The sequence below is a fragment of the Pogoniulus pusillus genome, chromosome 38 (genome assembly GCF_015220805.1).
Source record: "Pogoniulus pusillus isolate bPogPus1 chromosome 38, bPogPus1.pri, whole genome shotgun sequence".
Classification (NCBI taxonomy): Eukaryota; Metazoa; Chordata; class Aves; order Piciformes; family Lybiidae; genus Pogoniulus; species Pogoniulus pusillus.
The window spans coordinates 5,374,333-5,510,664 of record NC_087301.1 but is presented as its reverse complement, the minus strand read 5'-3'; the positions used below and the strand labels follow the sequence as shown (position 1 = coordinate 5,510,664).

The following is a 136,332-nucleotide window of genomic DNA, read 5'->3' as shown; positions in this document are numbered from 1 at the left end:
CCTAGAAGCCTACTCTACAAGAGTCACCTTAACACATAGTCCCCAAGCACCACATCCAAACCACTCTTAAACACATCCAGGGTGGGTGATTCTACCACCTCCCTGGGCAGCTCATTCCAGTGCCTGGCTGCTTTCACAGAGTCAAGCCCCAGGCTTGGTAGAGTCAGGGAATGGTTGGACTGGAGGACCTCAAAAGTCCCTTCCAAGCCAAGCAATCCTACAGCTCTGTGATGCTGTGGTTGTGAGCCATCAGCTCTGCAGCATCCAGAGCTCATCTGGCTGCTTTGGTGCAGACTTCACTGTCATGATAGATGTGAGCAAACTCAGCCTTTTGGTGTCTCTGAGGTGCCATCAGTGGCTGCCACTCTGTGCCATTTAGAGCATTCTTTGCCCTGCTGACAGGAGCTGGTTGGCACTGCTAAGACAATCAGAGAATCAAGCAGGTTGGAAGAGAGCTCCAAGCTCAGCCAGCCCAACCTAGCACCCAGCCCTGCCCAACCAACCAGACCATGGCACTAAGTGCCCCAGCCAGGCTTGGCTTCAACACCTCCAGCCACAGCCACTCCACCACCTCCCTGGGCAGCCCATTCCAATGCCAATCACTCTCTCTGACAACAACTTCCTCCTAACAGTCAGCCTGAACCTGCCCTGGCACAGCTTGAGGCTGTGTCCCCTCATTCTATTGCTTGGATGATCTTGGAGGTCTCTTCCAAGCAGGTTGATTCTGTGATTCTAAAAGAGAGAGATTTAAAGTGGGCAGAAGAAATGTTTGACACTGAAGGTGATGAGACATTGGCCCAGGTTCTGCAGAGGGCTGGGAGCTGCCTCATCCTTGGACCCCTTTCCAGAGAGGCTGTCTGGGACTCTGAGCAATCTGCTCTAGCTGGAGCTGTCCCTGCTGAGTGGCACAGATGACCTTAAAAGCTCCCTCCCAGTCCCAACCAGTCTCTGATCCTGTGACCCTAGCTGGATTCTCACATCATGGAGCAGTAAAGCTTTGACACTCAGGGCACAGGCAGCCTGCAAGCAGCTTCTCCTGCCCACTCTGTCCCTATGGGAGAAGGGAGAGGACAGCAGCACAGAACCAAGTGCCAGTGCCTGGGAGCTGCTATTTGCCCCTTCTGCCCTCCTTCCCATGCCACCTTTTGGCAGGCAGCAGGCTCCCTGCAGCAGACAAGTGCCCAATCTGTGAACCAACAGACATCAATATTGGTGTTCTGTGCCTGAGCAGCAGAGCCACTCTCTGGGGTGCTGCCAGCACTTCACATACTCCTTTTATTTATAGCTCCTGGACCAATTTCTCTTCCCAAAGCTGCCACTGCATGATGTCTGCCATCCCATGTTCTGTCTCAACCATGCTCTCCTTTGCAACAAGCCCCAGTAACAGCCTTGTGCTGTTTTCTTTGCCATCCCTTTTTTCTCACCACAGCTTGAGGGCATCTCTGGTGTTCCTAGCCTGGAGGATTCACTCTCTTGACAAGTCCTGAGGAGGATTCCCTCTCCTGTATTGAGGAGGGCAGATTGAAACTGGAGATGAGGAAGGAATTCTTGAGAGGGTGGGTGAGGAGACACTGGCACAGGTTGCCCAGGGAGGTTGTGGAGCACAGAGAGGGAGGGTGAGGAGACACTGGCACAGGTTGGCCAGGGAGGTTGTGGAGCACAGAGAGGGAGGGTGAGGAGACACTGGCACAGGTTGGCCAGGGAGGTTGTGGAGCAGAGAGAGGGAGGGTGAGGAGACACTGGCACAGGTTGCCCAGGCAGGTTGTGGAGCACAGAGAGGGAGGGTGAGGAGACACTGGCACAGGTTGGCCAGGGAGGTTGTGGAGCACAGAGAGGGAGGGTGAGGAGACACTGGCACAGGTTTGCCCAGGCAGGTTGTGGAGCACAGAGAGGGAGGGTGAGGAGACACTGGCACAGGTTGCCCAGGGAGGTTGTGGAGCACAGAGAGGGAGGGTGAGGAGACACTGGCACAGGTTGCCCAGGGAGATTGTGAATCACAGAAGCACAGAATGGGATCAAAGATCCCATTCTGTGCTTCTGTGCTCCACAACCTCCCTGGAGGTGCTCAAGGCCAGGCTGGATGAGCCCTTTGAGCAACCTGCTCCAGTGGGAGGTGTCCCTGCCCATGGCAAGAGGTTGGAGCTGAATGAGCTTGAAGATCCCTTCCAACCCATGCTATGATTCCACATCTCTCTTACCTGCACCTCCCTCCAGTTCCTCTCTCAAATGGTTCAAGTGCTTGACATAATTAGCCCTTAATTGTCAGCAGCTGTAGCCATTATCAGTTCTAATTCCTAATTAATTGTTACAATTAATGCTGCCTTGCCTACCCTGCCTTAAGAATTGTTTGTTGGAGAGGGAAATGCTACATGTTAATTAACTGGCTCCCAAATTTCAGCATTTAATTAAAGATTGCTGCTCCTCCTGTAAGCAACTAATGAGCCAGAGGTCAATTAAATGCCTTAACCTGCATATTATTCTTGTTGCCACGACCAGGCAGAGACCTTTGTTCTATTAAAAGGAGATTTGAAGTTATTTCTCATCCTCAACATGATCATAGAATGGGTTGGAAGAGACCTTAGAATTCATCCAGTTCCATGGGCAGGGACATCTCTCAACTAGCCCAGGTTGCTCAAAGCCTCATTCAGCCTGGCCTTGAACACCTCCAGGCAGGAGGCATCCACAAGCTCCCTGGGTGACCTTTTCAGACTCTCACCACTCTCACATTGAAGAATTTCTTCTTCCTCAGCTCCAGCCTCACCCTGCCTCAGCTTCAAACCAATTCCCTCTTGTCCTGTCTCTGGGCAGCCTCATGAGAAGTTCCTCTGCAGCCTTCCCAGAGGATCCCTTCAGGCACTGGCAGGCAGCTCTGAGGTCCCCCTGGATCCTTCTCTTCTGCAGGCTGCATGCCCCCAGCTCCCTCAGCCTGTCCTCACAGCAGAGCTTGCTCCAACCCTTGGATCATCCCTGTGGCCTCCTCTGGACTCCCCCCAGCATGCTCCATGTGAGCATTTGCCCTGGCAGCTGTCTGCAACTACCTGAGGGGTGGTTGTGGCCAGGAGGAGGTTGCTCTCTTCTCTCAGGTGGCCAGCACCAGAACAAGAGGACACAGCCTCAGGCTGTGCCAGGGGAGATTTAGGCTGGAGGTGAGGAGAAAGTTCTTCCCTGAGAGAGTCATTGGACACTGGAATGGGCTGCCCGGGGAGGTGGTGGAGTCGCCGTCCCTGGAGCTGTTCAAGGCAGGACTGGACGTGGCACTTGGTGCCATGGTCTGGCCTTGAGCTCTGTGCTAAAGGGTTGGACTTGATGGTCTGTGAGGTCTCTTCCAACCCTGATGATACTGTGACACTGTAACCCCTCCCTCATCTCCCAGCTCATTAGTACTCAGCAGACCCTTTGCTGCTGCAGCCTGGCAAAACTCAGTCACCAGCTGGGTCTGGGGGATCTTAGCCCACCTTAAGAACTCACTTTTCTGAGCTTGGTTTCAAGTGCAGGACTAACTCAGCAACTGTGCCTGGCAGAACCTCAGGGTACCACCAAGACTGAACCCTCAAGGGGGTCCTTTTCCTCGGGCACCACAGCAGCTCTCCCCACTAGTGCCAGAGCAAACCCTGCTTTGGAAGGCTGCAGCCTCCACCTTGCACACAGACAAGTGTCTGACTGCTCCTGTGCTCAGACATGTCCCTCCTGCAGCCAGCTGCCCCCTGGCTCTCAGGCACCTCCTGGCTCTCAGGCACCCCCTGGCTCTCCCCACTTGTGCCAGGGCAAACCCTGCTTTGGGAGGCTGCATCCTCCACCTTGCACACAGACAAGTGTCTGACTGCTCCTGTGCTCAGACATGTCCCTCCTGCAGCCAGCTGCCCCCTGGCTCTCAGGCACCACAGCAGCTCTCCCCACTTGTGCCAGGGCAAACCCTGCTTTGGAAGGCTGCAGCCTCCACCTTGCACACAGACAAGTGTCTGACTGCTCTTGTGCTCAGACATGTCCCTCCTGCAGCCAGCTGCCCCCTGGTTCTCAGGCACCTCCTGGCTCTCAGGCACCACAGCAGCTCTCCCCACTTGTGCCAGAGCAAACCCTGCTTTGGAAGGCTGCATCCTCCACCTTGCACACAGGCAAGTGTCTGACTGCTCCTGTGCTCAGACATGTCCCTCCTGCAGCCAGCTGCCCCCTGGCTCTCAGGCTGAGGTGATTTCATCTCTCTCCAAGCCTGTCCCTCCACCAAGGCAGCTCTTTTTTGAGCAGAGGGCTTCATTTCCCATCCAGGAAGACATCGGTGATGAATATTAATTGCTTTAACATCTTGTTGTGATAAGGCCAAGCACATTTCCGTGCTTGGGCTCGTTGCTAGGGAACTGGGAATGGCAAGTCATGGATTTCATTTGCTTCAGGGCCCACTTGGGCTGCACAACAGCTTTAAGCCACGGAGTAGGATTCGCCTGTTAATTATTTAGAGCCTAATAAAAGAAAGGGGGGGGGGGGGGGGGGGGGAGGAGGAAAACATTCAGTGAGGTTTTTGTCTCTCCTCCCAATTTGGCTTTTCAGACTACATAAGGTCATTAATCCCCAGGGCCAGGCAGCTCTTTGGTCACACAGGAGCAGGGCAAGAACCTCCCTCCCTGCTTGCTTAACGTAGCTGCACCGCACCTGGCACAGCACCCCAGCAAACGACTGCATCTCAGTTTAACTGTCTGGAAACTGTCAGCATCATATTCTCTCGTTTCACTCCTAGTTTTAGATGTAAACAAGCTGGCAAGTGAAGCTTGTCCTGTTGCCTCCACCTGCAAGCAGCACCGCTGGCAGAGCTGCTTCCCCGCGCAAGGACCGCGCCTGCTGCCGCCTCCCGCCGCTGGCTTTGTGGCACGGCCACAGGAGAGTAGGATCAGTAAGGATGGGAAAGCTCTCCAAGATCCAACCAGCAAGCCAGCACCACCATGGCCACCAAACCATGTCCCCAGGTGCCATGGGCAAAGGTTCCAAGAACACTTCCAGGGATGGGGACTCCGTCAGCTCTCTGGGCAGCCTGTGCCAATCGCTGACCGCTCTTGCAGCAGAGGAAAAACGTCCTCATCTTTGACCTAACCCTTCCCTGGCACAACTTGAGTCTATTTCCTCCCATTCTACCACCTGCTACTTGACCAGCCCCCACTCCAACGTCACAGGTAGCTGCAGATGTCAGAGGGCAGCAGAGCTCAGTTTGAAGGCATCCTGCTGGCTCCGTGTTCACTGCTTTCCCTCTGCTGCTGCAAAGGGCATTTGGGCTGCCCCAGCCCCACAGGTAACAGCTCACTGGATGCTGCCTCAACAGCTGCACCTGGTCAGGCACAGCTCCCACGGATCCCACACACAGCCAGCACCACAAATAACAGCAACCATCAGCCAGGCAGCTGCCTGCTGCCAGCAGAAGACTCACCAACCCCAGCTGTAATTCCAGCTTTTATTCTGAAGCACAGGCCAGATCTCATTCCCAAAGAGATGCATCAGGCCATGAACCATGGGAGCCTTGCCTGAGCCAAGTGCAGCCATACTTGACTTGGAGGAGCACAGAGGAGCACATCCAGCCTGGAGCAAACCCAGCCTGGAGCACCAACAGCCTATCTGTGGGGACATTCGTTTTCCTGACTTCTAAACTCATGACTGCAATCCACCTGCTCACTGCCAGAGCACAAGGATCCTGCAACAGCAGCAACCAGTGGGTGCTGGGAGAGAGGAGCTGCAGAGGAGGCAGCAGTGCCCAGGTGGGCAGCAGAGCCAATGGCATCCTGGGCTGGCTCAGGAGCAGTGTGGGCAGCAGGACAAGGGAGGTTCTTCTGCCCCTGTGCTCAGCACTGCTCAGGCCACCCCTGGAGTGCTGTGTCCAGCTGTGGGCTCCTCCATTGCAGAGAGATGTTGAGGTGCTGGAAGGTGTTTGGAGAAGGGCAGCAAGGCTGGGGAGGGGCCTGGAGCACAGCCCTGGGAGGAGAGGCTGAGGGAGCTGGGGGGGTGCAGCCTGCAGCAGAGGAGGCTCAGGGCAGAGCTCATTGCTGCCTGCAGCTGCCTGCAGGGAGGCTGTAGCCAGGTGGGGTTGGGTTCTGCTGCCAGGCACACAGGGACAGAAGAAGGGGACACAGCCTCAAGCTGTGCCAGGGCAGGTTGAGGCTGGATGTTAGGAGGAAGTTGCTGGCAGAGAGAGTGATTGGCATTGGAATGGGCTGCCCAGGGAGGTGGTGGAGTGGCTGTGGCTGGAGACCTCCTGGCATGGGGACTCCACCACCTCCCTGGGCAGTCCATCCCAGTGCCTAATCACCTTTCCCTGAGGAAGTGCTTCCAAATATCCAACCTAACCCTGCCCTGGTGCAGCTTCAGGCCATGCCCTCTTGTCCTGTCACTGACTGCCTGGGAGCAGAGCCTGACCCTTATCTGACTACAGCTTCCCTTTAAGTAGCTATAGAGAGCAATAACATTCCCTCTAAGTCTCCCCTTCTCCAGGCTGAGCATCCTGAGCTCTCTCAGCCTCTCCTCATCAGACTTTCCCTCCAGTCCCCTCCCCAGCCTCACCACCACCTCCTCAAGCATCCCGCTCCAGCTTGAGAGCCCTTTCACAGCCTCTAGTAGCACACACAGCATGGCAGAGCTTGGAGGTGACCTCTGCAGATCACCCAACCCCCTTGCCAGAGCAGGATCACCTAGGGCAGGTCGCACAGGATGGTATCCAGGTGGGTTTTGAACGACTCCAGAGCTGGATCCTCCACCGCGGCTCTGGCAGCCTGCTCCAGTGCTCCATCACCCTCAAAGCAAAGTTCCACCCCCAGACCCTAAGCCTACATCTCCCACAGCTTACAGTCAGAGTATTTGCACTCCCCTGGCGCTGTTATTACACAGGTCTCGATGTGAAGCCCTGGAAATAGCTCCCATTGTCAGTCCGAGCCATAAAAGCGATGCCAGGCTCAGTGCTTTGTTAACCACCACGCAGCTAGCCCAGCCTGCTGCTTTACTCACTGCCAGGGAGCAAACCTTTCATTGTCCTCTTTAAATGTCACTTAAAGAGCTGTAGAAGCAGGCTGGAAACACAATTAGGGAGGCACTGAAAGCGAAACGATGCAGGCATTTGCATCCAGCTCTTCGCCTGGAGCACAGACTGCTGTGCACACAAGGCAAGGGTTCAGGGGCTGACCGAAACGACAGAGCTGCCTGGGCTCCTGCTTTGGGGCTAACTGCTTCCCACGGGCAGGAATTGCAGGTTGTGATGGGTTCTCTCAGAGGGGTGCCTGGGTGGCACCAAAGCAGCCTGCAGGACAACAAGCAGGGCTGGAGCAAGGTTCTGGCTTCTTTTTCCCTTCCACTGGAAAATGTCTGTGCTCTCTGTGAGGGTTTTTCCTTTGGTTTAAAGCATCCAGGTTCAGCTTTCCAGCTAAGAACTGTGTGCCTGGGATAGAGGAAGAGGGGAGAATCATAGAATCAACCAGGTTGGAAGAGACCTCCAAGATCATCCAGTCCAACCTAGCACCCAGCCCTAGCCAGTCAACCAGACCATGGCACTGAGTGCCTCATCCAGTCTTTTCTTGAAGACCCCCAGGGACGGTGCCTCCACCACCTCCCTGGGCAGCCCATTCCAATGCCAATCACTCTCTCTGTGAAGAACTTCTTCCCAATATCCAGCCTATACCTACCCTGGCACAACTTAGGCATCATCAGCACCTAACCCTAGGCTCTGCCCTGCTGAGCACTGCCCAGGCAGCCAACGCCTTGGAGAGCTCAGCTTTGCCTCTGATCACATCAGGTTCTGCCAGGGGCAAAAGGATTTCTCTCTAGTGGCATCAAAGCAATGTATGGAAGGCAGCAAGCAGACAAGGAGCAGCCAGGGGAGGTTTGCTCTTGCTGGTTCCACAGGATGGGTTTAGCTTTGCTCTCAGGTTGCCTTTCTCTGCAAGGACAATGTCCTCCATAGGACCCAGGAGACCTTCCCCCATCCATAGGACCTAGGAGAAGCATCCCCCTCCCCTCCATAGGGCCCAGGAGAAGCATCCCCCTCCCCTCCATAGGGCCCAGGACACACACGCACCCCCCCCTCCATAAGGTCCAGGAGATAGACACACACCCCCCATGCAGAGGGTCCAGGAGAAGCATCCCTCTTCCATAGGGTCCAGGAGAGCCCCTCCCTCCTCCATAGGGTCCAGGTAAACCTCCCTCTCCTCCACAGGGTCCAGAAGAGACACATACACCCCTGCATATGGCTCAGGAGAGGCCCCCTCCTCCATAGGGTCCAGGAAAAGCCCCCCTCCTCCATAGGGTCCTGGAGAGACACACACACACCCTCCATAAGGTCCAGGAGAAGCCCCATCCCTGCAGCCAGCCCAGCTCTGTCCCTCTGCAGTCTGCTCCACCTGGAGCTGCCCCTGTTGAGGTTGGACAAGATGCCCTTGGAGAGTCCCTGATGCAATCTGTGACTCTGTGCTTCTAACTCAGGGGAAACCTTTTCCTTACACTGTCTGAAGACCTAAATTCTCAGCACAGCCTAAGAGCAGAGGCAGGGCCCAGTTCCTGACCACCACAGCAGCACCTGCTGGGTGAGCATCTCTGCTCCCTTGACCACTCACAAAACTGAGCATCAGCCAAGCTCTGTTGTCTTGTCCTGCTCCTCCACTTTCAGTCAATGCTCCCCCAGCCACAGGAAATTTCCCCACCACAACAATATTTTTGCAGCAGAAACAGCACTGCAATAGAATTGCTGTGATTAAAGCTGTTATTGCCCCCCAATCACTGCCCTGATAAAGCTGTGCTCATTACACAAGCAGTAAACTCAGCCTGGGGAGAACTTAGCAGAAGGAGCCAAGGCTAAATCTGCCTTGTGGGGGATGGAATTCCAGAGTCTTTCTCCCCCACTTTGTTCTCTACCTTTCTGTTAACGAGCAGGAAGCAACCACTGCTGCTTCTTGTCACCTCTGAGCTGCTATCAAAGCCTTGCAGAGCTTCATCAAGCTGTGCAGTCGAGTGGGGAAGGATCTAAACTGGACCACATCAACATACCAACAGGCCAATGGAGCTCTGCAGAAAGGGTCTCAGGCTAAGGAGAACACAGAATGGGGGTCAGCATCTCACAGATGGGCAGAGTCCAATGGGATGGATTCAATAGCTCCAAGTGCAGGGTGCTGCACTTTGGCCACAGCAACCCCATGCAGAGATACAGGCTGGGGTCAGAGTGGCTGAGAGCAGCCAGACAGAGAGGGATCTGGGGGTGCTGATTGATACCTGCCTGAACATGAGCCAGCAGTGTGCCCAGGTGGCCAAGAGAGCCAGTGGCATCCTGGCCTGCATCAGCAATGGTGTGGCCAGCAGGAGCAGGGAGGTCATTCTGCCCCTGGACTCTGCACTGGTTAGACCACACCTTGAGTGCTGTGTTCAGTTCTGGGCCCCCCAGTTTAGGAGGGACATTGAGATGCTTGAGCGTGTCCAGAGAAGGGCGACGAGGCTGGGGAGAGGCCTTGAGCACAGCCCTACGAGGAGAGGCTGAGGGAGCTGGGATTGGTTAGCCTGGAGAAGAGGAGGCTCAGGGCAGACCTTATTGCTGTCTACAACTACCTGAGGGGAGGTTGTGGCCAGGAGGAGGTTGCTCTCTTCTCTCAGGTGGCCAGCACCAGAACAAGAGGACACAGCCTCAGGCTGTGCCAGGGGAGATTTAGGCTGGAGGTGAGGAGAAAGTTCTTCACTGAGAGAGTCATTGGACACTGGAATGGGCTGCCCGGGGAGGTGGTGGAGTCGCCGTCCCTGGAGCTGTTCAAGGCAGGACTGGACGTGGCACTTGGTGCCATGGTCTGGCCTTGAGCTCTGTGCTAAAGGGTTGGACTTGATGATCTGTGAGGTCTCCCAACCTTGGTGATACTGTGACACTGTGATACCTCCTTCCTGCCTTATAGAATCATAGAATCAACCAGGTTGGAAGAGACCTCCAGAATCATCCAGTCCAACCTAGCACCCAGCCCTAACCAATCAACCAGACCATGGCACTAAGTGCCTCAGCCAGGCTTTGCTTGAAGACCCCCAGGGACGGTGCCTCCACCACCTCCCTGGGCAGCCCATTCCAATGCCAATCACTCTCTCTGTGAAGAACTTCTTCCTAACATCCAGCCTAGACCTACCCTGGCACAACTTGAGACTGTGTCCCCTTGTTCTATTGCTGGTTGCCTGGGAGAAGGTGATACTTTTGTGCTGGGCAGCTGAAGGCATTTTTTGAGGTGTCAGAACTTTGTTAGACCTTTCATGGGTTTTCTTTCCCATCCAAGTATTTGGGTGCTTTTTAAACACCCACATCAGCAGCCCTCAGGGAGTACAGCAAGGATTGGATGTCAGCAAGGCAGATTCCAAGGGATGCAACAGAGAGAAGCTGAGCCACAGGCATCAGTGGGCCAGGTGCACCTCCTCTCTCAACACCTGCCTCCTCCAGCTCCCATGCACAGCCCAGGAGAGCAGCACAGATAAAAGACTCGAGTTTTACAAGCAGGGGGAAAGTATTTTACTGGCACAGACTCTTTTTTTTTTACTAACCTGACATAAAAGCTATCAAACTGTGTAAATAAACCTGGGGAATGATCTCCTCTCTCAGCCAGAGCTCTCACTGGGCCCCAAATGGATCCATTTTAACTGGGTTATAAATTTCTGATAAAGGAGATTTGGGCTCTGAATAGTGCATTTAATGATGCTTCCACTGCAGTGCTCCTCTGCAGAGCAAGGCCAGGCTCTCAGTTGGACTCTGGCCTGGCTAACACTGTGTTAACCACCTTGCACCTTCACTGTGGATCTGGATGAGGGCATGGAGTCAGTCATCAGCAAGCTTGCAGATGACACTAAGCTGGGGGCAGATGTGGCTGGGTTGGAGGGCAGAAGGGCTCTGCAGCAGGACCTTGACCACCTGCACAGATGGGCAGAGTCCAATGGGATGGGGTTCAATAGCTCCAAGTGCAGGGTGCTGCACTTTGGCCACAACAACCCCATGCAGAGATACAGGCTGGGGTCAGAGTGGCTGAGAGCAGCCAGACAGAGAGGGATCTGGGGGTGCTGATTGATACCTGCCTGAACATGAGCCAGCAGTGTGCCCAGGTGGCCAAGAGAGCCAGTGGCATCCTGGCCTGCATCAGGAATGGTGTGGCCAGCAGGAGCAGGGAGGTCATTCTGCCCCTGTACTCTGCACTGGTTAGACCTCACCTTGAGTGCTGTGTTCAGTTCTGGGCCCCCCAGTTTAGGAGGGACATTGAGATGCTTGAGTGTGTCCAGAGAAGGGCAACGAGGCTGGGGAGAGGCCTTGAGCACAGCCCTACGAGGAGAGGCTGAGGGAGCTGGGATTGGTTAGCCTGGAGAAGAGGAGGCTCAGGGCAGACCTCATTGCTGTCTGCAACTACCTGAGGGGTGGTTGTGGCCAGGAGGAGGTTGCTCTCTTCTCTCAGGTGGCCAGCACCAGAACAAGAGGACACAGCCTCAGGCTGCACCAGGGGAGATTTAGGCTGGAGGTGAGGAGAAAGTTCTTCACTGAGAGAGTCATTGGACACTGGAATGGGCTGCCCGGGGAGGTGGTGGAGTCGCCGTCCCTGGAGCTGTTCAAGGCAGGATTGGACGTGGCACTTGGTGCCATGGTCTGGCCTTGAGCTCTGTGCTAAAGGGTTGGACTTGATGAGCTGTGAGGTCTCTTCCAACCTTGGTGATACTGTGATACTGTGTGTCTCTCTGCATGGCAGCAAGCTGCATGTGTCTCTCTGCATGGGCAGCCTCAGCACGCTGCTGGAGCTGCTCAGGGCTCACTCACTCCTACAATGCTGGCACAAACCCTTTGCATTATCTGTTCCTTGCCTTGCCCCCACGCTGGGTCTGCCTTGCTGATTTGAGCTGTGAAGTGCTTGTGGCCCAAAATAACCCAAACTCACCCTGGCAAACTGCACAGGGAGCTGAAAGGCTGCTGCAATGTGCAGCTCCCCAGGGAGCAGAGCAGGCACAGCTCTGCAGCCTCTGCTCCTTGCACCACAGCAGCATCCAGGCTGCCCCTGCCTTGAGACCTTAGGAGACAGAATGCAACACACCAAGGCATGGGCTGATGCTCTGCTGGGCAGAGGTTGAATTCCCACTTGGCCCTTTCCACTTCATTTAAATGCAAATTCAGGAATGGAACATCCTGAGAGGGAGTGGAGATGGAGAAGCAGACAGAGAAATAGTCCTCGAGGGAGTCTGTGCCTAGCAAATGAGGGCACAAGAGAGGCCACGAGCACAGGGGGGGGACTTTGGGAAGGAGGCAGCCAGGTAAGCCTTCAAAGCAAGAGCAAGGGAGGTTCTCCTCCCCCTCTACTCTGCCCTGCTGAGACCTCATCTTGAACACTGTGTTCAGTTTTGGGCTTCCCAGTTGAAGAAGGACAGGGATCTGCTAGAGAGGTCCAGCGGAGGGCTGTGAGGATGATGAGGGGACTGGAGGGCATGGCTGATGAGGAGAGGCTGAAGGACTTGGGGCTGCTTAGACTGGAGAAGAGAAGACTGAGAGGGGATTGAATCAATGTTTATAACTCTCTGAGGGCTGGGGAGGACAGGCTCTGCTCACTGCTCCCTGGGATAGGACAAGCAGCAATGGATGGAAGCTGCAGCACAGCAGGTTCCAGCTCAGCACAAGGGGGAACTGCTTGCCTGCAAGGGTCCCAGAGCCCTGGCACAGGCTGCCCAGAGAGGTTGTGGAGTGTCCTTGTGTGGAGCCTTTCCAGGCTTGTCTGGATGTGTTCCTGTGTGATCTGTGTTAGATAGGATTGTCTTGCTCCAGCAGGGGGGTTGGACTGGATCTCTTTGGGTCCCTTCCAACTTCTAGCATCCTATGATCCTATGCAAGAGAGGCATCAGTGAGGAGCTCACCCTAAGCTAGGCTACTTTTCCTTTATGCCAAAGTCTTACTAAATGCTATAGAGAAACCAAAACCAGAACATGGTCAGAGGCAAAACCAGCTCCAGGTAGAGCTACAGCTAACTACATTTCAATATCTCACACCCACATTTCAATATCTGAAGGGGCCCTGCAGGAAGGCTGAGGAGGGATCTTTAAGAGCAGCTTGGAGTGATAGGATGAAAGGCAACGGTTTGGAACTGGAGCAGAGGAGCTTTGGGTTGGCCAGCAGGAGGAAGCTGTGCACAGTGAGGGTGGGGAGACACTGGCACAGGCTGCCCAGGGATGAAGTCCCTGGAGACATCCAAGCTCAGCCTTGCTGTGTGCCTGTACAGCCTGCTCCAGCTGGAGGGGTCCCTGCTGCCTGCAGGGGGATCTTGGAGGGTCCCTTCCAACCCAGTGCTAGCTGTGAACACACAAGGAACTAACTCTTGCCTGAATTCCCAGCTGAGCTAACAGGAAGGTGGTGTGAGGGGGAGATGTACATGGGAGCAAGCAGCCCCTGGGCCTGACCTGGCACTGGGAGAAAGGGAAATTCATCTAACACTGATGAAGTGTTGTCAGTTCAGGATGGCTTGGGCAGCTCCCAAAGCTTCCCAGCTTTTGCTTGACAGCATTCCCCTGGCTGAAGCAACACAACACTTCTGCTGCTCATCATCTTTCAGCTCAGCAGTGCAGGCAGAGCCCACAGGCTTGTGAGGAACCCAAGGAGAAAGCTCCTACAGCATTTCCTGCTGCACACAGCCTCAGTGCAGGAGAAATGTTCCTGGCCAAGTGATTTAGGCTGGACCTAAAGATAACAAGAGGGAAAAATCCAAGAGAGGAGCAGTGCTAGATAGGGCTGAGGCTTCAAAGTGCCTGCAGCAGTGAAAAACAGGAGGTAATCTCCAAGCAGAGCCAAAGCAGCAGGTTCAGCTATAAAAAGATTGAGGAGGGGGGTGGTTAAAGAAGACTGAATTTCCCTGTTTATTATTTTTAGGTAGCACTGTGGGTGGATGCAAGCATTAGCAGGGCTGCCAAGTGACAGTCCCTACAATTAATGAAGAGGTAGCATTGGAAAGCTTTGACAGATGCCAGGAGAAGCCACATTTCCCAGGGAGTAATTCCTCCTGGTGTGAGCTTCAGTGAGAGTGAATGGATGTTACTCATTTGAAACTCTGATGGCCTCCTTCCCTCAACACCTTTGAAGGCAGAAATGCTGCCTGCAGCTGTTCCAGCACCTGACGACCCCTCCCCAGCTAGGAGGAGGCACAGAGAAAAGAAGAGACCCGTGGGGTTGGAGTGAAAATTAATTAACAAGCCAGCAATGCCTCTTGCTGCTGAGCAATTGTGCATCAGCTCAGGCTGGCCACAGCCAAGGCTGCCAAGCTCAGACCTGAGCAGCCCTTGCACGCCTCTGTTGAGCTGTGCAGCAGCAGAGGCTGCCTGCCTCCATGGGGCCAATTAATTCTCCAGCTCTCTGCCTGCTGTCTGCAGCACTCTCAGCTTCTCTTTCACCAAAAGGTGCTCAGCCTTCCAAACAAATCAAGTGGAAGAGACCTGGGAGCACTCAGCCTTTGGAAAAGGATCTTCAAATGCTTTAACAGCTCTTTGCTCAGGGACTGTAGCTAAGAACCTCTGTGCACTGAGAGAGGGGAGACACTGGCACAGGCTGCCAGTGTGGATCATGGAATCAAGGTTGGAAGAGAGCTCCAAGCTCAGCCAGCCCAACCTAGCACCCAGCCCTGCCCAACCAACCAGACCATGGCACTAAGTGCCCCAGCCAGGCTTGGCTGCAACACCTCCAGCCACAGCCACTCCACCACCTCCCTGGGCAGCCCATTCCAATGCCAATCACTCTCTCTGACAACAACTTCCTAACAACATCCAGCCTCAACCTCCCCTGGCACAGCTTGAGGCTATGTCCCCTTCTTCTGTCCCTGGCTGCCTGGCAGCAGAGCCCAATCCCACCTGGCTACAACCTCCCTTCAGGGAGCTGCAGGCAGCAATGAGCTCTGCCCTGAGCCTCCTCTTCTGCAGGCTGCACCCCCCCAGCTCCCTCAGCCAGGATGCTCCCTCCCTGGAGGTATTCAAGGCCAGGTCGGATGAAGCCCTGAGCAACCTGAGCTAGTGGGAGGTGTCCCTAGCCACGGCAGGGGGGTTGAATACAGATGAGCTTTAAAGGTAGGTCCCTTCCAACCTAAACCATTCTGCGATGCTATGAATAAACCTCCCCCCTTGGTCTCCCCAGCCACCCAAAAAAAACCACCAAACCATCCCTGCCCTGGCTGGGAAAGCAAAATCAGAAGAGTTTTTCATCAGACAGAGTTTGCTTGAAACCAAACAGGGTTGGGGTTTTTTTTTCCCCTCTTGCAGCTAGAAATTAATGTTTTGGAACACAATATTATCTGATTGATTTTAAATGGATGTTTCCCTACTCCTTTGTAGCACAGTGAATGGTGCTAAGAAAGCCAAGAGGAAACGATACCAACCCAGGGCTGCCTTTTGCTTTGGAAGTGCCTTGAAATATTTCCCCTCCCACAGCCAGTGCTGAATTGTGAGGAGCAAAATGACAGACAGAGGAGGAGCAGATGAGGCTCTATTTATGCAGGCAAATGGAAATGTGTGAGCAGCTCTTTTGAGGGGGAAATGCAGTTTGACAGGTATCTAATTTCCTTCTGGGGAGAAAAAGGACTTTGTCAAGGGCTTGCTTGCATTCTGGAGCTGATGGCAGGGTTGGGGTTTTCTCCCTCCCTCCCTCCCTCCCCCAGCCTTATAGTTTGCCATCTTTCTCTTCGAGTCAAACAAAAAAGCCACCACCAAAACAAACCCAACCAGACGACAACAAAACCAACCCCAAACAACTTAAAAAGCCACATCTGCCAAGCGTCACAAAAGCAGCTTAATTTGTTGTCATCACAACTGCACTTAAAGCAAATCAGATACCTGAGAGCTATTTATCCCCCCCCCACCAGCAGCCAGGAGCTGTGAGCAAGCAGCTCCTGCTCCAAACGTCCCTGTGCCAGCCAAGCCAGGGCTGAGGGCACTTTGCCTAGGGAGGGATTGAGGGCAGGCAGCAGCTCCAGCAGGTGAGGGTGGGGTGGCTGCTGCCTGAGGATGCTGTTGCTTAGCAACCTCTGCACCTGTGGTTCGTTTCATTAGGATGTTTCTGAGCTGTCCATGAGGCTGAGCCTGGGAAGGGCTTCTGCCAGCTGTGGTCTTGCTCAAGCATCACTCCTGTCTACAGTTACCTGAAGAGAGGCTGTAGCCAGGTGGGGTTGGGCTCTGCTGCCAGGCAACCAAAAACAGAGCAAGGGGACACAGCCTCAAGCTGTGCCAGGGCAGGTTCAGGCTGGATATTATGAGGAAGTTGTTGTCAGAGAGAGTGATTGGCATTGGAATGGGCTGCCCAGGGAGGTGGTGGAGTGGCTGTGGCTGGAGGTGTTGCAGCCAAGCCTGGCTGGGGCACTTAGTGCCATGGTGTGGTTGGTTGGGCAGGGCTGGGTGCTAGGTTGGGCTGGCTGAGCTTGGAGCTCTCTGCCAACCTGCCTGATTCTGTGATTCCAGCCTGGCTGATTCTATATTTCTAACCCCATCAGCTTCAAGCTCCCCAGTAAGAGGTGAAGCAGCACAGGGACTGCACTGCCTCTGGGCAGATGCAAGCGACCTGCTGCCAGGCAGCAGCCCAGGCTGTTGCTCACTGCCTGCTGGTCAGCTCCCACGCCTGGGAAATGGCCTCAGGCTTTTCCATTTCCCTGGAGAGCAATTGATGCTCTCAGCCTCAGAGCTAACTTCCCAGAGCGACTTAAACCAAAGCAAAACAAAGTCCATGAGGTCCTGCAAAGGCAGGCAGCACCTCTGGCCAGTTCAGTTGCCTCTGCTGGGCACTTCTCTCCTTGAACAGGTTTTGGGATCCCTTTAGAGGCTATGGCTGGAGATTGCCAGCCTGATTTCAGCCTGCTATCATCTGCACTGCTCCCAGGAACATGCTCACTTCACCCCCACCCCCCAGCCAGCCCCCTGGCCAGGCAGTCAGCCACTTCTCCTGGGGAAGGACCCAGATTACTCTTCCCTTCTGGCTTTAATGCTTAATCCCAAACATTTATCATAGTCTACTCCAAGCCTCCTACTCCTGTGCATGTTCATCCTCCCTGAAAGCTGCTTTTTCCTCTTAAAAATCTCTTTAATTATCTCTCCTGCAGCAGCAGCAGCTCCAGCTGGCACCTTCTGCTACGTTGTGCTGTGGATTGTGTGTTCCTCCCAGTGAAGGCATCAGACCTCTGGAGCCAGAGCTCTCCCCTTGCTGGTGCAGTGAGGAAGGATAATTATGACATCCTCTGAAAGACAACCTGCCTGGAGCTGGCTTCTGGCAGTACCACATTGCAAAGAGGTGCAAAGAGATTCCTCCATTCCAAGCATGGAAGGGGGCTACTTCTTGAAGAGCTGACTTAGCAACCCCAGCCAAGTGTGCAGGCTGGAGACCTGCTGGGGCAGTCACCCACAGCTTTGTGCTGGGCCAGGAAGATCTCATTCTGGCCTCATTCCCATCTCTGCTTTTCCACTGTTTTCCTTGGAGCCCTTTTGGCAGGACAAGTGATGAGATGATGCTAGGAGGAAGACTCTGGGGTACTTGGGACTATTTGAATTGCCTCTGCCCTGCAGGAACAGCTACAGCCCAGGCAAGGATCTGCTTCCCTTTCCTGACCAGGAACAGCAACACTGCTTTTGCTTACAGGACAACACAGCTCCATGCAGCTACTGCCTGGTTGGGTTCCCAGCTGCTTTCATAGAATCAGCCAGGCTGGAAGAGAGCTCCAAGCTCAGCCAGCCCAATCCAGCACCCAGCCCTGCCCAACCAACCAACCACACCATGGCACTAAGTGCCCCAGCCAGCCTTGGCTGCAACACCTCCAGCCACAGCCACTCCACCACCTCCCTGGGCAGCCCATTCCAATGCCAATCACTCTCTCTGACAGCAACTTCCTAACAACAGCCAGCCTAGACCTGCCCTGGCACAGCTTGAGGCTGTGTCCCCTTCTTCTGTCCCTGGCTGCCTGGCAGCAGAGCCCAACCCCACCTGGCTACAGCCTCCCTGCAGGCAGCTGCAGGCAGCAATGAGCTCTGCCCTGAGCCTCCTCTGCTGCAGGCTGCACACCCCCAGCTCCCTCAGCCTCTCCTCACAGGGCTGTGCTCCAGGCCCCTCCCCAGCCTTGCTGCCCTTCTCCAAACACCTTCCAGCACCTCAACATCTCTCTTGGTTTGAGGGGCCCAGAACAGGACATTGGTGTTCTATCCAAGAGCCCTTTAATGCAAAGGCCTCCAGCCTGAAAAGCAGTCAAACCTCAGCCCTTTTGTCAAGTGATGGCTGCAGAAAACCACCAGACCTAAGAACAGGAGCTGCAGGAGTGAACCCACAGGATCCTGGATCAGCCTTGCACTGCTGAGTCCCATCTTTGGCTTAGCATGGAGAAGCACCCAACAATTCTGTGGCATCCCCCCAGCATTTCTCTTGCATTCTCTCCCCAGCCCCTACCAGAAGAAGAGGTCTGCACCAAGTGCTTCTCTGGAAGTTGCTATGGTTACAGCAGGATGTTGTTGCATAGCAACAAGCTAAGCTGAACATCACCAAGGCATTTTACCTTCCTAAACTCCCTTCCCTTGTGTATTCACCCAAATGAGTTAGATTTATCTCCAGTCCCAGCATAAACACACAGCAGGGAACATCTACCTATTGATTTTGTCATGCCTATGAGCAGTGTGACAGAATGAGCTACGTGCTCCAGAGCCCAGCAGCAGCACTGCCTGGTGCCTCTGCCTAAGCAGAGGGCGAGTGGGAGAAGCTGGCACAGCCTCAGGGGGGTTTCATGGGGATGACCACACTGCTGTAAAGGCAGGTTGGAGACCCTGCTTGAAGGGCAGGCTGCAACAGAGCCAGGTGCCGACTGAAGAACCACATTTACATCTGAAAGCAACTTACTTAGGAGTCAGTTCTTGCTGCACTCCCTGCAGGGCTCAGGAGCTCGCCCAGCATCTGCAGCCTGCTGCCTCCAGAGACCATGGAGGGGCAGAGCCAGGGAGACAGTGCTGGGTAGCTTTTGATGCTGAGGTTACCAACTCCTCTAGAGCACTTCCCTTCAAACCATGTAAAGTTCTCCTTAATGCCTTCCAGGCTGCAGAGCTTTGAGCACTTCCACTGCTGGCAAAGGAAACCTCCACTCTGCCCGAGGAGGCAGCTGGCAACAGTGACTGACACCCAGGAGCACAGTGAGGATCTCACTGTGCCAGGGGCCAAGTTTGTGCCTCTGCCCACGCTTCTGCTTGCTCTGACAGCCACACAAGTTCCAGCCCTCCCACACCTCTGCACCACACAATCACAGAGCTGTTTGGGCTGGAAAAGCTCTCCAAGACCATCCAGGCCAACCACAGCATCACAGCATCACCAAGGTTGGAAGAGACCTCACAGATCATCAAGTCCAACCCTTTACCACAGAGCTCAAGGCCAGACCATGGCACCAAGTGCCACATCCAACCCCACCACGACAGCCAAGTGCCACAGCCACAGGTTTCTCGAGCACCTTTGCAGGGATGGGGACTCCACCACCTCCCTGGGCAGCCTGTGCCAGTCCCTGACCACTCTTGCAGCAAAGAGCTTACAGCCACAGCTCACAACTGCCATAACCAATTTGGAGGCTCGCTGCAGAGGCACAGCCCAGCTCAGTCACTTGTGATCTTAGTCTAGAGGCCACCGTGGGAGGGATTTGTGTCCACTTCTGCTGTTGTTATCCCAGGGGCTGTCTAACCTGATCTCACTCAAGAACCATGGCCAGCCTAGCATTTAGAGAGATTACTTCCCTGCCCATCCAAGGGCTCACCTCTGTTGCCCTCCAGCCTTCCACCCTGAGCCAGCGTCATGCTCCAGTTTCCCTGCACTCTTTGTTTGCTGCATTGACTCCTTCCATCTGCCTTCTGCTCTCTGAATTAACACACAAAGAAGAGGAGAGGAAGGCTTTCTTCTGAAAGCCTGAGAGGGACAGCCAGCTGCTCTGCCTCACATGCTCTTGGCACGATGGGGCCACTTCAGGGCTGAAGTTCTGGGCCCTTGTTCTTGATACAGTTTGTGTCCAGATGGGTACCACAGCCTGGAAAGGAGGCACATGGCTGCTACTGCTGCTGCTGCACACATCTGTGCAGGCACACTGCCTGTGAAGGGCTGCCAGCACAAATCTCCTGACCTTACAAGGTCAGCAGTAGTCAGAATGAGGGAGGGGGGAAATCAGCAATAAAATCTCCCTCAGAGTCATTCCAGAAGGAAAAGTCTCCTCGTGGGTCTGCCTTCAGCTGCACAGCAAACAGAGTTTTCTTTCTTATCAAACCCACAACTCAAGCAGAAAACATCCTGGGGAGAAGGCACTAAAGGAACTTGCAAATATTTTGATAGCATCAGGTTGGGAGGAACCTTCAAAGTCAGCTTGTCCATCCCCCCCTGCACTCAACAGGGACAGCTCCAGCTGGAGCAGGCTGCACAGGGACACAGCAAGGCTGAGCTTGGCTGGCTGCAGGGATGGGGCCTCAAGCACAGCCCTGGGCAGCCTGTGCCAGTGTCTCAGCACCATCCCTGGGCACAGCTTCCTCCTGATGTCCAACCTAACTCTGCCCTGCTCCAGCTCCAAACCATTGCCTCTCATCCTGACACTCCAAGCCCTTCTGCACAGTCCCTCCCCAGCCTGCCTGTAGGTCCCTTTCAGGTATTGCAATGCAGCTCCAAGGCCTCCCTGAAGCCTTCTCTTCCCCAGGCTGAACAGCCCCAACTCTTTCAGCCTGACTTCATGCTCTGCTCCTGCCTGCCACTTGTCTCACAGCTCAGAACCTCTGTTCAGAGATGCTGTGCAACAACACAGCCACACAACAACCCCCACGGAACAGCTGAGCAGGATAAGGGCATCCTCAGTGACCCCCACGAGCAGCAGCAGAAGCTGTGGCTGCCAGCATGTGTATTTCACCAGCATTCCTGCAAGGAGAGACAGGCAGCTGGGAAAACCCAGCCTGATTGCCTTTGACAAGCCCAAGGGGATCCTCAGCAGCACATCCTGCTGCCCAGGCAGTGGGCACAGAAGCTGCCATGGCAGCTGTGCTGTCAGTGCAGCAAGCATGGCTGTGCTGGACCCAGCACACAGCTGTGCTGCTGGGGGTGCTTTAAATATGTGTTCCTTCTGCTTGCCTTTGTTGGGTGACAGCTCCTGACAGGTCTGCTTTCTGTTGCACTGACCTAGCAGCCAGGGATGGGATCACATCTTGCTGGCAGTTGGCTGGAGGAGCAGCTTAATGAGCAGTTAGCAGGCTTTGACTCGAGTAGGTGGTGAGGCAGTGCCAGTCCCCTGCTGCTTTAGTGCAGTGTCACTGGCACATCTGAGTGCTCTCCACGAAGCATCTCAGGGGGTCTAATAACAGAGGACTGCAGCAGTGACAGCCAGATCTGCACACTGCACTTCCCAAGCCTGCAGCTTCTCCACCATCAAAGGCTTGGAGATAATTTTGGCACCATCTGGGAGCTGTTGTACCAGAGGCAGTCCTGATCTTGGCTTTCACAACTAAGGCCAAATGCCTGCAGGAGTCCAATGGCTGCTTTGTGGCCCTGATGGTTGGCACAGGATCAGGCTCTTTGCCATGAGATGGGCAGGAAAAGCAGGCTGTGCCCTCCTGTGCCCTCACATCCTGCTTGCCTTGAGCTGTCACTGCTCAAGCTGGACTAGGACACCAGGAAATCTCATTACAGCAGTTAAGAAGCTGTGACCACTGAGCCTAGGAGGGAGTGTGCTTCCAATTACTGGGGCTGAGAATCCCCCAGGAGCCTCTGGTTTGGCATTGCAAACCTGCTGGAGCAAAGACTGGGCTGTGTGAGCCTCCAGCTGCCCCAGCCCAAACCCACAGCTCATTCCAGGAGCTGGCCACACAGTACCCCAGGTGCAGTTAAGAGGCAGCAGGAGATGAAGGTCTCCAGAAGGGAACTGTTCTTACACCAAGCCAGGATGCAGCCTCCTTACAAACCACCACCAAAATTTCTCACCCTGACCCATTTCTGCCAGCAGTAGAGGAGGGCAGAAAGCTTGGTGGGGAACTGGGATGTGCTCCTTGATAGAACAGGCTTGTCTGAGTCACCTCCTGATGAAGGGACCAGCCTAAAACAGAAAACCAGGGACCAGCTTAAACCAGAAAAAACAAGGCTCAGCTGTGTCTGTGCCTCCTCTCCTGGCAGGTGCTAGCTGAGTTTGAAAGATGCTTCTCATTTCTGAGCAGTGAAAGGACATCACAACCAATAGAGGAGGCTGAGAAGGGACCTTATTGCCCTCTACCTAAAAGGAGGTTGTAGTGAGGCTGGAAATGATCTCTTTTCCTGAGTTACTAATGATAGGACAAGAGGAAATGGCCTCAAGTTGCACCAGGGGAGGTTTAGGTTGGATGTTGGAAGGAAGTTCTTTCCTGAGCAGGTGGTCAGGCACTGGAAGAGGCTGCCCAGGGAGGTGCTGCAGAGTCCTGCATCTGGGGAGGAATAATAAACTCCACCAGCACAGGCTGGGAGGTGATCTGCTGGAGAGCAGCCCTGTGGAGAGGGACCTGAGGGTCCTGGTGGCTAACAAGTTCCCCAAGGCACAGCAATGTGCCCTTGTGGCCAAGGCCAATGGGATCCTGGGGTGTATTAGGCAGAGCAAGGGAGGTTCTCCTCCCCCTCTACTCTGCCCTGGTCAGACCTCATCTTGAGTCCTGCCTTCAGTTTTGGGCTCCCCAGTTGAAGAGGGACAGAGATCTGCTGGAGAGAGTCCAGCAGAGGAGCACAAGGATGATGAGGGGACTGAAGGGCATGGCTGATGGGGAGAGGCTGAGGGACCTGGGGCTGCTTAGGCTGGAGAAGACTGAGAGAGGATTTGCTCAATGTTTGTAAGTATCTGAAGGCTGCCAGGAGGGGGGGACAGGCTCTGCTCACTGCTCCCTGGGATAGGACAAGCAGCAATGGATGGAAGCTGCAGCACAGGAGGTTCCAGCTCAACACAAGGGGGAACTTCTTGACTGGAAAGATCCCAGAGCCCTGGCACAGGCTGCCCTGAGAGGTTGTGGAGTCTCCTTCTGTGGAGCCTTTCCAGGCCTGCCTGGATGTGTTCCTGTGTGATCTGTGTTAGATAGGATTGTCCTGCTCTGACAGAGGAGTTGGACTGGATGATCTCTTTGGGTCCCTTCCAACCCCTAATATCCTCTGATCCTGTGATGGAGTCACCATCCCTGGAGGTGTTTAAAATGAAAGTGGATGTGGTGCTTGAGGCTATGGTCTGGTGATGAAGGATGCTGGCATGAAGGCTGGACTGGATGATCCTGGTGGTCCTTTCCAACCACAGCAATTCAACCTTGTGCTGAGGGAGTTGGGTTAGTCAAGGACTTGTCAGTGTGAGACTAACAATTGGACTCGAGGAGCTTGAAGGTCTTTTCCAATCTAAGAGAGTCTGTGAGGATGGAAGGGAAGCAGCTGAGCCTTCAGTGAGCAGCAATCTGGCTTGGGGGCTCCTGAACCAGCAGCCAAGGCTTAGCAGTGACAACAAATCTGCCATGCTCAAAACAACAAGGACAAAAGCACTTTGAGCTGGCTCTGCCCCTGGCAGGTGAGTCTTTGCCATCCTAAATCCCCTTTGCCATCCTAAATCCCCTTCCTAGCAAGCCAATTCACTTGCTTCTGGCAGAGATCTGTGCAAGGCTCACCCAAAGCACCAACCTCCATGGCACCTTCCACTGCTGGCCAGGTAGAGCCACCTCAAACTTCAAGCAGCTGAGACAAGAGTGGTTGCCTTGCTTTTTCTTTTCCTCCTCTCTGACAGATCATTTCCCATATTGAAGATAAAAAAACAACCCCAACTACCAAACCACCACACACAAAACTTAAGCCCAAAATCCAGTCAGAGAAATTGCTGCAATCCAACAAACAGGTGGCAAGGAGGCAGCTTGCTTTGAAACATTTATTTGCAGCTAAGTAAATCTCCCAGGGATTAAGGCTGCTCTTGCCAAGATCAGAAGTTTAGCTGTCATTTTCCAACCTCACAGGGAGCAAAGCTGCACTAAACCCAAGCTGCAGCTACTGTTTAGTGCTTCCAAGGGGCTTCCCATCCCCACCTGAAATCACAGCCTGCAGGAACCAGCAGCACTTCTCTGCCTCTCTCACAGTGACACAGCTGTTTGAGCAATGCACAGAGCTCTGTGCTGGTAGAGAGCCCCCTTGGACGTGCTTGGATTCAGTGGGCTACAGCAAAGCTCCAGCCATGCAGAGCCACTTGAGCAAGGCAAACACCTCCATGCAAGGCAAACACCTCCATGCAAGGCAAACACCTCCATGCAAGGCAAACACCCCCATGCAAGGCAAACACCCCCATGCAAGGCAAACACCCCCATGCAAGGCAAACACCCCCATGCAAGGCAAACCCCTCCATGCAAGGCAAACCCCTCCATGCAAGGCAAACACCCCCATGCAAGGCAAACACCCCCATGCAAGGCAAACACCCCCATGCAAGGCAAACACCCCCATGCAAGGCAGCTCTGGCAGGCTGAGTGAGCAGAGAAGGGCAAGCAAACAACAAAAGAGCAAAACCCAAAGGTGTCTGTTCTCTGAGGGCTGTGCTGAAACTCCAGCCTGAGCTGCTCAGCACAGTGGTGCCTTAAGGGGTAGTCAGAGGGAGTGGGCAGAGAGCAGGACTGCCTCAGATGCTTACAGCAGGGAACTGCATCTCTAGCTTGAGGGGTGAGATGCTGCCAGCAGCAGTGAGCACTCCCTGGGGAAGTGGTGGGAAGGAGTTTCAGTTTGGGAGCTGGTGCAAGTGGCAGCAAAAGAGGTTCTGCCTCAACACAAGGGGCAACTTCTTGGCTGGAAGGGTCCCAGAGCCCTGGCACAGGCTGCCCAGAGAGGTTGTGGAGTCTCCTTCTCTAGAGCCTTTCCAGGCCTGTCTGGATGTGTTCCTCTGTGATCTGTGTTAGTATTGTCCTGCCCTAGCAGAGGGGTTGGACTGGATGATCTCCTTGGGTCCCTTCCAAGCCCTGACATCCTATGGCACCTTCCTGAGAAGGAGCTGAAGAAGGGAGAGGGAAGAGAAAGCAAGAACCATCCCTAGCTGCTCACATCCCCCCCAGTGACAAGCATTTTCTCACCTTCCCTCGACAAGATTCATGGTGAACTTTTGACACCAGGTCTGCCAGACACAGCTCCCTCCCCTCCCTGCTCCAAACTCCACAGGGTGGTGTTGACATTTCAAAGGAGAAGGTGAGGAGAGAGGCTCCTGGGAAGAAGATCCCTTGCTGGGGCAGCACAGCTCTCTGATAAGCAACCTGTGTGCTTGGCTGCTGAGCTCCAGCAGGGCCTGGCTGAGGACAAGCAAACAAGGCAACCCAGTTGCTGAGCATGTTAGATGTGCTTTGTCTTCCTGAGCCCAGGTTTCACAACTGATGTGGGAGATGATGCATCACCCTCAGAGCCGAGGGAGATTTGTGAGCCTGCAGGAGCCCACACTGAAAGCAGAGCTCCAGGGCCAGTGACTGCAGGTCCCCTTTGCAGTAATGAATTGCTTGTTACAGAACACATCATAAAGCAGCTGCCTCATCACTCACTGCACCACAGACTACAGCACTCTGGCAGGCTCCAAAGGAAACCAAAGCAATCATTCCTGGAAGACAGAACCAAATTCTGAGCAGAAAGAGATAGCAGAGGCTCAACAGGAGAGGTTTTGCTCCACACCTTAACAGAAAGCAATTGGCAGGTTCCACTGCCTCAGGTACTGGGCTGGAAACACTTCAGACAAAGGGTTGGCTAAGGTGGAGCTCAGAGAGCCACCCCCAGGGCTCAGGAAGAGAAGACAGAGGTGTTTGTCTTCAGCAGGGTTTGCTCTTCTGGGCTTGTTCACATCATCACTCAGAGCTCCTGCTGGGATATAAGGAGGGACTGATGCAGGTAGAAAGTGACAACACAGCATCAGGGGCTGGAAGGGACCTCCAAAGCTCATCTGATCTAAGCCCCCTGCCACAGCAGGATCTCCTAGGCCAGAGCACACAGGAACACATCAGCCAGGTTTGAATATCTGCACAGAGGGAGACTCCACAACCCCCCTGGGCAGCCTGTGCCAGGCTCTGGCACCCTCACAGGGAAAAAATTCCTCCTTGGGTTCACACAGGAACTTCCTCTGCCTCAGCTCCCACCACTGCCCCTTGCCCTGGCACTGGCATCCCCCAGCAGAGCCTGGCTCCAGCCTCCTGCCACTCACCTGCACAGCTTTAGAGCCACTACTGAGCTCACCTCTCAGCCTCCTCTCCTCCCAGCAGCACAGCCCCAGCTCCCTCAGGCTCTGCTCCTAACAGAGCTCTTCCATTCCCTTCAGCATCTCTGTGGCTCTGTGCTGGACTCTCTGCAGCAGTTCTGTGTCCCTCTTGAACTGGGGGGGCCAGAACTGGCCACAGTACTGCAGATGTGGCCTCAGCAGGGCAGAGCAGAGGGGCAGGAGAACCTCTCTTGACCTGCTAACCTCAGCCCTTCTGATGCACCCCAGAATGGCATTGCCCCTCCTGGCCCCCAGAGCACATTGCTGGCTCATGCTCACCCTCCCATCCACCAGCACCCCCAAATCTCCAATGTAGCCCTTCTGGCCACAGGAGCTGGGAGCCATATTGTGAGGTAAAGTGATGTAGAAGTGCTGGTTGGGAAGCCACAAGCTCCAGCACCTCAGTAACAGCCACAGCTGCACACAGATCCCGCTCCCAACTACCTGGCATCACTCTGGGATGGTGCAGTGCCACTGTCAGCCATGTGGGTGACTTCAGTGAGCCAGGCTTTTAAGTGCTGTAGTAAGGGCTTAGGTCTTTCAGATGACCTTCATTGACACCCAGTTGGCTCCAGTGCCCATTCAGATGGTCCTCATTCCCCCTTACAGCAGCTCAGCAAGGCAGAAAGAAGCTGCTTTGGGCCAGCTTAGCTTTTGCTGCCTGAGCACTGATTTTCTATACCTCTGTTCCCCTTCACACCTATTTCTGGAGGCCCTGCTAGGCAGCCAGGCCACAGGGATCCAGGATGCAGCTGCCACAGAAGGGGCATGGCCCTGCTGCACACAGTGCAGGAGGGGAGCAAGCAAGCCTGGGACTGCTGTGCAAGCCCCAAGGATCCATTTTGTTCTATGCCAAGTGGGGAGCCCTGAGGGCTTTGATCAGAAACAGCACTGAGGTGACATTTATGCTTCACATGCTTGTTATTTACACAGAGATATCACTCAAGCCAACTCTCTCATGCTCTTGATTCAAATGCTTTCCTACTCCTCACACCCCAGGGGAGCTGGGCTTTGCCCTGGTTTAGCTCAGTTTGGTCCTGGCTTACACTGCCAGCCTCACATTCCCAAGCCCAACAAGCACCCACATTAAACAGGCAGAAGAGCAAGAGACAGAAAGAGCTCATTCCAGAATCACCAAAACCTCAACTGGTGACTGCAGCAGCCCAGAGCAGCTCAGCACCCAAGGAGCTGTGGGCACAGCATCCTGTGGTGCTGTCTCCCCATGTAGTTATTCCTTCCACTGCAGCACTGCAGAGCTGCTCTCCTTCCTCTGCTCCAGCAGTCTGCTTTCACTTTGCTTTCCTTTGCTTCAGTCAGAAGCAAGATACCAGCCTGGGTCCACCAACTCAGGCCAGCAGTGTGAGCAGCAGGTCCAGGGAAGTGATTCTCCCTCCCTGCTCTGCTGAGACCCCACCTGGAGCACTGCATCCAGTACTGGAGCCCCTGAGACAAGAGGGCTGTGGAGATGCTGGAGAGTGTCCAGAGCAGGGCCAGGAGGATGCTCAGAGGCTGCAGCAGCTCTGCTGTGAGCACAGCCTGAAAGAGTTGGGGCTGTGCAGGCTGGAGCAGAGGAGGCTCCCAGGTGACCTTCTTGTGGCCTGCCAGGAGCTGAAGGGGGCTGCAAAAAATGTGTGGAGGGACTTTTGAGGGTGTGAGGGAGTGTCAGGAGTGGGGGGAATGGAGCAAAGGTGGAGGTGGGGAGAGTGAGGCTGGAGGTGAGGAGGAAGTTGTTGAGCAGGAGAGTGGTGAGAGGCTGGAATGGGTTGCCCAGGGAGGGGGTTGAGGCCCCATGGCTGGAGGTGTTTGAGGCCAGGCTGGCTGAGGCTGTGTGCAGCCTGCTCTAGGGTAGGGTGTCCCTGGGCATGGCAGGGGGCTTGGAACTGGCTGCTCCTTGTGCTCCCTCCCAACCCTGCCTGATTCTGTGATGCTAACCCTTAATCTATTTCACACATCTCTGTGGCATCTACAGCAGCTGCTCAGCTGCAAGTGTCAACCTGGGTTATTTTTAGTTGTAGGATAGTGAAAGGAAGCTCAAAGGAAGCAACTGTCTTCATTACAGCCTCAAGAGGCACCCCCAGACATTAGCCACTGTCTACCTCAATTCTTTTATTAACCTAAGTGTTGCATCCAGAGCAAGGAATATGTATACAGACACTCTTAGGCTCCACACTACCCTCAGCTTACTAAGATCCATTTAATTACCTCCATTAAGAAGCAATAAGGCTCTTAAGAGTAACAATTTCCTTCTCAGGCTCCCAGACAGAAAACACAGCCTCTTAACTGGTAGAACTGAGAGGGGGGTAAAAAGAAGCTGGGTTTGATTTTTAGAGGCTGTGAATCAGAGAGGAAATTGCCAGCTCCTTTAATGACTGGGCTATTTTTACTGCTCATCCTGCTGCACTCCGGTTTCACGGCCCTGGATGCTCACAACAAAGTCACAGAACTCAACTTACAATCAGGCAAATTGCAACGGAGGATGAGCCACATCCTCAGAGCATCGGCGTTAAGGACAGGAGCTCCTCTCAGCTGCTAACAGAGAGGGGCGGAGGTGGAAGCTGCAGGACTGAGGGTGAAGGCTCACAGGTCAGGTGTGGCATCGGATTCTCTCCAGGAGGATTTAAAGGGCAGGTAGCTCTGAAAGCCCTGAGAGATGTGCCTCGAAAAGCAAGACAAAAGCAGCTCTCCAGGGCCACCAGCAAGTGCTTTGCCTTTCTGAGGTGTACACATTTTGGAGGCTTCTAATTAGAATCATAGAATCAAGGAGGTTGGAAGAGAGCTCCAAGCTCAGGCAGCCCAACCTAGCACCCAGCCCTGCCCAACCAACCAGACCATGGCACTAAGTGCCCCAGCCAGGCTTGGCTGCAACACCTCCAGCCACAGCCACTCCACCACCTCCCTGGGCAGCCCATTCCAATGCCAATCACTCTCTCTGACAACAACTTCCTAACAACATCCAGCCTAGACCTGCCCTGGCACAGCTTCAGGCTGTGTCCCCTTCTCCCCTTGCTGGCTGCCTGGCAGCAGAGCCCAACCCCACCTGGCTACAGCCTCCCTGCAGGCAGCTGCAGGCAGCAATGAGCTCTGCCCTGAGCCTCCTCTGCTGCAGGCTGCACCCCCCCAGCTCCCTCAGCCTCTCCTCACAGGGCTGTGCTCCAGGCCCCTCCCCAGCCTTGCTGCCCTTCTCTCAACACCTTCCAGCACCTCAACATCTTTCTTCTGTGGTTTTGTTTCTGTTAGCCCACCCCTTAGCCACAATTAAATGCTGACAAACTTTACTCACCACTTTGATGTCCTGACTGGTGACTGAAACCTTGCAGACAGCATCAAACCATCCCCTCACCACCCATGTCTGGGGTGATCTGACCAACTTCCCTCAGCAGAGCCAAAGCAGTGGCTTCCTCCCTAGCAATAAATGCAGCTCCTGATCACTTCCAGGTGAGGCAAGGGTTGGGCTTGATGAGGATAAATGAATTCAGCTGTTTGGAGGTCAGCCTGAGACACTAATTTAAAAGGAAAGGGGGGGGGATAAAAGAGAGAGAAAGAGAGGGGGGGGGGAAAGAAAGCAAAGCAAACCCTTCCCATGCTTGTTTCACAAGCAAGAATCAAAGGCAGGTTTGGGTATTTCAGACACCATGCTAAGGGAGCTCTCAGGAGGCCAAGCTGCTTTGCAATGCAGATGTACTGGTGAGAGCTTAGCAGGCTGCTGAGCTGAAGAAAGGCACATCCAATGCTGGGAGCAGATGACTTTCCAAAGATGACTTTCCTCCAGCTGCTGAGATGTGCTTTTACTCCTTAGAGTCTAACTCAGATCTCATTATCATTGCAGAATATCCTATTCCACCACCCCCACTCCCCCTTTTTGCTTCCACTGGCTCCTTCTGCAAGCCCCTTCTCTTCCAGAGGGCTTGACTGGAAGCTCAGTGCCTTTGCTGCTTCTCTGCTACACGTTGCAACCAGTGCCATGTGAAAATGTGTGTGTGCATGCTGCTCACTGGAGAAATTTCAGTTCAGCTCAGAGAGTCCATCAAAAGGTGCTGAAGCAATTGCTCCTTGATTTCTTACCCTCTGTTTTCATTTAGTTTCCCCAACCACAGCAGCATTGAATATCAGAGCTGCTGGCCCATGAAGAAATGCCAAATAGTAAGGAAGGGAAGCAGAATAAGATTCCCCCAGCTGCTGGGCTGAGGAAACCACGCTGTGGGAGGGGGGTGAGGGACAGTGGCAGGATGGATATGGTCTAATCTTTAATATCACATCCTCACCTCTTCCCAGTCTGCTGTTGAGGTGCTGGAAGGTGTTGAGAGAAGGGCAGCAAGGCTGGGGAGGGGCCTGGAGCACAGCCCTGTGAGGAGAGGCTGAGGGAGCTGGGGGGGTGCAGCCTGCAGCAGAGGAGGCTCAGGGCAGAGCTCATTGCTGTCTGCAGCTCCCTGAAGGGAGGCTGTAGCCAGGTGGGGTTGGGCTCTGCTGCCAGGCAGCTAGGGACAGAAGAAGGGGACACAGCCTCAAGCTGTGCCAGGGCAGGTTCAGGCTGGATGTTGTTAGGAAGTTGTTGCCAGAGAGAGTGATTGGCATTGGAATGGGCTGCCCAGGGAGGTGGTGGAGTGGCTGTGGCTGGAGGTGTTGCAGCCAAGCCTGGCTGGGGCACTTAGTGCCATGGTCTGGTTGGTTGGGCAGGGCTGGGTGCTAGGTTGGGCTGCCTGAGCTTGGAGCTCTCTTCCAACCTGCCTGGTTCTATGATCCTACGATTCAAAACACTCCTGCACTTGGCCACAGCTGCTGTTCATGCAGGACCCCCAGCAGACTCAGCCAGCTGAAGGTGTTGAGCAACCTGGGCTAGTGGGAGGTGTCCCTGCCCACGGCAGGGGGTTGGAACTAGACGAGCTTTAAGATGCCTTCCAACCCCAACCGTTCTGTGACTCTATGAGCCTATAAACTCTTTCCCTTTAAGGCTCCTGCCCAAAGCATGCTGGAAAAAGAGCCCCTAGCAGCATTTCTTCCTTCATATTAATGTTTCAAAGCCAACTGACTTCGAACCTCTGCAGCAAGGCTGTGAATTATGCATGGCAGAGAAGCTTTGCAGCCCTGCTCTGAGCAGAAGGAGTTGGGGGGGGGGGGGGGGGGGGGATGGCTTTGGTACTGCTGTTCTCAGCAGGCACAGAATCACAGGATGCCAGGTTGGGAGGGAATCCCAAGGAGCATCTGCTCCCACCTCTCTAGCTGGCAGTAGAGTTGAAATGAGCTGCCCCAGCTTCGAGTCTTCGAAGTCTCCAGTGCAGGGAAATCCACTGCTGCCCTTGGGACAGGAGTCCAGGGTCTAAATCCTGCCTGCAGGGCAGGCTCAGAAGCAGACGTGGAGAGAGTCCAGCAGAAGGCTGTGAGGATGATGAGGGGACTGGAGCACTGCCTGGTGAGGAGAGGCTGAAGGGCCTGGGGCTGCTTAGTCTGGAGGAGAGAAGACTGAGAGGGGATTTAATCAATGCTTATCAATATCTGAGGGCTGCCAGGAGGGGGGGACAGGCTCTGCTCACTGCTCCCTGGGATAGGACAAGCAGCAATGGATGGAAGCTGCAGCACAGGAGGTTCCAGCTCAGCACAAGGGGGAACTGCTTGGCTGGAAGGGTCCCAGAGCCCTGGCACAGGCTGCCCAGAGAGGTTGTGGAGTGTCCTTCTGTGGAGCCTTTCCAGGCCTGTCTGGATGTGTTCTGTGTGCCCTGAGCTGGATTGTGTGGTCCTGCTCTGGCAGGGGCTGGGCTGGATGATCTCCTTGGGTCCCTTCCAGTGCCTAACATGCTGTGATCCAGTGTGATCCTGTTGATCCTGTGATCCCATGCATCCCTCAGAGACTCCTCTTTCCAGTCTCCCTCTCGAAACCAGGGACCCACTCCCACCCAGTGCTCAGGAGCAGCAGGGAGCTCTTGGATCCGGGCTGGCACCTCAGGGGGTGCAGATTCACAGATGCGCTGCCCGGAAAACCTCTCCCCAACTCCTCAGCTCCACCTCCCCGCAGGCAGGGCGGAGGACGGAAGGCAGAAGCAGGGCTGCGGGCGCAGGGTGCGCAGCTCCGCAAGTGCGGCCGCGCTGCTCGGTCACCGATTGCCCCCTGCTGGCACCCGGCGGAGCGCAGCCACCGCTCTGCCAGCGCTCTGCCACCACTCTGTCAGTGCTCTGCCAGTACTCTGCCACCGCTCTGCCAGCGCTCTGCCACTGTTCTACAGCTGCTCTGTCTGTGCTTTGCCACCACTCTGCCAGTGCTCTTCCACCGCTCTGCCACCACTCTGCCAGTGCTCTGCCACCGCTCTGCCAGTGCTCTGCCACCGCTCTGCCACCACTCTGCCAGTGCTCTGCCAGTGCTCTGCCAGTGCTCTGCCACCGCTCTGCCACCACTCTGCCAATGCTCTGCCACCACTCTGCCACCGCTCTGCCAGTGCTCTGCCACCGCTCTGCCACCGCTCTGCCAGTGCTCTGCCACTGCTCTGCCAATGCTCTGCCACCACTCTGCCACCGCTCTGCCACCGCTCTGCCACCACTCTGCCAATGCTCTGCCACCACTCTGCCACCGCTCTGCCAGTGCTCTGCGACCGCTCTGCCACCGCTCTGCCAGTGCTCTGCCAGTGCTCTGCCACTGCTCTGCCAATGCTCTGCCAATGCTCTGCCACCGCTCTGCCAGTGCTCTGCCACTGCTCTGCCAATGCTCTGCCACCGCTCTGCCACCGCTCTGCCACCGCTCTGCCAGTGCTCTGCCACTGCTCTGCCAATGCTCTGCCACCGCTCTGCCAATGCTCTGCCACCGCTCTGCCAATGCTCTGCCAGTGCTCTGCCACCGCTCTGCCAGTGCTCTGCCAGTGCTTCGCCACAGCTCTGCCACCACTCTGCCAGTGCTCTGCCAGTGCTCTGCCACCACTCTGCCACCACTCTGCCAGTGCTTCACTACAGCTCTGCCAGTGCTCTGCCAGCGCTCTGCCACCGCTCTGTCAGTGCTCTGCCATCGCTCTGCCACTGCTCTGCCTCCCCTCTGCCACCGATCTTCCATCACATTCTATGCTTCTGTGATCCACAACCTCCCTGGGCAACCCGTTCCTGGAGCTGCTCCCAGCTGACATCATACCACCAAGACACCTTCATCCCCTGCTGCTTCGAGCCTCTCTGGACTCCTCCCTGTGCAAATCATCACCCAAGAGGGCGAGAAACTGGTCCAGAGCTGCCAGTGAACCACCAAGCCTAAAGTACCACTGCCTGTGCCCTGCTCACTCTGGTGAGCAAGTTGCCATGGTGATCCTTGGCGATGCAGTAGCGACACAGAGGGGCAGTGGAAATGACTGTAATTAATTTAAGGCATTAAGAACAATTAGCATTTATTAAGCAGAGTTTATTGAAAGCAGCACAAAGCAAACAAATCAGATTCTTTTAACCCAGAAAGTAATGAAATTGTTCTTTCTAATGTAGATGGAAGGGGGAGGTGAGGGTGGGGGTCCATAGGAAGGATAAACTCTATTACCAGCCAGGTACAGATAGCAAATCTCATTCCTCAGCATAAACATCTCTCAGCTGCTCATCCAAAATGAAAACTAGGGCCTGGTAATCCACTTCATCCAGAACAAGCATTCCTGGAGATTAAGAGGTTGAGAGGAGTAAGTTAGTTGTAGATAAAAGGCCACAAGCAAAGATCATCCTGGTCAGGATTGATAAAGCCTTGCCCAAGAGCTCTAAATCCATCTGTCAATCTAACAGTCATGAGGAGCTGTTAAAGGCAGTGGTCTAGAGGTGCCCTCCACTGCAGAAGCCCTTAAGGCACTAACAGCAGCACTACAAACACTCCTCCTGCATTCAGCTCTCAATAGTCACTCCTGCTGCTGCCTGGAAAAGGAGGTGAGCCCCAGGAAGGCAATTCCAAGTGTTGCCCATCCATACCCTGCCTTTGTGCTGGCTTTCACAGGCTCACAGGATGGCAGGGGTTGGAAGGGACCCAAGGAGATCATCCAGTCCAACCCCCTGCCAGAGCAGGACCACACAATCCAGCTCAGGGCACACAGAACACATCCAGACAGGCCTGCAAAGGCTCCACACAAGGAGACTCCACAACCTCTCTGGGCAGCCTCTGCCAGGGCTCTGGGACCCTCACAGGCAAGAAGTTCTCTCTTGTGCTGAGCTGGAACCTCCTGTGCTGCAGCTTCCACCCATTGCTGCTTGTCCTATCCCAGGGAGCAGTGAGCAGAGCCTGTCCCCCCCTGCTGACCCCCAGCCCTCAGATATTGATAAACATTGATTAAATCCCCTCTCAGTCTTCTCTTCTCCAGCCTAAGCAGCCCCAGGTCCCTCAGCCTCTCCTCACCAGGCAGTGCTCCAGTCCCCTCAGCATCCTCACAGCCCTCCCTCAGACCCTCTCCAGCAGTTCCTGTCCCTCTTCAACTGGGGGGCCCAAACCTGAAGGCAGTATTCAAGATGAGGTCTGACCAGGGCAGAGTAGAAGGGAAGAAGAACCTCCCTTGATCTGCTGGACACACTCTGCTTAATGCCCCCCAGGATCCCATTGGCCTCTTGGCCCCCAGGCCACATTGCTGCCCATGGATGTGATCTTTGATCCCATTCTGTGCTTCTGTGCTCCACAATCTCCCTGGAGGTGTTCAAGGCCAGGCTGGATGAGGCCCTGAGCAACTTGGAATAGTGAGAGGTGTCCCTGCCCATGGCAGGGGGTGGGCACTGGATGATCTTCAAGTTCCCTTCCATTCCAAGTCATCCTGTGAATCTGGGATCACGAGATGGTGCAAACTGGGATTTAATTAGGTCACTCCCTGGATGCACTGAGCCCAGCTCTACAGATTAAGGAGATTGCAGACTTATTTGGCATTGATTAAACAGAAAAAAACCCAAATATGAGCTACAGGAGCCATGGATGAGTGCTGCAGCCATTTGCCAGCTCTCCCTGAGGGCATCTGAAGCAGGCTGTGATTAATATTACACAGGTCTGACAGGCAAGAGAAAAGTTCTGGCTGGCCAAGATGTAATTTAGCATCTATTTATCCTCCAGCACCATTGATTAACTTGAACCAACACAGTGCAGCAGATTTGCAGCTAATATGTTATGATTGCTCTCTAAAGGGTGTCAGCAGCAGGCTGGGCACAGAGCTCTCCCCAGACCTCCAGGGAGGCTGTGGATGCCCCATCCCTAGAGGGCACTTTACCCCATCAGCTGCTTCTCCCAAGGGCTCCCTCCTCTTCAGATCCCTGTCCCAAGGGCTAACCTGCCCTTCCCTGCAGCCACAGATTGCATCAGGCTAGCAAGGACCTTCAAAGGTCAGCTTGTCCAGCTGCCCCCCCCCCTGCAGTCAGCAGGGACACCTCCAACTAGAGCAGGCTGCACATCAAGTCACCATCATCAGTCCACCCCAGTGAAGGAGGCTCTGACAGCTCAGACAGAAGCCACCTCCCCTGCCAACAACACCCTCTGCATGGCCTTGAGAAGGCTTCTGTCCAAACATAGCTCCTTGCAAAGCAAACAGAACCCTGAGCCAGGCTGCCAGCTGAGCACCTGGCAGGCTCTGTTTGGATGTGCAGGACTCTGGTCCCACCTAAGCAAACTCTGCTCCCCAAGAAGGTGCCACAAGCACTTACACCCCAGTACTGCTGCTTGTCCTCACACCAGACAGCAGCAAAACCCCTGCAGTGCTCTGGCCAAGCTGCTTGCCATGGGCAGAAGGGAGTGCAGTGGAGATCACAGGCAACCATCCAAGCACTGGCACAGGAAGGAGAGGCACTGGAGGCATAAAAAGAGGGCAAGGGACTGAGTATGGTCTTGGGTGGGGTTGTAGGTAACAGCAGAGACCTCACCTCTGTTTTGAGGAGAGGGGAGATAAAGGAAGGAACTAAATCCACTCATTGTGCCTTAGACCTCTGAGTGTCTCTGCCTCTTGAAGGTCTCTCCCAGAGAAAGCCAACTCCTGGCTGCTGTTTCTACATCTTGGGTTCAAGCATTGGAGAACCAAACTCCTTGGGCTGTCCACAGTGCCAAACAAGAGACCTGCAGTGACCTCTGCAGAGCTGGCAGGAGAGCTCCTGCCCCTGAGCTGTCTCCCCTTCCTGCCCAGGCAGCTTTGCATGAGCAAACAGTGCCCTTTTGCATAGGGCTGCAGAGTGCCCAGGCTCCATCACCCAACAGCCTGCCAGCACGGCACAGCATGCACCCTCTGTCCCCTGAGCCAAGCCCTCCTAAGGGCTTTCTCCCTGCCTCCCCAGGCAACCCCAGCCTGCATCACCTCCCAGAGCAAGCAGCCTGAGGGCTGAGGGCAGGAGGAGCTGGCAAGGCTGGTAGGAGGTCAGCAGGATGGGAAGCTGCCCCTGCAGAATCCACTGTGAGAGTCGACAGAGCCAGAAGTGCAGGTGAGAAAGCAGCAGAGGAGGCTGAGCAGGGAAGCACCCTCGTTAAAGTGCTGGCTTTAGGGAAGTGTCCTTCTGCAGCATGTTTGTCCTTCAAACCAGATTCCTGCCTTGTAAACTGCAGAGCAAACCTGCCCCTGCCCTCCCTCTCCCTGCAGCTCACAAGGAGGCTTTCAGAGCAGACTCCAACCCACCTGTTCTGCAAGCCTCAGGGCTGACCAGGACAAAGAGCCACACTGAGGATCCCCTCTGCTCTTTGTGGCAAATCAGAGAATCAGAGAACCAGAGAACCAAGCAGGTTGGCAGAGAGCTCCAAGCTCAGCCAGCCCAACCTAGCACCCAGCCCTGCCCAACCAACCACACCATGGCACTAAGTGCCCCAGCCAGGCTTGGCTGCAACACCTCCAGCCACAGCCACTCCACCACCTCCCTGGGCAGCTCATTCCAATGCCAATCACTCTCTCTGCCAGCAACTTCCTCCTAACATCCAGCCTCAACCTGCCCTGGCACAGCTTGAGGCTGTGTCCCCTTCTTCTGTTGCTGGCTGCCTGGCAGCAGAGCCCAACCCCACCTGGCTACAGCCTCCCTGCAGGCAGCTGCAGACAGCAATGAGCTCTGCCCTGAGCCTCCTCTGCTGCAGGCTGCACCCCCCCAGCTCCCTCAGCCTCTCCTCACAGGGCTGTGCTCCAGGCCCCTCCCCAGCCTTGCTGCCCTTCTCTCAACACCTTCCAGCACCTCAGCATCTCTCTTGAACTGAGAAGCCCAGAACAGGACACAGCACTCAAGGCTCTCAGGATAACCTTAGGTGGCTGAGGAGCAGGACTAAGGTGTTTCCCTGCTCCAAACCTGCTCCCTCCTGATGCAAAATGCATTGCTCATCCCATCTGCAGCTCCAGCTCAAGCCCCAGGGCCTTGCTTGTCTTATTCCCTCCACTCTTTTTTTCTCTCCCCTCCTGTACAGAGGCAAGAGACTCGTGGCAGGGTCCTCTGTCTGCTCTCTGGAAGCTGCAGGGAACTGCTGTGAAACTGGTAGCCTTCTAAGAACCTCCACAGGCCAGAGGGGCAGAGTCCATGCCAGCAGTGGGTGGCTCACCCCACATTACAGGCAGGAAAAGGAAGCTTTTAAAGGCAGCTTTGCAGTCAAAGCAGTAAAAAGCATCTCCCATGTACAAAGCAGGTTGTTTGCACAGCAGGCCAGGAAACCTCAACTGCCTTCAGCTCTTCACCCAGAGCAAACAGCTCAATAAACCTATGCAGCAGAGGAGCTCAGAGCAAACATCCACCTCTCCTTGCCCTGAGCTGAGCAAAGTCCCCTTCTGCCATGCCAGGTGAGGAAGATTCCTCAGCCATAGATTCAGAGAATCAAGCAGGTTGGAAGAGAGCTCCAAGCTCAGGCAGCCCAACCTAGCATCCAGCCCTGCCCAACCAACCAGACCATGGCACTCAGTGCCCCAGCCAGGATTGGCTGCAACACCTCTGGGCACAGCCACTCCACTACCTCCCTGGGCAGCCCATTCCAATGCCAATCACTCTCTCTGACAACAACTTCCTAACAACATCCAGCCTAGACCTGCCCTGGCACAGCTTGAGGCTGTGTCCCCTTCTTCTGTTGCTGGCTGCCTGGCAGCAGAGCCCAACCCCACCTGGCTACAGCCTCCCTGCAGGCAGCTGCAGGCAGCTATGAGCTCTGCCCTGAGCCTCCTCTGCTGCAGGCTGCACACCCCCAGCTCCCTCAGCCTCTCAGGCAAGCAGCAACAGAAGAAGAGGACACAGCCTCAAGCTGTGCCAGGGCAGGTCTAGGCTGGATGTTGTTAGGAAGTTGTTGTCAGAGAGAGTGATTGGCATTGGAATGGGCTGCCCAGGGAGGTGGTGGAGTGGCTGTGGCTGGAGGTGTTGCAGCCAAGCCTGGCTGGGGCACTTAGTGCCATGGTCTGGTTGGTTGGGCAGGGCTGGGTGCTAGGTTGGGCTGGCTGAGCTTGGAGCTCTCTGCCAACCTGCCTGATTCTATGATAATTCTATGATTAACCAGGCTGGAAGTTGCCACCCTCATTCCTGAAGCAGAGCTCCTGAGTTCAGAGTGCTGCTGTTTGCCTGGGGACCCCCTGCCCCCCACCCACGAAAGAGAAGATTCACTGATCTCTGGGGAAGACAAAAAGGAGTGGATTTGCTGCAGGGAAGGAGAGCAGGGCCCAGGCACTGTTTGCAGCACTCAGCACAGGAGCCTCTCAGCTGAGCCAAGCTCTGGGGCTGTGTTTCTGTGCCCAGTGATGCTCAGCATCATGAGGCCCCACTGCTTGAGGCAGCATCAGGCTTTCAGGAGCTCCTGGTCTACAGAGATGGAGAGCTATGTGGTCACCCTCCAGGGACCAGCAGACCAAGAAGTCTGATTGTACCCATGGAAGGAGCTCCTGAGATATCCTGGGCCCTCATCAAGCCCCTGGAAGACACAAACCATGGAAGCTGCAGCTCCTGACTTAGTCCCTGGGTCACTCCCCTGGGGAACACAGAGTGGTGCAATGCCAAGGCTGAGTCACCTGTGCCCACACTTGCTCACACAGCACATGGGCAGTGCCACTGCCCAAGCCTTCTGTGCTGCTTCTGCCCACCCCCACCACCCACTAAATGCCATGGGCAGCATCAGCCAGGGCAGAGTGCAGCCTGCCCACAGAAACAAGGCAAAGGGCCTGGCTTCAAATGGCTGCTTCCTTGCTGCTCTGGCAGGCAGAAACCATCTGCTGCAAGGAAGCAGAGGAAGGCAGAAGCAGGAGTGACCTGGAAAGAAGCTTGTGGAGCTCCTGGCTTTGCCCACAAGCACACAAGCAGGCAGAAGAGGGAGAGAACCACACCACTTGTGCTAGCAAGGAGGGAGACAGACAAGAGGATAGCTTCTGTCTGCTTGCCAAGAGCACATAAAGCCCAAGTCAGTCCATATGATGGAGCACCTGGAGTGTGGGTGGGAGACAGGGAAACACCCTTCAGTGCTTCTCAAACCGTCCTTGAGCTTGCTGGGGAAGCACAGATCTGAGCTGTGGCTGGGGAGCAGAGTGGCTGCCTGCTACCCAGAGGCTGTTTTTTTGTCTTGGCATCTGAAAACCACACTTTAGAGCTGACAGCCTGGAAAGGGCCAGCTCCTGCCTTTGCTACCCTGGGTTTGTGCCTGCTAGAGGCAGAAGAGCCTTGAGGTGTGCCAGGCTCCAGCTGGTCCTAGTCAGGGTCTTGCAGCTCCTTGGGGGTATTTTTTTAAGGCACTGCTGAGCAGTCTGGGCTCTGCCAGCTCCTGCTCAACCCTTCCTAGTGCTCTGTGCAAAGAATTGGGGCATTTGGGGAGCTCAGGCTCCTTAGGGGTCCTATGATTCAGATGCCTCTGTCTTCCACAGCATCCCTGCCTTTGCTGGACTTCACAGCTGGTTCATGAGCTTCACTGCAGGCTTCTCCCTGGCAAAATTAACTACTATGAAGTCATCTTCTGGGCTAAAACATCTTCATTTTGTTGCTTCCCAGAGCTCTCCTCTGGAAACAACTTTCTGGCTATGTCCCCTCCCAAAGGCAGGCACCAGCTCCACCTGTCCCACAGTGAGTTAACCTCTCCAAGAAGCAATGAAGAATGGAACTGAAGTGCCCCACAGAGCACACACCAGGTGACAAATGTGGGCACTGCCATCACCATTCCCAGAGCCACAGACTGCACACCAGGTTGGAAGAGAGAGAGAGAGGTCATCTTGTCCAACCCTTGTGCATCCAGCAGGGACAACTCCAACTGGAGCAGGCTGCCCAGGGCTAGAGCAAGGCTGATATGGAATGTCCTCAGGGATGGGGTCTGAGCCACATCAAAGACCTATCATAGAATGGTTTGGGTTGGAAGAGACCTTCAAGATCAGCCAGTCCCAGGCAGGGACATCTCTCACTAGAAAAGGTCACTCAAGGCTTCATCCAACCTGATCCTTGAACACCTCCCTGGGCAACCTGTGCCAGTGTCTCCTCACCCTCCCTCTCTGTGCTCCACAACCTCCCTGGGCAACCTGTGCCAGTGTCTCCTCATCCTCCCTCTCTGTGCTCCACAACCTCCCTGGCCAACCTGTGCCAGTGTCTCCTCAGCCTCACTTTTACCCTGGCAGTCCTCCTTGCTCTTCCTGTGACCCAATCCCATCCTGCCTTCTCTTCTCTCTGAGAGGCAAACAGGTTTATTTTCAACTCTGCTGGTTCCAGTGACGTGAGCCTGAGTCATCCCCAGTGCCTCAAAGGTGGCACAAAAGCTACTGGGAAGAGACTTCAGATGAAACTTGCCAAGGGCAAAGAGTGTCACAGGTGAAGTTGTGCTTGCAAAATCCTCTGCTTCCATTTCAGTTGCCTTTTTTTCCCCCCCACATTCCAGTTTGCTGACTTCCTTTCTATGTCCCTCCTGCAGGAGCTTGCAGGAAAGGTTGTGCAATGAGCTACCTATTTCCAAGGCACTCTGCAGCCTTGTGGTTCCTTTGGAGCACTCTCTCCTGCTCCTCTGTGCTGGGGAGAAGATGCAGAGCACATCTGAACTCAGCACTCTGCTGCCCACAGGCACTACTCAGTAAAAGCTCCCAACAGGGCAGAAGGCAAGGAGGAAATCATAGAATCAGGCAGGGTTGGAAGGGAGCACAAGGAGCAGCCAGTCCCAACCCCCCCCTGCCATGCCCAGGGACACCCTACCCTAGAGCAGGCTGCACACAGCCTCAGCCAGCCTGGCCTCAAACACCTCCAGCCATGGGGCCTCAACCACCTCCCTGGGCAACCCATTCCAGCCTCTCACCACTCTCCTGCTCAACAACTTCCTCCTCACCTCCAGCCTCACTCTCCCCACCTCCAGCTCTGCTCCATTCCCCCCACTCCTGACACTCCCTCACAGCCTCAAAAGTCTCTCCCCAGCTTTTTTGGAGCCCCCTTCAGCTCCTGGAAGGAAATCCACAAGGAAATGAGGTCCTACAGGAGTATTTGATTCTGTGAACTTGAACCAGCACAGCTCAGCTTCTCACTTTCTCCACACCCTCTGCATCAGGGTGAAGTTTACCTTCCACCAGTGCTGGCATCACTGAACATGTAGCAGCTCTTCCCACACATCCTCTCTTTGGCCTCTTTCCTGCTGCTCTCCTTTTCTTCACCTGTTCTTTTCCTTGCCCTTTTCCTCCCACTGCTTCTCAACTTCTATTTGAAACATTCAACACCACAGCAAAGTGGTGACACCTGCCTGAGTGGAATCATAGAATCCAGCAGGCTGGCAGAGAGCTCCAAGCTCAGCCAGTCCAACCTAGCACCCAGCCCTGCCCAACCAACCAGACCCTGGCACTAAGTGCCCCAGCCAGGCTTGGCTGCAACACCTCCAGGGAGAGGTGCTCTGGGGCTGGATAAAGGTAAGATGACCACAGAGGAAGAAATCCAGACCCAGCCACACACACTTGGGTGATTCAGCAGGGCCTGGGATGAAGCAGAGGAGGTGGACTTGACAAAACCACACCACAAAGTCATCCAAAATGCCTCCAGGACCTTCCAAGGATACATCTGGAAGTGAAAGGTAGAGAAGGGGAAAGAAAGGGCAGGGCAGGACATCCTCTTCTCCTCCTGGAGGATGCAGCTCACCTGGAGCACTCAGGCATTCAGCACATTGCTCATTCTGGCTGCTGGAAGTATCTGCCCTGAGTGGAATTAGCCCTGGGAACAGGTTCTGGAGTGTTCTCCATCACCACCTCTAATTGCTGGGTGTCAGAGGCTCAGGGTTTCACTTTGCACTGTAGCTGCTGCCTCTTTCCCAACGAGATGGGAGGCAGGCAGGAGGGACCCTTGCTGCTCTCAGAGCTGAGGCAGTGCTCCCCTTCTCCCCACACTGACAGCTCCCCACACAGCAGCATCACCTCAGCACATCAGTAGCCTGCAGAGGAGAAAGAGCACAAGGAGAAACCTGAGCTTGTGTTCCTGTGGCATTTGAGGTACAGCCACACTGACTCCTCATGCTGCCAGCTGAGGGGAGCTGCACCAGTGCAGATCATCGGAGGGATGCAGAACCTCCCCTGTGGGGACAGGCTGGGAGAGTTGAGGCTGTTTAGCCTGGAGAAGAGAAGGCTCCAGGGAGACCTCAGAGCAGCCTCCCTGTCTGAAGGGGCTTCAGGAGAGCTGAGGAGGGACTTCTGGTAAGGGCTGGGAGTGATAGAGAGGGAATGGATTGAAGCTTGAGGAGATTGAGACTGGAGATGAGGAAGAAATTCTTAACAGGGAGGGTGAGGAGACACTGGCACAGGTTGCCCAGGGAGGTTGTGGAGCAGAGAGAGGGAGGGTGAGGAGACACTGGCACAGGTTGCCCAGGGAGATCGTGGATGCCCCCTCCCTGGAGGTACTCAAGGCTTTGGGTGAGGCTCTGAGCAACCTGGACCAGTGGCAGGTGCCTCTGCCCATGGAACTGGATGAGCTTTAAGGTTCCTTCCAACCCAAACCATTCTGTGCCTCTCCTCCTAACAAGAAGCTGTGACCATCAGTGAAGTGCTGAAGGGACACCTTCCTTTCCCAGGCTCTTGCCCCTTTTTCCAGCCTCCAAGCAGGAGAGAGGCTCTGAGGACCTCTGCAAGGTACCTGATGGCTTTTCACTGTCTGGAACTGTTTGGCCTTTAGTAGAAGCCTGGAGCAGGGCTGAAAACAGGACTGCAGCTGCTCCTCCACATCTCCAGCATGTGAGCTTCTGCAGGAGGATGCAAACACTCAACACAAAGACTCACCATGGAAAGGCAGCCCTAGAGATGCAGGCACAAAGAGACCTGACTTGCAGGATGCCTTGAGGTGGGCAGCATCCCCTTCACCCCCCCCCTCAACTGCTCACCTCTGCATCTCAATCAGCTCACTCAAAGGCTAAGCAGGCAGAAGGAAGTAACCTCTCAAAGGAGGAGTGAAACCTCCCCGGGGGGTGTGTGCATGTAAGCTGGATGAGGAGGAAGGAATATTTGCATTGACCTCATCCAAACAGGAGTATAAATAAGGCTGGGAAGTGTGTGCCAGGCTCTCTCAGCTCCCAGCTGCAGGCGCTTGGTCAGGCAGAGGCATCCAAAGCAGACCATGGCAACCTTCCTCTTCTTGCCTCAGCTCCTCTTCCTCGGGACACTAATCCTCCCAGCACACACACAGAGGGCAGAGAGCTGCCTTTTGATCCTGAATGCCACTGCAAGCAACTCCACTCTGCAGCTGACACCTGGCACGTACCAGGCAAACACAACCTACCAAGGTAAGGCAGCTGGGCACAGAAATGCAGCTCCTCTGCCCCTAACCCAGCTGCTTCCTGCAGTCCTCTGGGGCTCTTAAAGCTGTTTAAAACGTGTGAGGGCTCCATTATTATTCTGTTATTATTCTATTATTATTCTCTTGTTATTCTGCTCTACTGGGAATTGTCCCTGCCTATGGCAAGGGGTTGGAACTGGATGATCCTTGAGGTCCCTTCCAACCTAAACCATTCTGTGCTACTATTATTATTATTACTGGGATTATTAGCATTATTATTAGCATTATTATTAGCATTATTATTACCATTCTCACCATCATTACCATTATTATCCTCATTATCTCTACTGAGTTTCACCCAGGAGACAGGGCAGCAGCACTACCTTTTACCTCTTGGCTCCTCCATTCCCTATTCACACCTACAGGGTCAGTGCCAAATTCTCTTCCCTTCCTCAGGGTCCTTCTATTAATTTCCTCTCCTCCCTTAACCTTTCTTTGCCAAATTTTGCCTAGAAGGCTTTGCCTGCTTTTGAAACCACAGGATCTGGGAGCAAGGAGTGGGGTTTTTGTGTGTGATCTCAGTGGCAATGGCTGTAAGAAACATGAGTGAAAAGGTTCCATTGATGCTGACAGATATTCAAGGTCAATCCCAGGGTGTGGGGGGGAAGGCTTTTAACCCTTCAGAGGACATAGGTGCAGAGCAAAAAGCAGCCTGAGCCTGCTTCCCAGCCCTGATAACAAAGCTCCCTTCACCTTGAGGTTCAGCAAAACCTAAATGCTGAGGGAAGAGCAGAGGAGGAGAGACTTCTCCACCCCTCCCTGCAAAGGAGAAGGTGCTCTGCTGGTGTAGGCTGGCCCAGCTTCCACCAGCTCCCAGCCAAGGAGCAGCCACTGCAGTTGGCTGGGGCGGGGGGGGGTTAATTGTAAGGGGTTTTGCTTTGTTCACTGCTGCTGTTTAGTTGTTGGAGCACAGGACTCAAGTTTGATGCTAGCTGCAGTGCCACATCAGCTCCCACAGCTTGCCAGTGTCTCAGCAGCATCCATCTGAACCACTGCTGACCTGAGGGGTGCTAAGGGCAAGGAGGGAGGTGGCACTGAGGCACATTGAGCAACCTGGGCAGGGAGGCAAGGCTGGGGAGTCACTTGCTCCTGGCAAGCAGATCCTCTTGCTTCATTTGCTCACTGCTCAACATCTGGGCTGTTTGCTAGGTTGGACTGGATGATCCTGGAGGTCTCTTCCAGCCTGGTTGATTCTGCTTGTGACAAACCCAGCAGCTCTGTGCAGCCTGATCACAGCTGTGACAGAGCAGGGAGGGATCTGGGATGCTCAGCTATGGGCTGAAGGGAAGGGCAAAAGCCTTGTCCCCTTTAGCTCTCCCACCTCCACCTCTGCTGTCTGCATGGAGTCCAGGAGAGATTCACTTGCAAGGAGCTCTGGGTCCCATAACAGACATGGGCTGGATGTGGTGTCTGAGGAATCACAGAAGCATCCAGATTGGAAAAGCCTCTCAGGATCACCAAGTCCAGCCTAGAACCCTACTCTACAAGATTCACCTTAAACCATAGCCTCAAGCACCACATCCCAACACCTCCAGGGATGGTGACTCCAGCACCTCCCTGGGCAGCCCATTCCAGTGCCAATCACTCTCTCTGACAACAACTTCCTCCTAACATCCAGCCTGAACCTGCCCTGGCACAGCTTGAGGCTGTGTCCCCTTCTTCTGTCCCTGGCTGCCTGGCAGCAGAGCCCAACCCCACCTGGCTACAACCTCCCTGCAGGCAGCTGCAGACAGCAATGAGCTCTGCCCAGAGCCTCCTCTGCTGCAGGCTACACACCCCCAGCTCCCTCAGCCTCTCCTCACAGGGCTGTGCTCCAGGCCCCTCCCCAGCCTTGCTGCCCTTCTCCAAACACCTTCCAGCACCTCAACATCTCTCTTGAACTGAGAAGCCCAGAACTGGACACCAGTCTGAGGAGGGGGCCAAAAAGGGACTTCTCCCTCCTGTGGTTCAGGGAGGTCTGCACTACATCACTTTCTCCCTGCCTCCATGTCACAGAGAGAGCAGAGCAGAGCAAAGACTTCCTTGGCTGAGAACCCTGCACACGTGGAGCCTGGAGATGGCTCTTCCAGCACAGAGCCCTCACTTTGCCTGACCTCTCTGTTTCCAGTTGCAATAAGTGACAGCAGGAACGGCACCAACGTGACTGAATACCTGCTGCAAGCCTTGTCCCCACAGAATGAATCCATAGGACAGTGGGAGGAGGTACAAGACAGCAACTGCACTTCAGTTAGCACAGCAGTGCTGAGTGCCAACCAGACAACAGCCAAGTGGACATCTCCAAACGCCAACATCACTTCTGTGGAAATAAGGTAAGGCTGTGCCCACAGACTGCCTCAAAGGGCATCTTGTCCAACCCCCCTGCAGTCAGCAGGGACAACTCCAGCCAGATCAGGCTGCCCAGGGCCACTCCACCTTGAAGTATTCAGCTGGGACAGAGCTTGGCTGTGCAAACTCCTGGCAACACCCAAACTCTGGAGCAGAGGCTGAAACAAATCTCTTGAGCCCTCTCCAGCTTCACTCTGGCAAGTACCAAGGAAAGGTTTTGTGCATAGCCCTGCTTAGAGGTCACCCCAGGAACAGACTCACAGTTTAAAAGCTTGAAGCAAGTGGTAGAAGCTTGAAGCACTCCCATTAGTGAGGCTGTAGATCAGGCTGATGGCAGTGAATGCATTGAGCATCCCTCTTGTTTTCATTAGCACTAATGGAGCTGCCTCGGTGGGAAGCATTTGCCAGAGGACAAGGCAGCCATGGGTCTGATTGGCCTTATCTGTGGGAAGGAAGAGCTCCACAGCTTGTGCCAACAGTGTATCTAATCAGCAGCAACAGATGGGCAGGGTGAGCTGCCACCCTCTCACTCCATCCATGCTGCAGCCCAAGCAGAGGAGGCAGCAGAGTTAAAACTCCCCCACCAAGTCCAGCGTGGCTGGAGGGCAACATAGGTGACTTCAGAGTCACTGTCTCTTCAGCTGCTTTCAATGCCTCTGGTCCTGCATGGGGCATTTGGCTTCTGCTTGAATGACTTTCCCTCCCTTCTCCCTCCTCCCACAGGGCATACATCATCCGGGAGGATAACTCCACCGAGTTCACCAGAAGGACTCTGAGCCAAGGTAAATAGATAAGCTGCAGCTGGGTGAAGGACACAGCAAAGCAAAGGCTTCACTGGGTGAAGGATAGAGCAAAGCAAAGGCTTCACTGGGTGAAGGACACAGCAAAGCAAAGGCTTCACTGGGTGAAGGACACAGCAAAGCAAAGGATTCAGCTGGGTGAAGGACAGAGCAAAGCAAAGGCTTCACTGGGTGAAGGACAGAGCAAAGCAAAAGCTTCACTGGGTGAAGGACAGAGCAAAGCAAAAGCTTCACTGGGTGAAGGACAGAGCAAAGCAAAGGCTTCACTGGGTGAAGGACAGAGCAAAGCAAAGGCTTCACTGGGTGAAGGACAGAGCAAAGCAAAAGCTTCACTGGGTGAAGGACAGAGCAAAGCAAAGGCTTCACTGGGTGAAGGATAGAGCAAAGCAAAAGCTTCACTGGGTGAAGGACAGAGCAAAGCAAAGGATTCAGCTGGGTGAAGGGCACAGCAAAGCAAAGGCTTCAGCTGGGTGAAGGGCACAGCAAAGCAAAGGCTTCAGCTGGGTGAAGGGCACAGCAAAGCAAAGGATTCAGCTGGGTGAAGGGCACAGCACAAGGGCTTCACTGGGTGAAGGACACAGCAAAGCAAAGGATTCAGCTGGGTGAAGGACACAGCAAAGCAAAGGATTCAGCTGGGTGAAGGACACAGCAAAGGCTTCACTGGGTGAAGGACACAGCAAAGCAAAGCTTTCACTTGTGCTCTGCTGACTTGGAAGACAGGCAAGGTGAGCCCAGGGTACCCCCAGATAAAGGATGTCTCATCTCTCCAACAGTCAGAGCTAGCCAGAGCCTTTTATGGGCCAAAATGTTGACCTTAAAGCCTTCTCAAGCTTCCTTTTTGCTTTAAGGGGCATAAACAGCTCCAAAGGAGAGGTCAGGTGTGTTTATTTCTGCAGGCTCCATCCCTCTCTTCACACTGTCCTGCAGCTCCAAAGAGGAGATGATGGCTTTGCCATCAATGTTCCTGGCCCTCCAGAGGATTCCCTAGCACCCAGCAACTGCTGTCAGACATATTGGGCTGGAAGGGAGCTTCAAAGCTCATCTTGTCCAGGCCCTTGCTAGGATTCTATGCTTCTAAAATGAATGATGCCACTAAATTAGGCAGCAGGGACACCTCCAACTAGAGCAGGCTGCAAGTCAAGACTGATCTCGAATGCCTGCAGGGATGAGGCCCCAAGCACAGCCCTGGGCAGCCTGTGCCAGTATTTCACCACCCTCATTAGGCAGAACTCCCTCCTGATGTCCAACCCCAATCTCCCCTGCTCCAGCTTCAAACCATTGTCTCTCATCCTATCACCCAAAGCTATTCTATGCAGCCCCTCCTCAGCCTGCCTGCAGGTCCCCTTCACACATTCTATTCCCCTGCCATAGAATCAGGCAGGTTGGAAGAGAGCTCCAAGCTCAGCCAGCCCAACCTAGCACCCAGCCCTGCCCAACCAACCAGACCATGGCTCTGTCCCCCCCCTCATTTCTGAGCAGTCAGAGTCGAGCACAGCCTCTTGCATCAGGGCTGTATCTCAGCAGGTCCTCTCAGCTTCTAACCAGCCCTGGGGGGGTGTTTCCTTCCATTTCAGAATCAGTCCCAACCACATTATCACCTGTCCCTGACTCTGTCTCCATGGTCCAGAGCAGCTCCTGCTTGATGGCTGTCATCCAGCTGCTGCTGCTCCACCTCACATGCAAAGTGATCTCCTAGAAGCCAGGAAGAGAAGACAACGCAGCTCTGCTCCTCCTTGCTCGTGGCACAGGTGGGAGGGAGGGCAGGCAGCTGATCTACTCAGGAAAACTCTTCACTTCTTCTGCATGATGGGATGCTAACTGCACTTCTACCTGAAATGATTGAGGGCTGTTTGACCACAGAGCTGATCCTCCCCTGACTCCCTTCATCCAGAGCCAGCACAGACTCTCCACCTGGGGAGCAGACCTCTCTCTCTAGACACAGACCCTCCACCTGGGGAGCAAACTCCTCTCCCTCCAGCCACAGACCCTCCACTTGGGGAGCAAACTCCTCTCCTTCCAGCCACAGACCTTCAAATGGGAAGCAAACTCCTCTCCCTCCAGCCACAGTTCCTCCACCTGGGGAGCAAACTCCTCTCTCTCCAGCCACAGACCCTCCATGTGGAAAGCAGACCTCTCTCTGCAGCCACAGTTCCTCCACCTGGGAAGCAAACTCCTCTCCCTCCAGCCACAGACCCTCCACCTGGGGAGCAGACCTCTCTCTCTAGACACAGTTCCTCCACCTGGGGAACAAACTCCTCTCTCTCCAGCTACAGACCCTCCTCTTGGGGAGCAGATCTCTCTCCCTCCAGCCACAGACCCTCCACTTGGGGAGCAAACTCCTCTCTCTCCAGCCACAGACCTTCAAATGGGAAGCAAACTCCTCTCTCTACAGCCACAGACCTTCAAATGGGAAGCAAACTCCTCTCTCCAGCCACAGACCCTCCACTTGGGGAGCAAACTCCTCTCTCTCCAGCCACAGACCCTCCACTTGGGGAGCAAACTCCTCTCTCTCCAGCCACAGACCTTCAAATGGGAAGCAAACTCCTCTCTCTACAGCCACAGACCTTCAAATGGGAAGCAAACTCCTCTCTCCAGCCACAGACCCTCCACCTAGGAAGCAAACTCCTCTCTCCAGCCACACACCCTCCACCTGGGGAGCAGACCCCTCTCTCTCCAGCCACAGACCCTCCATGTGTGGAGCAGATCTCTCTCTCCAGCCACAGACCCTCCAACTGGAGAGCAAACTCCTCTCCCTCCAGCCACAGACTCTCCACCTAGGAAGCAAACTCCTCTCTCCAGCCACACACCCTCCACCTGGGAAGCAAACTCCTCTCTCCAGCCACACACCCTCCACCTGGGAAGCAAACTCCTCTCTCCAGCCACACACCTTCCACCTGGGGAGCAGACCTCTCTCTCCAGCCACAGACCCTCCACCCGGGGAGCAGACCCCTCTCTCTCCAAGACAAGCTGGAGATCCTGCTGGCAGAGTGCCCTCCACAATACTCCAGGCCTTGGGGAATTTATGCTCCAGATCATTTTTTGATCCAGCATCCCTTAAATTGTTCTTCTTTCAGTGGATCCCTTTGGAAGTTCCTCTGGTTTGCTTCTGGCTCTCTGGGTATTTATTTTGTGCTTTAGTTTGGATTGGTTTGTGTTAATCACTGGGCCAATGAATGCCTTGGGTTTATTAATTATGCTTTTAATTGGGTTTTTTTATATGGATATTGCCTCTTTAGGAATTTTCAAGCTTCCTGAAAGTAATTTTTGAGTTGTTTTGTGTTGGTTTTTTTCTCTGTCAGAGAAATAAATGAATAAAGAAAGGAAGGACAGAAAGAAAAGTTGGCTCTTGCCCTTCACATTATTGCTTGGCTTCGTTGGGATGTGGCTGGGGAGAGGGGGGATGGGGTTGAAATTATTCTGGATGCTGGAAAATATTTGGGTTGTCACCCTAGAGGTGAACAGATAAAGGCATAAATCAAGGTCAAGGGGAGGTCTGTGCACTGCAGTCCTGCACAGGGGCAGGCAGGCAGCTTTTGGGAGGGTAGAGTCAAAAAGAGAGCCCTGCCCCACTCATCATAGAATCAGGCAGGTTGGCAGAGAGCTCCAAGCTCAGCCAGCCCAACCTAGCACCCAGCCCTGCCCAATCAACCAGACCATGGCACTAAGTGCCCCAGCCAGGCTTGGCTGCAACACCTCCAGCCACAGCCACTCCACCACCTCCCTGGGCAGCCCATTCCAGTGCCAATCACTCTCTCTGACAACAACTTCCTCCTCACATCCAGCCTGAACCTGCTCTGGCACAACTTGAGGCTGTGTCCCCTTATTCTGTTGCTGGCTGCCTGGCAGCAGAGCCCAACCCCACCTGGCTACAGCCTCCCTGCAGGCAGCTGCAGGCACACAATGAAGAGCAAAGCAGTCCTCAGGGGGAGGAAGAGGAGGAAAGTCAGCAGCACCTAAGCAAGAGGAGGAAGTTGGGCAGCAAATACTCAGCTTGTGTGAAACTTCTCCCTTTTTACTGTGACCTTGCTGGAATGGGACACACCTGGAGCCAGCCTGGGGTCCAGCCTGCAGGCAATGGCTGAGCCAGCAAAGCCAGGACCAGACCTTGCTCAACTCCATTGCTGCTTCAAATGCTAACTCCAACAGCCCTGATTTGGACCAAAGGAGACAGTCCCACCTCCCACCTCCTCAGCTTCTCAGTGCAGGGGGAAGCTCTGACTTGTTTCAGCCTCCTCTTGACTTCTTTCCCTCTTACCTGGCAGCTTGTGGAGCTATTGCTTTGCAAACTCAAAAGTCCCAAGCACACTTTCCACAGGTTAAATTTTAACCACCCAGTGCCTGGAGAGCTGCACTGAGGGAATGTTTCTGCAGGACTCAGTAGAAACAGCTTTGCAGGGGCAAGCTCTGAGCTCTGGCAGCCAGCAGCAGAGGAACTCTCAGAGCTCTGACCACCTTTCCTCTTCTGCTAGCACAGTGCACGACACAACAGTCAAATTCTACCTAGTGGCTGTGAGCCCTTCTGCCATTTAAACCTGGTGCTGCTGCCTCTGCCTCACATCAGGACAGCTCTTTGCTTTGGAATTCCTTCCAAACATCCTCCTGGCCACTGCAGGTCATGATTACAAGAGGGATGTGGAGATGCTGGAGTGTGTCCAGAGCAGGGCCAGGAGGATGCTGAGAGGCTGCAGCAGCTCTGCTGTGAGCACAGCCTGAAAGAGTTGGGGCTGTGCAGGCTGGAGCAGAGGAGGCTCCCAGGGGACCTTCTTGTGGCCTGCCAGGATCTGAAGGGGGCTGCAAAAAATCTGGGGAGGGACTTTTGAGGCTGCGTCAGGAGTGGGGGGAATGAAGCAGAGCTGGAGGTGGGGAGAGTGAGGCTGGAGGTGAGGAGGAAGTTGTTGAGCAGGAGAGTGGTGAGAGGCTGGAATGGGTTGCCCAGGGAGGTGGTTGAGGCCCCATGGCTGGAGGTGTTTGAGGCCAGGCTGGCTGAGGCTGTGAGCAGCCTGCTCTAGGGTAGGGTGTCCCTGGGCATGGCAGGGGGGTTGGAACTGGCTGCTCCTTGTGCTCCCTCCCAACCCTGACTGCTTCTATGATTCTAATCGCTGAGCACAGGACATTCAGAGCTCACCACCCACCCACACCCCCTGCCCAGAGAGGTGACTGCTGCCTGCTGGCTTTGACAAGCCTCATCCCTGACATTCTCATGACCTTTTCCACACGTGCAGCTCTTCCTCTTCCATCCCTGCCTCATTCCCCTGGCAAATTTGAGGGCACAAACACAACCAGGAAAAGAAGGGAGGGCGAAAGTTGCTGCGCTCCAAGGGGGAATTTGGAGCCAGCGCAGGGAAATTCCTCCTGCTTCAGCAGAAAAGAAGCTAAAGGTGAGGCCCTGCAACACCCAAGAAGCTCACATCAGAGGGTAAAAGATACTGCTGACAGTAAAAGTGCTGTAGATCATAACAACAGCAATAAAAAGCCAAACACCAGAGGTGTCAACCAGGCTATGATGAGAACCTGCAACACCTCAGCGAGCAACTGCAGTGCAAGCAAAGCAAAACCTTCCTTTGGTTGGGAGCTGAATGGATTCATAAAGTGGGGTGGGTTGGAAGGGACCTTTAAGAACAGCCTGTTCCAACCTCCCTGCACCAGCCCCAGGTTGCTCAAGGTCTCTCATCCAGCCTGGTCTTGAACACCTGCAGGGAGGTTGTGGAGCACAGAAGCACAGAATGTGATCAAAGATCACATTCTGTGCTTCTGTGCTCCACAACCTCCCTGGGCAACCTGTGCCAGTGTCTCCTCACCCTCCCTCTCTGTGCTCCACAACCTCCCTGGCCAACCTGTGCCAGTGTCTCCTCACCCTCCCTCTCAAGAATTCCTTCCTCATCTCCAGCCTTTAACCTGCCCTCCTCAAGCTTCAATCCATTCCCTCTCATCCTATCCCTACAAGCCTCTGTCAGAAGTCCCTTCCAAGAGCCCAGAATGTGCCACATCACCTGGGCCATGCCAGCAGCACTGCTGCCCACATCTTTCCTTTTGTTCTCTTTACCACAAAGGCAATCATGGAGCTACTCCAGCAGGGATTTTGGGTCAGGAGGTGAAGTATTTTGCTAACCTCAGGGGGAACACAGGGCAGAGAGACCAAGTGGGTCCTGCAGCTGCATGGATGCATGCAGAGGATCAAAGCCTCTCTCCTAGAAAAACAACAGTGTCTAACCAAACCAAACCCACTCCCAGCACAGCACAAACCTGCTTTCCCTCCCAGCTAAATGACTCTATTGTACTTACAGACACCCACACCCACCCCAATAAAAAGAAGCCTGGAGTGGGCACTGCACGCAAGCAGCTGAGTATGCCCAGTCCATGGCACTGCCCAGAAAGCACCTCCCTGGGCTGAGCACACAAGGCCTGGCCTCACTGAGCACACACAACACATAATAAAGGCTCCCTGAGAGCCACCAACTGCCCCCCCTCAGCCTCCCTGGCCTTTGATTTTCACAGAAGTACAGAATGAAGCAGGTTGGAAAAGAGCTCTGAGATGATTGAGTCCAGCCTAGCACCTAACCCTTCTGACCAACTAAGCCATGGCACTAAGTGCCTCCTGCAGCCTCTAAACACCTCTAGGGATGGACTCCACCACCTCCCTGGGCAGCCCATTCCAATGCCAATCATTCTCTCTAACAACAACTTCCTCCTCACATCCAGCCTCAACCTGCCCTGGCACAACTTGAGGCTGTGTCCCCTTCTGCTGCTGGGTGCCTGGCAGCAGAGCCCAACCCCACCTGGCTACAGCCTCCCTGCAGGCAGCTGCAGACAGCAATCAGCTCTGCCCTGAGCCTCCTCTGCTGCAGGCTGCACACCCCCAGCTCCCTCAGCCTCTCCTCACAGGGCTGTGCTCCAGGCCCCTCCCCAGCCTTGCTGCCCTTCTGTTCTCACTGGCATCAATTCCCCTGCTCTGCTTCAGATTTGCCTCCTGGCTGCACACCCCAGAGACTCCTGCTAATTACAGCCAGGGATGGAACAAACATCCTAATGAGCTTTAAGGCAGAGTTTGGTACATCACTGGGTTGGTCCCAACATTGCCTGGCTGTAGGAGGAGACTCTAAGAGCCTGAGAGCACCCAGACTTCCTCCAGTCTCTCTCCTGTGTCTCTGCAGACACCCAGGCAAGGCAGGACCCCTGGGAAATGAAGAATCATAGAATCAGGCAGGGTTGGAAGGGAGCACAAGGAGCAGCCAGTGCCAAGCCCCCTGCCATGCCCAGGGACACCCTACCCTAGAGCAGGCTGCACACAGCCTCAGCCAGCCTGGCCTCAAACACCTCCAGCCATGGGGCCTCAACCCCCTCCCTGGGCAACCCATTCCAGCCTCTCACCACTCTCCTGCTCAACAACTCCCTCCTCACCTCCAGCCTCACTCTCCCCACCTCCAGCTCTGCTCCATAATGCAGGGAACAGTTAGGAAGGTGCTAGTTAGCAAGTCAGACCTCTGGCTCTCAGCTGGGAACTCTAGGGCAGAGCCAGGGATGGGAAGAAATTCTTCCTAGTGGGGATGGAGAGACACTGGCACAGGTTGCCCAGGGAGGTTGTGGAGCACAGAGAGGGAGGGTGAGGAGACACTGGCACAGGTTTGCCCAGGGAGGTTGTGGAGCACAGAAGCACAGAATGTGATCAAAGATCACATTCTGTGCTTCTGTGCTTCACAACCTCCCTGGAGGTGTTCCAAGGCCAGGCTGGATGAGGTCTTGACCAAGCTGGGGCTTGGTTGGAGGTGCCCAGGGCAAGAGGTTTGAACTGCATGAACTTGTAGGTCCTTTCCAACCCATTTCTTCCCAGATCTGCTGCCATTCAGCACTGGAGAGATGAGGACAAAGGACATGAGCACATCCCCAGCGTCCACCACAGCCACAGATACAAATGGCCAAGCTGCTGTAGAAGCTTTGTCAGGGCCACGTCGCACTGCAGGAAGAGATCAGGAGTTTGGGGCCATTTCTTTTACTGGTCCAGCAGCTGACTTCATGCTTTTAACAGCAAGGGGCTGTGCTTTGCAGATAAGACACATTTATTTGCCATTCCTTTTGTGTGTTGTGAACAATGTCAACAGGTAAATCACTCCCCTGATAAAAAGCCACCACATGATGGTTTCAGTCTCCATGACTCACTGGAGACACCAAATGCTTTGTGAATCAGCAGCAGCTATCAGGCAGGATGATTTACATCACTCCAGCAAACTGGAATGGCACAGCCCAGGAGTGAGCTACAGAGCAGCAGCACTCAGGTAAACTGCAAAACCTTCCCTGGTCAGAGTCTACAGTGGGGAAAAAGAAAAAGCTGTTTGGTTTTGCATCCACAGGGTGGGGGGGAAGGGAGGAGAAGGGGCAATAGTGTCAGTAATGTGTTGTCTTCATCTGGCACTGGGCATTCTCTGCTTGTGTGACACAGGGAAGAAGCTTCAGCCAATTATTCACCAAAACACTACCTTTAAGAGGGGAAAAAACAACACCCAGACAACTGCTGGAGCTCTCACAGCTCAGGTTTTGCTCTGCCAAAGAGGTGTTGATCAGATACTCAGCTCCAGCCTCTTGGAATCACAGAACCAAGCAGGTTGGAAGAGAGCTCCAAGCTCAGCCAGCCCAACCTAGCACCCAGCCCTGCCCAACCAACCAGACCATGGCACTAAGTGCCCCAGCCAGGATTGGCTGCAACACCTCCAGGCACAGCCACTCCACCACCTCCCTGGGCAGTCCATTCCAATGCCAATCACTCTCTCTGACAACAACTTCCTAACAACATCCAGCCTGAATCTGCCCTGGCACAGCTTGAGGCTGTGTCCCCTTGTTCTGTCTCTGGCTGCCTGGCAGCAGAGCCCAACCCCACCTGGCTACAGCCTCCCTGCAGGCAGCTGCAGGCAGCAATCAGCTCTGCCCTGAGCCTCCTCTGCTGCAGGCTGCACCCCCCCAGCTCCCTCAGCCTCTCCTCACAGGGCTGTGCTCCAGGCCCCTCCCCAGCCTTGCTGCCCTTCTCCAAACACCTTCCAGCACCTCAGCATCTCTCTTCAATTCAGGAGCCCAGAACTGGACACAGCTCTCAAGGTGTGTCCTGAGCAGTGCTGAGCACAGGGGCACAAGAACCTCCCTTGTCCTGCTGCCCACACTGCTCCTGAGCCAGCCCAGGATGCCATTGGCTCTGCTGCCCACCTGGGCATACTGCTGCCTCCTCTGCAGCTCCTCTCTACCAGCATCCCCAGGTCCCTTTCTTCTTACTATCCCCTTTTAGAAGCTCAGCTAGAAAGTCTGAGCAAAGAGGTAGTGACAGGACAAGAGGCAATGGCTTGAAACTGGAGCAGGGCAGATTTAGGTTGGCCATCAGGAGGAAGCTGTACACAATGAGGGTGGTGAGACACTGGCACAGGCTGCCCTGGAAACACCAGGGGAAATTTAGGCTTGAGGTGAGGAGAAAGTTCTTCCCTGAGAGAGTCATTGGACACTGGAATGGGCTGCCCGGGGAGGTGGTGGAGTCGCCGTCCCTGGAGCTGTTCAAGGCAGGACTGGACGTGGCACTTGGTGCCATGGTCTGGCCTTGAGCTCTGTGGTAAAAGGTTTGACTTGATGATCTATGAGGTCTCTTCCAACCTTGGTGATACTGTGATACTGTGTGAAAGGGAAGTCTTGAGAACAAGCAGAGAAATCAACACATTCTGAGATCCCAAAGTGCTGGATTGCTGCAGGAGTTCTCGTGGAACATCTGCATTTGCTCTTATCTAACCCACAGCCAGGGCCTGGGGGCAGGGAACACAGTGAGCAGGGTTGAATTAATCCACAGATTTGCTTGTGCAGCAGTTTCTGAGCAGCTGAGCTTATTTCACTTCTCAGAGGTGGTTTCTTCTCCTTTATAAACCACAATGTTCTGCTCTGTTTCGTGCACTGTGACTTTATAAAGAATTCCCACGGGCAGGAGCTTCTGGAGGCTTTCCCAGATGAATACTGCAACGTTCTCTGTGGTGCTGAGGATGAAAACAAGAGCAGATTCAGACCTGACAGCAGTGAGAGGTGAGGAAGCTGCATCCAGAGGCGGGCAGTGGGGATGCTGAAGGCCACAGGCAGGCTCCACACAATCACACCCTGGATCTAAGTGGGGTTTGAACCATTGCCAGCAAACCTGGACCAACAAGGTGCAACTGACAGGCCACAGAGCAGCCTCATGTGTCAAGTGCTAGCCTGCAAAAGGCTGCTCCACAGGCATTGCCTTCTGCCTTCCTGGCCAGGAGAGCAAGGCATGATGCTAGCAGGTGAAACAATTCATCACCTCAATGCCAGCTGAAGCCTGAGTGAGGAACTGGCACAGGCTGCCCAGGGAAGTGGTGGAGTTCCCATCCCTGGAGGTGTTCTAAAAACCTCTGGCCACAGCCACCTAGGGACATGGTTTGGTGGCCATGGTGGTGCTGGGCTGATGGTTGGGCTGGATGATGTTGGAAGTACTTTTCCAACCCAAGTAACTCTGTGACTATGACTCTAGGGCAGCAACTGGCCCAGCAGGCCTGCACCCAGGCTGGCACAGTGAGGCAGGCTCCATGACAGCAGGGCTGGAAGGCAGGCAGGGCACCCAGCACTGCTCTGTGCCACAGCTCTGCACTGCACCCAGCTACCGAGGGTCCTCTTTCAGATGCAAGACTGAGCCTTGGAGACTCTTCCTTAGCCCTGAGCCCAACACCACGAGTTGACCCCCAACACCCACCTCACTACCTCAGCAAAGTAAGGCACATCCTGATCCAGGTTTTTGTGGTCAAGTGGTTCCATGATGGCCTCCTGCAGAGACAGCACAGTTGATAATCTTGTCCCAGGGGGTCAGTGCAGTTCAACTTCCTATGCTCATGGGGCTGGAGCAAGGTAACAGTAGTTTAAGGAGCATTAAGAGGTCTCCCTCCACCTGTCAGCTTTGCAGATGGAGGCATGGAACTGCCTCACAGGCTCACAGGGTGTCAGGCATTGGAAGGGACCCAAAGAGATCATCCAGGCCAAGCCCCCTGCCACAGCAGGACCACACAATCCAGCTCAGGGCACACAGGAACACAGCCAGACAGGCCTGGAAAGGCTCCACAGAAGGACACTCCACAACCTCTCTGGGCAGCCTGTGCCAGGGCTCTGGGACTCTTCCAGCCAAGCAGTTCTCTCTTGTGTTGAGCTGGAACCTCCTGTGCTGCAGCTTCCATCCATTGCTGCTTGTCCTATCCCAGGGAGCAGTGAGCAGAGCCTGTCCCCCCAACTCCTGACCCCCAGCCCTCAGATATTGATAAGCATTGATTAAATCCCCTCTCAGTCTTCTCTCCTCCAGACTAAGCAGCCCCAGGGCCCTCAGCCTCTCCTCACCAGGCAGTGCTCCAGTCCCCTCATCATCCTCACAGCCCTCCCTTGGACTCTCTCCAGCAGATCCCTGTCCCTCTGCAACTGAGGAGCCCAAACCTGAACACAGTATCCACACCACACCAGAGCACTTCAGACTTAATTATTCCTAAACCTCCTCTTTATTTCCTACCACCCCCAGCCCAGCCTAGCTTCACCCTGCCACTAGAGAAATCCCAAGCCCTAAACCAGTTCTCCCAGGGGATGTGCAGCAGAACAGTGCCATTACCTGCATGTACTCTTTCAGGTCTGTCAGGTTCATGACCATTCCTGAGACTGGGTCAATCTGCAAGGGAAACAAAAAGCAGATCAGCAGCCAAGTACATGTGCAAGGCTCTCAGGAGCCTGTATAAATCAAGTCTGTATCTATCTGTGTGCTCAGACAGCTGAGCCACAACAAAGACAATTTTCCACCTCCACATTCTAGTTTCTGCTCTGCCCCTGGGATGTTTTCAAAGGTTGGATGCAGCTTACAAAGGGCTGAAGCTTGAGGAGGGAAGATTCAGACTGGAGATGAGGAAGAAAATCCTGACAGTGAGAGTGGGGGAGGCACTGGCACAGGTTGGCCAGGGAGGTTGTGGAGCACAGAGAGGGAGGGTGAGGAGACACTGGCACAGGTTGGCCAGGGAGGTTGTGGAGCACAGAGAGGGAGGGTGAGGAGACACTGGCACAGGTTGCCCAGGGAGGTTGTGGAGCACAGAGAGGGAGGGTGAGGAGACACTGGCACAGGTTGCCCAGGGAGGTTGTGGAGCACAGAAGCAGATCACATTCTGTGCTTCTGTGCTCCACAACCTCCCTGGAGGTGTTCACAGCCAGGCTGGATGAGCCCTTGAGCAGCTTGGGGCTTGTGAGAGGTGTCCCTGCCCATGGCAGGGAGGTTGGAACTGGATGAGCTTTAAAGGTCTCTTCCAGCCCAAACCATTCCTAATCTCCAGTCTCAATCTGCCCTCCTCGAGCTTCAATCCACTCCCTCTCACCCCACCACTCCCAGCCCTTGTCATAAGTCCCTCCTCAGCTTTCTTGGAGCTCACTTCAGACACTGTAAAGCTGCTCTGAAGTCCCCCTGGAGCCTTCTCTCCCCCAGACTGACAATCTCCAGCTCTCCCAGCCTGTCCCATGGTCACCTGCAAATGCTTGTCAGAGGCAAGGTGAACGGGGCAGTGATGATGGGAAATCTTCTCTAGTGACATGCACAGAGCTTCCACAAACACCCTGGGAAACTGAGCTAGAACTAAAGTGCTGTGGAAGACAGGGACCCATCCACTCTGCCACCAGATGAGTAGAAAAGTATAGCTCACACTCACCTCTCCACGCACAGTGACTGTCACTGAAAGCAAGAAAATACCAGGTCACCACAGCACCATGACACCAGCACCCCAGCAGCCTAGCACAGACTGGGACAGACAACCCTAATGCTCTGTGAGACACACAGAATGCTTTATGAGGGACCTCTGAAGTCCAAACTCCCTGCAGGCAGCAGGGACATCTTCAGCTAGCTCAAGCTGCACACAATGGAATCAGCTCTGCCATAGAACCAAGCAGGCTGGAAGAGAGCTCCAAGCTCAGCCAGCCCAACCTAGCACCCAGCCCTGCCCAACCAACCAGACCATGGCACTAAGTGCCCCAGCCAGGCTTGGCTGCAACATCTCCAGCCACAGACACTCCACCACCTCCCTGGGCAGCCCATTCCAGTGCCAATCACTCTCTCTGCCAGGAACTTCCTAACAACATCCAGCCTCAACCTGCCCTGGCACAGCTTGAGGCTGTGTCCCCTTCTTCTGTCCCTGGCTGCCTGGCAGCAGAGCCCAACCCCACCTGGCTACAGCCTCCCTGCAGGCAGCTGCAGGCAGCAATGAGCTCTGCCCTGAGCCTCCTCTGCTGCAGGCTGCACCCCCCCAGCTCCCTCAGCCTCTCCTCACAGGGCTGTGCTCCAGGCCCCTCCCCAGCCTTGCTGCCCTTCTCCAAACACCTTCCAGCACCTCAACATCTCTCTGCAATGGAGCAGCCCAGAACTGGACACAGCACTCCAGGGGTGTCCTGAGCAGTGCTGAGCACAGGGGCACAAGAACCTCCCTTGTCCTGCTGCCCACACTGCTCCTGAGCCAGTCCAGGATGCCATTGGCTCTGCTGCCCACCTGGGCACTGCTGCCTCCTCTGCAGCTCCTCTCTGCCAGCACCCCCAGCTCCCTCTCTGCCTGGCTGCTCTCAGCCACTCTCCATGTCCAATCCAGCCTGCCCCAGGGCAGCCTCTACCCACAGGCACCTGTGTAAGCAGTGCAGTCAACCTCTTACCTTTGTAGTTGTGTCCGTGGCCATTGGGGTTGTTGCACTTCCCAAACAGCTTCAGGTTTTCCTCATCACTCAGTGATTTACTGCGAGAAACACAGGTGAGGCTTTTCAGGACCCTCCACGGATGTCCAAGGCTTTGCTGCCGTCCAGCTTCTCCCTCTATTCACTCTGCCCAAATTTAACTTGGGCGGAAGGAGCAGCGGGTGGGCAGCAGGCACCGTGCAGGGGGCACAGAGGGAAGGAGGAGCGGGAGGGCAGCAGGCACCGCGCAGCGGGCACAGGGGGAAGGAGGAGCGGGAGGGCAGCAGGCACCGGGCAGCGGGCACGGGCGGAAGGAGCAGCGGGAGGGCAGCAGGCACTGTGCAGCGGGCACAGGCGGAAGGAGGAGCGGGAGGGCAGCAGGCACCGCGCAGCGGGCACAGGGGGAAGGAGCAGCGGAAGGAGCAGCGGGAGGGCAGCAGGCACCGTGCAGCGGGCACGGGCAGAAGGAGCAGCGGGTGGGTAGCAGGCACCGCGCAGCGGGCACGGGCGGAAGGAAAAGCGGGAGGGCAGCAGGCACCGCGCAGCAGGCATCGTGCAGCGGGAACGGGCAGAAGGAGCAGCGGGAGGGCAGCAGGCACCGCACAGCGGGCACAGGGGGAAGGAGCAGCGGAAGGAGCAGCGGGAGGGCAACAGGCACCGTGCAACAGGCACCGTGCAACAGGCACCGTGCAACAGGCACGGGCGGAAGGAGGAGCGGGAGGGCAGCAGGCACCGCTCCGCGGGCACGGGCGGAAGGAGCAGCGGGAGGGCAGCAGGCACCGTGCAACAGGCACCGCGCAACAGGCACCGCGCAGCAGGCACGGGCGGAAGGAGCAACGGGAGGGCAGCAGGCACCGGACAGCAAGCACCGCTCCGCGGGCACGGGCGGAAGGAAGAGCGGGAGGGCAGCAGGCACCGCGCAGCCCCCGCCGCAGCAGAGGACCAACGGCCAGGACGCCGCGGCCAGGCCCCGGTGCCATTGCAGAGCTCCCAGCGGTCGGCGGGGCCGGGCGTGGCGGGGCCGCTCACCTGTGCAGGCGGTGGCAGGCGCTGAAGGTGACGGTGCGGGAGAGCCGCGCCAGGCGCGCCGCGGGCGGTGCCATGGCCGGAGCGGTGCCTGCGCGCCGGCGTGAGCGGCTCCATCCGGGCCCCGGCGGCGCACGGGCGGCTCGGCAGCGCCCCCCCGCGGGAGCTGCGCGGCAGGGCTGAGCGGCTGCGGCTGCCCTGTCCCTGCCGGGGCGCGGAGCTGTGCGCGGGGGACAGGGTCTGGGCTCCTCGGGCGGCTGTCCCGGCGGGCGGAGTGGCGGCTTGGGGGCGCTGATGCCGCTCGGCTGCGCCTCCTCAACAGCATCGCAGAGCTGCTGGGGTCGGAAGAGCTCTCTGAGAGCATCCAATGCGACCAGCGACCCAGCACCAGCGCAGCCACCAAGCCATGGGCCCGAGTGCCATGGCCACAGGGTTCTCGAACACCTCCGGGGATGGGGACTCCACCTGGCAGCCTGTGCCGGTCCCTGACCACTCTTGCGGCAAAGAAATTGTTCCTCATCTCCAACCTAACCCTCCCCTGGCCCCATTTCAGGCTGTTTCCTCTATCCTGGCAAAGTAATGAGACCTCCGAGATGGTGATGGACTTGAAGGAGTGCACTCTGCTGATGCCAGTTGTAGAGTTCAAGCAAAGTAGTCCCTAAGGTGTGATGGTTTCAGAAAGCTTTGGGAGAGGGAGGAAAGAACCTGGAGTTCTCAGTGCTGCAAGGGTTTGAATGGAGGCAGCTCCATCAGCACAGTCCCTTAACTGCAGGCATTCACAGTGCCCCGAGGATAACAGAGCACACCTGCCAGTGTGAGAGAGTGGGAAAACGCCGAGCCTTAGGGCAGGATCTCTGTAGAACAGGACCAGGAGGGAAACCATCTCAGAGGGGAACGGGGCAAAGCCTCTGTGCACACATTGCAGGCAGGAGCTGGATTTGGGTGCTGCTGGGGAACAGCTTTATAAACCCAGCACGGACTTTGCACTGCTCTGCTGCCGTGCTCTGGCTGCTGGCAGTTAACAGAACACCAACCTCTGACAGTGCCTGGCCCCTTCCCACCTCATCAGTTTAAAGAGCAGCAGCTGTGGTGGCAGAACTCTGTCTGCCACCATTAAGGACGCGCTTAGCATCGTTCAGCTTCCAGTCCCGGGGAGCTGACCTCGCTGGGGGTTATTCCCCAGCAGTTCCAGCGCTGACATGGCAAGTCAGGGCCAGGGGAAGTGGCTGCGGTGGAGCAGACAGCAGGCTGGCAGAGCTGGAGCACCAGCAGTGGGAGGTGTTTGCCATCTACCGGCTTTGTGAGATCGGCTTTGTGGCAGGAGCTTCTCCAGCCTCTCAGCGCTGCAGCCCTGCTGTACAAGGCGTGTTTCCCTCTTGGCCTTTCCCAAGGCCTGTAAAGAAGGTGAAGAAAGGTCAGAGAGAAGAGGAGAGAAAGCTGGGTGGCTTGGGTAAGAGTGAGTCAGCTGTAGTTAGGTTTTGTTCTGCCTGGGCTGGTCTCCAGAGGAAGAAAGGGATTTCCCTCAAACCCTGGGGCACAGACATCTGTTTTCTTGCTCATGGAAGGTGTTCAAAACATTCTCCACCCTTCTAATGAAGCAATAATGCTTGAGGCAGGAGGGGAATCCATTCTCCTGGAAGCCTTTGCTGTGTCCTTAAAGGCAGAGCCTCCAAGAGAACTGCTAGACAGGGATTTCCTCCACACACCTATCTTGAGGCAGGAGGGGAAATCCTTTCTCCTGGAAGCCTTTGCTGTGTCCTTAGAGGCAGAGCCTCCAAGAGAACTGCTAGACAGGGATTTCCTCCACACACCTATCTTGAGGCAGGAGGGGAAATCCATTCTCCTGGAAGCCTTTGCTGTGTCCTTAGAGGCAGAGCCTCCAAGAGAACTGCTAGACAGGGATTTCCTCCACACCCCTATCCACTTGCACCTCAGAGTGCAGGAACAGTAGGGAGAAGCAAGCATGTGAAAGGGTGCTCCAGTCTGATCTGCTCAGCTCAAGAGCTAAGGGATGTCAAGGCCACAGTGGAGTTGTGTGAATTAGGAGGAAGGAGCAAGTGCTGGCCAGCAGAGCTGTCTCCAGCTAAGCTCTTTAAGCAGGAACATGCTGTAGACTGGTCCTGGATGGCTATAGGACCACATAACATCATAAGGTGTGTGTCCAACTTGCAGCTGTCACCTGTTGAGCACAGCACAAAGTTAGCCACAGGACTGATGACAGCAAAGACAGACAAGAAGAAACTTGACAAGGTTTTATTGTTAGATGCCATTAGGGTGCAGAGAAAAGCACTACAAGGAGAGCTTCTGGAAGTGTTTGCTTCAGCCTCTGGAGTTCATTGAAGGCCATCTTTACACGAGGGTGAAATTACACTGGGCCTACCTGTTACTAGCTGGGCTTACTCCTCTCTTCTGCTTTGTACATGTCAGCCAAAGTCACTGCTCTGGGCACTGATGCTCTCTTCCCTTCAGAGTGCATAGCTACCAGGAGGAGGAGATGTCATCTTCATTTCCATTTTCTCCCTTGCAAGCCTGACACCTGGCAGCCTTTGTGAACTGCTGCTACCTGCTCTATCAAGATAGTCAGAAAATTAGGACAGAGCAGTGGACTCTTGGTGTGGAGGAGCTTCTGCCTTCCCCAGACCCTTTGCTCTATATTGGTAGCTCTAACTCAGAGGTTACACTGGAGGAAGCAGCAGTTTCTTCCTTCAGAGCATAATGCAAAGGTGGGAGGTGAGAGAAAGCAGAGGGTTCCTTCTGAGCCTGACCCAGCCCTGCATTGCACAAGGTGCCAGAGGCTTCAGTCAGTGGGAGGCAAAGATGCCATGGAATCCATAAGGCATTTGCATGGGAACTTCTGCTCGCCCCAGTTCTCTGAAGGTCTCTGCATCCAAGACAAGCAGGAAAGCACTTTGGTTCTGCAGGGTGAAAGCAAAGCCAGAATGAGCACTCAGCCTGAATGTAAGTTCTGCTGCTCAACACATTACATCTGTTGCACAGAACCAGGCCATACAGACTCAGCTGACCAGAAGCAGTGACAGCCAAAGATGCCAAGCAAGAAGCAGTGGCATTCCAAGACACAGTCCTGCTCCAGGTTTGCCTGGCATGCACCTTAGAATCATAGAATGGTTTAGGTTGGAAGGGACCTCAAAGCTCAGCCAGATCCAAACCCCTGCCATAGGCAGAGACACCTCCCACTAGAACAGGCTGCCCAAGGGCTCATCCAGCCTGGCCTTGAACACTTCCCTGGGCAACCTGTGCCAGTGTCTCCTCACCCTCCCTCTCTGTGCCCCACAACCTCCCTGGCCAACCTGTGCCAGTGTCTCACCACCCTCACTGGAAAGAACCCTGAGAAGCATGGGGCTGGATCTATCTGCCAGAGAACCTCTGATTCAGTTTTCTGGTGTAGAAAGGACACTTCATACTGTGTGACTTTGACAAACCAGTAGCAATTGAGTTACCTCAATGGGGGAGACCACAACAGACAAGATGACTCCACTGTCTTCTGCCGTGGCATTAGGCACTGGCACAAACACAGGCTCTGATGGGTAGGATCCATCCTCCTGCCAAATCTAGCAAGCACAGGAACAGTCATAGAATCATAGAATCAACCAGATTGGAAGAGACCTCCAAGCTCATCCAGCCCAACCTAGCACCCAGCCCTAGCCAGTCAACCAGACCATGGCACTAAGTGCCTCATCCAGGCTTTTCTTGAACACCTCCAGGGATGGTGACTCCACCACCTCCCTGGGCAGCCCATTCCAATGCCAATCACTCTCTCTGAAAACCTTCTCCTAACATCCAGCCTATACTTCCCCTGGCACAACTTGAGACTGTGTCGCCTTCTTCTGTTGCTGGTTGTCTGGGAGAAGAGCCCAACCCCACCTGGCTACAGCCTCCCTGCAGGCAGCTGCAGGCAGCAATGAGCTCTGCCCTGAGCCTCCTCTGCTGCAGGCTGCACTCCCCCAGCTCCCTCAGCCTCTCCTCACAGGGCTGTGCTCCAGGCCCCTCCCCAGCCTTGCTGCCCTTCTCTCAACACCTTCCATCACCTCAACACCTCTCTTGAATTGAGGGCCTTGTCTACTGCAGTTAGCAGAGCTGCAAGCTGGAGTGCTCCCCACAAAGATCCCCAGGCATACTCTGTGCTCCAGAAGAGCTCCAGCTCAACCTTTTAATTCACTGGCTAGCAGCAGTACAGTGGTGCCAGCGTTGTGATGGCATGCCCACTGCAGCAGGCACTGTGCCAACAGGCAGTGAAAAGGGTTCCCAGCACTCATTTCACCCAACGGTTTGCCCTGGCACAAACACAAGCTCGGACCACACCCCCATCCTCCCCAGCCACCTCCACACCCCCAGGCAGTGAGGATGCCAGCAGAGAGGAGACTCAGCACCATCACCACCTGAGGGCACAGCTGCTGCTGTTCCTGTGGCAGAGTGTGGAAGTGCTCTGCTCCAGACGCTCCTGTTGCCGAGGGAGGGCAGCCCTGCTGCAAAAGGAGCACCTGGAGCAGAGCAGCTCCAGTGGCAATGCCTGAAGAGTCCCAACTCGCTCTGTTAGCTGGGCCAGTCCCTGGGTGATAATGTGTTTAATGCTCCGGGGGTCACTTTTCCTTGCTGAAGGGAGATAGAGGAGAGTCTAAACCTTTGGAATATCCTAACCCTTGTTCCCTGCCCAAACCAGAAACATGTGAGCACCTTAGCTCCAGTGCCTGTGCTACTTGTGTGTTTTCCCTACTCTCTGGTTAGATTAGACTCTTAGAACCATAGAATCAGTCAGGGTTGGAAGGGACCACAAGGAGCAGCCAGTTCCAAGCCCCCTGCCATGGACAGGGACACCTCACACTAGATCAGGCTGCCCACAGCCTCATCCAGCCTGGCCTTAAACACCTCCAAGGATGAGGCTTCCACCACCTCCCCTGGACAACCCATTCCAGGGTCTCACCACCCTCATGGTGAACAACTTCTTCCTACCATCCAGTCTGAATCTGCCCATTTCCAGCTCTGTTCCATTCCCCCCAATCCTATCGCTCCCTGACAGCCTCAAAAGTCCCTCCACAAATTTTCTAGTAGTCCCCTTAAGATACTGGAAGGCCACAATAAGGTCACCTGGGAGCCTTCTCCTCTTCAGACTAAACAGCCCCAACTCCCTCAGTCTCTCCTCACAGCAGAGCAGCTCCAGCCCTCTGCTCATCCTCGTGGCCCCTCTCTGGACACCTTCCAGCACCTCTCCATAGCCCTCTTGTAATAGTGGCTCCAGAACTGGATGCAGTGCTCCAGGTGGGGTCCCACCACAACAGAGCAGAGGAGGAAGGCACATGCACACTCTTTCAAACCCTTTCCATGCCACCACCTATCTACAACCTGGAGTGGTGTCCTCTCCTGTTTGGCCAAATCCATCACCTCCTAGCTGAGAGGTGAAACCAAGAATCTTCTCTCACCATTTGAACAAAGCCCCCCCTTCCTTTAAGAGTGAAGTGCCTACTAAATGACATCTCTTCAAGGCCAGCTCAGCAGAGTGACTCCCACTGAGGAAAGAAAAAGGTAACCTTGCTCCACCTTACCTTGAAATTCTTGGTCTCCACATCAACCTTGATCAAGGAATCCCCAACCAAGTGCCCAAAGCCACACCCGTAGAAGTAGCGATACCTCCTGCCGTTGTACCCAGAGTAGTTGATCTGGGGGAACTCCAAGCCCCCAACCTTTTCAAAGCCTTCAGGGTGAAGGTTTTCATGTGTGCACCAGACCTAGAAGAAGTGTTCATCCCAAGGGTCAGTTTGGCTTTGACTGTGCAGAAGAACCTAACCTTGTGTTTGCTCTCTCGGTTACAGCCTCGCAGGTTGCATCAGGCTGGAAGGGAGCCTCAAAGCTCATCTTGGCCAAACCCCCTGCAGGCAGCAGGGACCACTCCAGTTAGAGCAGGCTGCACAGAGACACAGCAAGGCTGAGCTTGAATGTCTCCAGAGACAGTGCAACTTGTTCCAGTGTCTCACCACCCTCACTGTGCACAGCTCCCTCCTGATGTCCAAACTAAATCTCCCCTGCTCCGATCCAAACCATTGCCACTCCAAGCCCTTCTGAGCAGCCCCTTCCCAGCCTTCAGATGTTGAAGTGTAGTTATGAGGTCTCCTTCATAACTACTCCCTCATTTATCCAGGCTGAACAGCCTCAACTCTCTCAGCCTGTCTTGAGAGGAGAGATGCTCCAGAGGCCTCATCTCCATGGCCTCCTCTGGACCCTCTCCATTTAATGCACTGTGGTAGCTTCTGGGCTGAAACCCATCTCAGGAATGATTAAACCTTGCTTGCTGCCCAAGATCTGAGAAGATACCAGCAGAGGATGCTGACTGCTGCTGGCAGGCTCACCCCAGCCACAGGGCAGCTGTTGAGGTCTCTCCTACCTACCTTGCCATCTGCATCTTTCACAGCCCTTGCCAAGCTGTAAGGCAGTGGGTTCAGGTTCTTGCCCACAGGGGTCTCTGAATCCACATTCAGCGGGAGGACAAAGCGACGAGGGAAAGCTCGGGCTATGGAGCCATAAACCTAACACAGAGACAAGATGGTGTGGTGATGGGGGGAGGGAGGAGGAGGGTGGCATTTCAGGCTGAGAACCCTTTGGGGGGAACAAGTCTGAACTCTTAGGTGTTCCTCCTGCCCCTGAAATCTTCTTTCCACTATGTAGCATTAATGAGCTCTGGTAAAGGCTCTGCTGGTTCCAGTTCCTCACAGCAAACAAAAAGACAGCCAAGGAAATGGCTCAGCACTGCTCTCACAGCAGTCACCCCTGGGCTGGGCATGCAGATCACTCAGTTCTCCAGTGCAGCACTGGGACAAGTGCTGCCTCAGTGCTGCACACACCCAGACTCACACTCATCCCCTTTACAGCCTGACCACAAGGGCTGTGGGACTTGGGCCCAAGATCAGGAGCTGCCAGGGAGATTACAGAAAATGGGAGGGATCTCCACAGCATGGAGCAAACAGAAAGGATACCTCTGCTGGAAACCCACCCAGCTCTACTGATGATTAGGGGTAATCCTATTTGGAAGCCTGAAGAAAGCACTGAGAAACTTCCCCATCATTTTCAGTGACATGAACCATCCCTGGAAGAAGAACTTTCTAAGCCTGCAAGTCACAAAGCTCGAGAATCAGAATCAGCCAGGTTGGAAGAGACCTCCAAGGTTATCCTGTCCAACCTATCACCCAGCCCTGAAGAAGAAGGAGCTGCAGCCCTCTCCCTGCTCTACTTTGAATTCACCTTCAGCAAATCTTTGGAAGGGAAAAAGAAAAAGAACAAACACCAAACCAAAGAGAAGCAGTTAGAAAATGCCTCCTGTGGGGACACAACCATGCAGCTTTCAGAGCAGATTTGCTTCTAGACAGTTCAGAGCATGGAGAGAGAGGAAGCTGAGATTTGTCTGAACATGCAGAGGTGCCTGCCCTTCACCCACCACACGGTGGGTTCCCAACACACACATCTGCAGCAGAAGAAACTGAAAGCACCTCCAGCTCTTCCAATGGATGGTTTATGCAAAGTAAGGTTTCTTACGTGGCTTGAAATGGTGCTTGTGACAAGAGCTGGGCACAAGTGACTCATGAGCAGAGGCTGTTCTGAAGTGAGTGTGAGGAGCAATGCAGGAGGTTCTGTGGGATTTGGGGGTCTGTGCTTTACATAAAGAAGTTGTCTTAAGTCATGCCTTTAAAAGTCACTCCAATCTAGATGATTTTGCATGATTGGACTGGGGTGGGGGGGGGGAAATATTTCATATCCATAGGGATATGGAAAATGAGGGTCAGTAAAAATGGGATTTTAAACCAGAAGGCTGATGGAGGTCTGTGGAATGCAGCAGTGTTAGAAGTATTAAAGGACCACTCCAGTAAAGTTTTCTGCTAAGATAGAAACATAGAATCAAGCAGGTTGGCAGAGAGCTCCAAGCTCAGCCAGCCCAGCCTAGCACCCAGCCCTGCCCAACCAACCAGACCATGGCACTAAGTGCCCCAGCCAGGCTTGGCTGCAACACCTCCAGCCACAGCCACTCCACCACCTCCCTGGGCAGCCCATTCCAATGCCAATCACTCTCTCTGCCAACAACTTCCTCCTAACATCCAGCCTCAACCTGCCCTGGCACAGCTTGAGGCTGTGTCCCCTTGTTCTGTCCCTGGCTGCCTGACAGCAGAGCCCAACCCCACCTGGCTACAGCCTCCCTGAAGGCAGCTGCAGGCAGCTATGAGCTCTGCCCTGAGCCTCCTCTGCTGCAGGCTGCACCCCCCCAGCTCCCTCAGCCTCTCCTCACAGGGCTGTGCTCCAGGCCCCTCCCCAGCCTTGCTGCCCTTCTCTCAACACCTTCCAGCACCTCAACATCTCTCTGCAATGGAGGAGGCCAGAACTGGACACAGCACTCCAGGTGTGTCCTGAGCAGTGCTGAGCACAGGGGCAGAATAACAAATACCAAGAGACTGTAACTGAAACATTTTCCATGGTGCTTTTCTTTTCCCATGGATGGTTCACATCCACTGCCTGATGATCCATCCCTAATGTTCCCCATTCTACTAACCTGAGGATCACAGAAACATCCAGGTTGGAAAAGCCCCTCAGGATCACCAATTGCAACCAATAATCCTACTCTCCAAGGTGCATCCTAAAGCATATCCCCAGCACAAACCCAACAGATCCCATGCAGCACAAACACAGAGGTCTTACCTGATCTAGGCCTTCCCCACTCTTCCTCAGATTCTGCAGTCTATAAGTAGCCAGACTTGTTCCATCATCCTGGCAGCACAAATCAAGGACCACACAGCCACCATCTTCAAAGGCATTGATTTGATGGAACGTGGCAAAGGGCTTGCTGCACCACTGTCCTGGCAGCACCTGCAGGGACCACGAGGAAGGTTACAGTTCCTCTCTAAAGATCCTAACCATCCTCAAAGAGAGGTTTCCCTCTCCCATTTCATTCCCAACTCATTCCTTGGGATTTCATAGAATCAGGCAGGTTGGCAGAGAGCTCCAAGCTCAGCCAGCCCAACCTAGCACCCAGCCCTGCCCAACCAACCAGACCATGGCACTAAGTGCCCCATCCAGGCTTGGCTGCAACACCTCCAGCCACAGCCACTCCACCACCTCCCTGGGCAGCCCATTCCAATGCCAATCACTCTCTCTGACAACAACTTCCTAACAACATCCAGCCTGAACCTGCCCTGGCACAGCTTGAGGCTGTGTCCCCTTTTTCTGGTGCTGCCCAACCCCACCTGGCTACAGCCTCCCTGCAGGCAGCTGCAGGCAGCAATGAGCTCTGCCCTGAGCCTCCTCTGCTGCAGGCTGCACCCCCCCAGCTCCCTCAGCCTCTCCTCACAGGGCTCTGCTCCAGGCCCCTCCCCAGCCTTGCTGCCCTTCTCCAAACACCTTCCAGCACCTCAACATCTCTCTTCAATGGAGGACTCCAGAACTGGACACAGCACTCAAGGTGTGGCCTGAGCAGTGCTGCCTTGTGTCACTACCCAATGGCTGTTTTACACCAAATGGAGGAGAGGCAAAAGGCAAAGCAGCCCAGGACAGGTCCCTTGACTCTTGCTGTCATGACCCTATCCCTATAGCATCATCCCTAGCTTATGACTGACCTCTTTGTAGTGCATGGGAACTGCATTCCTGTCCCTGTGCTGCAGCCTTAGGAACCCCAAGCTGCTTATTTCTGCCTGTTCTTATAGGGCTGGCAAAGAAATTAATCAATAGAGAGGAAAATCTTGAAGTAATCCCTTGCTAGTAAGCCAATGCTCATGCTTGTAAAGTCTGTATTGCAGGAACTCCTGGGATGAGCCCTACTGCTATTTCTAGCTGCTACCCAGCACTGCCCTCTTGGCATCTAAGGTGCACTGATAGTGGAAAGACTGAAGTTCCACCTTACCTCCCCAGTGTGCTTATTCACCACATGGAAGTAAGTATTGTACTGAGGCTCCCAGCTGATCCCATCCAGAATGGTTTTCCCACGGAGCTTGGAAGTGATAATCTGCCACAGGTTCAGCTTGATGGGCTGCTCAATGAAAATGATGTAGTTCTCACTCATGCCTGGGAAGGGGAGAGGAAAGGTGGGGGAGAGGGAGAAAAAAAAGGAAGGGCAAAAAAAAGGGAAGGGGGAAAGGAAGGGGGAAAGGAAGGGGGAAAGGAAGGGGGAAAGGAAGGGGGAAAGGAAGGGGGAAAGGAAGGGGGAAAGGAAGGGGGAAAGGAAGGGGGAAAGGAAGGGGGAAAGGAAGGGGGAAAGGAAGGGGGAAAGGAAGGGGGAAAGGAAGGGGGAAAGGAAGGGGGAAAGGAAGGGGGAAAGGAAGGGGGAAAGGAAGGGGGAAAGGAAGGGGGAAAGGAAGGGGGAAAGGAAGGGGGAAAGGAAGGGGGAAAGGAAGGGGGAAAGGAAGGGGGAAAGGAAGGGGGAAAGGAAGGGGGAAAGGAAGGGGGAAAGGAAGGGGGAAAGGAAGGGGGAAAGGAAGGGGGAAAGGAAGGGGGAAAGGAAGGGGGAAAGGAAGGGGGAAAGGAAGGGGGAAAGGAAGGGGGAAAGGAAGGGGGAAAGGAAGGGGGAAAGGAAGGGGGAAAGGAAGGGGGAAAGGAAGGGGGAAAGGAAGGGGGAAAGGAAGGGGGAAAGGAAGGGGGAAAGGAAGGGGGAAAGGAAGGGGGAAAGGAAGGGGGAAAGGAAGGGGGAAAGGAAGGGGGAAAGGAAGGGGGAAAGGAAGGGGGAAAGGAAGGGGGAAAGGAAGGGGGAAAGGAAGGGGGAAAGGAAGGGGGAAAGGAAGGGGGAAAGGAAGGGGGAAAGGAAGGGGGAAAGGAAGGGGGAAAGGAAGGGGGAAAGGAAGGGGGAAAGGAAGGGGGAAAGGAAGGGGGAAAGGAAGGGAAAGAGGGAAAAGAAAAACAGGGGGAAAAGGAGGAAAAAGGAAAAAAAGAGAAAGGAGAAAGATGCTATCACCTGCATATTAGGCAATTAATCTCAAGGGCAGGGAGCAGTGAAGAGCCCTTTCTGCCTCACAGTAAGCTAAAGCCACAGGGCTGGAGACAATCAGCATTCTTACCAAAGCTGTGATAGTAGGAGGGTTTCGTCCTGTCCATTGGAGCAATGGAGCACAGCACTTTTGCTCCCTCTAAGGTGTCACTACAGCTTGACTTCTGTGGAGGGATCTGAATGATGTTATACCTAGAGCCTGGAAAGAGGAACCAGTGTTGAGCACCACTAGAGGCAGGTCAGAAGAGCAGTCAGATTCTGTTCCTTTCTCTTTCATTGGAATCCTAGGAACCACAGTTCCAGATGCACGAGAAGGAGCCACTTACCAAGGCAGCAGAACACTACAGAGGGTACCCAGCAGCTTGAGAGGAAGTAGAAAGATCTCATTTTGGTAGCCTGCCCTCTGATTGTGCTGTCTGCAGTGCACATAGAGACTCACAGAATGGATTGGATTGGAAGGGACCTTCAAGATCATCCAGTTCCAACCCCCTGCCACGGGCAGAGACATGTCCCACCAGCCCAAGCTGCTCAAGACCTCGTCCAACCTGACCTTGAACACCTCCAGGGAGGTTGTGATCTTAGATCACATTCTGTGCTTCTGTGCTCCACAACCTCCCTGGCCAACCTGTGCCACTGTCTCCTCACCCTCCCTCTCTGTGCTCCACACCCTCCCTGGCCAACCTGTGCCAGTGTCTCCTCACCCTCCCTCTCTGTGCTCCACAACCTCCCTGGGCAACCTCTGCCAGTGTCTCCCCATCCCCACTGCCAAGAATTTCTTCCTAATCTCCAGTCTCAATCTGCCCTCCTCAAGCTGATTCTCTCAGAGATCAGAAGATCAGGAAGAAAAGGAGATTCACTGCTTGTGTGTACCAAGGGAAATGAAAAACCTTGAGCCCTGATGCCCATTTAATAACTCTGAGCACATGAGCAGGAAAGAACAGCAATGTTTGAATAACTCCCTGTAGTCTGAGCTCTCAGAGTGTGCTGCAAAGTTGGGTATTGCTAAAGCCAAAAGGAAATGAAAACAGCAAGAATGAAAGGAGGAAAAGAAAATAAAGATCAAAACTGAGCAGATCTTCAGTGAAATGGAACCAGCCTGAAGCAGTGCAAAGGGCAGAAGCTGTTTGCAGAGGCCTCAGGGAGCTGAAAGTTTCATTAGCTAACAGTGAATGCTAACCCTGAGCAGCTAAGCTGATGTCAGTAGATGCCAACCAGATGCAGTGCAGATGGGTTTGGGAGGAAGAAAAACAGCTCCAACAACTCAGCTTTGCTGCAAGATAGTCAGGTCAGGAAAAAAATTGCACTTTCTCTCTCTTTATGGAGCAGAGCTGGAGGTGGGTAGGTTCAGGCTAGAGGTGAGGAGGAAGCTGTTGAGCAGGAGAGTGCTGAGAGGCTGGAATGGGTTGCCCAGGGAGGTGGTTGAGGCCAGGCTGGCTGAGGCTGTGTGCAGCCTGCTCTAGGGTAGGGTGTCCCTGGGCATGGCAGGGGGGTTGGAACTGGCTGCTCCTTGTGCTCCCTTACTGACTGATTCTGTGATTCTTCTCCCAGGTAACCACTGATAGGACATGAGGAAATGGGTTGAAGCTGTGCCAGGGAAGGTTTAGACTGGACATCAGGAAAAGCTTCTTTATCAAGAGAGTGGTGAGGCATTGGAACAGGCTTAGAGAGGGCAGATTGAGAGTGGAGATGAGGAAGAAAGTCTTGGCAGTGAGGGTTGGGAGACACTGGCACGGGGAGGTTGTGGATCACAGAGAGAGGATGAGGAGACACTGACACAGGTTGTCCAGGGAGGTTGTGGAGCACAGAAGCACAGAATGTGATCAAAGAACTGGACACAGCACTCAAGGTGTGGCCTGAGCAGTGCTGAGCACAGGGGCAGAAGAATCTCCCTTGTCCTGCTGCCCACACTGCTCCTGAGCCAGCCCAGGATGCCATTGGCTCTGCTGCCCACCTGGGCACACTGCTGCCTCGGCTTCAGCTCCTCTCTACCGGCACCCCCAGCTCCCTCTCTGCCTGGCTGCTCACCTGGGCACACTGCTTGTATATTGTGCTATGCTGTAAATACAAAGCTCCATTCCTTAACTTCCAGCCAGCTGAACCTAGTCTGAGTGATTTCACAAGAGTGGGGGATGGGTAACTCCCAAACCATCACTCCAGCCTTACCATGCTTCCCATAGGAGTTGCCCATGTTGTATGTTGTCCCATCAGGCTCATAGTGAGGGTGAGCAGTGGTCCCATTGACCGCAACAAACTTGCTCCAGTCCACCTGCAAACACCAAAGACCTTTCAGTCAGCACAGGATGTTCCTTGTTGCTCTCTTGCAAGCCACAGTCTTCTTAAATGGTAGTCTGGTGACAGTCACAGAGTCATTGAATGGGTTGGAAGGGATCATAAAGATCATCCAATTCAACCTGCTTACTGTGGGCATGGACACCTCCCACCAGCCCAGGGTGCTCCAGGGCTCATACAGCCTGGCACAGAACACCTCTAGGGAGGTTGTGGAGCACAGAAGCACAGAATGTGATCTTTGTGATCTGTGATTCACAACCTCCCTAGGCAACCTGTGCCAGTGTCTCCTCATCTCATTCTCTGGGATCCACAACATTCCTGGACAGTCTCTGCCAGTGTCTCCTCACCCTCCCTCTCTGTGCTCCACAACCTCCCTGGGCAACCTGTGCCAGTGTCTCCTCACCCTCACTGCAAAGAATTTCTTCCTAATCTCCAACCTAGACTTGACATTGACTTCACCACTCATTTGCAACAGGGGCTTTTGTCAAGCCTTTGAAGGGCTGCTTTGGAGTGTTTAATGGTGAGGTGAAAGAAGGAGATCAAGGGAGCAGATAGGAAGAATGAAGAGACAGGGCAAGAAGCTGAGATCAGTGATATTGCTTCCTGTATGCACTGTTATGTTTCACACACTGGTAGGTGCAGACAAGTCCAGACAAGCACTGAGAGCACTGGAACAATGCCAGCTGCACCCAAACAGAAGTGAGTCTGTATCTGTCTTTCCCCTTGCTTGCTACAGCAGGCAGTGACTGAATCTTCACTCATGAAAGCTGCCTTATGGCCAGGTCAATTTGTCAGGGACTCAGGCACATCCTAGAATCAAGCAGGTAGGAAGAGACCTCCAAGCTCATCCAGTCTAACCTAGCACCCAGCCCTAGCCAATCAACCAGATCATGAAGCAACGCTCACGGCAGTGGCTCCAAACTGCACTTTGATCACATTCTGTGCTTCTGTGCTCCACAACTTCCCTGGCCAACCTGTGCCAGTGTCTCCTCACCCTCCCTCTCTGTGCTCCACAACTTCCCTGGCCAACCTGTGCCAGTGTCTCCTCACCCTCCCTCTACTGTGCTCCACAACCTCCCTGAGCAACCTCTGCCAGTGTCTCCTCACCCTCCCTCTCTGTGCTCCACAACCTCCCTGGCCAACCTCTGCCAGTGTCTCCCCACCCTCACTGTCAAGAATTCCTTTCTACTTTCCAGTCTAAGCCTTCCCTCCTCCAGCTGCTTCTCCTCTACCACACCCTGACCCCTTACCCCACCTTTTCCTTCGTTTCCAGTGTTTCTGGGTCCACTCTGTACAGGTAGATGTTCTCACTGCTGACATAATAATCTCCTTTGTACACAACATAGTTCACACTGGCGTTGTCACTGGGATCTGGAACAAAATCCTGCAGTCATAGACAGCTCTGTTTAAGCTCACTTCACATTACAGCAACTTAAGACACCTTCAAACAAATAAAAGCCATCTGCAATGGCAATAATCCCTCAGTGAGTGGTTAGAAATATCTCACTAATCTACAGAGGCACTCAGGGGTCTGCACAGGTGAGTTCAGGATAAAAGGCCAAGGCCTGCTTCTTGTGGGAGTCACTGCAGTGAAGCCAAGATAATCTTCACACTCCCATGTGCCTTTTGTTTCTAACCTCTTCAGATCCTGCTGCTTCTCCTTCCTACTCAAACTCCTCTCCTCTGGCAGCTGTCTCAGGAGTGTCACATTTCATTTACAGGCAAGACTTGAAGGGGCAGCTTGGGTTAGGTCAAGTCTTGGACAGGGAATATTTCTCTTTCCCTCTTTTCTGTTTCAAGCTGAGTTCTTTTTCTTTCAAGCTGAGCCTTTTGAGAGCTACAAGCTCAGAGCAGCCAGAGCTGCTCTTGCTGCTTCTAGAGGAGCTAAGACTCATCAGGCAGGTGGCTGAGGAGAGCCAAGGGAAAACGCAGTTCTCCCCAGCTGCACGTTGTGTGTGTGGTGAAGAGAGCCTGAAGCTGGTGCAGGGAAAGCCCAGAGGACAGGCAGTGAGTAGCCTACATGTGTGCAAACAGGCAGGCAAGCGTGGGCAGCAACAAGCTGCTGCAGCTTGGTAAAGGGGGTGGGGGATGGAGATAGGTTTGAAATCAACTGAGGGCTGGGGAGCTGGGCACAGCAGTGAGTGAAGGTCTGAGCACCTGTGAAGAGAACAGATGACACTGCAGGACAGAGCCCATCACCTGAGGGAGGATAAGCAGGAGGTGGCCACACACACACAAACAAGCTGCAGACTTTGGTTCTGCTCTGGGAAGTCCTTTTGCTTGCATTTAAGCCTCTTTCTTTCCCAACAGACACAAAACTCTACAGGTGCTGGCAGTCCCTTGCTGTGCAAACCCACCTCTCACCCTACTCCTAGCATCTCCTGCACCTTAGCACAGGAAAGGAAGGATTAGCCCACTTACCCCACAGGCTTAGCAAGGCAGGGGATTTTAAGGGCAAAGCTGCCTCACAGGTAGAATGTAAACTGTAATGCTCATTACCAGGGCTGCAAGGGCTGTGGTCTGGGGAGGCTGTGGTCTGGGGGGGCTGCACAGGGCTGTGATCTAGGGAGGCTGTGGTCTAAGGGGGCTGCACAGGGCTGTGGTCTAGGGAGGCTGTGGTCTAAGGGGGCTGCACAGGGCTGTGATCTAGGGAGGCTGTGGTCTAAGGGGGCTGCACAGGGCTGTGATCTAGGGAGGCTGAGGTCTGCGGGGGCTGCACAGGGCTGTGATCTAGGGGGGCTGTGATCTGGGGTGACTGCACAGGGCTGTGGTCTAGGGAGGCTGTGGTCTAAGGGGGCTGCACAGGGCTGTGATCTAGGGAGGCTGTGGTCTGGGGGGGGCTGCACAGGGCTATGATCTAGGGAGGCTGTGGTCTGGGGGGGCTGCACAGGGCTGTGGTCTGAGGAGGCTGTGATCTAGGGAGACTGCACAGGGCTGTGATCTAGGGAGGCTGTGGTCTGGGGGGCTGCACAGGGCTATGATCTGAGGAGGCTGTGATCTAGGGAGACTGCACAGGGCTATGATCTAGGGAGGCTGTGGTCTTGGGGGGCTGCACAGGGCTGTGGTCTAGGGAGGCTGTGGTCTGCGGGGGCTGCACAAGGCTATGATCTAGGGAGGCTGTGGTCTTGGGGGGCTGCACAGGGCTATGATCTGAGGAGGCTGTGATCTAGGGAGACTGCACAGGGCTGTGGTCTAGGGAGGCTGTGACCTGGGGAAAGAGCTCTGTTGGACATCTGCCAGCTCCAGACCCAAGTGAGCTGAAGTGGCACTAAAACCCCAACCTGCACTGCCGTTTTCATTCCGAAAAGTCACCTTCTGAGAAAAACCTGTGCTCAGAACAGGCCCAGCTGACCCTCCTTCCCATCTCCTTTTAAGCCAAACCACGAGGTCCAGGCCAAATGTTCTTAGAAGCCCTCTTACATGGCATCTCAAAGCGTGACAGGAAGCGCCCAAAGATGCTCTTGCAGGGGTCTGGCATCGCCAACGTCCCAAACTCGGAGACCACGATGCGGTTGTGCTGGCTGTTGGTCAGGTAGGAATTGCTCTGCAGGAACTTGCTCCTGTATGTCACTGCACCATTCTCCAACTGGAACTGATGCAACAGGGCCATGCCATCAAACCAGTGGTTAAAGCTTCAAAGAGAGAGAAGAGAACAAGAGTTGGGCACATCTATGGCGTTCTGCTAGGCTGGTCCCTCTCGGCTCTTAGGTTTGTTGTCCAAAGGTGCTGCTCAGACTGCTTTGGCATTTAAATGTGAGTCTGGGAAAACCTGGAACTAATCAAGTGGATGTGCAGCTGTGGGAGCTGAGGTTAGATGCTGATTTTCAGTGAGATTTGGGGTTAGAGAATCATAGAATGGTTTGGGTTGAAATGGACCTTTAAAGGTAAGAGAATCATATCACAGTATCACAGTATCACCAAGGTTGGAAGAGACCTCACAGATCATCAAGTCCAACCCTTTACCACAGTGCCCAAGGTTGGGTTGAAATGGACCTTTAAAGGTAAGAGAATCATAGAATGGTTTGGGTTAAAAAGGGCCTTTATAGGTCAGAGAATCATGGAATGGTTTGGGTTGAAATGGACCTTTAAAGGTCAGAGAATCATGGAATGGCTTGGGTTGAAATGGACCTTTATAGGGCAGAGAATCATGGAATGGGTCAGGTTGAAATGGACCTTTAAAGGTCAGAGAATCATAGAATGGTTTGGGTTAAAAAGGACCTTTACAGGTCAGAGAATCATGGAATGGGTCAGGTTGAAATGGACCTTTAAAAGTCAGAGAATCACAGAATGGGTCAGGTTGAAATGGACCTTTAAAGGTCAGAGAATCACAGAATGGTTTGGGTTGAAATGGACCTTTAAAGGTCAGAGAATCATAGAATGGTTTGGGTTGAAATGGACCTTTAAAAGTCAGAGAATCACAGAATGGGTCAGGTTGAAATGGACCTTTAAAGGTCAGAGAATCATAGAATGGGTTGGGTTGGAAGTGACCTCCAAAGGTCATCCAGTCCAACCCCCCTGCAGTCAGCAGGGACATCCTCCACTAGATCAGGTTGCTCAGAGCCTTATCCAGCCTGACCTTAAATATCTCCAAGGATGGAGCCTCAAGTACCTCCCTGGGCAACCTGTTCCAGTGTTCCACCACCCTTGTGGTAAAGGACTTCCTATTAATGTCCAGCCTAAATCTAATCATCTAACCCAACGCCCCTGCAATGGGCAGGGACACCTTCCACAAGGTCAGTTTGTTCAGAACCAAATCCAACCTGACCTTACTGTTTCCTGGGATGAGGCTTCCACCACCTCTCTGGACAACCTGTGTCAGTGTTTCTCCACCCTCACTGTACAAAATTTCTTCCTTCTATCTCAAGTAAATTTCCCCTCTTAGCTTAAAACCATCACCCCTTGTCCTGTCACAACAGGCCCTGTTTAGTTTGTCCTTATCTTTCCAATAGGCTTTCTTTATGCACTGAAAGGCCTCCAAGGTCTCCATGGGACCTTCTCATCTCCAGGCTGAACAACTCCATCACTCTCAGCCTTTTTATAGGGCTTCTATGTTACTTTTGAAGGTGAACCTCAGGAACTTCTGAAAAGACTATGGATAAGCTTGGAGTGGGAAACCAATCAGTCTGCAGGCTCCTGCATGGGGAATAAACTTTGTGCTTTCTCTACAAGCACAGAAATGATTAGTGAATGCCTTTAACTCGCAGCTGATTGCAGGATGCTGTTCTCTCTCAAATGGGAAATGCAATGTCTATAACTCTGTAAAGGTCTGGGAAAAGAAGTGTCATAGAATCATATCGTAGAATCAAGCAGGTTGGAAGAGAGCTCCAAGCTCAGCCAGTCCAACCTAGCACCCAGCCCTGCCCAACCAACCACACCATGGCACTAAGTGCCTCATGCAGCCTGCTCTTAAACACCTCCAGGGATGGTGACTCCACCACCTCCCTGGGCAGCCCATTCCAATGCCAATCACTCTCTCTGACAACAACTTCCTAACAACATCCAGCCTAGACCTCCCCTGCCACAGCTTGAGGCTGTGTCCCCTTCTTCTGTCCCTGGCTGCCTGGCAGCAGAGCCCAACCCCACCTGGCTACAGCCTCCCTGCAGGCAGCTGCAGCCAGCAATGAGCTCTGCCCTGAGCCTCCTCTGCTGCAGGCTGCACCCCCCCAGCTCCCTCAGCCCCTCCTCACAGGGCTGTGCTCCAGGCAGCCTGTTTTCTCCCCAGCCTTGCTGCCTTTCTCTGGACACATTCCATTACCTCAGCATCTCTCTAAATCTCTGAGACTTGGAGAAAACCTCTGTGAGACTTGGAGAAAACCTTATTGTCTGCCTCTGGAAAGAGAAGATCACAGAATGCCAGGTTGAAAGGGCTCCCCCAAGGGTCATCTGGTCCAACCTTTCTAGGTGTAGCAAGATGATGACCTTTGGCCAGTTGCTGCCATGGGATTTGCTGGAGGGAGTGCCAGGTTTCTCAGTCAGACAGAGCAGCAGATTCCAAGGCAAAGGCAGCAGCTGCAATATTTTAAGGTGTTCTTTTTCCAGTGCCAGGAGTTAGCTTCTAAAGCAATTCACACAGTTTAGTGCCACCAACTTTACAAATCCTGCCTGGGAGTTCAGAGTGCCTCGTGGGATGGACTTTTGTTAATGACAAAGGACTAGGAGTGGGGATGTTCTAATCCCTGGCTCTGTTCCCTCATTATATCTTTCTGAGTAGGTCATAGCCTCTCTGTGACTCGGCTTCTCCAACCTTAATAGGTTAACCTTGCTCCTATTTTCAGAGAGTTCACTGGGAGTTTCCAGATGAGGGAGCAGCTGCTCCTGAAAGAGTGATAAGATGAGCTTTTATCCCTTGCCTGACTTAAAATGCAACTATGAGGTGCTCCAGAGGTGAGAAATTTATGGGGGGGTCCCCCCTATGAGGTTCAGGCAGAATTCAGATCAGAATCATTTGACTAACTCACCAAACCTGGACTTACTTCTCTTCACCAAACTCAAACTTCCCAGGCCCATTCCTCAGAAGATTGCCATTAATCCATTTGGGAATATGTCCTTTGATCTTAGCTGTGATGGGCTGAGGGGTCTCTTCTACTGTCTGAATTAAGGGAGAGATGCATGGCAAACCCTTGGGGGTGTGGAAGGTGATCTGCTCCTTTGGTGGGCTGGCAGGGAAGTTCTTTAAACCTGCAAACAAAAGAGTGAGAGCAAGGGGCAGGTCAGTGAGATTTTCACTTGGCTGAACAGACAATTGCTAGGGCTTGAGCCTGGATGTCCAGGAGAACAGAATGCAGCATTCTGCAAGCAACCAAGCCACAGAGGACAACCAAACTAAAGCTGTGTTCCCATAATACACACCACATCCACAAGGAGCTGAAAATCCAGTGGATTTAGCTATAGTTAATCCATTAGAGAGGCACCTGTTCAGCAGCCCAAAAGAGGTAATAAACTATGTGATGATAGGAAAGAAGAGAAGTCTTAATTAATGAAGCTCGGAGTGGGAATTGATTTGAAAGGTGAGACTTATGGGCCAAGGAGAAGGGGAGGAAAGGGCCAAGGAGAAGGGGAGGAAAGGGCCAAGGAGAAGGGGAGGAAAGGGCCAAGGAGAAAGGGAGGCAGGGGGCCAAGGAGAAAGGGAGGCAGGGGGCCAAGGAGAAAGGGAGGCAGGGGGCCAAGGAGAAAGGGAGGCAGGGGGCCAAGGAGAAAGGAAATCAAGAACACAAATGAAACTGAGCTGAAATACATTTAGAGGACAGGATGAACTACATTAAACAGATTTACTTGGGAAGTAAATAAGCAACAGCAGAAAAGAGTAATTGCTGATGGAGGCTCTCGTTTGAAGGCAACATCCCCTTACTGGGCACAGTTACAAGACAAAAGAGCCAAGAGAGCATGAACTGATTGGAATCACAGGACACAGTTGGTTATTGGCTCCAGCAGCCTGGTTTGCAAAGCCTCATCAACACAAGGATTGTTTTAGCAATCCATTTAGCTGCAGAGGTGGATTTACCTAGAAAGTACACAGGCTGGTGCCTTCCCTCAGTGGAGTTGCTTTGCTACGCTGCTACATCCTCACCACAAGAGCTCTGAGCCCTGAACAAAATTAGAACCAATGAAGATTTAGGTGTAAGTGAAACAGTCCTAAAGAAGGACAGCAGGGCATAGAGAAATCCACTCCTGGACCAGGAGGGCAGCAGACATGACCACACACGAAACAAAGTCCAGAGTGACCCTGAACTTTATTCTGATCTTTTGATTTAGCAGCTGAGTGACTTTCACCACTGCTGCTCCTAGCCTAAGTTCTTTAATCCAGTTGATTAAGTGAAGCTGCTGCACAATTTACAGGTGAGGCTCTGAAATGAGGATTTCACAGCTGCAGAACTTCCTCTTTCAGCCAGAAGAGTGTCTGCAAAAGGAGGGAGTTGGCAGGCAGCGTTTTTCAACAGCCATGGGCAGAGTAGGTCTCGGGCACACAGGAAGGTGAGCTGCAAGATGCCTTCACTGTAGTTCTCTGGCTTGCCAATCCTCCAATCCTTCTTTAGATCTCTAATATGGTAAGTCAGCTAGATAAAGAATTCAGGCTGCAGGGCTAAAGCAATTAACCTCAAACCACCAACATCCTCTCCTTCTTAAAATTCAATTACCTTCTGATTATTCCTATATGAAGCACTCTATCTGATCCCAGCACTCGTGCTTCAGAGGGCTGCCTTAGGAGGAATTGGAGGCTTTCCATATCGACCAGCACCTGGCAGGTTTAGTGACTGCCAGCAGAATCATAGAATCAGTCAGGGTTGGAAGGGACCACAAGGAGCAGCCAGTTCCAACCCCCCTGCCATGGGCAGGGACACTTCACACTAGATCAGGCTGGCCACAGCCTCATCCAGCCTGGCCTTAAACACCTCCAGGTGCCCCCTCCAGGGATGGGGCACAAGATGCTCCCTTCAGAAGAGCTCTGAGTAAACTCTTACAGGTGCAGCCAAAGGCACACATTCAGTTTGCTATCCACTGACTGTGTCTGGATGTGGGTGGTAGTGGAGTGCCCTCCACTGAAGTCTCAGGTTGTCAGAGTGCTGGGGCAGCTCATTTCAGCTCCACTATCACCAAGAAAGGTTGGACCAGATGATCCTTGGGGTCCCTTCCAACCTGGCATTCTGAGGCTTTGACCATGGCCTTGGGCAACCTGTGCCAGGGTCTCATCACCCTCATGGTGAAGAACTTTCTACCATCCAGTTTCAATCTCCTCTCTGCCAGTTTAAACCCATTCCTCCTCCTGCTGTCATTACCAGACCTTGTTAATAATCCCTCCCCAGCCCTCCTGTAGCCCCATTCAGACACTGGAAGGTCACTCCAAGGTCTCCTTGAAAAAAGGAGGAAGAAGTCTAAGCCTTTGGAATATCCTAACCCTCATTCCCTGCCCAAACCAGAAACATGTGAGCACCTTAGCCCCAGTGCCTGTGCTACTTGTGTGTTTTCTCTACTCTCTGGTTAAATTGCACTCTTAGAACCACAGAATCAGTCAGGGTTGGAAGGGAGCACAAGGATCAGCCAGTTCCAACTCAGCACCCAGCCCTGCCCAATCAACCAGACCATGGCACTAAGTGCCCCATGCAGCCTGCTCGTAAACACCTCCAGGCACCTCCAGGCACAGCCACTCCACCACCTCCCTGGGCAGCCCATTCCAATGCCAATCACTCTCTCTGACAACAACTTCCTAACAACATCCAGCCTGAACCTGCCCTGGCACAGCTTGAGGCTGTGTCCCCTTCTGTTGCTGGCTGCCTGGCAGCAGAGCCCAACCCCACCTGGCTACAGCCTCCCTGTAGGCAGCTGCAGGCAGCAATGAGCTCTGCCCTGAGCCTCCTCTGCTGCAGGCTGCACCCCCCCAGCTCCCTCAGCCTCTCCTCACAGGGCTCTGCTCCAGGCCCCTCCCCAGCCTTGCTGCCCTTCTCTCAACACCTTCCAGCACCTCAACATCTCTCTTGAATGGAGGAGGCCAGAACTGGACACAGCACTCCAGGTGTGGCCTGAGCAGTGCTGAGCACAGGGGCACAAGAACCTCCCTTGTCCTGCTGCCCACACTGCTCCTGAGCCAGCCCAGGATGCCATTGGCTCTGCTGCCCACCTGGGCACTGCTGCCTCCTGTTCAGCTCCTCTCTCCCAGCACCCCCAGCTCCCTCTCTGCCTGGCTGCTCTCAGCCACTCTGGCCCCAGCCTGTAGCACTGCTTGGGGCTGTTGTGGCCAAAGTGTTGAACCCTGCACTTGGATTTGTTAACTCTCATCCCAAAGTATGACCTGTTTTACTTAGTTCTCTGGCCCTTATCTCCTCTTTGCAAAGCTGCTCATTGCCCAGACCATTCGAGAAAGTTTTTGACTTTATTCACAGGACAGTTTGTCCCTTTTGTTCTTTTGTTAGCACTGGTATGTGGCTCTGGTAGTTCTCCCTCCCTTGTATCTACCACCTGTTGTATTTAGACTGCGAAATCATATCACTTCCTAAGCTAATCAAGCCAAGTTCTTTTCGTTTTCCTTCTCCTGTGGTAACCTTGCCATTCACATGATCATCTTAGTAATCCTTCCTGAAATCTAATCTAGTTAGAATTCGTTTCAAGACCGTGGTCTAGAAGGTGTTTGAGAACAAGCTGTGTACAACAAGAATGCCTAAGTTAATGTCCTGTCCTACTAGAGAGAAAGAAACAAGCAGGGCAAAAGAACACACATTTCCTTCTGGGAGCCTCTGAGATGGGACTGAAGGTTCTGAATGCAAAGTGTGAACAAAGCATCACACCCAAAAGAGTCAAGCCAGAAATTGTCAGAAACAGGACAGCTAAGTTTGGAGGAGGTCAGGGGTGAAAGAAGAAGCAATACAGCCCCCAAACGAAACAGGTTTGCTCTGATGAGTTGTTCTCTGAGATGATGAGATTCAGGACAAGAGACAAAAGACAGAAATAAGCAATGAGCTCCTCTGCACTCAGCACAATCCCAAAGGTTGAGTCCTCAGAAAAAGGAGGCTCATGGGCTGAAGTGAAAAGAGATTCAATGAAATAGAAAAACTACTATTAAATAGCAACACCAGTATGAAGAATACGAAGTCACACTCTCACCCCACAGCAGACACAGCTCTCACACTAACCAGGAAAGCAGCCCTTGAGTACAGAGCAGCATGGAGCAGGAGAAGCTGTGTGTCCCGTCCCCCCCCCCCCCCCCCCCCGCACAGTTCCCCCTTTATAATGAAGGTGACATTTATGGGACAGGATAGATCCATGAGCCAGCTCAGGTCCCCCCCATGGCTAACTCCAAATTGCTAACAGCCTGCAGGTTCATGCTCCTACGCCAGCTAAAGCAGGACACCTACAGATTCAAACCCAAGGCAAAGCTCCCACACACATTGGTCTCCACAGGCAGCTGCACAGCTTGGCTCAGAAGGACATTCAGGCCCAGACTCAAGGGCAGACTTTAGTAAGCAGAATGCTTACAGTTGGTACTCTTCAAGCAGAGAGAGAAGAAAATTCTGCTTCCCCTGAAGATCGATGGAAACTCAGAGTTTCCATCAATCCCTAATGGCTGATTTGGAAATCCTCTGGCACAAGGTACAGGCTGCATTATGGTGCTTGTAAATCACAGACAAGAACAGTGCAAGCAAAGCAGTTTTTCTCCATCCTCCCAGCCCAAACTGCTGCTGCTGTAGCTACTGATTTTTGCCTTCACCCGAGTGTCCCACACTCATTCCCCAGTTGAAGGTGTTGCACTTGCCTTGTGCCTGCTGAGAAGTCCTGGTAGCTGACTCTTTGTTCCTTCTAGCTTGTTGATTTCCCATTGTCAGGGGCTCAGCCACCCACTTCCTTGCTAATAGGCAAAGAGGAACATAAAAGAAGTGATAGAAGACATATAGAGAGGGGGGAATGGAGAAAATGAGTAGAGAAAGATTCGTGAGAGGGAGGGATGGGAGAAAGTAGCTGTGAACTGTGCCTATCCTTGCATGTGAAATCTCTTTTGTTTCCCAAGCACACCTTTGAAATAGATGCTACACCTTGGGGTGTGTTTTCATTCTGACCTGAAGAAATTGTCATTTCTGGGTTCAACATCGATTTACACCACCAAGCCCTTGGAACACTTACCTGACAAAAGCACGATGGAGCGGTGAGCTAGGAAAATTTAGTCGGTGGCACAGAGAAACAGCTGGGATGGAATAGATTTTATTCCTCTTTTAACGATCACTGTTTCACTCAAATGCCTGAACGAGCAATAAGTTTCTTTGTCATGCTTCAATGGCAAGAAACAGCTTTGTCTATTTCTACGCAGTTCAGCTTCAAAGCAGATTGAAGGAGGTAGATGATCTCTAAAGTCCCTTCCAACCTAAGCCATTCTATGATTCTATGAGTCCCAATTTAAACGAGATTATAAAGTGAGCAGGTAAAATCCCCATCGTTAATTTAAGCATATTGCCTTTTTTTTTCTTCCCCCACCCCCAGCAGGAAATTTATCACTCCCTGAACTGTTAATACCCTCAGTTGGTTTCATTAACATTCCCAGTGTTAGAGTCAATAGTTGGTCATTCAGTTTGCATTAATTATTCTGCCTCTGCATTTCCTGTTGATGATAGCAGCTTATTGAAAAAGAAACCTCCCAGCCTGTTGCTAAATTCGCACCTGATGGTGCAACAAGGTAGGGTTGAGAATCTTTCAGATCGTTGGAGAGCTCTGAAGCAATCCTTTGACTCTGAAGTGGAGGGGGAAAGCATCACCACCACCAAAAAACAAGAGATCCTGGTGAATTAAATGTCTTTATTGGTTCCTATTTCATGATAACAGATCTCACTGTTTTAGACAGAAAACAAAGCAGGCAGCTCAAGCTGTGCAACGATGGCACAAATCGCAGAGTTTAGTGGTGATTCAAAAATCCCTTGGAGTCGTTTCCCACTTGAATATTTAGATGGAAGCTTCAGAAACGTGGCTGCTCGGAACAATGCTCTCGCTTTCACAGCCTGTTTACGTGTCTCACAGCAGGCTCCCTTGCAGGGGGAATCTGCTGCCTACTGCTTTTCCAGCTCTAAACCATCACTAGCTGCTAGTAATCCCGGGCAAGCTGTGCAGCGCACCTGCCTCTCCAACTGATCTCGTCAATAAGCAACAGAGAATTTCTACCAACCACCTCAAATGACTTAGCTCCTTCATTTCTGACGAATAAAAACGCAAATCGACCTGCTCTACCGGCAGCAGCTCTTAACGGCAACAGCAAACAGCTTCCCAAGGTGATGTGCTAGAAGAATTTCTTTGTTTATGCATTTTACCTGGAATGAATTGCATCAAAGAGTAGAGGAAAAGCTGCAAATTGGCAAGCAGGAGCCTGGCGGCAGACGAAAGGAGTTTGGAAAACATATTCCGCTGGGAAGGCATCAGCTGTGAGATGGTCAGGAAAGGTACCGGTGCCAGGATGATTCTGTGCAGCCAGCACGGATGGGTGGCTGGAGAGAGCTGCCTGACATCATCACTTCAGAATAAAAGCCTGGAATGCCAGCCCTGGGCGGGCTGGATGAACGAGAGCCTGCACCGCACCGCACCTCTGCAGCGAGCCAGGCAGTTAGAGGGCACGGCGAGAGCTGCCTCCAGCCCCAACCGCTCCGCGGTCCTTAGCTGGGCCAGGTGCGCTGCCGAAGGGCGGTGCAAGATGTTTTAGTGCTGTTTGCCAGTTGCTGCCAGAGAATTTGGAAGACAATCTGCAGCTGTACCAGGCTCCGAGGCAGCTCTTTTTCATTCTTCTCACCTTGACTTTTTTTTTTTTCCTTTTCTTTCTTCCCCCTCACCTTTTTGTTTTAAATTTGATTTGCTTGTTTCAAAATCGCAGTCATCATTTTGCACCTCGAGGAATCTGAAGGCTTTAGAAGTATTATTGGCTACTACTCCAGACAGGACCATCAAAGCAGAGAGGGAAGGACTGGTGACAGGCTGTGCTCTGCTGTTTCAAACTAGGACAGACCTCAGCGGACCCTCTGTCGAGAGGAAGCTGCCAGCGCTTCGCAAATGCACTCTGCTGGCTGTGTTTGTTTCACGTTATTGACCAGCTCTTAAAGCCGCCCTATCCCTTGAGCAAGCACATCCAGTACTCCAGATAACCTCTCCCACTGGCCTTAAAGTGGGACAGACTATTATCCTAAATCTTATGCTGCAAATTAAGCTGATTTCTTCCTGTCCTTTCTACAAGATACAGTGAACACCTGACTTGCTCTTCCCTCTTGCCACCCCTTCCCTCTTGCCACCCCTTCCCTCTTGCCACCCCTTCCCTCTTGCCATCCCTTCCCTCTTGCCATCCCTTCCCTCTTGCCATCCCTTCCCTCTTGCCATCCCTTCCCTTGATTTGTGCTTTCCCTGTATTCACCAAGCTCTGCTGCTTCCATCTTTGCTCACAGATGATGTTTTCCTCGCCCTTTGTTATTGCTGGTTCCCACTCTGCCCACTTTGTTTTTAAGCAGCAACAACCTCCAGTTAAGAGCTAACCAGGGCAGAGTGAAAGACAACAAATGGGGTTTTGTGTCTTATCTGCTGTCTTAAGAGACGACAGGTTTCAGCCATACAGTAACACCACACTGACTCTACCTATTCTATTCTGGTCTGGAAGTACCAAATAGGATTCCCCTTGCTAAGCCCAGTTTTTCCCTTGTCTTTTCTCAATGTTACCTTGATTTCAGCTTGGCCCTTCACCTTACTGAGATCATGGTGAATTTTCAGTCTATAGTATTCTATAGAATCATAAATTATTGAATGCACTGAGTTGGAAGGGACCTAAAGAGGTCATCTCGTCCAACTGCCCTGCAATAAGCAGGGAGATGCTCAGCTAGATCAGGTTGCTCAGAGCCCCATCAAGCCTGACCCTGAACGTCTCCAGGGATGGAGACCCCACCACTCCCCAAGGCAACCTGCTCCAGTGCTCCACCACCTTCATAGCAAGAACTTCTTAGTGGCAAACCAAAACCTCTACTCCATTTTCAAACCCTTGCCCCTCATCCTATCACTCTTCCAAACAGCCCCTCCCCAGCCTTTCTGTAGGTCCCCTTCAGATACTGAAATGCAGCTGTAAGGTCTCTACAGAGCCTTCTTTTCTCCATTTGTGACCCCTCCTAGCTTGCTGCTGTTTAAAAAGTGAACCATATTCTCTCATGTCCTTCTAAATCATTCAGGATAATATGGAATAAGTGAAGCTTAAAGCAGACCACTACAGAATGCCAGGGGGAAAAAAAAAAGAGTTGTAGACTTTTTAACTCCTTTATGTAGTCCCTACAGCCTGATTGATTTCATTTCTATACCATATAGTGTCAATTGTTTTTACATCAAGCTATACCCTCTTTGTCATTTTCTTCCCTTTAATTCAACTACTCTGATAAAAGAATTAATAAATAATTACTGTTCCCCAGCTGTAAAATAGCTGTTAAGAAATTTATTTCCAACTCTCTACAGGAGGAAGGCAGAGCTGGTTGATCTAACAGAGAGTCACAGAATTGTTTGGCTTGAAAAAGACCTCCAAGAGTATCCAGTCCAACCACCAACCCAACCCCACCATGGCCACCAAAACACAGCCCACAGTGCCATGGCCACAGGGTTCTTGAATACCTCCAGGCATGGGGACTCCACCACCTCCCTGGGCAGCCTGTGCTGATCTCTCACCACTCTTGTGGCAAAGAAATTTTCTCTCATCTCCAACCTAACCCTCCCCTGGCACAATTTCAGGCTATTTCAGCTCATTCTATCACCACATACTAAGGAGACCAACCCCCCACCTCACTCTAACCTCCTTTCAGGAAGTCGTAGAGAGCAATGAGGTCTCTCTTCAGTCTCACCTACTCCAGACTAAACAATGCCAGCTCCCTCAGCTGCTGCTGATACGATTTGTTCTCCTTCATCAGATTTTCAAAGACAATTCAAACAGAACACAATTAGGAAAATTGAATCCTGATGAGCTCCAGCCAGAATGCCATGAACCTTAAACACCTCTATTGCCTACTCAGTCTTCTATTATGACCCACATCCATGCTAAAAGGCAGCTTCATTTCAATTAAACAGGCCCAAGCAGCCTTTTCTCAGGGAAGAATTCTCATAGAATGGTCTAGGTTGGAAGGGACCTCAAGGATCATCCAGCTCCAACCCCCCACCGTAGGCAGGGACACCTCCCACTAGAGTTAACCTCACTCAGTACCTGAGCTGTCTCTGCATTATCTACCATTTGCCCTTTTTTTTTTTTGCCTTTCAGCTAACAGAAGAGCACTGAAAAGAACTGAATCTTAGTTTTTCATCATTTACAATCCCCCAACTGTTTAGGTACTCACAGCAAGTTCAGAAATGCAAAAGACTCACTGTCAAAAGTCCCCTTGACTTCAAGAGGGTTGGAAATTTGTCTGAAACGTTTCCACCTTACTTAAAAAAAATCCCTTTATATTCTGTTACTGATCCATCAGCTTGGATATTCTTGTTAATTTGCTAAGGAACCACAGCTTAAATCACAGCAGAAGAAGCTTAAAGAAAACGTAGCTAACAGCTGAGCTTTGCTGATCAGATTTGGCAGCTTTAAAGCCAATTAATTTTCTGTTCAAACCTCCTTCAGTAAAACTGGAAAGCGGATAGTGATGGGATGGGTGCCAGTTGGATGTCATGGGTAGCTCACTCCTCAGGGGCAGGATGAATGAGCTTTTAGTTTCATCTGAGAGGGAAGTAAAATCTTTGGTTTGTTTTGTTTCCAATAAAGACTACAAAACATGAAAGAGGCAGTGGGTGCAGAGACATTATTAGCAGGGTAGGCAATCAGGAAAACAGTAACATTTTCTTTTCTGATGTTTTAGAAGAAAAGCAGTGTGGAGTGAGTGTTCAGCTGCTAGGTGAAACACTGAAATGCAGCCAGCAGAAAAGCACACTACACTTTTAGCCAAGAAGGCTCCCTTTAAACAGAAGAATTTGTCTGGAAGCAAGCAGCAGGTGAGTATTTCTATTGCTGAAGTAGTTTTTAACATCAACAGAGAATAGACAGGTTCATTTGCAATGGGTGTTTGAAACGTTCTGAGCCTACCACTTCAAGCTGGAATTGTACAAACCCACATATTTAATTCATTGCCCTTAGTCTGTGTTTACTTTTATATCTCTCCTCCAATAGATTGGTGCAGCAAAACCAGAGGCTTTCTTGCTCCTAGCAATTCAAAACCAGTTCTTTAAAGTATCTGCTTCAAATTCTATCAAACTTTTTGAGTGACTTCCCTTTACTAAGCATAACCACACTGCTAATAGTCTCAGCTAGATAACTACAGCCATACTTAGTGATTTACTTTCAGTGTCTCCTCAAAATTCAGAATGCCCTCATTAGCACAGAGATCCCACTCTGAACTGCAGCATCATGTCAACAAACTGCATAAGAAGTTCTTGTAGAAAACCAAGAGTCATACAGAGAGGTCTGGCTTGAATTTAACTGCATTTGAATGCCAGAATAAGTTGCTCTTCATTCTCCTAAGAAGCATATTTCTACTGATTTTTATTGGATGTTAAGAAGTTCTTAAATGGAGCAAAGTGACACTGTGGGTATGTGCCCACTTAAACCCTTAGATTATGTGATCCAACAGTTTTCTGAGCTCTTCTTCTTCAGAATAATTAATACTAGAACCAAAGGTTTGCAACTTGGACATTTGAGCCACATAAACTAAATCTAGATGATCTAAATCCAAGGTGACCTAAAAAGGTTGCATAATTTCCTTGGGCATGAACAGATAAAATGCAGCGAACTTGTGACTTTGATAACAGATATTTAATGGTAATGACAGTTGTGTTAATTGTTCTTTAAAGGCTACATAAATAAGGAAATGTCTAAATCCAGACACTCCAGAGGTGACAATTTAAAACTCTGCTTTTAGTCCTCATTAGAGATGATTGGAGGTTTTAGAAACAGCACAACATTCTACAAAACGTAGCTTCCAAAATCATCATCTCTGTTTCTTCCACTTTCAACTGGTTTAAGCAGCATTACTGAGACTGATTACAAAACTAGATGTGATTAGTAGGAAAAAGTAAGAGAGTGGTAAATGTGACAGACCAGTGGCAAGACTTCTGAAAGCCTTTAGATGCTAAAGATGCAGATAGGCACCTTATGGGCTTCTCAAAAATTCCTAAGCATGTAAGACGCTTACACGCTTAGGCACTTGGAAAATCCTACTAAGTCCATATCTGCATCTTTAGGTACCTAAATACCTTGGAAAAATCTCACTCTAGATGTCCAATTTCTCTCATTATTTGTTTTAAATAGTATCAGTTTGACAGGTAGGAGATTTGCTCATTTAATGACTTTTATCTAATAAAAGGAGGACAAAAGGATCGATTGGGACTGAAAGGATTTAAAGAGAAAATGAATACACAGTGCTGGAGGTAAGATATAAATGTGTCTTATGCTAGTAACAGGACTGCCTGGCACTTTATTTCATTAGCCTCACAATTGGTACAAATGATGCTTTGTACACTTTATGTTTCATCTTTTGTCAACAGCCAAATGACAAGTGCTGCAAAACCTCTGTAAGCATCTTGAACTAAACTGGATAGACAGCAAACAAGACTGATGTATCTAAAGAACAGAATCATTCTGGATGATGTTAACATTATCTAGGTCTTTACTGCCATTACCAGCAAAGTTTTGATGCTGTGCTTTTATATTTCTATGTAAATGGCCTCAGTTTCACTTGAAAAGCTGTAAAAGCATTAAAATGTGTTTGCAAATTAAGACTTTATACCTCTTTGTACCTTTCCCAAAGTTAACAGAATTCTCCTATTGCTTATCTGATCTTTCCAATCTATTTCTATTCTGAGACAAAATGGAAATAAGATTGCAAGAATATTCTGGTAAGACTTTTAGCACCAAAACAGTCTAAAGTAGGAAGAAGAAAAAAGACCACAGAAAATGGTTAATGGTAATCTGAGGTATTCTTCCACTTAACACTGCAAAATTCTATGCATCACAGAACGGTTTCTAGACTGTGTTCTAGAGTGAAAGCCTGGTTGTGACAACAAAAGAAGCAAACACCCTTAGAAGAGACATTGCAAATACTATGACTGCTTCTGAAGGAAATTGTGTTGAACTTCCACAGCCATAAAGCCAAGCCACACAAAATTCATTCTACTTTCTGCTTCAAATGCTGCCAACATTTCCTAGGGATGGAAGCACAGGGACAAGCCTAAGCAATGGGACAACAAGTGAAAAGCAGGTGCTTTAATGTGTAGAATCCCTTGGAGACACAGGACTTTAAAAGGGTATTTAGTATTTTTTACTAACTCCAACCCTATGTGTCGTACATTAAAAGCTGCTGCTTAAGTTGTTGGAAATTATTGTTATTATTAAATCCTGAACTGCTAGAAATATTTACACAAAAGACTCTTCACAGCACTCATCACAGTTTGCTTTTTAATACATAAAATATACTACAAGTCTTGTTCTGCATTCCTGCAGCCTAACAAACTCCATTCAGCTCTGCAAAGCATTTGCGATCACAGCGAATCTCTGTTTCAGAGCCTCTCTTTTCTGTTTTAAGTGGTTTTCTATGGTCCTTGCTTCTTTTAAGATTCCATCAAGTTCTTGGACATAAGAAGCATCCATCGCTGCTCTCTCACTTAATTGAAAAAATCTGCAGTTAAAATCAATACCAAAGCCATTCACTTTCTCACTACTTAGCAATGTGCTGTCTATCAATACTCAATTTCTGACCAAATTAGTTGTCTGGTGCAGCAGAAACCAGCATTTGCCTCTGAAGATGTGCTCAAGAGTTTTCACTGCTGATTTCCCTAACCTGCAGCCAAAATAATCCTTCTTATCTAGAAGAGGTAGGAAAGTGCTGTGCAAATAGGACAAAGTAAACTTGCCTTAAAATGTGAGCATATTTTGATAACAAGTTTGTGATTTCTTTGTTCATCTCTGTTAAAGGAGAAAAAAAAAAAATAAGGGCATTTTGTTGAAACATTTCAGCAAATGTTGATCTCAACTTCAAATCAGGGAAGTTACTTTCAGTTTATTTAATACATCACCTTTTAAAACTTTTTCCAGTGGTTCATGTTTGTCAAGGGACTGTGAGTCTTCAAAAAAAGCCAAATCTGTTTTGTCATGGGAGGACAACTGAGGATTTTCTGAAGCTTCATTCTAATAACAGAGCACAATCAAAAAAATACATACAGCTTGGCACAGATAAAGGTTAAGTGAGAGAAAGAAGAGATGGTAAAAGATCTTGAGAGATTTGGTTTTAGAGTGTGTCATTGGCTTCACAGCATCAACACCATCCACGGTGAACAAGCAGAGCATCTAGAGGAGTGGGTGGGAAGCACCTACGAGGGGAGTGGGTGGGTACCAGCTTAAGATCTTTTCTTCTATCAGTAAAAGCTGATGAACTTCAGAAGCTCACCCTCAGGAAGTCCATACATTTTGCCCAGGGAGGTGGTAGAGTCACCACAGAATGATTCAGGTTGGAAGGGACTTTAAAGCTCAGACAGTTCCAACCCCCTGCCACAGGCAGGGACACCTCCCACTAGAACAGGTCGCTCAAGGCCTCATCCAACCTAGTCTTGAACACTTCACAACCTCCCTGTGCCAGTGTCTCACCACCCACACTGCAAAGAACCTTTCTTAACATCTATTTTAAATCTCCCCTCTGCCAGTTCAAACCCATTCCTCCTCATCCTGTCATTACAAGACCTTGTCAACAGTCCCTTCCCAGCCTTCCTGTAGCCCACTTCAGATACTGGAAGGCCACTCCAAGGTCTCCTGGAAGCCTTCTCCAGGCTGCAGAGCCCAAACTCTCTCAGCCTGTCCTCACAGCAGAGCTGCTGCAGCTCTCTCAGCATCTTGGTGGCCTCCTCTGAACTGGCTCCAACACTTCCATGTCCTGCTTGTGTTGGGGGCTCCAGAACTGCACACAGGACTGCAGGTGGGGTTTGTGGAGAGCAGAGCCAAGGGGCAGAATCCCCTCCCTTGCCCTGCTGCCCACACTGCTCTTGCTGCAGCCCAGCATCAGGGTTGCTGTCTGGGCTGCACTCACACTGCAGGCTCATGTGGAGCTTTTCATCACCTCAGATCCCCAGGTCCTCTTCCTCAGGGCTGCTCTCAGCCATTTCCCACCCAACCTGGAGCTGCGCTTGGGATTGCTCTGACCCAGATACAGGACCTTGCCCTTGGCCTTGTTGAATGTCATGAGGTTGGCCTGGGCCTACCAGCCTGTCCAGATCCCACTGGATGGATCCCTGCCCTCTAACAAGTTGACTGTGGCATACAGCTTGGATTCATCTGCACCCTTGCTGAGGCTGCACTCAATTCCTCTGTCCATATTGCTGACAGAGATGTTAAGCAGCACTGGTCCCAGCATTGACCCCTGAGGGATGCCACTTGGCACTGGTCTCCAGGTGGACACTGTGCCCTGGATCACCACACTCTCTGCATGCAGCCATCCAGCCAATTCCTTACCCAGCAGTGCTCCACCCATCCAGTCCCTGTTTTTCCAGTTTGGTGACCAGGATGTCATGTGGGCCTTACTCAGGTCCAGGTAGATGATGTCAGTTGCCCTTCCCTTATCCACTGTTGCTGTGATTTCATCATAAAAAGCCACCAAATTTGTCAGGCATGATTTGCCCTTGGTGCAGCCATCACTGGCTACCACCAATCACCGCTGCTTTGTTTTCCATTTGCCTTAGCAGAACCTTCAGGAGGATCTGCTCTATGATCTTGCCAGGAACAGAGGTCTGACTGGTCTGCAGTTCCCAGGGTCATCATTTTTTCTCTTCTTGAAGGTGGGCATTATGTTTGCCCTTTTCCAGTCAGCAGGAACTTCACCAGTCTGCCAGGACCTTTCAACTATGATGGACAGTGGTTTAGCAACTTCATCCACCAGTTCCCGCAGGGCCTGTGGGTGGATCTCATTGGGCCCCATGGACTTGTGCACATTTGGATTCTTTAGGTGCTCTCAAACATGGTCTCCAATTATAGTGGGCAGATTTTCCTTATCCCAGTCCTTACATTTGCCCTCTGGGACTTGAACATTGTGGTTGGAGCCTCTGCCTTTGAAGACTGAGGCAAAGAAGTCACTGAGCACCTCAGCCTTATCCATATCCTTTGTCACCAGCTCTCCATTTCCCTTCTGGAAGGGTCCCAGATTCTCCCTAGTCCTCCTTTTCTCACTTCTATACCTGAAGAAATTCTTCTTGTTCCCCTTCATGTCCCTACTGAGATTTAATGGTTTAATGCCCATGGTGGTGTCAGCACTTGATGACCTTAGAGGTCTCTTCCAACCAGTTCTGTGACTCTCCAACTGTGTTGCAGTGCAAACCCAACTTTGTAAATCCTCAACCACTAAGAAATTGCACATTCTCCTCATACAAGAAATCCATTTATGCTTCCCCTAATCCATTTATGTGTCCCCCCTGAAGGGACATTGTGGCCAGGTGGGGGGTGGCCTCTTCTCCCAGGCAACCAGCAATAGAACAAGGGGACACAGTCTCAAGTTGTGCTGGGGTAGATATAGGCTGGATGTTAGGAGGAAGTTCTTCACAGAGAGAGTGATTGGCATTGGAATGGGCTGCCCAGGGAGGTAGTGGAGACACCATCCCTGGAGGTGCTCAAGAAAAGCCTGGATGAGGCACTCAGTGCCATGGTCTAGTTGACTGGCTAGGGCTGGGTGCTAGGTTGGACTGGATGATCTTGGAGGTCTCTTTCAGCCTGGTTGATTCTATGATTCTATGATACACAAACCGACATGGGGCTCTCTGCCCTCTCTCCTGGACAGGAGCACACAGCAGGGCCAGAGAAGGACATGAGGGGCTGGGTTCCACCGCTCCCCAAGCCAGGAGGAGATTCACAGGTTAACAGAACACCAGGTTGGAATGGACCTCAAGCATCAAATATCCAAGTTAAGCACATAGCTTAAATGAAGAGCCAAGGCCCTCTCCTTCAGTACTGCTCACCTCCACCTCTTTTTTACGTTTACTTCTGTTTTCATCAGGTTTCTGTGTGCTGCTGCTTGTCATCGGCGCCTGAGAAAGAAAAGTACAGTGTCCCGTTTAAATGGTGACCTTGTGCGGCTGGAAAGCACATTAAAAGGTGTTAAACCTGCAACCAATACCTCTGGTAGCTCCTCTGCAACGGAGCTCTGCTCCTCACCGGCGTGAGGCAGAGCCTCAAAGGCCGACGACTGCACCGTCTGGGGCTGGAGACTACGAGGCCGTGTCCCGACCCTCCCCGGGCCAGCCTGGGCCATCTCGGCCAGGGCTCACGGCCCAGGTGCTGAACGGTGTCTGTGGCCTGCGCCGGGCTGCGGAGGCCGATTCGGCGTCTCCCCGGAGGGCGCTGCCCGGCTCTGCGCCCACGCTGCGCCCCGCGGGCGCTCCTCAGGCAGCGCCGGCCCAGGGCGCTGAGAGCACCCCGTGGGCGCTCCTCAGGCAGCCGCCGACCCGGGGCGTTGAGGGGACCCCGCGGGCGCTCCTCAGGCAGCCGCCGGCCCAGGGCGCTGAGGGGACCCCGCGGGCGCTCCTCAGGCAGCGCCGGCCCAGGGCGCTGAGGGGACCCCGCGGGCGCTCCTCAGGCAGCCGCCGGCCCGGGGCGCTGAGAGGACCCCGCGGGCGCTCCACAGGCAGCGCCGGCCCGGGCCGCTGAGGGGACCCCGCGGGCGCTCCTCAGGCAGCGCCGGCCCGAGCCGCTGAGGGGACCCCGCGGGCGCTCCTCAGGCAGCGCCGGCCCAGGGTCCTGAGGGGACCCCGCGGGCGCTCCTCAGGCAGCGCCGGCCCGGGGCGCTGAGGGGACCCCGCGGGCGCTCCTCAGGCAGCGCCGGCCCGAGCCGCTGAGGGGACCCCGCGGGCGCTCCTCAGGCAGCGCCGGCCCAGGGTCCTGAGGGGACCCCGCGGGCGCTCCTCAGGCAGCGCCGGCCCGGGGCGCTGAGGGGACCCCGTGGGCGCTCCTCAGGCAGCGCCGGCCCGGGGCGCTGAGGGGACCCCGCGGTCTCTCCTCAGGCAGCCGTTAACGGCCGGAGCGCGAGGGCAGCCGCGGCGGGGCCGTCCCCGCTCCGCACACGGGACCGAGTCTGGCCTCAGAGCCTCGCCTGGCCCGGGACGCGGTGCCCGGGATGCAATGCCCGGGAAGGGCGGGTGGGTGCAGGGTGAGCCGCCCAGCCCGCTCCCGCCGAGCCCACCTCTGAAGGCTGGCAGAGGAGGGAGGCTGCACGGTTGGCCGCTGAAAGGTCTGCTCCAGGGAGCCCAGGAAGAAGCCTTGAGCCACAGCTGCGTGGTTGGGTTAAAGCACCTGTGGCGATTCGGAGCGTTGAGCTGTCACAGAAACGCAGAGTGATAGGGGGTTGGAAGGGACCCGAAGGGAGGCTGTAGCCAGGTGGGGTTGGGCTCTGCTGCCAGGCACACAGGGACAGAACAAGGGGACACAGCCTCAAGCTGTGCCAGGGCAGGTTCAGGCTGGATGTTAGGAGGAAGTTGTTGTCAGAGAGAGTGATTGGCATTGGAATGGGCTGCCCAGGGAGGTGGTGGAGGCACCGTCCCTGGGGGTCTTCAAGAAAAGCCTGGATGAGGCACTTGGTGCCATGGTCTGGTTGATTGGATAGGGCTGGGTGCTAGGTTGGACTGGATGATCTTGGAGGTCTCTTCCAACCTGCTTGATTCTATGATTCTATGATTCAGTGCCAGCTGTGCAAACCCAGTGATGGCATTAGGGGGCACAGGTGCAAACAAGGGACTAATTTAGCCTGCAAAACCTGCATTATTGGTGAGAATAGATGAAATGGAAAGGAGCCAACTTGATTCTCAAATCACAGGCTAAATAGGCAGGACTGATAAGAATATCCAAATGTTTACTTAAATGGGATGATATGGGATGAAAAGCTTTTTATAGACAATAAACGTGTGTTATCAGTTAATTTCTTCCCTAGTCTTTCATGCACAGAGTCAGTTTTTGAAGCAGCAATGTATCAGATGAAATACAATGAAAATGCTGACATATTAACCTCATGCCTGTTCAAGAAAAGCCTGGATGAGGCACTTGGTGCCATGGTCTAGTTGACTGGATAGGGCTGGGTGCTAGGTTGGACTGGGTGATCTTGGAGGTCTCTTCCAACCTGGTTGATTCTATGATTCTATGGATGTAGCACTTAGTGCCATGGTCTGCTTGATTGGCCAGGGCTGGGTGCTAGGTTGGACTGGATGATCCTGGAGGTCTCTTCCAACCTGCTTGATTCTCTGATCCTGTGAGCTAGCTTCAGACTAGCACAATGCTGTACCTTAAATGCTTTCCTAAATCCTGGCTTAACCCTGATGTAAAAAAAAGTCATTGCAAGATTTGAAGTTACGTTGGAGCAAAGGGAAGCTTTCCTCTGGGTTGCATGGTCTAGCCTTGGGCACTGTGGTAAAGGGTTGGACTTGGTGATCTGTGAGGTCTCTTCCAACCTTGGTGATACTGTGATACTGTGATACTGTTTCATTACAGCTTTAATTTCTGCTTTTAAGAAGAGATCTTAATCTTAACACACTTTATCCAAACACCCTCTGAAAGTCAAAACTCAGGACAAGAAATGAAACCACTGAAACAAGAATTCAGTACTTCCTCAAAGCAGAAATTCAACACAGTGCCACAGCCACTTGATTGAATTCTCAATACCCTTATAGGTAATTATGTCCTTAGCAACACTCTCTAATCATTGACACAAAAGAACATGCTAAGAAAATGTTCTTAGAGTGTTTCCCTAATTGAGGTACCTTTAATATGTTTAATCCTATGCATCTGAAATGCTTTACCACTTCCAGTACCTCGGGGATGTGAGCCTAGGAAGAAAACTCAACGCACACGAAAATAATCAAAAGTTCTAAGCCAGGATGTGAAAGTTTCCTATCAGACATCCTCGGTATTGCAGTTATGGAAACCCCCAGAGAGACACGAAGTGTTTCAACCCTAAACTGGCTTCCCTCCGAGGCAGATCCAGCGTTTAAGCCTGTGCAGAAGAGGAGGTTCCCATGCCGAAGTTAGCCACTACCTGCTTCAACAGCTGCTAATTGAGACTTTACGGACCAAGCAAACGGGCTGCAAGCCGCTGATGGAGAAAGCAAACTTTGTCCTCTGACCAGCGTCTGGGTGAGATGAGATAAAGGGAGTCGCGAAAAAGCTTCCCTTTGCAATCTCAGATTTGCGTGGTTTGGTGTCTCCGACGAGGAGGGGAAGTGCCGCAAGGCAAATGGAGGCACAGACAGCAGACAGCTGTCTTGGGAAAGAGTCCTGATTTCCTCTGCGGCTTCTTCGGGCTGCTCCTTCTGTGCTACAGTGATGCAAGCAGGGACGAAGTCCGCTTCCCCAGTCCTTTGCAGCAGCCGCCACCTGCCGCAGCCCTCGCTTGTGCCCCCGGCTCGCAGTCACGCGTGAAGGTTACACAGCGATGACACTACTTGGAGAAAGCCCGAGCGGCCCTGCCGGCTGGGACTCTGCCGCCGGAGGCACCCACGCGTGTAGGGAGCGGACCGGGCGGGTGGGCTCTGGCTGCGGGAGCCGCTGCCGCCGCCGGTCCCCGCCCCTCCGCCGCCCGCCCTGGCCCTTCCGTCTTGACTCGCTCGCCGCAGCCCGCCGAGGAGAGAGGTAGGGGCAGGCAGCAGCCGGAGCCACGAGCGGGGCAGGGGCACGGGCGGGGCAGGGCAGCGGCAGAGCAGCTGAGCTGGCACTGGGGTTGCGCCGTGCCCTGGGAAGGGCGGAAACGCCGCTCCCCGCGCCTTGCAGCCCGGGCGGGACATCCCGCCCTGGCACCGGAGCCGTCCCCTTCTCGCGGTTGCAGCGAGTTGCAGAGCCGTGTCCGCTGCCGGAGCTGGCGATGGAGGGCATCACTCAGCCGGAGCGCGGGCGGGCTGTGGGCAGCGGCCCCTCCGCTGGCAGTTCCGCGCTGCCGCGGACACAGGCGCCGAGCGGTGCAGGAGCCGCTGGGGCGCGGCCCTGCGTTCTCGTTCCCTGCGCCCCTGTGTCCACTCGGGGCACGTCTGAGCACACAGATTCCAGCAGCCAGGAAACAACTCCTTTGGCTTCTACCCTTCCTTTCGACCGTGCTCGGTAAGAATCTGTCCATCTCCTACTCCCCTGGCCGAGGAAGAAGAGTCATGAGTTCGTGTGCTTTACCCATTAAACTCAGAGCCACCTTTTCCTTTTAACCCTTTATCAATAATTCCTCCCCCTTTGCTTCGGCAAAGCCCTTGACTGTTGCAAGAGAACCAGCCCAAGACCCCCCCTTGCCTTACATGGTGCAAAGCACTGTTCTTAACTCTGAATCGTCTGCACGCTTCTTTTCTCTTGTCAGAGTGAAGATGAGCAGTGAAGAGATTCTTGTGTATGCAGTGAAATTAGGAGAAAACTTCTGCCTCTATTTTGAAGGTAATTCCCACCCACGGCTGAGACACATTGTTTCTCCTTTCTGCATAGATCAAAAGCTGATCTACAATTCAATCCTTTCCTTGGGCATCCCTGGATTTGTGGCACCCTGCTCCCCTCCATTGCCGTGACACCTGAGCAATCCTCCAAGCAGTCAGAGATTCACAGATTCCCAGATTGCATGGGGTTGGATGGGACCCTCGAAGGGCATCTTGTCCAATCCCCCTGCAGGCAGCAGGGACACCTCCAGCTAGAGCAGGCTGCACAGGGCCACATCAAATCTGATCTTCAATATCTCCAGGGTTGGGGCCTCAACCACATCCCTGGGCAGCCTGTTCCAGTATTTCACCACTCTCATTGTACAGAACTTCTTCCTGATGTCCAACATAAATCTACCCTGCTTCAGATTAAACCCTGAGTTACAATCCCCACGCACTTCCAGGAATGATAGGTGTTAGATTGTGGAGCCAGGCTGTTCACTGCAGAAAGAACCTGAGGGTGATACAGCTGTCCCAGTGTCTCAACAGGTCAGTACCATACTGCTGAACACGTTCAACATTTACAAACTTTCTCTGTTTGAATACTGATTAAAACCAACTCCTTTAGCAAGCTGATTGCACCTCCTCTTCCCATCAGCTTCAGTGTGAAGTACTGTAAGCCAAGTATCTGAGTAGAATACTTGTTGCTTCATGCAATACATTCCTGTAAAGGACACTCAGAAAGGTTGGATTTGGAATATATGGATTAGATAGAAAACAATCTCTTCTTTAGAAGCAATTTATAATGACCTTCTCCTTGTCCTTTTGCTCACTTAGAATAAAGGTGCTGATTAACCCCCCAAATCTGCATGCTCTTTATTTAGGCTTAAACTATCCCGAGCTGCTCATCCTTAAATAACCCTAAACCATTTCGCATGCCTCTTGGGTAACTCCACTTTTCAAGTGATCAGTGGTTTCATCATTCTGCTGAGTTTGTTGTGTTCGGCGTGATCAATTAGCGATGTTGGGGAGTACAACCAGAGACCTGTAGGTGGCTGGCTGGCTTCCAAGCCTGCAAAACAAAAGTGGGTAGAGAGTGGTTTCTTTTGTGGGGGCAGAGCTTAATGTTGTTTTTCCTTTCTTTTCTTTTTTTACGTTGCTCACTTGGAACCAAGATGATGATGGTAAGCAGAAAGCTCCTAATTTATTTACTTCATTATCAATTTAATCTGAGCTAACCTGCTCACACATACCCATAAATGCTTTGTGTGCTTTAGACAACAAGTATTCGAAGTGGTGAAGGCCAGTGGGAGAGGTACAGCTCACCACTTTTCTGAGGTTGAGGTTGCTTTGTTTCCTCCTAAATACAAGGTAGTTGCTCCCCTAACAGAAGAGGGATGTAATTCAATTCTAATTGTTAGGCAAAAGAAAGAACTGTAGTTCCTGAACCGTTTCTGACCTCCCATCGACAGATAAAGTAGCTTCTCTTGTTCTATTTTGGGGAATCCTTCTGTCTTGCTTGAGTTGCCACAAGACAGGTGGAAAGAATGACACAGCCTGCACTTGGTTTGAGACAGCCATTATAGGAATTTATTTCACCTCTTATCCTTATTGACGAAGATTAAGCCTGTAAGTGGACTGCTGAGATCACCCTCTTTGCCTAATATTTCTTCAGGGCTGGAATGTGATGCCTTTTGCAAGGAAAAAACTCTCCAAGGATTCCTTCGAAATGTAAACAGCCAACTGCTTGTGGCTCGACCAGACATGAATTGTGCAGCTTTTGAAGACGTGACAGATCAGGAGATTAAATCTGGTACACCCATTAAACAAACGACAGACTTGGCACTAAGAGCTCCTTTCTTTCCCCACCAGTAGTTAACAATGTGCTAATGGGTTTGGCTCTTTTCTGAGAGACCTCAGCAATTACTCAGAACTTGTTTCTGTACTTATTCCTGTACAAATCACATATCCAAATAGGATCTGATGGACAGGTGACTGCTTACAAATCAAATTCTCAATTCATGCCCCTAAAGGGATTTGATCATCCCATCTATACTAAGTGGTAACTTCATATGCTTGCTTCCAGATTCAAAACCTTGCTCACTGCACTTCTAAATTCAAAACCTTGCTCACTGCACTTCCAGATTCAAAACCTTGCTCACTGCACTTCCAGATTCAAAACCTTGCTCACTGCACTTCCAGATTCAAAACCTTGCTCATTGCACTTCCAGATTCAAAACCTTGCTCACTGCATTTCCAAATTCAAAACCTTACTCACTGCACTTCCAAATTCAAAACCTTGCTCACTGCATTTCCAAATTCAAAACCTTGCTCACTGCACTTCCAAATTCAACACCTTACTCACTGCACTTCCAAATTCAAAACCTTGCTCACTGCACTTCCAAATTCAAAACCTTGCTCACTGCACTTCCAAATTCAAAACCTTACTCACTGCACTTCCAAATTCAAAACCTTACTCACTGCACTTCCAAATTCAAAACCTTGCTCACTGCATTTACAAATTAAAACCTTGCTCACTGCAATTCCAAATTCAAAACCTTGCTCACTGCATTTCCAAATTCAAAAGCTTAGTCACAGCATTTCCAAATTCAAAACTTACTTTGTTGCATTTCCCTATTCAAAACCTTGCTCGTTGCACTTCCAAAATGCATGCCCTGGCTCTCTTGTCAGGAAAAGAGACAGGAGATGTCAGTGGAATGGTTAAGATGTAATAGATTTGTTACAGCTGTCTCCTGAGCAAACTATTAATAAGGAATCGTTTGTATTTAGGCAATGGGATGCAATTCAACATCCACTGCTACAAAACTACCACCCCCTCAGCAGGGATGCCTGTTGCATTCAGCGTCCACGTAGCTGATAAAAGTTATTACCTATGCTGTGAGAAAGAATGTGGGAAAATGATGGTTCGCTTTAGGGTAAGTGCCTTCTTTCCCTCCCTTTGTATTTAAGCAGTGAGCAAAAGAATTCAAACGTGTGAGCTTAAAATTGCTTTGTGCCGGGACCTAACCCATTTCCCTTTTCTTCCACAGGAAGGGAAAGTTCCCGAAGATATTCCTGGTGAAAGCAATATCATCTTTTTCAAAAGGATGTTTACATCTTGTAGTTCTGCAGCATTTAAGTTTGAATACTCCCTAGAACGAGGAATGTTCCTGGCCTTTGAGGAAGAGGGAAGCTTAAGAAAACTAACCCTAAAGAAACTGTCGAGAGAAGATGAAGTGGATGAAACCATGAAGTTAAGTTTCTAACTTCAGCCAGGACAGAAGTCACAACCTGTGATGTGCTTCAACAATCTTAAGATATGTTTTGGTTCTTTATTAATAAAATCAGATGATGCCAAGCTAGGAGCAGGTGTCAATCTGTTGGAGGGCAAGAGAGCCCTGCAGAGGGACCTGGCCAGGCTGGATGGGTGAGCAGAGCCTGGTGGGCAGAGCCCAGTGGGATGAGATTGAACAAGGCCAAGTGGAGGGTTCTACACTTTGGCCACAACAACGCCAAGCAGCACTACAGGCTGGGGACAGAGTGGCTGAGAGCAGCCAGGCAGAGGGGGACTGGGGGTGCTGGGAGAGAGGAGCTGAAGATAAACCAGCAGTGTGCCCAGGTGGGCAGCAGAGCCAATGGCATCCAGGGCTGGCTCAGGAGCAGTGTGGGCAGCAGGACAAGGGAGATTCTTCTACCCCTGTGCTCAGCACTGGTCAGGCCACACATCGAGTACTGTGTCCAGTTCTGGGCTCCTGAATTGAAGAGAGATGCTGAGGTGCTGGAAGGTGCCCAGAGAAGGTGCCCCAGCAAGGCTGGGGAGGGACCTGGAACAGCAGTCCTATGAGGAGAGGCTGAGGGAGCTGGGGGTGTGCAACCTGGAGGAGGCTCAGGGCAGAGCTCATTGCTGTCTGCAGCTGCCTGAAGGGAGGCTGTAGCCAGGTGGGGTTGGGCTCTTCTGCCAGGCACACAGGGACAGAACAAGGGGACACAGCCTCAAGTTGTGCCAGGGGAGGTTCAGGCTGAATGTTAGGAGGAAGTTGTTGTCAGAGAGAGTGATTGGCATTGGAATGGGCTGCCCAGGGAGGTGGTGGACTCACCGTGCCTGGAGGTGTTGAAGCCAAGCCTGGCTGGGGCACTTAGTGCCATGGTCAGGGTGACGACAGGGCTGGGTGCTAGGTTGGGCTGGCTGAGCTTGGAGCTCTCTTCCAACCTGCTTGATTCAATGAATCTTCTTCACCTGAGGCAGGCCAGTTTTGTGGTTTTAGCTAATGTAAATCAGTGCAAAAATAAGCAACAACAAAGGAAAAGAAATTCAGATTCTTGGCAAAAAGCAGCAAGGTTTTCCAGTATGAGGGGGAAAAAAACAGATGTGAAAGCATGCACAGTCCTAATTTGATCCCTCATATCCTTACTGCCACTTGATCAAACAGCTTTTGAATTTGGTGGCACAAAGATGAAGTTCAATATGAAATGGAAACACCAATTTGGAACTTATTGGAAATCTTTGCAAACAACAACTTATTCTGCTTATTGCAGATGGGAACACACAAAATTCTCTTCCTCCTGCTATTAACAGCACCAGAAAAGTACCACTTGAATGTGGAAACAGTTAACTACTCTCTACTACTATGAAAAGCAGAAAACATAAAGCTAAGAAGAATCTTATTTCACAGGCTCATATGATATCAGGGCTTGGAAGGAACCCAAACAGATCATCCAGTCCAACCTCCCCTTCCAGAGCAGGACCACAGAATCAAGCTCAGGTCACATAGGAACACATCCAGACAGGCCTTGAAAGGCTCCAGAGGAGACTCCACAGTCTCTCTGGGGAGCCTATTCCAGTGCTCTGTGATCCTTAAAGTAAAGAAGTTCCACCTTAAAAGTTCCCTCCCTTAAAATGCTTCCACACACAGCAAGAGGCTGCCTCAGCCTCATGACAAGCTGTGACAGAAATGGTTTGGTTATTGTCTTTTCAGTCACACAAGAAAATCTGCAGCAGTGTTTATTCAGAAAACAACCCCCCCAAAATGCTGCAGATGAACATAAAGGTTCCAAACTACCAAAGTCACAAACTGGTTATGGCTCCTAATATTCATCAGCAGAGAAAACATTTGAAGTAACCCCAAATAGTAAAGCTCCAGGACATTAATCACAGGATTTCAAAACTATCAGAGTCACAGACTGGTTATGGCTCCTAATATTAATCAGCAGAGAAAACAGCTGAAGCAACCTCCAAAATAGTCAAACTCCAGAACATCAATCACAGGATTTCAAAACTATCAAAGTCACAAACTAGTTATGGCTCCTAATATTAATCAACAGAGAAAACATTTGAAGCAACCTCCAAAATAGTCAAACTCCAGAACATCAATCACAGGATTTCTGTAAAGATTTTTATTGCATGGATTAAGAAAAAAATATTCCCTTTTTTAACATCAACTCTCAGGGTCCAAAGAGTTAACCAGGGAGTGCCTCACACAGTTGTGATGTCAGAAGTATTAGGTTCATTTTCCACAATCCAACCTTGCTTTACAAAGTAAGAAACCAAACAACAGCTACTATAGAAAAAGCACTCATTAAAGCTGCCATTGCAAAGCAATTCCCTTCAGCTATGGAGTCTGGCATTAATGCTTCAAAATGTACAGTCCAGCTTAACTCACCCTCCCCTGGACCTTAATTCACTTGAAATCTCCTAATATTTTTAACTGCTGTTGGATTATTGTTTCTAAAAGCCTTAGTTCTGCTCTTCCTGCAGTATGTACAACCTATGGACCCTTTGCTTACTCATCTGTTTCATAGGAAACATGTTGATAAAAAGATGATGAAGCAGAGGCAGCAGTGAACAATCATTTTTGTCAGGGACTTGGTCGCATCTTAGAGGCTCCACAGCATGGCAACAGCCTTGCAGATGCCAACGTCGTGGTAGTTGAAGTAGCAGAGGCCAGCGAAGGTGACGGCCGACAGCGCGTACAGCCCCGCGTTGGCCACTTTGACTGCTGTGTCTCCGTGGACGTAGTCAGTTATTACCTGCCCAAGACCCCTGCAGAGTAAGAGGCAAATAAAACCATAGCTGAAATCAGGAAAAAGCATTCCTCACTGAAATCCCAGAGGGCCAGGCTGGAAGGGACCACGAGGACTGTCTGCTCGTAGAATGACACAATCAGGCAGGTTGGAAGAGAGCTCCAAGCTCAGCCAGCACAACCTAGCACCCAGCCCTGCCCAACCAACCAGACCATGGCACTAAGTGCCCCAGCCAGGCTTGGCTTCAACACCTCCAGGCACAAAGACTCCATCACTTCCCTGGGCAGCCCATTCCAATGCCAATCACTCTCTCAGGCAACAACTTCCTCCTAACATCCAGCCTAGACCTGCCCTGGCGCAATTTGAGACTGTGTCCCCTTGTTCTGGTGCTGATTGTCTGGGAGAAGAGACCAACCCTCACCTGACTACAACCTCCCTTCAGGTAGTTGTAGACAGCAATGAGCTCTGCCCTGAGCCTTCTGCAGGCTACACAGCCCCAGCTCCCCCAGCCTGTCCTCAATAGGGCTGTGCTCCAGGCCCCACCACCTTTGTTGACCTTCTCTGGACACCTTCCAGCACCTCAACATCTCTCTTCAATTGAAAGCCCCAGAACTGCACACAGCACTCAAGGGGTGGCCTGAGCAGTGCTGAGCACAGGGGCAGAAGAATCTCCCTTGTCCTGCTGCCCACACTGCTCCTGAGCCAGCCCAGGATGCCATTGGCTCTGCTGCCCACCTGGGCACTGCTGCCTCCTCTGCAGCTCCTCTCTCCCAGCACCCCCAGTCCCCTCTTGCCTGGCTGCTCTCAGCCACTCTGTCCCCAGCCTGTAGTGCTGCTTGGGGTTGTCGTGGCCAAAGTGCAAAACCCTGGTGACAACAGAGTCGAAATGAGCTGGCTCAGCACCCTGGCAAGCAGAGTCCAATGGAGGACACTCCACTGCTTCCCTTGAGGGACGATTTCAATCCCCAACTGTTCTCATGGTGACAGATTGTCTTCTGGAGTCCATTTACAAGGAACTAATAAAACTGCACACCTCCCACCAGCCCAGGTTGTTCAAGGGCTCATCCAGCCTGGCCTTGAACACCTGCAGGGAGGTGTGAGGATCTTTGATCACATTTTGTGCTTCTGTGCTCCACAACCTCCCTGGGAAACCTGTGCCACTGTCTCCTCACCCTCCCTCTCTGTGCTCCACAACCTCCCTGGGCAACCTGTGCCACTGTCTCCTCCCCCTCCCTCTCTGTGCTCCACAACCTCCCTGGCCAACCTGTGCCAGTGTCTCACCATCCTCACTGTTCAAGTACTTGTTCCTAACATCCAGTTTCCATCTCCCCTCTGCCACTTCAAACCCATTCCTCCTCCTTCTGTCATTACAAGACCTTGTCAGTAGTCTTTCCTCAACCCTCCTGGAGCTCCCTTCAGATAATGGAAGGCCACTCCAAGGTCTCCACAAAGCCTTTTCTTCTCCAAGCTGCAGAGCCCCAACTCTTGTAGGCTGTCCTCATAGCAGAGCTGCTACAGTCCTCTATCAGACTTCACTCGTAGTTCTGAGGGACCCATTCTACTTACCAGTGACCATGAAGAGTGAGGGCTGCAGCCAGTGAATAGTCCATGGCTGGTCCAGGATAAAAGTAGGCTGCAGGAAGCAGACCCAGCAAGAGGACACTGACAGCTCGCTCACCTGTCCAGTGCAAAGATGCAGCCTTGGAACTGCCTGTAAGGAGAAGCATTTTTCAGTGCAAAGCTCCTGTTCAGAGTGCTGTAACCTTACAAACAGGCCAGCACCACACAACCACAGGTTTTCTCTCATCTGATTACTAAGCTTTCATCCAGATGGACACAACTACAAGTGCCAGTGAATGCCAGCTCATGATAACACAGGGGACAGTTCTGCCCAGGAACTGATACTGCTGTTTTCAACTGCAGATTAAAATTCTGGGCTCATCACAGTCAGACATGGTCCAGAAGTAGCCTGAAGGCCAAAGAACTTCATCCCTTCACTAAATACTCAGCAGGGTACAATTTGAACCACCTCTGTGTTAGTCTCACCACTTAGAGAGGGGAAAACAAGGCAAGAAACACTCTCTGCCTGCAGATCAGCCTGGTCAGATTAACCTCAGGGAATCAGAAGCCCTACTGCCCAAGGAGAGAAGTCACAATTGCAGTGTTTTCAAAGTCACAGTGTCACAGTATCACCAAAGTTGGAAGAGACCTCACAGATCATCAAGTCCAACCCTTTACCACAGAGCTCAAGGCCAGACCATGGCACCAAGTGCCACGTCCAATCCTGCCTTGAGCAGCTCCAGGGACGGCGACTCCACCACCTCCCCGGGCAGCCCATTCCAGTGTCCAATGACTCTCTCAGGGAAGAACTTTCTCCTCACTTCCAGCCTAAATCTCCCCTGGCGCAGCCTGAGGCTGTGTCCTCTTGTTCTGGTGCTGGCCACCTGAGAGAAGAGAGCAACCTCCTCCTGGCCACAACCTCCCCTCAGGTAGTTGCAGACAGCAATAAGGTCTGCCCTGAGCCTCCTCTTCTCCAGGCTAACCAATCCCAGCTCCCTCAGCCTCTGCTCGTAGGGCTGTGCTCAAGGCCTCTCCCCAGCCTCGTCGCCCTTCTCTGGACACGCTCAAGCATCTCAATGTCCCTCCTAAACTGGGGAGTTCTGCTGTTACTGAAGCCTAACAAATGTCACATCACCTCTTTTGAAGTCTCTCAGCCAGTTTTCCACACTCAATCCCCCTCCACCTTCCTTAATCAGCAGGAACTCTACCTAGCTCACATGGAACTCTACCTAGCTCCCATGGAACTCTACCTAGCTCCCATGGAACTCTACCTAGCTCACATGGAACTCTACCTAACTCACATGGAACTCTACCTAGCTCCCATGGAACTCTACCTAGCTCACATGGAACTCTACCTAGCTCCCATGGAACTCTACCTAGCTCCCATGGAACTCTACCTAGCTCCCATGGAACTCTACCTAGCTCCCATGGAACTCTACCTAGCTCACATGGAACTCTACCTAGCTCCCATGGAACTCTACCTAGCTCACATGGAACTCTACCTAACTCACACGGAACTCTACCTAGCTCAAGCGCAGCCGCTTGGCTGGCCCGGAGAAACCGTTTCGAGGCCAGGGAAACCAGGGCCCAGCGCCGGCTGGCACAGCTGGTGCCCGGTGCCGGCCGCGGGGAAGGTCAGACCCGCCGCACACACACACGCACAGAGCCCCGCACACGGCGGCGGCTCCCCCGGGACGCCCCACGTACCGTGGCCCTGCCGGGGAGAGCTGTGGCTTCGCCGGAGCGGAGCGCTCCCAGGGGCGGCAGCTGCCAGGACGGCAGGGCGGCGGAGCAGGGTGTCCCCGAGGAGAGCTGCGGAGAGAAGAGGAGGTGAGGGCAGGGCAGGGCGGAGCTGGGCGCCGCGGAGCAGCGGGGCCGGCGGGCACTCACCCAGCTGGGCGCCGCGGGGCCGCCGCAGCCCCGCCCGCAGCAGCACCAGCGCCGCCATCGTCCCCAGCCGCCCAAGGGCACCGCGCACCGGAGCCGGAACTCGCCGCAGCCCTTCCGCTACCGGCGCGGGGCCGGGGGAGCGGCGGCGAGAGCGCAGCGGCGCGGCCCGGGGGTGCTGCGGGGCCGCCGAGCCGTCCCCGGGGCAGCAGGAGCGGCGCAAGAGCCGCTCGGGACACCCGGAGAGCTGCTGCGGGTCTGGAGGAGGCCGAGGGGAGGTCTCGCTGCTCCCTGTAGCTCCCTGGCCGCAGGCTGCAGTGCGGTGCGGGTCGGGCTCTTCTCCCTAGTAGCAGGTGATAGAAGGAGAGGAAGTGGCCTGAAGCTGTGCCAGGGGAGGGCTTGTCCCAACTGCTGCCTTCCACTCCGTCCTCCCTTGCTTCATAGAATCAACCAGGTTGGAAGAGACCTCCAAGATCATCCAGTCCAACCTATCCCCCAGCCCATGCCACTCAACTAGACCATGGCACTAAATGCCTCATCCAGGCTTCATCTCCCAGCCCTCCACAGCTACCCGGCCTGATCACACAGAAACAGGTGGCAGAGAGCACAGGAACCACGCAGGCTTTTCAGGCTTGTGCTCTGTCCCAGGCATTACTCCAAACAAGACAAAAGCATCACGTCTGGATTGGTTTATTCTGTTAAAAGGCTGGGCTGTTCAGCTGCAGGAGAACAGCCTAGTACCAGTTTCTCCAGTAACACCTTAGGCAGACCAGAGACAGAACTCAACACCCACCAAGGCTTCCCTCTCAGCACAAATGGTTTCAGCATCCCCTCTGGAGAGAACCAAGGAAAGGCAGACAATGGTCAGCCCACACCAGGACTTGGCAGAGCAGTCCTTGTCTTCATCATCATGGAAGGAGTCACTGCACCTTCAGCTGGAATGAGTGTCCCCTCCTGCTCCCTTCTGTGTGCAGCTGACCGTGTGCATGCCCCCACACAGGTCTGCTTTTGTTGGAGGATGGGAAGACGAAGCTACCACAGAGTCCAGTGACATTTCCTCTGCTATCAGGCTTCTTGTCTTGCCCCTCCCCTGTTGTTAGTCTTGGTTGTTGATTTGGTAACCTCCCCAAAAAGCAATCTGTTAAAACGTTTGAAAGAAAACAACCCCAGTGCTGCAAACGTGCCTGCTTTGCCCCTGAAGATGCACTTTGGTGCATCAAGAGGCCCATCTGGCAGGAGCAGCCAACCTGGGAGACACAGGACTGGTTTTCTGTATGTCAATGAAGAGCAAGGGGGCACCTCCTGCAAGCTGCCAAGGCTCAGGCTCTCCTCTGGGGGCTGGCAGGATGTGCATGAACCACAGTGTCGAAACAAGCTGTACCATGGGGCAGTGCTGAGAGATAAATACCTGCCTCTGTCCTCTGCCTTATTGTCCGAGCTGCAGCCCAGACTCATCAGTCCTCATCTGAGCTATCCTCTGACTTTTCATCAGCGGCCACCTTCCAATTCTTCCTCTTGCTCTTCTTCTCTGGCACTTCACTGTGCCTCTCTGAGGCAGAACTGTGACGTTTCTTCCTCTTTTTTGGGGGCCGTTTTGCTTTTTTCTCCTCAGATTCACTGTCCTCAGAGCTGCTGGTGGTTGAGCTGCTTGCATGAGAAAAGTCACTCTCCTGCCCAGAAGAGGAGGTAGGTTCCCTGGCAGGCACTTTCCTGGTCTTTTTTTTGCGCTTGTGTTTCCCCTTGCGGGCGCTTGAGGTCTCCTCTTCCGAGCACTCACTCTCTCGGGATGAATCTGATGATGTCCTGCCCTGCTCCTTTTTCTTTTTCTTTCTCTTTTTGTGGGATCTCTTTTTTTGCTTCTTCTTCTTGTGTGGCTTCTTGGGCTTTTTCCTTCTGTGTGACTCCCGGGCGGTTTGCTTTCCCAGATGAGATTTCTTCTTCCCGTTGATAACATTTTGGTTGTCTCCTTCTTGAGAGTCGCTGCAGACAAGAAAAAAAGAACAAAGGATGACCAAAAAAAAAGCAGCAGACAGGCAGGCACTGAGCAGCTGAACCTCTTCTGTCTCGTTTGAAGCAAACCCAGCACTTCATTTGGCTAAAGCAGGGAATTCAGTTCGTAAAAACTCCTGCATATAACCTGAGAGAAGATTCTGGATGCATTAATAAGCTCTGTTTGCCTTACCTATCTGTATCGAATTCTTCAGGGTACAACTCTTTATAGCCACTGTGACCCCACCTGGAAGAAAGCAGAGCCATCTGTTAGAAACAGACAAGGAACAACAACCACAAGACAGAGCCAGAGAATGAAGAGGAGTTTAGAAGGACCTGGGACTGCTTAATCTGGAGAAGACTGAGAGGGGATTTAATCAATGCTTATCAATATCTGAGGGCTGGGGGTCAGGAGAGAAGGGGGACAGGCTCTGCTCACTGCTCCCTGGGATAGGACAAGCAGCAATGGATGGAAGCTGCAGTACAGGAGGTGCCAGCTCAACACAAGGGGAACTTCTTGACTGGAAGAGTCCCAGAGCCCTGGCACAGACTGCCCAGAGAGGTTGTGGAGTCTCCTGTGGAGCTTTTCAAGGCCGGGCTGCCTGGGGAGGTGGTGGAGTCGTCGTCCCTGGGGCAGTTCAAGGCAAGGTTGGATGTGGCACTTGGTGCCATGGTCTAGCCTTGGGCACTGTGGTAAAGGGTTGGACTTGATGATCTGTGAGGTCTCTTCCAACCTTGGTGATACTGTGATACTGTGATCTGTGCTAGATTGTGTGGTCCTGCTGTGGCAAGGGGGTTGGACTGGATGATCTCCTTGGGTCCTTTCCAACCCCTGATATCCTGTGATCACAAACAAGAAGGGCGGTAAGAACCTTCCTAGCAAAGAAGGAAGGAAATATGACACTGATTTGGTTGGCACTGTTGAAATACAACTTACTTCCAGCTCCCATTAGGGAAAATTACAACTTAAAAGTTCTTTCCAACAACCCCAGAGAGCACTACCTTGCATTTCTCAAGCTTTTTGAAGTTCCCTGGGTAAACTAATCAATACTAAGCTTAATTACTAAGCTTTTGCTGCTTGGCATGACTTAAGGTGCACTCCATTATTCTGTGACTGCAAGTTTGTGAACATGACTTATTTGTTGCCAGAGGGAGACTCAGCATTGTTGGTTTTCAAGCCACAAGTGTGCGCTGCAAAGAGAACCTCGACTTCTTTTAAAGGATAACAAGAAGGTGTTTCAGTGAGCATCCCAAGCAGAGATTCTCACCTGTCTGGCATGTTGGCTTCACATTCATACAGCTTTTTATTCCAGGAGCGAGCCCTAAGGAGGTCATCTTCAACCAGGTCTAGAAACTGTGAGTTCTTTGTTCTCCAGTCAGCCCTGTGGCCCTCCTCGTCGAAGCCGTCGCTGCGCATCCGGCTGCTGGGGGATGAGAACAGTTGGCCTTCAGCTGCCAGCTCTGGGGGAGGAACTGTCTGAGCTCCAGCCAGAGCAGCAGAAATCCAGCACCTCTGAGGTGTCCATCTATGCAAGGTGACCAGCTGTCAGCTAACAGTCACCACTAACAGCCCTCGCAAAGCCCCTTCAGCTGGGTTCCAGCTGTGCACAGCAAGATTCTCAGCAGAGATGCTCCAGAGAAGGGCAATGAGGCTGGGGAGAGGCCTTGAGCACAGCCCTATGAGGAGAGGCTGAGGGAGCTGGGATTGGTTAGCCTGGAGAAGAGGAGGCTCAGGGCAGACCTTATTGCTGCCTGCAACTACCTGAGGGGTGGTTGTGGCCAGGAGGAGGTTGCTCTCTTCTCTCAGGTGGCCAGCACCAGAACGAGAGGACACAGCCTCAGGCTGTGCCAGGGGAGATTTAGGCTGGAGGTGAGGAGAAAGTTCTTCCCTGAGAGAGTCATTGGACACTGGAATGGGCTGCCCGGGGAGGTGGTGGAGTCGCCGTCCCTGGAGCTGTTCAAGGCAGGACTGGACGTGGCACTTGGTGCCATGGTCTGGCCTTGAGCTCTGTGCTAAAGGGTTGGACTTGATGAGCTGTGAGGTCTCTTCCAACCTTGGTGATACTGTGATCAGAGGGAGGAGTGACCTTGCCTAGCACAACAAATGCAGCTGTCTGCAGGAGCAGACAATCACAGGATGCTAAAAGCAATTAAAGGGAAGCTGAACAAATAGAACTGACTTAGTTCCAGGACTAAGGCCCCAAACCCACACAGAGTCACAGGATGCTGAGGGGACTGGAGCACTGCCTGATGAAGGGAGGCTGAGGGCCCTGGGGCTGCTTAGGCTGGAGTAGACTGAGAGAGGATTTATTCAATGTTTATCAATAGCTGAGGGCTGGGGGTCAGGAGTGGGGGACAGGCTCTGCTCACTGCTCCCTGGGATAGGACAAGCAGCAATGGATGGAAGCTGCAGCACAGGAGGTTCCAGCTCAACACAAGGGGCAACTTCTTGACTGGAAGGGTCCCAGAGCCCTGGCACAGGCTGCCCAGAGAGGTTGTGGAGTCTCCTTCTGTGGAGCCTTTGCAGGCCTGTCTGGATGTGTTCTGTGTGCCCTGAGCTAGATTGTATGGCCCTGCTCTGGCTGTAGAATTGGACTGGATGATCTCTTGGGTCCCTTCCAACCCGTGACATGCCAGAATGCTCTTAAAGCACTGTAACACAAAAGGGTTCAGTAACTCAGTCAAGAGAATCCTCTCTTCCACACCAATAAAACCCACCTGGAGGTGTCTGAGAACATTCTGCTTTGTCTTTTCCAGTAAGTCTCTTCTGTCTGCTTCTCCCACTCCCTTATTTTCCACATTTCTGTCTCTTCCTGAATCTGAAAGTCACAGAAGGGAAAGAATTACAACACTGGGGGAAGTTTACGATCCTGTAGCCTGCAGCATCAGCTCCCAGTTTAAGCTTTGCTGCTTTTAAGAAGGTGTGCTAGTTTGAAGCAGGCTAGAATGTTTTGGTGAGAGAAAGTAGATCATGGGCTGTGAAAGGAAAACAGTGGTGATGTCTGCTTCCCTCAGAGTCTTGCTGAAGAAGAAAGGAAACCATTAGATAACACTCTGGCCATTGAGTCTCACACTCTGCCTTGGGCTGCTGGCTGAGATGCAGCTCCCTAACCTCACCTTCCATTTGGACTGACCCACCTTTGCTTCTGAACCTCTTGGCTGAACCTCTTTTCTTCCTTAGGACTGGGGTAGGGTTGAGAGGGGCTTGGGGAAGGTGCAGGGGGGGTTGAGAGCCCCTCCTGGGGACTCAGGTTTCTGGGAGGGGAGTTGTGCTTCTGTATTACTTTTACCTTGTCTATTTCTGTCTGTAACTGTATATACTGTAACTGGCTGCTTGTCTATTGTGCTGCTGTAAATAAATAGCTTCATTTCTATTCCCAGAGCCCGGCTGAGCCTAGTCTGGGTACCTTCTGAAGTGTGGGGGGGCAGGGAGCACCCAAACCATCACAGAAGGCATAGCCCAGTCTCCCCCGCAGCCCTGGCTGGCAAGGGGCACAGTTGGTAGCCAAATCCCCGCACACGCTCCCTCGCCGGGGAGGAGGACTCGGTAAAACCACAGCGTGACTGAAGGCGAGACCGAGGGCGGCTGCGGAGCTCCACTCCAAGTTGCTTCTTTCCTGCCTGCTAACCGCCGCCGCCAGCTCGCACCCCCGCGCCCCGCCCGGCCCCGCCGCGGAGCCACCGCCACTCCTGGGCGCCGCGCACGCCGCACGGCAACGCCCGGCCGGTGCTCGGGGGTCTCAGAACCGCCACCGTGAGGCACGGCCAGGCGGAAGAGCCACCGGAGCCACCGCCGAGACGGAGCGCAAGAGGCCGCGGAGGCCCCCAGCGGTCCCGGGCGTACCTTGTTGTGCGCGCCCGTGTGCCGGATCACGTTCCGCAGCAGCACCTTGCCCACCGGCACCCGGGACATCCTCTCGCCTGCCGCCACCCCACCGCCGGCACCCCCGGGCCGGGGCCGCTCACCGGCACTGCCCTGCCGCCGCCAGCAGGAAGTGGTCCCCGCGAAATGCTTCCTCCCGGCAGCACACGGCGGGGCCCGAGCCGCGGCCGCCACGGGCCGGGACGGCTGCGGGGGCGGCTGCGGGGGCGGCTGCGGGGGCGGCGTCCAGCTCCGCCGCCGAGCGGGCAGGGAGGGCCGGCGGGCGCGGAGCGGGGCTGCCGGCGGGGCCGGAACGCGCGGGAGCGTGGGGCGGACGGGAAGGGCGGAGGGGCCCCGCGGCGCGCACCTTCCGCTGGCGGTCGCTAAGCAACGGCGGCGGCAGCCATGGCGGGCGCGGCGCTGGCCGGGGCCGCGCAGCTCTGGGCGCTGCTGGACGAGATGGCGGAGAGCGATCCCCAGGCCTACCGCCGGTTCCTGCGGCAGCAGCGCGCCGAGGCCGAGCGGTTTTGCGCCGCGCCGGAGCCTCACCTGTGCCTGCGGGCCCGGCCCGCGGTGGGTGCGCGGGCAGGAGGGCTCATTCCCCCCGGCCTCGGTGCTGGCACTGGGTACCGCCGGCGGCTGCGGGGCCGGAGAAGGGCGGCAGGGGCTGGGAGGGGCTCAGCCACGGCTTGGTCTCTTGCAGGACGTCGTCGGGGGGGCTCTGTTCATCAACATCTGCGGCTGGAAAAGGGTCCCGGCACCCAAAGCTCCCTCTGGCCCCACACCTGTCAGGGTGGGCCGGCTAGAAGAAGTGTCTGGCGAAGGAGGTAGGGCCCCAAAATGCTGCTCCTCGGCCCCGGGGTGTTTCTTCCTGCAGCGGTGCCTTGCGCGGCCGTCGCAGGCAGTGTTGCTGTGCTGCGCCGCGGCCAGCTCTGGCCTCCGAGGGAGGGTGGCAAGGCAGGGATGCCGCAGGTGTGTCTCAGCAGGGCACCTAAGCGAGTCCTTGTCAGACAAAAATCCCCAAACCAAACTCCACAAACAAACTGAACAACAACCCCAAGCAGCACTGCAGGCTGGGGCCAGAGAGGCTGAGAGCAGGCAGGCAGAGAGGGAGCTGGGGGTGCTGGGAGAGAGGAGCTGCAGAGGAGGCAGCAGTGTGCCCAGGTGGGCAGCAGAGCCAATGGCAGCCTGGGCTGGCTCAGGAGCAGTGTGGGCAGCAGGACAAGGGAGGTTCTTCTGCCCCTGTGCTCAGCACTGCTCAGGACACACCTTGAGTGCTGTGTCCAGTTCTGGGCTCCTCCATTGCAGAGAGATGTTGAGGTGCTGGAAAGTGTTGAGAGAAGGGCAGCAAGGCTGGGGAGGGGCCTGGAGCACAGCCCTGTGAGGAGAGGCTGAGGGAGCTGGGGGGGGTGCAGCCTGCAGCAGAGGAGGCTCAGGGCAGAGCTGATTGCTGCCTGCAGCTGCCTGCAGGGAGGCTGTAGCCAGGTGGGGTTGGGCTCTGCTGCCAGGCAGCCAGGGACAGAAGAAGGGGACACAGCCTCAAGCTGTGGCAGGGCAGGTTGAGGCTGGATGTTGTTAGGAAGTTCCTGGCAGAGAGAGTGATTGGCACTGGAATGGGCTGCCCAGGGAGGTGGTGGAGTGGCTGTGGCTGGAGGTGTTGCCGCCAAGCCTGGCTGGGGCACTTAGTGCCATGGTCTGTTTGGTTGGGCAGGGCTGGGTGCTAGGTTGGGCTGGCTGAGCTTGGAGCTCTCTTCCAACCTCCTTGATTGTATGATTCTATGACACTTCTTTTTCCAGACCTTTACAGAGTTATAGACCTTGCATACAACCCAGCTGTTCTGCAGAGGGCTGAGAACCCAGCAGAAAGGGAGCACCTGATCCATTTGACTCTTAAACTCATCGAGGAGCAGTGCAGCTTTGTCCTTTCCCATTCATACACGGTGGAACCATTCAGGTTAAAAGGAAGCCTGGACATGATGCAGCAACGCCTGGGAGGAAGGCAGAGGTCAGCTCCACAGCTCAGTCAGAACACAGAGCAGGGTATGTAGAGAGCTGCTGTCACTTCTCCTTGGGGAGGACCCAGCAGATTCTCCAGCAAACTTACTCAATCTACATCTCTCTCCCCCTAGTTCTTGCCATAAGCATCAAGCAAATGCTTCTGAGAATTCAGTGGCAGGCAGCAGCAGCAGCATCCACAGCAGGATTAGATGAACCCTGCTGGCCTGTGTGCATTCACCTCTGGTGTCATGCAGCTGAGAAAGCAGGGGCATTGGGACAGCAAATTCTCTTCCACCGTCCACTTGCCCTGGGGACTCTGCTAGGGTCTGATCCTTTGAGGTGCTAAGTTTTGTGCTCACCTGAGTAAAAAGGAGTTGCTGCTGTAACTGCTAGTCTGAAAAACCCCCACTTGTAACTCGTGGGCAATGAAAACCAAATCATGAGCAGAGACTGCCAGCACCAGGCAAAACTGTTAATTACAATTCATATAAGATAAAACTTTGATATCTTTCATAGAGGGATGGAATGGTTTGGGTTGGAAGGAGCTTTAAAGACCATCCAGTTCCATTTGTCAAGTGGCACAACATTACTGTGCTTAGCAACTGAGTGGTAGGTATGAAAAGCTTCTTTTTACTTCCAAGGACTGACACTTGAGCAGCTGCTGCACGCTGTGGAAGCTGAGGACTGCAGCAATTCCCCTGTGCTGCTGAAGGAAGAAAGTGTAACACAGTCCAGAAAGCAGCTGATAGAGGAAATCAGCAGCCCTGAAGTGAGAGAGAAGCCAAATGTCCCTGTCCATGAAATCATCACTGTGAGGGATGCAGAGGAGAAACCACTCCAAATACAACTCACAATCCATCTGCCCGAGGTTGGCTCTGTCTCTGAGTGTGACCTGAGCATCTCAAAGGTAAGAGAGAGGAATCCCCTCGTGCTTTCTGCCTGCTACCCACTGCACAGACAAGCACCTCACAGCCTGTTCTTGCTGTAGGATGATCTCATCATTGAAGTGCCTGAGAAATACAAATTGCAGCTGGATCTGCCAGAGCTGGTGGATGAAGAAAGAGCCACAGCAGTATTTAAGACAGGAACAGGGGTGCTGTTTGTCACACTGCCAGTTACCAGGACAGGTCCTTAAAGGCTGCATTTCATCCTCTTCATGTTCACAGATGACAGAAGAGAAGCCCAGGAAGAGAATCTAACTTTTAGATGGTGATGAGTTGGGAGTTTATTCTTCAGGTGTGAGTATCTCAAATGCCTTTAGAAGATGCATCCAGAGGAGGAAGGTTGAAGGAATCCAACTTAGGAAAAACAAATAAGTAAAGAAATTAAATGTTCAAGGAGTACTTGAGTGTGTTACCAGCTGAAGTGCAGGACCCTACACACTGCACTACATCATTCACTTTGCTGTAAGGCAGAACAGCAGTTGTGGGTTTGATCATGACTGCACACCTCCCACCAACCCAGGTTGTTCAAGGGCTCATCCAGCCTGGCCTGGAACACCTCCAGGGAGGTTGTGGAGCACAGAATGTGGTCAAAGATCTGTGCTCCACAACCTCTCTGGGCAACCTGTGCCAGTGTCTCCTCACCCTCCCTCTCTGTGATCCACAGCCTTCCTGGCCAACCTGTGCCAGTGTCTCCTCACCCTCTCTGTCAACGATTTCTTCCTAATCTCCAGTCTCAATCTGCCCTCCAAGTTCCAATTCTGTCAGTGCAGGAACTGAGCTGGGCTGCTGCAGACTGCAAGCAGCACCAGAAGTCACTCACAGGATGTTAGAGTTTGGAAGGGATCCAAAGAGCTCATCTAGTCCAAGCCTCCTGCCAGTGCAGGAGCACACAATCTAGCTCGGGGCACACAGAACACATCCAGACAGGCCTGGAAAGGCTCCACAGGAGACTCCACAGCCTCTCTGGGCAGCCTGTGCCAGGGCTCTGGGAGCCTTCCAGTCAAGAAGTTGCCCCTTGTGTTGAGCTGGAACCTCCTGTGCTGCAGCTTCCATCCATTGCTCCTTATCCTATCCCAGGGAGCAGTGAGTAGAGCCTGTTCCCCTTCTCTCCTGACCCCCAGCCCTCAGATATTGATAAACATTGATTAAATCCTCTCTCAGTCCTCTCTTCTCTAAAAACCCTCAGCACTCCCAGCACACAGACAGTGATTAGGATTTCTGGAGTCCTCCCCAGTCTGGCAGTCACTCAGAGAGCACTTCCATGGGATGAACTCCTTAGTGTGAAGGGAAAGGCTGCAACAGACAGAGCCTGAGACCATACTAAATGCTGCAGGAAGGAAATCAGGAGCTTTAAAGTTCCCTGCTGCAGGACAGCAACAAAGCAGAGTTATTTGGCAGCATTTGTGATTGCAATGTCAGGTTAACAGGGTGAGTTTCACTGTCGGCCTGAAAGGCCAAACAGCTGAGCTGCTGCTCTAAGCACCACAGTGAGCCACACACAAGTGAAGACAAAAAGCACTGGAGCAAGGTTTAGTAGGTTGTCAATTCCAAACATTTAATAGACTGTAGGTTCACTAAAAGCAAATCTGGAACCAAAAGATGTTTTTAAGACCATTAAAGAAAACCCCCCCCCAAACCTTAATGCACTTCTGTGCTTAAAGCCAGGCATGAGAACCAGGTTATCACAGCAACCAGACATGAAATAGCTCTCACCAAAAAGAACATTTCATTGCCACAACATTTTTCTTTCAATGTCTTTAGTGTAAAGTTTCTTTTTCCTAGAGCTTTACAGGAGACAGAACTTAATGCAATGTACAGAACAACAGAGCAGCTGCAACTTGTTCCTTTCTAGGTAATTTGAAGCTTGCCTAACCCCCTCCCTCCCCTGTATTTTCATCCTCCTGGTCACTTTGTATTTCCTACACAGCCATCCTTTGTACAGTAGTATTCCCATGTGGAAAAGTGGAAATGGAGAAGGTTCAGCACTGCACCCTTTGCAGGATGCCACAACTTGGGGAACTGGACACAAGTCCAAACAACTACTGAAGCCTTTTACATACAATATATACATGGAGAGCACATTCTGCAGCTCACTGAGGCTGGCACAACATAGACAGCTGAAGGGAGAACCACAGCACCAGTGACTAACTCAGGAGTTCTTAGCTTAGAATGCCTGAAAATGGCTTTTTCCAAGCAGTCCTCAGAATGAATGCCCACTAATGGGAGTTATTAGTGGGTGACATTTGCCTGCATTGGGTTCCCACACCCAGATCCTCCTGAATGTTCTGCAAAACAGTTACTTCCATGGCATCACTCTGAGGTCAGCTTAGCAAAAGGAAGAGCAACTGAAGAGTTTTCATACAAGAAGCAGATGTGATGGCTGATGAGGAGACAGCACATCCCCTGAGCTGTCTGAAAGCTGTGACCCCAAAGGCAGCAGTGCTCTTCCACCTTAAAGTGCTCAAAAGGGATCACATCACTGGGAAGGTCCAGACCAGTAGCAAATTCCAGGCACTTGGCCTGTGTTAAACCATTCCCAGTCCCTTAGTGCATGTCACACTCAGCCACCCAGACAGAGCAGGACAGAAGACAATCCACCAGCTACCAATCTGTCCACTTCTGTTACAATCTCACCTGAACTGTGAAGAGATGTTTAGAAATCCCATTTCTGACAACACTGAGGCCAGGGAACTTCTTAGTAGGCAGCCTGCTGCTCACCCTGGCTGAGCAGACAGCAGTGAGCATCGTGCTGCCTGGGTAACACTGCCACCTGGGATGCTTCACTCTGTTTTGGAGGAGTTTGCCAAGTGAACTGACTGCATCCCAAACACAGCAGAGCTCTAACTGCTCTGAAAAGCACTTCTGCAAACTGATTTTCATTTTCACTTCTTTTCCCCCCCTGTACAGAGTGGTAATAAATACCAATTCCCAACTCCTCTCATACAGAGCTTCAATTAAAAAATAAAAGGGACCTCTTCTTTCTGGGTTTTTTAATAAGTCTGAACACTAAAAGTCTAAATAGGGTTTCAAATAAAAACAGTGTGACCCCCCCCCCAACCCAGGGCAAGGGTTGCTTGCAGGATGAAATTATAGCAGCATTGTTACTGGCTTCTCAAGGAAGTTCTTGAACTCAGCAAGCCACTGTGCTCCCACTGCTCCATCCACCACACGATGGTCACAGCTGAGCGTTACGGACATCACGCTGGCCACGTCGAACCTGCAGGCAGATGAAACCAATCAACACCACCAAAAGAGGTTCACAGGATGCCAAGGGTTGGAAAGGACACAAAGAGATCATCCTGCTTCTGAAAAACCTGCTCACTGCTTCACAGAGAATCACAGAATCAGTCAGGGTGGGAAGGGAGCACAAGGAGCAGCCAGTGCCAAGCCCCCTGCCATGCCCAGGGACACCCTACCCTAGAGCAGGCTGCACACAGCCTCAGCCAGCCTGGCCTCAAACACCTCCAGCCATGGGGCCTCAGCCACCTCCCTGGGCAACCCATTCCAGCCTCTCACCACTCTCATCACCAACAACTTCCTCCTCACCTCCAGCCTCACTCTCCCCACCTCCACCTTTGCTCCATTCCCCCCACTCCTGTCACTCCCTGAGAGCCTAAAAAGTCCCTCCCCAGCTTTTTTGTAGCCCACTTTAGATACTGGAAGGCCATAAGATGGTCACAGCATGGTAGAAATTGGAAGGGACCTCTGAAGATCACAGGATCAGAGGATGTCAGGGGTTGGAAGGGACCCAAAGAAATCATCAAGTCCAACCCCCCTGCCAGGGCAGGACAATACAATCCAGCTCAGGGAACACAAGAACACATCCAGACAGGCCTGGAAAGGCTCCAGAGAAGGAGACTCCACAAGATCATCCAACTTCAACCTCTCTGCTGCCAGAGCAGGGGCACCCAGGGTGTGTCACAACAGAAGCACATCCAAGTAGGTTTTGAAAGTCTCCAAACCAGGTGACTCCAAAACCTCTCAGGGCTCTGTTCCTTGAATCCTGCCTCCAGTTCTGGTGTTCCCAGCATGGGAAGGACACAGAGCTGTTTGGAGAGCCCAGAAGAGGCCACAAAGGTGATCCAAGGGCTGAAGTACCTCTGCTAGGAGGGCAGCCTGAGGGAGCTGGGGGCGTTCAGCCTGGAGAAGACTCCAGGACGACCTAAGAGCTTCCTTCCCACAGCTAAAGGGATCCCATAGGAAGGCTGCAGAGGGACTTTTCATGAGGGAGTCTGGAGACAGGCCAAGGGGAATGGTTTGAAGCTGAGGCAGAGCAGGGTTAGAGTGGAGCTGAGGAAGAAGTTCTTCAGCAGGAGGGTGGTGAGAGTCTGGAATAGGCTGCCCAGGGAGGCTGTGGCTGCCTTCTGCCTGGGGATACTCAAGGCCAGATTGGATGAAGGCTTGATCAGGCAAGTCTGGTTGAGGGGTGTCCCTGCCCATGGTGAGCCATGATGAGCTCTCAGATCCCTCCCAACCTGAGCCATTCTGTGACTAACACTATGAATTCTTACCCTTTCTCATTATCAGCTGGCACCAGCCTTTTCTCTGAGGAACCAACTGCAAGGATGCAGGCTTGAGGTGGATTGATGATGGCAGAGAAATTCTTAATCCCATACATTCCTAAATTGGAAATGGTGAAAGTCCCACCCTGCAAGGAGAAGACAGCACAGGCAAGGTCACAACAGCTCTTTCACGTGGAGCACTGATGAACACAGCTGAAACATCACCAGGGAGGCTTTGTTCAGCCTGCACTCATGGAATCAAAGTATCAACCAGGTTGGAGGAGACCTCCAAGCTCAGCCAGTCCAACCTAGCACCCAGCCCTATCCAGTCAACCAGACCATGGCACTAAGTGCCCCAGCCAGTCTTTTGTTGAAGACCCCAAGGGATGGTGACTCCACCACCTCCCTGGGCAGCCCATTCCAATGCCAATCACTCTCTCTGACAACAACTTCCTCCTAACATCCAGCCTGAACCTGCCCTGGCACAGCTTGAGGCTGTGTCCCCTTCTTCTGGCCCTGGCTGCCTGGCAGCAGAGCCCAACCCCACCTGGCTACAGCCTCCCTGCAGGCAGATGCAGACAGCAATGAGCTCTGCCCTGAGCCTCCTCTGCTGCAGGCTGCACACCCCCAGCTCCCTCAGCCTCTCCTCTCAGGGCTGTGCTCCAGGCCCCTCCCCAGCCTTGCTGCCCTTCTCTCAACACCTTCCAGCACCTCAACATTTCTCTTGAATTCAGGAGCCCACAACTGGACACAGCACTCAAGGTGTGTCCTGAGCAGTGCTGAGCACAGGTGCACAAGAACCTCCCTTGTCCTGCTGCCCACACTGCTCCTGAGCCAGCCCAGGCTGCCATTGGCTCTGCTGCCCACCTGGGCACACTGCTGCCTCATCTTCAGCCTACTATCCACCAGTACCTGCTCTCTGGGCAGCCTGTGCCAGTGCTCTGGGACCCTTCCAGTCAAGGGCAGCAAATCTTTCCCAGCAAGCTGAGTTCTCTCACCTGGAATTCATGAGGCTGAAGTTTACCTTCTCGGGCTTTAGCTGCCAAGGACACCACATCCTTGCTGATGGTTGCCAGGCCCTTCAGGTGCGCGTTGAACACGATGGGAGTGATGAGCCCTGCAGGAGTGCTCACAGCCACACTAACATCCACCACATGGTTTCTGCAAGACACAAGGCAGATGCCAGTTGACTCCAGCAAGGCAACAAAACAAAACACATTCAAAACTCTTCAGACAGCTCTGCATTAATTCTGCAACGGTTATTTAACCTTGCACACCAGCCTTACGTTCACAGATTGCATCAGGATGGAAGGGAGCCCCCAAAGGCATCTTGGCCAACCTCCCTGCAAGGACACCTCCAGCTGGAGCAGGCTGCACAGGGACACAGCAAGGCTGAGCTTGAATGTCTGCAGGGATGAGGCCTCAAGCACAGCCCTGAGCAACCTGTTCTGCTATTTCACCACCCTCCTTGTCAAGAACTTCTTCCTGATGTCCAACCTAACTCTACCCTGCTCCAAGGGCTCCATTGCCTCTTCTCTTATCACTCCAAGCCCTTCTAAACAGCCCCTCCCCAGCGTTCAGCATACAGGAGGGATGGGGAGGGACTATTGACAAGGACTTGTAATGACAGGATGAGGAGGAATGGGTTTAAAGTGGCAGAGGGGAGATTGAAACTGGATGTCAGGAAGAAGTTCTTGACAGTGAGGGTGGGGAGAAACTGGCACAGGTTGCCCAGAGAGGGTGGGGAGACACTGGCACAGGTTGCCCAGGGAGGCTGTGGAGCACAGAAGCACAGAATGTGATCAAAGATCCCATTCTGTGCTTCTGTGCTCCACAACCTCCCTGGAGGTGTTCAAGGCCAGGTTGGATGAGACCTTGAGCGACTTGTTCTAGGAGGTGTCCCTGCCCATGGCAGGGGGGATGGAACTGGCTGAGCTTTGAGCTTCCTTCCAGCCTAAACCATTCTATGATGCCTGTTGGTCTCCTTCAGACACTGAAATGCAGCTCTAAGGTCTCCCTGGAGCCTACTCCTCTCAAGGCTGAACAACCCCAACTCTCTCTCAGCCTGTCCCCACAGCAGAGGTTCTCCATCCCTCTTATCTTTGTAGCCTCCTGCAGACCCACTCCAGCAGGTCCAAGTCCCTCTTGTGCTGATCCCAGAGCTGGACACAGGACTCCAGAGCTGGACACGGGGCTCCAGGTGAGGTCTCACCAGAGCAGATGCAAGGTCCTTAGCACTTTAACAACCCCTCCTCAACCTCTGCTTTGCAACCCCCACCTCAACCTCTGCTTTATACAAGCTCCCCTTCCTCAAAGCCTCAGCAGCAGCTCTGCTGTTTTGCCATCAACTCTTTAGTGAACAAAGAAAGTTCCTGGCTTCGACCGTACCATAAACTTACTGCCTAATAACGGTGTCCATCCAGGAGGAATTGGCCTCAGGCACCTTCAAGCATGCCAGAGCAGAAGCTTTAATGATGAAGTCATTGACAGAAAGCTTAATGTTATCTGAGACTTCCTGTAAAGAGAGAGATTGGAGGCATCAGTTTGTTAGCTCCAGCAGCTTGCACAGCCTTTCTAGCTGAAACACCTAAATGCTTCACCTGATTGAGCTCTTTCCTTAGCACCAGAACTTCTCCCATGTTTACATCCACAGAAAGGTAGTAGTGAGGTATTGTTTGTTTAGACTGCATCAAACGCTGAGCAATCACCTGTGGGGAACACCAGGGATGGAGATAAATCCATGTGGAACAGCCTTGAGAGCAAATAAATCCCTCAGGGAGGAAATGAAAGCTTCTTACCCTCCGAATGTTGCTGATAGGAATATCTGTGAAGGTCCCCACTGGTGCTGCTGCAACTGCAGCAGCTGCAGGAACTGCCTCTAGTGCTGGAGCCTGCAGTCAGAGAAAGCAGAATTCACATCAGCACCCAAACACCAACTGTGCAGAGCAACTCAGGGTGTGGGACAGCTGCTGAGGCCAAGCTGCCTCTTGTTAAGAGCAGCAAACATCTCTGCTCTCCTGCCTGTCCCCTCCAGTACCCACCAGGCTCTCTCTAAAGCCTCCACTGGACTATTAAATGTACTACTGAAGTGATTCAGAACTGGGGTGCTTTAGTCTGGGGGAGGCTGAGGGGAAACCTCATTGCTCTCTACAGCTCCCTGAAAGGAGGTTGCAGTGAGGTGGAGTTGGTCTCTTCCCTCTAATATCAGGTGATAGGAGGAGAGGAAATGACCTGAAATTGTGCCAGGGGAGGGTTAGGTTGAAGATGAGGAAAAATTTGCTTGCTGCAAGAGTGGTCAGAGATTGGCACAGGCTGCCCAGGGAGGTGGTGGAGTCCCCCATGCCTAGAGAGGTTCAAGACACCTGTGGCCATGGCATGTGAGGACGTGGTTTGGTGGCCATGGTGGCACTGGGTTGATGATCTCAGGGGGCTTTTCTACCCCAAACAATTCTGTGATTCTGTGGATATTCACTGCTAGGAAGCTCCCACAGCAGCAAGTCCTGCTGGATGGCTGCTTCACACAGCACAAATGTGCTAAAGGGCACTCTCCACCTGCACCCAGCCACAGCCCTCCCAGCAGTGCACAGAGCAGCACTTCCATCACCTCACAGTAAAGACAAGCAATGGTCTAAGAACAGTTCTGGAGCCCCTGGGACAAGAGGGATGTGGAGATGCTGCAGAGTGTCCAGAGCAGGGCCAGGAGGATGCTCAGAGGCTGCAGCAGCTCTGCTGTGAGCACAGCCTGAAAGAGTTGGGGCTGTGCAGGCTGGAGCAGAGGAGGCTCCCAGGGGACCTTCTTGTGGCCTGCCAGGATCTGAAGGGGGCTCCAAAAGAGCTGGGGAGGGACTTTTGAGGCTGTGAGGGAGTGGCAGGAGTGGGGGGAATGGAGCAGAGCTGGAGGTGGGGAGAGTGAGGCTGGAGGTGAAGTTGTTGAGTAGGAGAGTGATGAGAGGCTGGACTGGGTTGCCCAGGGAGGTGGTTGAGGCCCCATGGCTGGAGGTGTTTGAGGCCAGGCTGGCTGAGGCTGTGTGCAGCCTGCTCTAGGGTAGGGTGTCCCTGGGCATGGCAGGGGGGTTGGGACTGGCTGCTCCTTGTGCTCCCTTCCAACCCTGACTGATTCAATGATTCTAACAGCTTTAAGGCAGCAGCCAGAAGCTGATGGTTACGTTTGCCTTTCCTTCCAACTGCCTCTTTTCATCAGTGTCAGATCATTGGGACTGGGCTTGGCTCAACCCACAGCAGTGCAGCACCCAAATGAAGGGTTGGGAGAACAGATTGCAAACCTACTCACTGGAGCAACCTTTGGTGGTACAAATGACTCCACATCTTTCTTTGTGATTCTACCATCTGGTCCAGTACCTAGAAAGGTAAAAGAGAAACATCAGCTGATGTCAGTGATGTCAAACAGGGCAAAGGTTCTAAAGGTAGCAGCTCCAACAGAGAGAAGGCATCTAACAAACCTCTGGTGAGGGCCTGGGATGTTCCTGGCAGGAAGGAAAGAGCATAGAGAGACAGACACTTGACAGTGAGGGCAAGAAAGTGGGAGGACAACCTACCTTTCACTTGGGCAAGGTCAATTCCTTTCTCTGCTGCAATTTTCTTTGCCAGAGGACTAACCAGGACCCTTCCTTTACGAGAAGGTGGCCCAGCTGTGGGGGCTGCTGGAGCAGAAGGAACAGCAGGCTGAGGAGGGGGAGCAGGAGCAGGAGTTGCTGCCACCTTAACGAAAGAATCAGAGCCATCAGCTTCAGCATCATTCAACAAAAGCTTTGTAGGTCCAGCAAGAGAACATCATCACTCAATTGCCAGTCAAGAGAACAGCAAAACCTGTCACAAATCTGAAAGAATTCTCAGAGAGGTTTCCCAGTGCCAGAAATTAAACCAGAAACTTCCTGGCAAGGAGACCAAGTGAGTGCTGAAACACACACCAGGAAAAGGTGAAACACCTAACTTGTGCCTCCAGCTTTTAAGGATGAGCTGGGAACTGGTAGAAGCAGTAAGCTGGAGAAGAGAGGGTGATGACTGACTCTGTGCCAGGCTTTGGAGGGCACACTGGCAATCACCTCTTAGGTCACCCAGCACCACCACATATCAGCCTGGCACTCACAAAACCATTAACACTACTGCTGGGGCCAGGGCTCCACACTGGCAGACCACCACAGCTCACATCAGACCTCTCAATGGTTCCCATAACTTCTCTCACATGCTGAGCACGGTCCTTACTGGTGGTGGAGGAGGAGGAGGAGGGGGAGGAGCAGGAGCTTGTGTCTTGATGTCAGTTACTGCAGTGGCTTGGTAGTCAGCAAAGGCTGGAATATCAGACTCCTTCTCCACGATGATGCAGAGTGCTGTTCCTAATGGCACATCTCTTGTTCCTTCAGGCACCAATATTTTTGCCAAGTAGCCTTCTTCCTGCACTTCAAAGCCTGGAAAGGAGAGAAACAAAACCAGTTTGGTGCTGGTTTGGCAGCTGTGGTTACTCTAAATGCTGCTATTAAAGACTTGGTAGCTAAAGCCCTGTCCTGTATGTAGCAGGCAAGACAATATTTTCCAGTGCAGCTAGCAGGGAAACACCTCCATGAACTGTGCATTAGCAAGGAGGACTGGTGAAGAAACAGAAGTGCCTTTAGGAGCTCTCTAGTGGAATGAGAAGTTGCCAAAACTTGTTTTACTTGCACCACAACTTCTGTCCTGAGCAGCCAGGTGAGCAGCTGGTACAGAAGCTATTTCTGGATCCTCCCCTTTTAAGGACACATCATCCACTCCTGGCTTTGGAGCTGACTCACCTATAGTGGCTTTATCTGTCTCAATTTCTGCCAGCAAGTCTCCCTCGTTCAGTTTCTCCCCAACCTTCTTCTCCCATCTCTGCACTGTGCCCATTGTCATGGTAGGTGATAGGGCAGGGAGAGTGACCTGTGAAGCCAGAGAAGAAAGAGGATCAGATGCTGATAACATGAAAGGGACACAGATTTAAGTCCTGACTAAATGATGCCAAGCTAAAGAAGCAGCCAGGTCTTAATGCCCTCCTACATCAAAGCACAGAGCTGCCAGGTCTGGCTTCTTTTATTTATCAAAGCCTAAGCAACAAAGAAGCAAAAGCAAAGAGCAGTAAATCTACACATCAAAACAACTGTCAGCACCCACACTGGGAGGGTCTTGCAGCGGCTCTCTGCAAAGCTAAAAGGAAGCCTGGAGCAAGTCACAGAATCATGGCACGGTTTGGGCTGGAAGGGACCTCCAAAGGTCATCCTGCAGTCAGCAGGGACATCCGCCGCTAGATGAGGTCATCCTGCTGAGCCTCACCTTGAATATCTCCAGAGATGAGACCTCAACCACCTCTCTGAGCAACCTGCTGCAGTGCTCAAGCACCCTCACTGTAAAGAACTTGTTCCTAACATCCACTCACTTTGTCTGTGCAGGTTTGGCTCCTCCAGAAGCGACAGACTCCGAGTCTGCACACACAAACACAGCAGAAGCGAGCGCAGCTTCACAGCAAAACCCAACAGCTAAGGCAGGCAGGGGGCAGTCAGCAAAGCTTAGCAGCTAAAATCCAAGTCAGGTGAAAAACCTTTGTAATTAATAGTGCCTTGTTCACCTTCTGCCTGTGTACAGCATCTCAGACAAACCAGTGACCACCTGGGTTCTCTGGGGGATGAGCTCTGCCACTTCATTTTGGTTTTCAAAGCCTATGAGGACAGGCTGAGAGTTGGGGCTGTGCAGTTTGGAGAAGAGAAGGCTCTGAGGAGACCTTATTGTGGCCTTCCAGTATCTGAAGGGAGACACAAGAAGGATGAGGAGGGACTGGGAGTCCTGGCTCACTGGAGAGGCCCCCAAAGACTGGAAGCTGCCAATGTGATGCCCATCCACAAGAAGGAGGAACTGGAAAACTACAGAGCTGTCAGCTTGACCTCAGTGCCAGGCAAGGGCATGGAACAGGTTGCCTTGAGTGGCATCACACAGCACCTACAGGATGGCCAAGGGCTCAGGCCCAGCCAGCATGGGTTTAGGAAGGGCAGGTCCTGCCTGACCAACCTGAGCTCCTTTTATGATCAGGTTCTCGCCTGGTTAATGTGGGGCAGGCTGTGGATGGAGTCTACCTGGACTGCAGCAAAGCCTTTGACACTGTCTGCCACAGGAAGCTCCTGGCACAGCTGGCAGCTCCTGGCTTGGACAGATTCACTCTGATATGGGTCAAGATCTGGCTGGAGGGCTGGGCCTAGAGAGTGGTGGTGAATGGTGCCACAGCCAGCTGGCAGCTGGCACTGGTGGTGTTACTCAAGGATCAGTGCTGGGCACAGTCCTGGTCAATATCTTTATTGATGATCTGGACCAGGGGATTGAGTCCAGCAGCAGTGAGTTTGCAGATGACACCAATCTAGGAGCAGCTGTGGAGCTGTTGGAGGGTAGCAGAGCCCTGCAGAGGGACCTGGCCAGGCTGCATGGGTGGGCAGAGGCCAATGGGATGAGATTGAACAAGGCCAAGTGCAGGGTTCTGCACTTTGGCCACAACAACCCCAAGCAGCACTGCAGGCTGGAGACAGAGTGGCTGAGAGCTGCTACAAAGAGCTCAGACACAACAGACACAACAACCCCCAGACTTCAGCAGCTAGGCAAGGGGCAAAAAAGCACCCAGCAACACAACTCATTGTTAGTGACAAACACATCTAGGGTAGTCTTCAGTGTATCACAGGCTTCAGTCCTTCTCTGAACTGTAGGCAGAGCCCTCAGAGCTCTTCCACACTTAGCACAAGGTCTTTTTACACCAAAACTCTCCAAATAATGCAGATGCAGCAGGAGGGGGTTAGGCTGTGTGACAATCCTGCAAAGACAAGTCTCTCCTCTGCTAGCAGCTGAGATGCTCAGGTCTTTTTCTGCCAAAGCCTCCTGGGACCTCCCCAGACACCTGCTTTAAGCATGCAGCAGTTCAAGCAGCAGACAACCCTGCAATCATAGCTAATAACTTCCCAGCCCAGATAGCATTTACCACAAAATCAGAGCCACAGAATCAAAGTGCCCTGAAGCCAGCAAGGCCAAAGACAAAAAGAGTGCACCAAGGCCCAGACCATCAGCAACACCTTCTTACCTGCATATGAGGAGGGTAAGAGCTGCCAGGAGCCTGAGGTGAAGGCTGAGGTGGCGGTGAGGGAGCTGCAGCTTGAGGGGGAGGCACTGAGGCTGCAGGGGGGGCAGATGCTGCAGAATCCAGAGTGTAGTTTTTAAAGGCATCAATGTATTCAGGCCTGGAAGGAAACACAGAACCAGTCAGCTGAGCGACTCCAAGTCACACAAGGTACCCAAGAAGCCTCAGGAGACAGGAATTCAACTCAAGGGCTAGCAAAATACCTACTTCTCCACTGTGATGCATATTATGGCCCCAATAGGAACATCTCTTGTCCCTTCTGGCACCAGGATCTTGGCCAGGTAGCATTCCTCCAAGCTCTCAAAGCCAACTGTTGCTTTGTCTGTCTCCACCTGGGAGAGAGAACAGGATGGCATCATGGCAACAGAGATAGTTCTGGGCCCCTCAATTCAAGAAGGATGTTGAGGTGCTGGAACATGTCCAGAGAAGGGCAACAAAGCTGGTGAGGGGCCTGGAGCACAAACCCTATGAGGAGAGGTTGAGGGAGCTGGGCCTGTTTAGCCTGGAGAAGAGGAGGCTCAGGGGTGATCTTATTACTGTCTACAACTACCTGAAGGGACATTGTAGCCAGGTGGGGGGTGGCCTCTTCTCCCAGGCAACCAGCAACAGAACAAGGGGACACAGTCTCAAGTTGTGCCAGGGTAGGTCTAGGCTGGATGTTAGGAAGAAGTTCTTCACAGAGAGAGTGATTGGCATTGGAATGGGCTGCCCAGGGAGGTGGTGGAGGCACCGTCCCTGGGGGTCTTCAAGAAAAGCCTGGATGAGGCACTTAGTGCCATGGTCTGGTTGATTGGTTAGGGCTGGGTGCTAGGTTGGACTGGGTGATCTTGGAGGTCTCTTCCAACCTGGTTGATTCTATGATTCTATGATCAGCAAGCTCAGAGCTCTCCGTGCTGGAAGTGCAGGGCCACAACACACACACAGAGCTCTGGGAAAAGCACACTACAGCACCAGCCAGAAGACAGGATGCCCTCAAACAGGCTGAGTGCTGCTCCTGCTCAGAGAAAGCAGCAGCCAGCTTCCAAGGGCTGCCAGCCACCTGCTCCCAAACAGGTTAAATGCTGCTCCTGCTCAGAGAAAGCAACTCTCAGCTTCCAAAAGCTGCCAGCCACCTGCTCCCAAACAGGTTAAATGCTGCTCCTGCTCAGAACATCAGCTCTCAGCTTCCAAAAGCTGCCAGCCACCTGCTCCCAAACAGGTTAAATGCTGCTCCTGCTCAGAACATCAGCTCTCAGCTTCCAAGGGCTGCCAGCCACCTGCTCCCAAACAGGTTAAATGCTGCTCCTGCTCAGAACATCAGCTCTCAGCTTCCAAAGGCTGCCAGCCACCTGCTCCCGAGGGAATTTGTTTAGGAGTTGGGATCTTGACCCCAAAGATCTGCGTTGGAGTGAGGGCAGCCAGGATGCAGACGCAGCTCGTTAGCACCGCAGCGCTGCCGCTGCTCCCCGCGTACCTCTGCTATGAGCTCCCCTTCCCCCGCGTACCTCTGCTATGAGCTCCCCTTCCCCCGCGTACCTCTGCTATGAGCTCCCCTTCCCCGATCTTGTCGCCCTCCTTCTTCTCCCAGCGTGCGATGGTGCCCATCTGCATGGTGGGGGACAGAGCTGGCAAGGCCACCTGTGAAGAGCAGGGCAACGTCAGGGCTCAGCCAGCCCCGACAGCAGGAACCCCCCCACGCAGGGCTGAGATGGAGCCAGGCTGAAGGGCACAGAGCCTGGCTCCGGATGCCCAGCAGGTCAGGCCTGCACCCAGCCTGCTGGCGAGGCACCGGCGCACACCAGCACCGGGATGGGGCAGAGCAAGGGAGGCAGAGGCTGAGCCAGGGGAGCGGGAGGGAAGCAGCAGCGGGGAGGGTGGTGGTAACCGGCGGCAGTAAAGGGGCTGGGGACAGCCTGCAGGCAAGGGCACGGCAACGGCGGGGCTGCGGACAGCACTGCCCAGGGCAAACCGAGCTGCCCTGTGAGGGAGCCAGGCCCACGGAGCGGGAGCAAGGCCGCTGCCCCCGCGGCAGGAGAGCCGCGCACCGGGTCCGTCCTCTGCGGGCCCCCAGCGGCCGTAGGGCCCCGAACGGCACCGGAGGAGACCCAGCGCGCTTGGGTGGGTGGGGGGAGGGGAGAGCCTCTCACCTTCTGGTGTGCCGGGAGACTGCAGCAGCGACAGGGGACGAGCCGGGGCCAGGCGGGCGGCAGCAGCAGCCCACCAGGCCGGTTCACGGGGCCAGCCCTGGCCGCGCCGCGGCACAGCGGCACGACCCCGACCCCCACCCCCGCGCCGCGGCCGGCCCCGGCGGCACTGAGCGCTCGACAGCTCCGCGCCCGGCCGGGGGCTCCCGCCACGTCCCGCACTACGCTCCGCGCCAACACCCGCCACATGCTGGAGCCGCGGCCCCGCCGCCGCCGCCGCTCGGTGACCTCCTCCGTCCGGGCACGGCGCCGCACAGCCGCGCACGACACTGCCGCGCTGCCGGAAAGTGCGGCGGGCGGGGCGGGGCCGCGGGGCGCGCAGCGGCGGCGGGGGGGGGGGGGCGCGGGGGGACGGTGCGGAGCGGAGCGGCCGCGGAGCCCGGCCCGGGGAGACCGAGCGAGCGGCGGCCCCCGAGCGAGGAGAGCCCGGCCCGGGGAGACCGAGCCAGGGCGGCCCCCGAGCGAGGGGAGCCCGGCCCGGGGAGACCGAGCGAGGGCGGCCCGGCAGCCTGCCCCAGGGCCGCAGCGGGCACCGCGCTCGGTGTGCCCCCGCGTAGGGTGCCCCTACCCCGAGATGGCAGCGGGCACCGTGCTCGGTGTGCCCCTGCCGAGGGTGCCCCTACCCCGAGATGGCAGCGGGCACCGTGCTCGGTGTGCCCCTGCCGAGGGTGCCCCTACCCCGAGATGGCAGCGGACACCGTGCTCGGTGTGCCCCTGCTGAGGGTACAGCCGCCCCGAGAGGGCAGCGGGCACCGTGCTCGGTGTGCCCCTGCCGAGGGTACAGCCGCCCCGAGATGGCAGCGGGCACCGTGCTCGGTGTGCCCCTGCTGAGGGTACAGCCGCCCCGAGATGGCAGCGGGCACCGCGTTCGGTGTGCCCCCGCGTAGGGTGCCCCTACCCCGAGATGGCAGCGGGCACCGCGCTCGGTGTGCCCCCGCGTAGGGTGCCCCTACCCCGAGATGGCAGCGGGCACCGTGCTCGGTGTGCCCCCGCGTAGGGTGCCCCTACCCCGAGATGGCAGCGGGCACCGTGCTCGGTGTGCCCCTGCCGAGGGTGCCCCTACCCCGAGATGGCAGCAGGCACCGTACTCGGTGTGCCCCTGCTGAGGGTGCCCCTACCCCGAGATGGCAGCGGGCACCGCGCTCGGTGTGCGCCTGCCTAGGGTGCCCCTACCCCGAGATGGCAGCAGGCACCGCACTCGGTGTGCCCCTGCCGAGGGTGCCCCTACCCCGAGATGGCAGCAGGCACCGTGCTCGGTGTGCCTCTGCCTAGGGTGCCCCTACCCCGAGCTGGCAGCAGGCACCGCACTCGGTGTGCCCCTGCCGAGGGTGCCCCTACCCCGAGCTGGCAGCGGGCACCGCGCTCGGTGTGCCCCTGCCGAGGGCAGAGCTGCTGGCCGCTCCTCGGGGCACTGGGGGCCAGGCGCGACCTTGCCC

General features: G+C 53.3%; 8 protein-coding genes and 1 long non-coding RNA gene across 15 annotated transcripts in view; 2 read left to right on the top strand and 7 right to left on the bottom strand.

The window, feature by feature from the left end:
* LOC135191236 (uncharacterized) overlaps positions 1-29,562 on the bottom strand; it is a 32,083-nt gene extending 2,521 nt beyond the window's left edge. Inside the window, exon 1 of the long non-coding RNA XR_010308774.1 lies at positions 29,476-29,562. This is a non-coding gene — a long non-coding RNA (uncharacterized LOC135191236). The remainder of the gene's footprint in view (positions 1-29,475) is intronic.
* A 27,100-nt stretch (positions 29,563-56,662) lies between these two features.
* On the bottom strand, positions 56,663-61,827 carry PTS (6-pyruvoyltetrahydropterin synthase). Its single transcript, XM_064173035.1, has 6 exons — positions 61,706-61,827; positions 60,659-60,738; positions 59,671-59,693; positions 58,596-58,652; positions 57,702-57,772; positions 56,663-56,970 (listed from the first exon to the last, which is right to left on the bottom strand). The coding sequence occupies exons 1-6, from the start codon at positions 61,777-61,779 to the stop codon at positions 56,829-56,831; spliced, it is 447 nt and encodes a 148-aa protein (XP_064029105.1). The 5' UTR covers positions 61,780-61,827; the 3' UTR covers positions 56,663-56,828.
* A 2,112-nt stretch (positions 61,828-63,939) lies between these two features.
* Positions 63,940-88,576, bottom strand: BCO2 (beta-carotene oxygenase 2). Of its 4 annotated transcripts, XM_064173122.1 has the most exons (13): positions 87,737-88,576; positions 86,200-86,292; positions 81,431-81,635; positions 78,378-78,589; positions 76,213-76,328; positions 74,832-74,934; positions 72,739-72,867; positions 71,592-71,752; positions 70,394-70,561; positions 68,101-68,238; positions 67,261-67,443; positions 65,161-65,271; positions 63,940-64,617 (listed from the first exon to the last, which is right to left on the bottom strand). In XM_064173122.1, the coding sequence occupies exons 1-13, from the start codon at positions 87,840-87,842 to the stop codon at positions 64,504-64,506; spliced, it is 1,839 nt and encodes a 612-aa protein (XP_064029192.1). In that variant the 5' UTR covers positions 87,843-88,576; the 3' UTR covers positions 63,940-64,503. The 4 variants fall into 4 exon arrangements, with proteins under 4 accessions (XP_064029192.1, XP_064029193.1, XP_064029196.1 ...); XM_064173123.1 differs by lacking the exon at positions 86,200-86,292 and having other exon boundaries at positions 87,737-88,570; XM_064173126.1 differs by lacking the exons at positions 86,200-86,292; positions 87,737-88,576 and adding an exon at positions 82,459-82,487.
* A 5,274-nt stretch (positions 88,577-93,850) lies between these two features.
* On the bottom strand, positions 93,851-98,009 carry TEX12 (testis expressed 12). The gene is made up of 5 exons (XM_064173200.1): positions 97,559-98,009; positions 97,401-97,469; positions 94,482-94,593; positions 94,320-94,371; positions 93,851-94,084 (listed from the first exon to the last, which is right to left on the bottom strand). Exons 1-5 carry the CDS (start codon positions 97,691-97,693, stop codon positions 93,925-93,927), a joined length of 528 nt encoding a protein of 175 aa, XP_064029270.1. The 5' UTR covers positions 97,694-98,009; the 3' UTR covers positions 93,851-93,924.
* Positions 98,010-100,651: 2,642 nt separating this feature from the next.
* LOC135191170 (interleukin-18-like) lies at positions 100,652-105,168 on the top strand. Of its 2 annotated transcripts, none has more exons than XM_064173228.1 (5): positions 100,652-101,055; positions 101,762-101,835; positions 103,486-103,623; positions 104,601-104,746; positions 104,861-105,168. In XM_064173228.1, the coding sequence occupies exons 1-5, from the start codon at positions 100,859-100,861 to the stop codon at positions 105,074-105,076; spliced, it is 771 nt and encodes a 256-aa protein (XP_064029298.1). In that variant the 5' UTR covers positions 100,652-100,858; the 3' UTR covers positions 105,077-105,168. The 2 variants fall into 2 exon arrangements, with proteins under 2 accessions (XP_064029298.1, XP_064029297.1); XM_064173227.1 differs by lacking the exon at positions 100,652-101,055 and adding an exon at positions 101,130-101,517.
* A 2,021-nt stretch (positions 105,169-107,189) lies between these two features.
* SDHD (succinate dehydrogenase complex subunit D) lies at positions 107,190-111,378 on the bottom strand. The gene is made up of 4 exons (XM_064173145.1): positions 111,282-111,378; positions 111,099-111,203; positions 109,398-109,542; positions 107,190-107,850 (listed from the first exon to the last, which is right to left on the bottom strand). The coding sequence occupies exons 1-4, from the start codon at positions 111,337-111,339 to the stop codon at positions 107,685-107,687; spliced, it is 474 nt and encodes a 157-aa protein (XP_064029215.1). The 5' UTR covers positions 111,340-111,378; the 3' UTR covers positions 107,190-107,684.
* A 1,253-nt stretch (positions 111,379-112,631) lies between these two features.
* On the bottom strand, positions 112,632-117,333 carry NKAPD1 (NKAP domain containing 1). Of its 3 annotated transcripts, none has more exons than XM_064173143.1 (5): positions 117,112-117,333; positions 115,986-116,086; positions 114,536-114,688; positions 113,461-113,514; positions 112,632-113,258 (listed from the first exon to the last, which is right to left on the bottom strand). In XM_064173143.1, the coding sequence occupies exons 1-5, from the start codon at positions 117,178-117,180 to the stop codon at positions 112,733-112,735; spliced, it is 903 nt and encodes a 300-aa protein (XP_064029213.1). In that variant the 5' UTR covers positions 117,181-117,333; the 3' UTR covers positions 112,632-112,732. The 3 variants fall into 3 exon arrangements, with proteins under 3 accessions (XP_064029213.1, XP_064029212.1, XP_064029214.1); XM_064173142.1 differs by having other exon boundaries at positions 114,536-114,691; positions 117,112-117,330; XM_064173144.1 differs by lacking the exon at positions 114,536-114,688 and having other exon boundaries at positions 117,112-117,331.
* Positions 117,334-117,494: 161 nt separating this feature from the next.
* On the top strand, positions 117,495-120,464 carry PIH1D2 (PIH1 domain containing 2). The gene is made up of 5 exons (XM_064173039.1): positions 117,495-117,702; positions 117,833-117,956; positions 118,927-119,169; positions 119,769-120,034; positions 120,116-120,464. The coding sequence occupies exons 1-5, from the start codon at positions 117,535-117,537 to the stop codon at positions 120,260-120,262; spliced, it is 948 nt and encodes a 315-aa protein (XP_064029109.1). The 5' UTR covers positions 117,495-117,534; the 3' UTR covers positions 120,263-120,464.
* Positions 120,465-121,600: 1,136 nt separating this feature from the next.
* Positions 121,601-135,159, bottom strand: DLAT (dihydrolipoamide S-acetyltransferase). Its single transcript, XM_064173043.1, has 14 exons — positions 134,840-135,159; positions 134,229-134,330; positions 132,921-133,045; positions 132,657-132,813; positions 130,360-130,486; positions 129,797-129,999; positions 129,130-129,292; positions 128,865-128,932; positions 127,372-127,464; positions 127,174-127,281; positions 126,973-127,088; positions 125,572-125,734; positions 124,583-124,719; positions 121,601-123,288 (listed from the first exon to the last, which is right to left on the bottom strand). The coding sequence occupies exons 1-14, from the start codon at positions 135,083-135,085 to the stop codon at positions 123,159-123,161; spliced, it is 1,938 nt and encodes a 645-aa protein (XP_064029113.1). The 5' UTR covers positions 135,086-135,159; the 3' UTR covers positions 121,601-123,158.
* Positions 135,160-136,332: the final 1,173 nt, after the last annotated feature.

Bases quoted from the DNA above. Each gene is read 5' to 3' on its own strand.
- PTS (XM_064173035.1), bottom strand. From the start codon at position 61,779: ATGGCACCGCCCGCGGCGCGCCTGGCGCGGCTCTCCCGCACCGTCACC. The intron at 60,739-61,705 runs GTGAGCGGCCCC...TGTTTCTCGCAG, and splicing joins GCCTGCCACCGCCTGCACAG to TAAATCACTGAGTGATGAGG. The intron at 57,773-58,595 runs GTAATGGCACTG...CTGTCTCTGCAG, and splicing joins ACCTGAAAGAGTACATGCAG to GAGGCCATCATGGAACCACT.
- BCO2 (XM_064173122.1), bottom strand. From the start codon at position 87,842: ATGCCTTCCCAGCGGAATATGTTTTCCAAACTCCTTTCGTCTGCCGCC. The intron at 71,753-72,738 runs GTAAGAATGCTG...TCCCCTTCCCAG, and splicing joins CTCCTACTATCACAGCTTTG to GCATGAGTGAGAACTACATC. The intron at 70,562-71,591 runs GTAAGGTGGAAC...TGGTCCCTGCAG, and splicing joins TGAATAAGCACACTGGGGAG to GTGCTGCCAGGACAGTGGTG.
- TEX12 (XM_064173200.1), bottom strand. From the start codon at position 97,693: ATGGCCCAGGCTGGCCCGGGGAGGGTCGGGACACGGCCTCGTAGTCTC. The intron at 94,594-97,400 runs GTGAGCAGTACT...CTCTGTTATTAG, and splicing joins AACGTAAAAAAGAGGTGGAG to AATGAAGCTTCAGAAAATCC. The intron at 94,085-94,319 runs GCAAGTTTACTT...TTTTAACTGCAG, and splicing joins AAATATGCTCACATTTTAAG to ATTTTTTCAATTAAGTGAGA.
- LOC135191170 (XM_064173227.1), top strand. From the start codon at position 101,285: ATGGAGGGCATCACTCAGCCGGAGCGCGGGCGGGCTGTGGGCAGCGGC. The intron at 101,518-101,761 runs GTAAGAATCTGT...TTCTCTTGTCAG, and splicing joins CTTCCTTTCGACCGTGCTCG to AGTGAAGATGAGCAGTGAAG. The intron at 103,624-104,600 runs GTACACCCATTA...GTTTGTATTTAG, and splicing joins AGATCAGGAGATTAAATCTG to GCAATGGGATGCAATTCAAC.
- SDHD (XM_064173145.1), bottom strand. From the start codon at position 111,339: ATGGCGGCGCTGGTGCTGCTGCGGGCGGGGCTGCGGCGGCCCCGCGGC. The intron at 111,204-111,281 runs GTGAGTGCCCGC...TTCTCTCCGCAG, and splicing joins GCCCCGCGGCGCCCAGCTGG to CTCTCCTCGGGGACACCCTG. The intron at 109,543-111,098 runs GTACGTGGGGCG...TTCTCCTTACAG, and splicing joins CTCTCCCCGGCAGGGCCACG to GCAGTTCCAAGGCTGCATCT.
- NKAPD1 (XM_064173142.1), bottom strand. From the start codon at position 117,180: ATGTCCCGGGTGCCGGTGGGCAAGGTGCTGCTGCGGAACGTGATCCGG. The intron at 114,692-115,985 runs GTGGGTTTTATT...CTCATCCCCCAG, and splicing joins ATGTTCTCAGACACCTCCAG to CAGCCGGATGCGCAGCGACG. The intron at 113,259-113,460 runs GTAAGGCAAACA...TCTTGTCTGCAG, and splicing joins GAAGAATTCGATACAGATAG to CGACTCTCAAGAAGGAGACA.
- PIH1D2 (XM_064173039.1), top strand. From the start codon at position 117,535: ATGGCGGGCGCGGCGCTGGCCGGGGCCGCGCAGCTCTGGGCGCTGCTG. The intron at 117,703-117,832 runs GTGGGTGCGCGG...GGTCTCTTGCAG, and splicing joins GCCTGCGGGCCCGGCCCGCG to GACGTCGTCGGGGGGGCTCT. The intron at 120,035-120,115 runs GTAAGAGAGAGG...TTCTTGCTGTAG, and splicing joins GTGACCTGAGCATCTCAAAG to GATGATCTCATCATTGAAGT.
- DLAT (XM_064173043.1), bottom strand. From the start codon at position 135,085: ATGTGGCGGGTGTTGGCGCGGAGCGTAGTGCGGGACGTGGCGGGAGCC. The intron at 134,331-134,839 runs GTGAGAGGCTCT...TGCTCTTCACAG, and splicing joins GTCTCCCGGCACACCAGAAG to GTGGCCTTGCCAGCTCTGTC. The intron at 133,046-134,228 runs GTACGCGGGGGA...TCTCTCTCCCAG, and splicing joins AAGGGGAGCTCATAGCAGAG to GTGGAGACAGACAAAGCAAC.